General features: G+C 53.7%; 2 protein-coding genes across 7 annotated transcripts; both read right to left on the bottom strand.

The window, feature by feature from the left end:
• Positions 1-76: 76 nt before the first annotated feature.
• Positions 77-16662, bottom strand: MDFI (MyoD family inhibitor). 3 transcript variants are annotated; one of them, XM_082732961.1, is made up of 5 exons: positions 16362-16662; positions 14704-14790; positions 6727-6909; positions 3558-3782; positions 77-901 (listed from the first exon to the last, which is right to left on the bottom strand). In XM_082732961.1, exons 2-5 carry the CDS (start codon positions 14777-14779, stop codon positions 645-647), a joined length of 741 nt encoding a protein of 246 aa, XP_082589087.1. In that variant the 5' UTR covers positions 14780-14790; positions 16362-16662; the 3' UTR covers positions 77-644. The 3 variants fall into 3 exon arrangements, with proteins under 3 accessions (XP_082589087.1, XP_082589089.1, XP_082589088.1); XM_082732963.1 differs by lacking the exon at positions 16362-16662 and adding an exon at positions 15796-16273; XM_082732962.1 differs by lacking the exon at positions 16362-16662 and adding an exon at positions 14925-15121.
• A 32712-nt stretch (positions 16663-49374) lies between these two features.
• FOXP4 (forkhead box P4) lies at positions 49375-101350 on the bottom strand. Of its 4 annotated transcripts, none has more exons than XM_082731749.1 (17): positions 100808-101350; positions 81885-82128; positions 69971-70066; positions 63731-63853; positions 63056-63136; positions 61393-61540; positions 61085-61295; positions 60705-60809; positions 59843-59930; positions 58681-58764; positions 58382-58553; positions 58212-58288; positions 57030-57131; positions 53450-53571; positions 52418-52484; positions 51774-51943; positions 49375-51335 (listed from the first exon to the last, which is right to left on the bottom strand). In XM_082731749.1, the coding sequence occupies exons 2-17, from the start codon at positions 82110-82112 to the stop codon at positions 51188-51190; spliced, it is 2022 nt and encodes a 673-aa protein (XP_082587875.1). In that variant the 5' UTR covers positions 82113-82128; positions 100808-101350; the 3' UTR covers positions 49375-51187. The 4 variants fall into 4 exon arrangements, with proteins under 4 accessions (XP_082587875.1, XP_082587873.1, XP_082587874.1 ...); XM_082731747.1 differs by having other exon boundaries at positions 63056-63142; positions 100808-101348; XM_082731748.1 differs by having other exon boundaries at positions 61085-61298; positions 100808-101348.
• Positions 101351-139864: the final 38514 nt, after the last annotated feature.

Genomic DNA, 139864 nt, shown 5'->3' with positions numbered 1-139864 from the left:
TTGTGTGTGTCTGTTGGGGGAGGGGGGAGTGTTTGCTTTTGAGACTAGGGGTTCTATGGACACTTCTCATAGGTGCTGAGATGGACAAATAACTTTATTTACAGCAACAAATAGGACAGGCCCACCCTCCATTCCCTCCCTCTCCCCTTCCAGTATTTTCTATACCGTTCCTGTCCCTCCTGGCTTAGCCCTGCCCTCTGGAGGACTTCGGGGGTCACCGTACAAGTCAGGCCCCCACGAGGGTCGGGTAAAGACGCTGGGGAAGGGCGTGGCCCAGAGCGGGCTGGGATGTCTCACTTCACATTTTGCTGAGCCTGGGCGGCGGGAGGCGGGGCCGCAGGGGCCGTGAGAGGTAGAGGAGCGCACAACCCGCCGGCCCCGCCTCCCCCCGCCCCCTTTGCTGCCCCCCCACTTTCACAGTGTTCTGCGGCCCAGGCCGTGGGGCCAGGCGCGGCTCCCTCCCCGGCCCGCCCCCTAGGTTGTCGGCGCGGCTGCGAGTCCCGGCAACGCGAGGCCGGGTGGAGGCGTGGGGTGAGGGGCCCTGCGGCGGCCCCGCCCCCCTCCGCGGAGCTGGCCCCGCCCTCCTCCCCACCCCCTCCACCTCCGGGGCCACTGCGCGAGGGGCGCTGCAGGGGCGGCGGCGGTCAGGAGGAGAAGCAGAGCCCGCAGCACTCCATGCAGATCTCCAGGCAGTCGGCGGACTCGCAGCAGGCGTCCACGATACCGCAGTCCAGGTCGCAGGGCAGGTCGCAGTCGGCGCACTCGCCCGAGCCGCAGCAGCAGCAGCAGAGGCACGAGTCCTCGGAGCTGCAGGAGCCGCACGTGGCGCAGTCCAAGACGATGTTGCACAGCGTCAGGAACTCGCAGAACAGGCAGGACAGGATGCAGTGGACGCAGCAGTCTGCGGGCACAGGCGGGGGACAGGGCTGGTGAGAGAGCCCGGGGGGGCGAGGGACCCAGCCGCAGAGGGCTCCCGCCTAGTGCTAGGCTCCCCTCCCACTGCTCAGACTCATGGGGATGGTGAGGTGCCCTGCTTTCCGGCTGATAACCCCCAGGCACAGAGTTACACGCACCTGCCCAGTTAGCTGCAGAGCGAGGGTCCGAGCCCAGGTGGTCTGGATTGAGTCCCCGCGTTTCACCACCCTGAGTCATTCATTTACCAAACCCATGTCCTAGCTAGCATGTCCCATGCACTCTTCTAAGTGTTGGCATGAATGAAACTCATGTAAACTTGCAACTAACTACTATTAGCCCCACTCTACAGATGAAGAAACTGAGGCACAAAGAAGTGGCTTCAGAATACACCCAGAATCCTACCACTCTGCTCATCTCACCACCCCGCCACAGCAACAACCGTCTCTCTGGTTGCCCCAGCCCCCACCCATGACTATACCTCCCTGCACCTACTCCCCATGCACTAGCCCAGAGGTACCCTTGCAAAACTTCAGTCCAGAGAGTCTCCTGTGCTCAGAACCCTCCGGTGGCTTCCACCTCTCTAGGAGTAAGATCTGGTCTCCTTCTGCACTCTGTCCTCCTAGATCACTCTGCGGTGGCCTTCCGTGGGCACGGCAACCTACCATCCCCACCCCAGCACCCGCAGCCCCTCGCTCTGGCCCACCTCGCCTCTCTCCTGGAAGGACTTATCGCCTGTCACCACACTACACGGCTTTTTCCTCCACTAAAATGTAAGCTCCAGAGGACAGGCATCTTTGTCCCTTGTAGTCAGTGATACAAGTCCGTAGAAGGCGCCTGACACTGATGTGCTGAGTAAAGAGATGGTAAGTGAACGAATGTGTGAGCCTATCCTTTGGCAGCCACCTGGGAAGTGGTAGAGCGGGGAACTGAAACCAGGCAGGCTGGCTCTGGAGCCCATGCTCTGAACTGCTCACTGGGCGGCCCGGATGCTCAGCTGGCATCCCTTCCAGGGGCTGGGCAAGCAGAGGAGGGGCCAGTTCCCTTGACCGGGTGGGCCCCTGCCACAAGGCTGCTGGCCCTATGGGGTTCTCACATTGCCATGGAGGATCTAACTGTCCCACCCCATTTCTGTGTGGAGGGACTGGGGTCTCGTACAGCCGGGACCCCTGCCTTCTACCTGCAAATGGAACAAGGCAGTTCTCTTCAAGGACAAATCTGATGAAGTCACTCACTACCTTGTTTGAAATCCTTCCACGGCTCCCTATTGCCATCCAGATAAACTTTTTTAAGAGAGAGAGAGCGCCCAGGTGTGCACTTCAAGTGTGTGGGGGTGAGGCAGGCTCCCCACCCAGCTCGAAGCCAGAGGCAGAGCTCGATCCTCTGAGCCTGAGGTCATGACCTGAGCAAAAATTCAGAGTCAGACCCTTACCTGACTCAGGCACCTGGGCACCCCATTCCCTCCAGATGAAGTGTAAGACCAGTGTAGTTTACAAAGTGTCTCCCACTCCCACAGCCCCTGCCTGTGTGGAGTCTCACCGCCCCCCATTCCTCACATAGAATTTCATAATCTAGCCAAGCTAGCCATTTCTCATGTCTGTGCTAAGGTTCCGTGGCTAGATTCTCCTACTCACCATTTGAGACTGGCCCATACACCTCCAGAGCTTTCCCAGACTCCCTTCCCCAGCTCTCGGGCTTGTGTGCGTGTCCCCTGCTTTCTGTGCTTTCTGCTTTCTGTGGCTTTACCACTGTATGTGTCACCCCATATGGTGATTACATATGTGTCTTTCTCACATGAGCTTTGTGAGGCCAGGGACTGGGTGCCCAGCACGGAGCACAGTGTCTGGCTCCCAGCAGATGCCCAGTACATTTTTAAATGAATGAACATTCCCTTCATAATTCAGACTATTGGGCAGAATCTGTTCTGTGGGAAGGCCGATGAACACGTTACGTCCAAATGTGTACCCAGAATCCTGTTTGCAGAAGACCACGCGGAGTCCCCCAGCATGGGCAGGAGGCACTTAAACATTTTGGGGTAACGGTTAAGGTGAAGCACCACTGACCTCCAGGCAGCCGTCCCCCATGCCAAATTAATGCCTGGTGGGGCAGGGAAGCCGGCTGCCCAGGGAAGCCCCGCAGGGGACCCCCATATTGCAGGAACGACGGCTGAAGTATATGGGTTCTCTGCCTCCCCACCGCCCCACACGGCCCTCACCATGCCCCCAGTTAAGTATCCGATGCTGCACCTTTTACTCTGCCAGGTGTTCCGCTCTCATGAAACAGGCGGTCTACACCTTGAGGAAAATTGTGTTTCCAGAAACAGAGTGGCTTACGCTGGCTCAGCCCAGATGGTTTCATTCCTTGTTACAGCAACTCTGGGAGAGCATGGGCGGGAAGGGGCTGGTCTTGAGAAGGCAGGTATGCCTAGCTTTCCCCAGCAGGTGTAGCTGGCCAAGTTCCCTGGAAGCAGTGTTAAAACCGGTCTCCTGGGCCCCACCCAAAGGTTCAGATCCAGGAGGCCTGGCATGGGAATGAGCCTGTGCTTCTAACCAGCGACCCATTGAAGAGGCTGCTGCTTGTCCCGCCATCATGCTTGGAGGGGCCCAGCTAGGGAGGCCTCTCCCAGGGAGGCAGGGGGGGCTTACCTTCCTGTGCCTGGAGGGGGATCTGGGAGGCAGTAGATTTGGTGCTGCCCTTGCTCTTCCTGCTGGCCTGACTGGCGAGAGATGGGTGTGTCTGCAACTTCCGGTGGGCCTTGGGGCCACCTAGGGCACCATTCCCCGCCCGTCTGGCGCTGCCCAGCTCTGAGGGGTGGCCTGAGCCATTCGCCACTAGTGGGGTGCAGCTCAAGGGGTTCCCCTGAGGCTGGCCTAGAGAGATGATGAGAAAGGTTAATGGGGGTGGGGGGTGCATGGCCTCCCAGAGCTCTGCCCCAATCTTGCCTGCTTCATTCTTAGATATGCCACAGGTCATCTAGCTGGCCTTGTATTCTGCGGATGGGGAAACTGAGGCCCAGAGAGCAGCACTGACTTGTCAGAGGCACACAAGGAAACAGAGTTGAGCCTGGCTCATGACCCCCAGGCCAGTGCTCATTCCAGGAGAAACGGAGGTGCAAGGCAACCACAGGGGCTCAGAGTCCTGGACCCCACCTTCTTACCCCACTTGAAATCCATTCTCCTGCTTTTGGGATCCTGGGGTTTTGGCAAGAGTGGCGGTGGTGGTCAGGGTGAGGGGATAAGGACTGTTTGGCTGGGGGGGCGGAAGGACAGCAGTGAAGCAGTTAACCTTCACCTTGGCCCCTGCCAAGCCCCCAGCTGTTTTTGCCCTTGGTGTGCGGGGTGATTTATTGGAAACATCTGTTTAGAGATGAACGCCCTGGCCCTGGGCTCCACAGGCGCCTCCAGAGCAGCCCCTCTATCTCTTCTCTTCCACCCCAGCTTCCCTACCCTGTGCTGCCTCTGTGGGGTGGCTGGCAGAATAAGTCTCCTGGAGCGACCCTGGGGGTCTGAGTGAGGGGGAGAGACCCGTGGTGGGGGATCCCCGAGGACAGAACTCCCTGAGTCCCCATTCCAGGGTGAGAGTCCAAACCAGCTTCACCAGTGGATCCAGGGAAGCTGGCCCTGGGGATCCCCCGAAAGCACCCAGTCCCTCTCCTTACCTCGGGTTTGCTCATCTGGATGACATGGTTCTGTTTGCAAGAGAGGGGGCTCTGTGTGCGTGTGTGTGTGTGTGTGTGTGTGTGTGTTTGGGGGAGGGGCTGAGAAGGTGACATGGAGAGGTGGGCTGTTGGCTCCTGGGTCGGACCCTCTGTAAATGCACAGATGTTGGGCACTTCCATCTCTTGGGCACCAAGGTGTGGGTCCCCAGCTCCCTCCAGGCCAGGCCTCTGGGTTTATATTGTAGTAGGAGGAGGTATGGAGGGGAGGGGGCCCTGGAGGCTGAGGAGAGGGGAAGGCAGCATCACTGCTTCCCCTGGCTGAGAGGGCTGCGCCTTCTACAGAATGGTTGTAGTGACCTCCCATCATGGAGCACTTCCTGCTTGCCAGCGCCCCTTCTAAGAGCTCCACATGCCATTCTCTCACCAAGCCTCTCAGTTTCTCCCTGGGGTGGTATCCACCTTTCACAGATGAGGAAACTGAGTCCCAGAGAAGTACAGGACCCTGCCCAAGGTCCCACAGCTGGAAAGGGTCAGATGTGGGCCCAGCCAGGAGGCCAAAAGCTGGGACTCAGAGCGCAGAGTGGGGCAGAGACTAGGAGAGGAAGGGCTAGGGACGGAGCTGCTATCACAACCATCCCTCGTCCTAGAACTCATACCTTATACATTTGGGCTGTTGTTAGGTCCAACAGCGTGCCAAGAGCTTTCTGTGGAGTAGCTTCTTCACGCATCTCGATAGGTCTACTGTCATTGGCCCCATTTCACAGATGACAAAAAAACAGAGGCCGAGTTTGCACAGCTAGGAAGTGGAGCAGGGAGGGGATGGAGGTTGGGAGAAAGGAGCTGAGGCCCAGGTGGGGAGTCAGGAGGATGGGAGACAGGGCTCTGGAGAAGCTCCATGCCGGGAACCTTTGGCCCTGAGGTGTGGCTGGTGCCTGCATCTGGGTAAACAGGGGTAAGGCGACGGGAAGCAGCCAGGCCTGAATCATCCTGCTCCCTTCTTGGTCCCACGGTGGGAGACCAGCCTGAGTCCTTGGCCAGCTTCCGTGCCCCCTGCCCTGATGCCTAAACATGGGCACAGTGACCAGAGGGTGGGAGTGTGTGGTGAGCTGAGGGCGCTTGGAGGTTCGGATAGACACAGAGCTTGCCTGTGGCCATGGCCGTGGGGGTGGCCGTGGGGGCTGAGTCACAGAGCAAACACTCGGGCCCACAGACACAGAGGTGTCTGTCCAGCTCCCAGCCAGGCCCCCTCCTCTGCGGCAATGGCACTGACCTCTTTCTCTCAATTCGGCTGGTGGGTGTGTCTAGAAGAGGCTGAGGGCAGTGTGCTAGCAGGATTTAGTAACCTTGACTTCCAGGGAGTCCAACTTAGCCCCAGATGCCCTGGCTGAAGGCGGCTCCCCGCTGAGCCATGCCAGCTGAGGAGGCAGGCATAGGGAAGAGCCCTGTGCCAGGAGACCTGAGATCCCCAGCTGTGTCCAGGCTGAGTGGTGCTGCGTGCCTTAGTTTCCTCATCTGTAAAATGGGCTTGGCACTTGCTGTCCTGCTGCCTTACTACAGGCTGGTCTGAAGAGTCTGTGAGATCATTCAGGGAAAGAAAGTTGGAAAGTGCAAATGTGTCTCTAGATTTAGTAGATCTTACTAATTTCAGATGGCTCTGGCTGCCCCCTCCCCTGCTCCTGAGGGGGATGGAGGAGAGTTCTCTCTCTCCTAGAACCTCCTTGGACGCCTTAAGCCAAGACTGGGAATAGGCTCCTTTCTGCTCAGAGTAACCCGGGACTGCTCTCTTTCCTTTTCATCCTCGACACCCTGGAGGGTGGGGCTGTGATGGGGTCTGGCTCCTAGCCCTCAGCACCCCCAGATCTCTTCCTCCTTTCATATGGCCCCATGCCCTCTGCTCTTGAACTGTATTGCCTGGAGCCTGTCCACCCTCCTTGTGAACTAATGTTATACTGAACATTTTGTACGTGGAGGTCTCTTTCCTAGACAAAAAGGACGGTGACCATGACCTACACCTTTCTGTTGCCCACGCTTCAGGTTTCTGGCCCAGTGCTAGGCTCCCATGGGCACCCACTGCATGTCCACCAGCCCAAGGGATAGTATTCCCTGGCGCGACTCCTACATGTTGCCACTCCCATCCCCTGACCCCTAGGACTCACATGTCACAGCTTCTGTGGGGACATCGAGGTCAGTACTGTCCAGGGGCTGAGGGGCCCCAGGGCCATTGCCTTGGGGCATGGGGGGTGCCGCTTCCTCCAGGGAGCCGTCCTCTAGCACTGCCTCCACAGGGTGAGTGGATCCGGTTACTACCTCTAGCCCAGGCAGGAGGAATGGGATCTGGGCTAGAGAAAAAGCACAAGACCAAAGTATATTTTCCCAGTGCCCTCCTGTCTCCCCAGCCCTGGTCCCCTTCCCGCAGCCCAGAATGCCATGAGTCCTCATTGTACCAGCTACATTGCCTTCATTGCCTCTCTGTACCAGCTACCCAGCCCTGACCCTATCTGGCAATGGTGCCAGGCTCCAAAGTGGAAAACTCCCAAAAGGCAAGGCAGGAGTGCTCAAGGGTGTGTGTGTGTGTATGTGTGGATATGAGTGTGTGCACGCACACACTTGTGTCTGTGTGGTTGTCAAGGACAGGGGCGGGAGGTGGGCAGTAGAAAGGGACGTGGAGAGAAGCACGGTGCAGGAAAGGACAGAGAGATGGCAGTGATGGAGGGGCAGGGACAGGCATCCAGAGTGAGGGAGAGGGAAAGAATCAATGGGACCGTGAAAGGCAGAAGCAGAGAAAGCAAGCATCAGAAGGCGGGTTGGGTGCCGAAGGAGGGAGCCCCCAGGAACCCAGGGACAGACAGCCTGTCTGTCTGTGAGGGAGACTCAGCAGAAAGTCAGTGAGGGGGAGGCAGGGAAGGGTGGGGTCAGGAGCAGAGGCAGCAGAGACGAGAGTGCGGCGCAGGCAAGGGTGAGACGGACAGACAGGTCAGAGAGAGGATGACAGTGGGAGAGTCAGAGACCTGGGGTGAGGAGAATGATGGGCCTGAGGCGGACAGCCAGGCAGGAAGAGAGGCAGGGAGCCGGCCCAAGAGGCTGGGAAGAGGCGGACCGCAGCCACATGTAATTACAGTGACCAGCTCGGCCCCTCTGCGTAGGGTGGGCGGAAGGCAGAAATGGAGCCACCTTCAAAACCCCAGCCCCTGAGGCAGCAGGACTAGGGCCCCCCTGGGCCCAGGGGAAGAGGAGGGGGGATGGGAGGTGAGGGAGGGAGGCAGAAAGGGGCCTGGGCTCCCATCCCTCAGTGCCACCAGGGCTGTAGGAAGGCCTGAGGGTAAGCAGGAAGGGTGAGCTCAGGGACCGGGGGGCCTGGGGTCCGGCCGGCAATCACATGGTGTGGGGTGCAGCCCGAGCCTCTCATCAGACCCCCAGTTGTGCAGTCAGGGAGGACGAGGGCTTCGAGGGGGTGCCCCACCACATGCCATGTTGGGAGCAGGGGAGACACAGAAATGAGAGACTCAGAGAGACACGGAGACCACAAGGGCACAGGGAGAGGAAAGCCACAGGCAGACAGAGAAGGACAGAGAAAGAAAAGAAAGGGCAGGAACCCAGAGACTAAATGTTCACCACCCGCCCGTGCACACCACACAAAATGACCGAAAGAGACACACCCAGGGCGACGAGAGATAGACAAAGACTAGTCTTGGAAATAGAAACCGACTCAGTCACAGAAAACACAGGGGCCTCCACACACTGGACGTGTCTGAGCTGTCTCCAAACGAAGCCCAGCCAGGACAGGAGGCAGGAGGCCCCCATCCGGGGAGCCAGTGAGGGTGGGGCAGGCAGGTCTGGGAGCTGGGAGCAGCCTGAGGGGAGGGGACCAGCCAGGGGCTCAGCTGCCCCACCCCCAGGGGGGCCCTGATCAATCCTTGTTCCAAAGATTCCCGCCCTCCATGGCCCTCCATGGCCCTCCATGGCGAGAGGGACCAGGCCCTAGGGGACCCAGACAGGTAGAACAGAGACAGCAGGCCCGAGGGACGTGCTCACACCTGCCTGGGAAAACAATAGGCCATACCTGAAGACAGGAGTTGGGGCGGGAGAGGGACCCTGGGCTCCTGCAAGCTCTGGGGGTGTGTGGCAGAATTACAGGTGGGCACGCCTCCTGGTGACCCTAGCTGCTCCAAGGAGGGAGGCGTGGGCTCCATCCAGCCCCCATCCACTCTTGGGGTCAGTTGAGAGCCCCCTCGCTCCTGGGTTCACGAGACAGGAGTCAAATGGCTTTTGGAGGATCACAGGGCTTCGGCAAGGAGAGTAGGGGTGCTGAGATGACGCGCAGGAGAGAGGGCGGAGTGATGCCTGCTGGATGGTACCTCTCCCAGCCCGGAGCCTGGCCTACAGCTCAGCCGGGGCTCCTGGGGGCTAATGGCAAGCTGGCATGAAGATCGAGGCTCAGAGCTTGGTCCTGATTTCTAGGAAGGGAGGGGCCTGCCCAGTTCCAGCCTCTGGCCCTAGAGGCACCGGGCTGTGGCCCTGATGGGCAGTGTGGTCTCTCCCATGTGGTGCGATGAAAAAGGCCTGGCAAGGAGCTGGAAGGGCCAAGCCCTGGCGTTTACCAGTAGCCAGTGTGGGCGAGTTACCAGGACTCTGTGCGTGTAAAGGGTGGTGGTGGGGCGCCTGGGTGGCTCAGTTGTTAAACGTCTGCCTTCGGCTCAGGTTATGATCCCAGGGTCCTGGGATTAAGTTTCGCATCGGGCTCCCTGCTCAGCAGAGAGCCTGCTTCTCCCTCTTCCTCTGCCTGCTGTTCCCCCTGCTTGTGCTCGCTCTCTCTCTGTGTGAAATAAATAAAATCTTAAAAAAAAAAAAAAAAAGATTGGTGGCCTTCATGCTTATCCCTCAGGGTTTCCAAGAGTAAATGAAGCATGCAGGGGGCCGTTCATGAACCTTCCCATCCTCCAACCTTCCTTCCCTCCCTTCCTGTGCTGTTTGGTTTAACATTTATGAAGCAGCTATGATGTACGTTGCAATGTGTCAAGTGCTGGGAACACCAAAATGAGGAAGAGGAGGTCACTGTCCCAGGAGTCGTCTGTGGGGGTGGAAGGGCCGTCACATACACTGAGGGGCAAAAGGCACGCTGTGCTGTGGAGGCACAGACCCTGGGGAACTCATCCCAGGGGTGCGCGTGCATGTGCGAGTGTGTGTGTGTGTGTGTGTGTGCGAGGCTTCCTAGAGAAGGTGGTGTGCCCACATTGGGTCAGCAAAGAAGGGGGAAAGGACTTTTCCAGAAGAGCAGCAGGAGCCAACCTCTGGGTAGGTGGGTGGCTGCGCATGAGCAAGGGGAGCCGCAGCCCCGTTGTTTGGTGATGTTGAGGCTGGGGAGCCTAGAGAACTGGGGCCTCGTGGTGGCTTCTCAGGCTCCCTCCTGAGGTCCCTGGGGTGCATGGGGATGACACCATCGGTCCTGTCATAGAAGGAGCCAGGACTGCAGCTCTCCTGGCCCCCGTCCACGGTTGGAGAGGGATGAAGGTGAACGGAGGGCTTAAGGAGACCGGTCCCGATCTCTGCCCTCCTCCCCCAGTGTCGACACTCTCCGGCAGCCTCTCCTTGTAGGTCACCTACAGGGCTGGTGACCTTGAGGCCTTGGGAACAAGGAGACATCCCAGACCAAGTCCCAAGGAGGCCCTCCTGCAGGGAACCTGCCGTTCTAGGGTGAGCCTCGTACCTCAGGAGGGCATCAGGGAGGAAGGACAATCCAGTCCAGTCACCTTGACCTGGAAACACAGAGACACGGGTCTCTTGGAGCCAGGAGGTGACCCAGCAGATGCTGGACAGAAGAGGAACCCATGCTGAGTGGGCAGAGACACGGAAGCAGAATGAGAAGGCATTAAGGAGTGGTGGGAAGACCAGAGCTCTGAACGAGGGATCCTATCCGGAGGGCCCAGTGCCAAGAGACAGCTCTCCCTAGAAGCACACAGAGCAGAAAAGTTGGACAACAGGTGGAGCTCCAGGCCTCAACCATCAAGAGACCAAAGGAGCCCCACTTTCCTTCCTGGGACCATGAGCCCCCACCGTTCAGCCACAGAGGGGAGAATGTCTCGGTGGGGAAGCTCCCAGAGGAATGTTCCAGAGGATAGAGATGTGGAGAGGGCTGGAAGGAAGCGGTGGCCGGCAAAGGCCAAGGGCTCTGCTGTGCATGTGCAGTTCATGTGTGGCATAAAGGTGCCTGCCCCCACTCAGGACCCCAACCTCCCTGGGGGTGCCATCTACCTGCCCAGCCACATCCCTGCTCCGTCTGACCAGAGGGCCACATTTGTCTCATGTGCACAGGGGGTCACACATGCTGGTGGTTTCTCTGGGCCAAAGCCCCAGCCCTGTGCTTCTTTCTAGGGTCTCCATCTGCAAGAGGGCAATGTAGAAAGGCAGCAGCCACTTTGCCTCTATGCCCTTTCTTCCCTAACATGGGATAGGTTTGGAGCCAATACCCTGAGTTCTGGAAAGATCTCCCAGGAGGGACTGGAAACGTGCTGTTTAAGTCCATAAGCCAGGAGCACCTGGGTGGCTCAGGGGGTTAAGCTTCTGCCTTCAGCTCAGATCACAATCTCCCAGTCCTGGGATTGAGTCCCACCTTTCATCTCGTCATGGAATGGGTGGGGGCAAATCCTGCTCAGCAGAGAGTCTGCTTCTCCCTCTCTCTCTCCCTCTGCCTTTCCCTCTGTTTGTGCTCACTCTCTCATGCTCTCTCTAAAGCAAATAAATAAATAAAATCTTAAAAAATATAAACTCAGGGGCGCCTGGGTGGCCCAGTGGGTTAAGCCTCTGCCTTCAGCTCAGGTCATGATCCCAAGGTCCTGGGATCAAGCCCTGCATTGGGCTCTCTGCTCAGTGGGGAGCCTGCTTCCTCTTCTCTCTCTCTCTCTCTCTCTCTCTGCCTGCCTCTCTGCCTACTTGTGACATGTCTGTCAAATAAATAAATAAAATCTTAAAAAAAAAATAAAAAAATAAACTCAGAAGCCCAAGAGGGAAGGCCAAGAGACTCAACTTGGGCAGAAGCCTGGTAGGATCCTTCTGGCTGCCTGCTGTCCACCAATGTGAGAGGGGCCGAAGAATGGGGGGACCTCTTCCAGGTGGAATGGGTTCACCCCAAGCCTGGAAAGTGCCCACAGGACCTTTGTTCTGGCGTTCTAGTTTCTAGTCGCTCAAGCCCAGACCTCTCCCTTGTCTTGTGTACAGTGGATCCAAGCTTCCCCTGGGAGCTCTGAATACCTCTGGAGAGGTCCAAGATCTCTCTGCTCAGAGAGTAGTGAATAGAACCCAACACTCCAGTCTCTCCTTGGCCTGGCATTCAAGGTCTCAGTCTACATCTTCAGCCCGATGAATGGGCAGGAAACCTGTATTCTTGGCAGCCTCACCATTCCATGGCCCCAGGTCACCCCTGGGCCTTCTGACCAATCCACCCATGCTTCCGTTATTCTTCTTAACCAGAAGGTTCTAACCCTCTCCTCTCCCACTCCCCAAATCCAACCTATCCTTCAGGGTCTAGCTCCAGCTTGCCCTCTTCCTCTAGAAAGCCTTCCCTTGATACTCAAGCCAACGGTCCCTCTTCAGAGTGGTCCATCGACTGAGAACTTGGCACCCACTTAGCATACCCTTGTTACTGAGAACTTGGTAGTGAAATCCGGGCCCCCCAGCCAAACTGCAGCCCTCCCTAGCTCCATCTCTTGGGGTGGTGGCACAATTCACCCCTGCACCCACAGTGGGCACTCAGCAAGTGTCTGTTGCTAAGGACAGAATCTTGGAACTGGAAATGCCCCAGGTCAGGGGCAAAGGAGAGAATGAGGGGGTGAGGACTAGAGGTGGCTTTTGGCTCCAAACCCCAAGAAGGCGAGAATCTGGTCTCATTGGATGCATCCTTGTGATACACCAGTCACAGTCCCTGCCACTGGGCTCACGAGGGCCTTAGCTGGCCAGTTAGGCTGGGTTGGGTTGGTTTTATTTTAGGTCTGAAGGCTCCAATTCCCCAGGAAATTCAATTTAGAACCAAGAGCAGGAATGTGACGCCTCAGTGCTGGACAGAAATCTGCTGTGGGTTAGGGAGCCAGGCTCTCCGTGGGCTCGCAGGGGTGGGTGGGGAGGAGGCACTGGGGAGAGCCAAAGGTGTGGGGGCTTGGCCACCTGCCCCAATCAGAGGTGTCCTGAGTCCCCTTGCACCCTGTCTGCATCTTGGGCAGCTGAGGGCGGGGGTGACTTGCTCCCTGGCTGTCCTACCAGCCAGGCCCCCAGGGGCAGTGCTCAGCAGGGAGTGTGGGGGATTCTGGTCTCGGCTTCAGGCGTCTGTGGGGTTTTGGCTGGGTCTCCTGCGGTTTGGGCTTCCTGGGCAGCAGGGCTCATTCTCCCAAGGCGGCAGAGCCAGGCCTCCTCGAGTTATGAAAGCCACATTGTCTGGCCCAGCCCAGGCTGGGGAGGGGGCTCTCTGGGCCCCTGGAGGGTGGGAAGGGGTGCCTCAAGTTACGGCCTAGGGCTTTACCCCTCCAGGTGGCCAACCCTACCCCAACAAGTGGAGTCCCTCTTCTCCCTGCTGGGACTCAGAATGGGTCACTCCGGGCAGCAGATCTTGCAAGGAGGTAGTGGGGGAGAGAACAGAGGAAAAGGATAAGCGGAGAAAGAAGTCAGAGCAAAGGGAAAGGGTGGGAGAGGAGAGGCCCAGACAGTGAGGAGGGTGAGAGAGGCCAAAAGGGAGAGAGGTTCCCAGATACAGAGAAAGATCCTTGCCGGTCCCGCCCCAACCTCTCTTTCCAGGCTGAAGGAGTCCACTTCTTGGAGGAGCTCATCCTCCAGAAGTCTCTGCTCCAGAGGCCCCACCAAGAGGAGAGAATCTGAGGGCTAGCGGGGATACTCAGCAGACACATTAGTCTGGCCAGCCATCTCCCACTTGTCCTCGCTCTGCTGTAGGAGATGCCCCACCAGGCTGGGGCTGGGTGTGCAGCAGGTAGACCTGGGGAGCCGACAGCCTCTCCAACAGGCACACAGGCCCAATGGGCAGATGTGCAGACAGAAGCCAGAAAGGGGAAGCTACTCGTCTGAGCCCATGCAAGGAGTTAGTGTCAGAGGTCCAGGACCAAACCTTCTTATTCAGAGACACAAAGAGGGGAGAAAGGGAGAGTGGGGGTGGGTGAGAGGAAGACAGAAGACTGAGACTAACCTGCTGGGACTGAAGTCCAGAAATCTGGGCCTAGACTCCTGCTCTCCACCCCACTGCTCCTGGACAATTCCCAGCTGCTCCTGACTTCTCCCTGGCACTGCGGGCCACTGTGAGCCTCAGCCTTTATGGGCACAGTCAGGAAAATAGACCGAAAGCCACAGCCCCAGAGTGCCTATCCTATACCCCTCAGGGAGTCACAAAGCCTTCCAGGGTTGGGAGGCTCCTGCAGAAATCCCAGTGGGGTTAAAGACCCTGCGAATTGGGGGTGGGGGCATTTCACTCCGGCTGTGGGCAGTTGGTTGGAGTGAGTGTGCGTGTGTGCGTGTGTGTCTGGGCGGGAGCGCGCGCGCCTGCAGGGTGGGAGCAGCGACAGGCCAGGCCCGGGTAGGGAGGAAGAGGAGGGAGACAAGATGGCAAGGAGGGGAGGGGCCAGGTCCTGGAGCTGCTTTCAGCGGACAAAAGTTTTCGGGAAGCGCTAGGCTCTCCTTGGGTTGGGGGAAGGGAAGGAGAGAAACTCAGACACCCCAAGCCCCGTCTGAGGCCCCCATAAATATTTACACACTGGGCAGAAACGACTGGGACACAAATCCCAGACGGACAGACACCGCGGTGTTGTGTGTGTGTGTGTGTGTGTGTGTGTGTGTGTGTGTCTGGTGTTGGGAGTGGGGGTAGATGGAGCCAATTTGGCAGAGCCGCTGTCTCCATTCGGCCCTGCCCCCATCAGCCCAGCCCTCCACTCTCCTTGGACCTGGTCCCCGATACCCAGTCTCCTCATTTCCACCTCCACCCAAGCTCCCCAGAACAGTCTCCCCGCGTCTCAGGGAGGAAGAGTGAGAATTAGCAATCCCCCCACCAACTCCCACAACCCCCATTCCCTCCCCACCCCTGGCCCGGCCCAGCTGGGCCGCCTGCCCCGCTCCCTTCCAGCCTCGTTCTCCATCCGCGGTCCTACCTGGGCCCGGGGCTGCGCTGGGGGCTCCATGGGGCGCGTCGCAATGAGGGGGGCACTGGCCACTCACCTGGGACATCGGCCCGGGACCTGCCAAAAAGAGGGCTCAGCGGGCGGGGCCGACCTTCCCCTCGCGCGAGCAGGGGAGAGGGGGACGCGCAGGGGGTGATTCGGCCGCAGACCCGCGCCTCCCCACTTTCCAGCGCGGCCACCGACCAACTTACTCGAGCAAGCTGCACGCTACTCGCTCGGCCCACAGGGATCACTGCGCTGGGGCTGCCATGCGCGCCTGCTGAGGGCGCCCCAGCCGAGGGGCTGCTCGGCTCCCCGCTGCTCGCCCCGCGCCCCCTCTTCTCTCACTCGCTCCTTTCTCCCATTTCGGCGCCAGCTCGAGCCGCTCGCCCCCTTCCTTCCTTCTTCTTTCTCTCCGGCCCCCTCGCTCCTCCCCCGCTCGCCTCTCCCTTCCCTCTTCCCAGGCCCACCCTCTTCCCGCCCCCTCCTCGCCTTCCCCGTCGCCCCCTCCTCCCTTCCCTCCCCCCTCCCCCAGTCCCTTCCAGCGCCGGGATCGGCGCTGCCTGGGCCGGACACGTCTGTCCGCGGGGACGCCGCAGCCCGAGCCCCCACAGGAAGCCGACTCCGAGCGTTTCCTCCGCGACCTCGGAGCTGGGCCCCTGTCTCCCCAAATCTCCGCTCGGCCCAGGCCCAACGTCCCTAGGGGCCGCCCGAGGAGCTGCGTCTTCGCCTTCTCCTGCTCTAAACTCTGCAAAAGTTTGCGGAGAATCAGGAGAATGAGAGAGAGAGAGAAACCTCTCTGACCACAGCCACCTCGAGCCAATTGTCTGAATAATTGTGGCCCCAAATCTCGTAGTCCTAAAGACGGGAGTGATCAAGGTCTTCGGGCACCCTTCGCACATCCTGTCGGTCTCCGCCCTGGGCGGGGGTCTCACAGACCTCGTGCCCACCCCTCCAGAAGCTGTCCCTCAGGGAAATCCGGTTAGTGACCATCTAGCCTCCCGCGTCCTGCAGCAGCCCCGAGCATCCTTAATCCCCCCAGCCCTGCCAGCTGTGCGTGGGAATTCGTGTCAGAAGACCAACTTTGGAGGCAAAGAGAGGTTCTCAGAGTTCAGCCCTTCTTTTGGCTCCAGACCGGAATCCGAGGCCTTCCAAGTTGCGGGTGCTCGGGGAAGGAGGAGAGAAGGGGCCCCTCCAGGCAGGGACAGCCCGACGGCACATCTGGAATTGTGAGCTGGTTCCCTCCTCGGGGCCGTGGGGACAGGGAGGAGTCGCCTTCAGGCAGCCCAGGGGCGAGGACCCTCAATACGACCCCGGGGTCAGGTCCCCGAGAATGGGGGAGGGCTTGAAGCCTGCGCCTCAACGGCTGGTGCTGGGCGCGCCGGTGGGATGGTCCTCAGGTGGGGCCGCCGCTGGGGTGCCAGCGTCTCGGCCACACTTGACCCGGGCGGCCTCGAAGCCGAGTCTGGGCGCCCCACCACGCCGGCCAGTGAGCAATTAGGGAGGCGGCGGCGGCGCCGGCGCCGGGCCAGTTCCCCAAGTCCCGCCTTCCAGCCCGGGCCCGAAGCAGGGGGCTGGGACACGGGGGGCCAAGCGAGGGACTCGGGGCCTCTCCTTGGCCTCCTCCAGCCCCCGCGGTCGCTACTTACGCCGCTCAAAGGCCCCTGCGGCGCCGTCGTGGCCAGGACCGCCGTGGCCCCACGGCTCTCTCCGCGCTCTCGCCACCCGCGGCAGCGGACCTGCGAGGAGCCCAGGTGGCTGCGGCCGGAAGCGGGGCTCCCGGGCCAGGAGGCGGGGTCCCGCTCCCAGGGCCCGGCTGACTGCTGCGGGGCCCGGGCCTGACGCCCCGGGAGCCAACCCCGATCTGGCTGCGGTCTGAGAGCTCCGGAGAGCAGAGTGGACGCCCCCTTCCTGGCAAGGGCTGAGTCACCAGGACGCACCCGCGCCGGGGCTCCGAGACTGCTGCATTCTTACCGGCTTACCTGGGCCTGCGGCACGGGCCTCGCCCTCCTCTAAGGGGGCGGGGAACGTTGTTTCCAGGGCAGCGCCCCCTTCTCTTTCCGTTCTCTCTGGCATATACGGCCCCCTCCCCAACCACAGACCCTAGCGATGCATCCCTTCTCAATCTTTATCCCCGCCCTTAAACTCTGGATCCGCTCAGTCCCCCATCCTTACTCTAAGTTGCCTGCTTGAGCTCAAAGTCCAAGGAATCTAGTCCAGTCCTAATTAGTATGTTTGGTTTGTTGGAAATGTAAAATACGCTTTAAATTGAATACCACACACCCTTTTACAGGTGCACTCAGTTTGTGAAAAATCAGCAAGGTGAACATTTAAGGCACACGTGCTTTTTTCGTATGCCTATTCTTTTAAAAAAATCAACATTCCAGGACAGAGCCCGGTAGGATGTGATGGTCAGGTGGCCTCCACAGGGCAAGGGACACAGTTCAGGTTCCAGCCCCACCGCCCTCTTGCTTCCTGGAGAAGTCTGTTCCTCTCTCTGAGCCTCAGGAGGGATGAATATTGGGGCCCTGGGTGTGGAAATCAATCCTTTCACTGTTACCCAGGGCCAGAACTAGGATGAGTTTGGGGCACTTGCCTAGGAAGCAAAATTTAGAAGGGTGCCTGGATAAATAACGCTTTAATCCAATATTTTAGTATTAAAAAAAAAAAACAACCAACAAATCAGCAAATTACAGTCCCGCCTGCTACCTGCCTATTTTTAGAAATAAAGTTTTACTGAAACCAGGGCTGGGGTTAAAGAGTGAAGCCAGTGAAACAGGGTCATGCAAGTGCAGGGCTAGGTCCTGTGTTGATTTAAAATGTTCAAATTAGTGCAGTGTGGATTTTTTGCATTAATTTTGATTTTTAGACATATTGCAGGAAAATATTGTTTTTTAAAATAAACTTAATTTATGCTCCTTCTTTTTTTTTTTTGAAGATTTTATTTATTTATTTGACAGAGAGAGATCACAAGTAGGCAGACAAGCAGGCAGAGAGAGAGAGGAAGAGAAGCAGGCTCCCCGCTGAGCAGAGAGCCCCATGATGTGGGGCTGCATCCCAGGACCCTGGGATCATGACCCGAGCCAAAGGCAGAGGCTTAACCCACTGAGACACCCAGGTGCCCCAGGACAATATTGTTTATCTTCATTACTGTGCACCTGAGCCAAGCGTGTCGATCACTCTAGGCCTTGTACACCACTCTTCCTGAAGCATCTGGCTAGGACCCCAGGGTAAATGAGCAGAGGTTGAACTTGCCCCTTCCACTGACACACACCACCAGGGGGGCTCTGCTCCCCAGCCCAGGTCTAACTTTCCCAGGGCCCACTGATCAGTTCAGAGTATTAAATGCCAAGTCCTTACAGTGGCCTCTGGCCTCCTTTAGATGGGTTCTTCCTACCTTCACCCCCAATCTCTCTCATTCATTCCCTTCCAGGCTCCCTGCTTCCTGGGTTTGTTTTTCTACTTGCCTCATGTGGTTGCCTCAGGGCCTTTGCTCTTGCTCTTCTTTCTGCTCAGAATGTCTTCCCCTAGATCTTCCTACGGTCTCCTTTCTCATTTCCGCATTTCTTCTGCTTGCATCACCTTCTCAGAGAGGCCATCCCAGACCCCTCACTGTCCCCTCACACCACTAATCTTCTTAGACCTTTCACCCTGTTTTCTATTACATTTGCTTGTTTATTGGCAGAAGGAAACTCCAGGAGAGAGGGGACTCTGCCTTGTCTGCTGGTGTATTCCCTAGAATCCTGTTTGCTCCAGACTGTCAGTAGACAGTTCCAGCTTCACAAGAGGCCTAAGGGGACAGGGGCTAATGCAAGTCACACAGGGAGTGAGTGAGTGAGTGAATGGCAAAATTTTACTAAATCCCGTTTCCAGACTCCCAAACCAGTGCTCTTTCCAGCCTCCTGGGGCTTATCCTAATCCTCTCCCCCCGGAACCCTCCTGGGTGACCGTGACCCTGCACAGCTCTCCCTTATGGTCTTGCATACACAATGCACTCTCAAGCCTGGCCTGGTTCCAGCCCGTGGTGTCCACGCTTTCCCAGTGTCCAGCAGGCGTGCACGATTCTTCCTGGCTTCCTGTCTCTGGCACAGGGCCTGTCGGGAGCGGCTGGGCTGGGTTCTGCAGCTGGACCACAGCTGTGGTCTCTGCCATGCCCGGGAGAATGGGGGACAGGACATTATGGCGCAACCTTTCAGCAGAGGGCCCTGTGGAAGGGGATGTGTTTGTGTGTAGTGGGAGAGGCTGCTGGATGGGAGCTGAGAACCTCCAGCTCCCCTCCCTGACTCCTTCCCTGAGGGGCACTGTGTGGGGAAAGGGGCTCTACTACCCCCGCTCTTCCTGAAAGAAATGGCATGTGACGGAATAAGGGGAGTTCATCCTCCAGGGCTGGTTCTATTCCTCTCTTCTATTCTTGGTGGTGTGTCACATTCAGTAAACATGAGTTGGGCATTTTCTCTAGGCCAGCCCCCCTGCTAGACATTTCTGGCTTTGTGGCTTCCTTGAAAATCCACACGGTCTGGATAGTTATTAGACCCATTTTACAGATGAGGAAACTGAGGCCCGGGTAAAGTGACTTACTCCTGGCCACACAATTAGCAGTAGATGTGGCTGGGGCTTGTGCCACGTTTTCTGAGGCCATGTGCAGTGCTCGTTCCAATTCCTGACACAGCCTTTAGCACATGGAGGGATCTGTGACATTCTTCCTAAGGTGTCACCGCCTCCAAGCAGCTTGCTGAACATGGAGACATGGTGCTCTGCTGCCCACCTCTGTCTCATTGGTTCACTGGGGATAGCAGGTATGTGGCAGAGTAGAAATGAGTTGGTTTGGTGTCGTAGAGCCCCACCTTGTCCACATCCTTGTTCAGTCACTTCTGCCTAGCAATGTGATCTTGGGCAAATCACTTGAACTTTCTGGGTGGCCCATTCTGGAAGGAGAGTTCCTACCTCACAGCAGGGGGAGGGATTAAGTGAGGCCCTGGTACAACATGGCTGTCTCTCAGTAGATGTTCACAGTCTGGCTCATACTTCCCTCCTCCAGGCTCACCCAGCAGCAGGTGAGGGGAGCTTCCGACGGCACGGTGTCTGTGGTTCTGAGTATGACACGGTGCTTCCCGTGTGACAGGCACAACAAACAGCACTTTGCATTAATTCACCAATTCAATATTCACAGTAGGATGGGGCGCCTCCGTGGCTCAGTGGGTTAAAGCCTTTGCCTTCCGCTCAGGTCATGATCCCAAGGTCCTGGAATCAAGCCCCACCTCCAGCTCTCTGCTCTGCAGGGAGCCTGCTTCCCTTTCTCTCTCTATGCCTGCCTCTCTGCCTACTTGTGATCTCTGTCAAATAAATACATAAAATCTTTAAAAAAAAAAAACAACAACTGAGATCAATATCTACAGTAGGAAGTGTCGAGTAATACTAAATACTGATATTTCTCCCATTTCACAGATGATGAAACCAAAACACAGAGGGGTTGAGCAACTTGCTGCAGGCCCGCTGCCCTCCACGGGGTGCCATCTTTCCTGGGAGAAAGGAGGTGGCTCAGGTCATCCCTGGTCCTCCCCTCTGACACAGGACCTCTTTCCATTCATCCTGTGATAAGTGGTAAGTTAGTAAACTCTGGGCTGTTATTCACATATATATGTCCTCTTACGGTGGCCTCCAAACTCTTTTTTTAAAAAAATTTTTGGTAATTCAACTTTATAGCAATTATAAATAAACTTGTTAAAATTTTCTGGACAGTGCCAGAATTTGGATTTTTTTTTTAAATAGTTTTTAGAGGGGTGCCAGCGTGGCTCAGTTGTTAAGGATCTGCCTTTGGCTCAGGTTGTGATCCCAGGGTCCTGGGATTGAGTCCAGTGTCAGACTCCCTGCCCAGCAGGAAGCCTGCTTCTCCCTCTCCCACTCCCATGCTTGTGTTCCCTCTCTCACTGTCTCTTTCTCCTTGTCAAGTAAATATCTAAAATCTTTTTTTTTTAAAAGATTTTATTTATTTATTTGACAGAGAGATCACAAGTAGGCAGAGAGGCAGGCAGAGAGAGAGGAGAAAGCAGGCGCCCTGCTGAGCAGAGAGCCTGATGCGGGGCTTGATCCCAGGACCCTGGGATCATGACTTGAGCTGAAGGCAGTGGCTTTAACCCACTGAGCCACCCAGGTGCCCCAAATATCGAAAATCTTAAAAAAAGAAAAAAAGGAAAAAAAAGAGGACACCTGTGTGGCTCAGTGGGTAAAGCCTCTGCCTTCAGCTCAGGTCATAATCTCAGTGTCCTGGGATCAAGGCCCGCATCAGGCTCTCTGCTCAGTGGGGAGCCTGCTTCCCCTCTCTCTTCCTGCCTCTCTGCCTACCTGTGACCTTTTTCTCTCTGTCAAATAAATTAAAAAAAAAATCTTAAAAAGAAAAAAAGAATGTCATGTAGTTGGAAACATATAGTTTGTAGACTTTTCAGATTAGCTTTCTTCACGTGGTAATGTGTATGTAATATTCTTCCGTGTGTCTTCATGGTTTGCTAGCTCATTTCTCTTTAGTATTGAATAATGTTCCATTGTCTGGATGTGCCACAATTTATTTTCCTCGCTCACCTCCTGAAGGACATCTTGGTTGCTTTTGTGCTTTGGTAATTACAAATAAAGGCATTATAAACATTCATGGTCAGGTGAACATAAGTTTTCAACTCATTTGGGTAAAAATACCAAGGAACGTGATTGCTACATCATATGGTAAAGAGTATTTTAGTTCTGCAAGAAACTGCCAAACTGTCTTCTAAAGTGGCTGTACCATTTTGCGTTCCCACCAGCAATGAATGAGAGTTCCTGTTTCTCCACATCCTCACCAGCATTTGGTGTTTTCAGTGTCTTGGATTTTCGCCATTCTAATAGATATTGGACAGACTCATGGACCAGATGTATACTGGTATTTCCTCACTGCTTTCACTTACACTTCCCTACTGACATGGGATGTGGAGAATCTTTTTATATGCTTGCCATCTGTAGATCTTTCTCAGTGAGGCGTCTGTTCAGATCTTTTGCCCATATTTTGATTGGGTGTTTTATTTTCTTATTATTGAGTTTAAGGAGCTCTTTGTATTTTGGATAGCAGTCCTTTATCAAACATACCTTTTGCAAATATTTTCTTCCAGCTTATGGCTTGCCTTCTCATTCTTTTTTTTTTATATAAAGATTTTATTTATTTGGGGTGCCTGGGTGGCTCAGTGGGTTAAAACCTCTGCCTTCGGCTCAGGTCATGATCTCAGGGTCCTGGGATCGAGCCCTGCATTGGGATCTCTGCTCAGCAGGGAGCCTGCTTCCTCCTCTCTCTCTTCCTGCCTCTCTGACTACTGTGATCTCTCTCTCTCTGTCAAATAAATAAAATCTTTTAAAAAAAAGATTTAAATCTTTTAAAAAAAAGATTTTATTTATTTGACAGAGAGAGACACAGGAAGAGAAGGAACACAAACAGGGGGAGTGGGAGAGGGAGAAGAAAGCTTCCGCTGAGCAGGAGCCTGATGCGGGGCTCAGTCCTAGGACCCCAGGATCATGACCTGAGCCGAAAGCAGACACTTAATGACTGAGCCACCCAGGTGCCCCGCCTTCTCATTCTTTAAAAGTGTCTTTGGCAGAGCAGAAGTTTTTCACTATAATGAAGTCCCGCTCATCAACGATATCTTCCTGATCCTGCCTTTGGTGGTGTATCTAAAAAGTCTTCACCAAGGGTGCCTGGGTGGCTCAGTGGGTTAAGCCTCTGCCTTCAGCTCAGGTCATGATCTTAGGGTCCTGGGATCGAGCCCCACATTGGGCTCTCTGCTTGCTGCTTGGCGGGGAGCCTACTTCCTCCTCTCTCTGTCTGCCTCTCTGCCTACTTGTGATCTCTGTCAAATAAATAAATAAAATCTTTTGAAAAATTAAAAAAATAAAAAGTCTTCACCAAATCCAAAGTCTTGTAGGTGTTCTCCTATGTTACTAAGAGTTTATTGTTTTGTGTTTTCATTTAGGTTTATGGTTTTATTTTTAGCTCTTTTTTGTGAATTGTATAAAGTCTGTGTCTAGATTCTTTTTTCTTTCTCTCTCTCTCTCTTTCTTTCTTTCTTTCTTTCTTTCTTTCTTTCTTTCTTTCTTTCTTTCTGGCCTTTCCAGTCTTTCTAGCACCACTTGCTGAAAAAAGCCATCTTTGCTCCTTTGTCAAAGATCATTTGACAATATTTCCGTGGGTCTATTTCTGGCTTCTCTTTTCTGTCCCATTGTTCTATTTGTTTGTGCTTTCTCCCGTACCATACTTTCTTGATCACTCGTGTGTGTGTGTGTGTGTGTGTGTGTGTGTTAGATTTTATTTATTTATCTCAGAGAGAGAGACAAAGGAAGAACACAAGCATGAGCAGGGGGAGCGGCAGAGGGAGAAGCAGGATCCCCATTGAGCAGAGAACCCAATGCAGGGCTCCATCGATCCCAGGACCCTGGCATCATGATCCAAGCTGAATACAGATGCTTAACTGACTGAGCCACCCGGGAGCCCCTTGCTCACTGTAGTTTTATAGCAAGTCTTGATGTTGATAGCATTGGTCTTCCAACTTTACTCTTTTTCAATGTGTTGGCTATTTTAGGTCTTTCGCCTCTCCATAAACAAACTATTTTTAATAGCTTTATTGAGATGTAATTTATATACCATACAATCTACCTCTTTAAAATGTAAAGTTCAGGGGCGCCTGGGTGGCTCACTGGTTTAAGGCCTCTGCCTTCGGCTCAGATCATGATCGCAGGGTCTTGAGATCGAGCCCCAAATCGGGCTCTCTGCTCAGCGTGGAGCCTGCTTCCTCCTCTCTCTCTCTCTGCCTGCCTCTCTGCCTACTTGTGATCTCTGTCTAATAAATAAATAAATAAAATCTTTAAAAAATGTACAGTTCAAAGACTTTTGGTATCTTCCATCATTAATTGCTTTAAATTATGATAAAATATATATAACATCAAAAATTTTCCACTTTTCTTGTTAAATGTGCAATTCACTGGCATTCCTTACATGCAAACTATTGTGCAAACATTACCACTATCTATTTCCAAAGATTTTGCATGGCTCCCAGTAGAAATGCTGTCCCTCCAAGGCTGTAATTCCCTATGTTAGCTTCCCAGGGTGGCCATGACAAAGTACCAAAGACTAGGTGGCTTAAAACAACAGTGATTTATTGTCTCTGCACTTCTGGAGGTGCAGAGTCTGAAATCAAGGTGTCAGCAGAACCACACTCTCTGACAGCTCAAGGCAGGATTCCTCCCTTGCCTCTTCTAGCTTCTGGAGCTTTCTGGCAATCCTTGGAGACATATCACTCTAGTCATGTGGCTGCCTTGTCCCTGTCTTCACATCATCTGTCCTCTGTGTCTGTGTGTCTCTGTGTCCAAAAGTCCCAGAACATCAGTCATATTGGATTAGGGCCCGCTCTAATGACCTCCACCTCATTCAGTCCACTCAGACCCTATTTCTCAATAAGAGGGATAACTCACATTCTGGGGTACCCAGGGATAGGACCTCAGCACCTCATTTTGGGGTGACACAATTCAATACATAGTACTCTTCTTTCTTCGGGGGCATCTGGGTGGATCAGTTGGTTAAGTGTCTACCTTCAGCTCAGGTCATGATCCCAGAGTCCTGGGATCATCCCTGAATTGGGCTCCTGCTTGGCAGAAGGCCTGCTTCTAGTTCTCCCACTCCCCCAGCTTGTATTCTCTTTCTCTGTGTGTCTTTCTCTGAGATAAATAAAATCTTTAAAAAAAAATACTCCTGGTTTCTTCCTCCCCCCAGCCCCTGAAAGCCTCCTATATACTCTCTGCCTCTTATGAATTTGCTTGTTCCAGATATTTCATGAAAGTGGAATCCAAGATTGGTCTTTCTGTGTCTGGTTTATTTTACTTAGCATGATGTCAAGGTTCATCCATGTGATCCGTCATGTCCAACATGTGTTGGACCTTCATTCCTTTTTATGTCTAATATTCCACTGTATGGAGAGACCACATTGCTTACCCATTCCTGTTTTTTATGGATACTCCGACTGTTCCTGTCTTCTAGCTGCTATGGATAGTGCTGCAGTGAACGTGGGTATATAAACCCTTCTGCTTCCTCCAAATTGTTCACAGGGCAACTTTTTCAGTGCAAACAAATTGAACGCCAGTCCCAATGTGTCTACTGACTTACACATTACATTCCTGTGCTGTTGTGTCAATATAAAATCTCGATGCATCGGGCGTCGAGATTATTGAAAAAGAAAATCTTAAAAAATAGGTAAGTAAAAATATTAAAAAAGAAAAGTAAAAAGGTGAGACAAAGAGAAAAGAAGAATAAATGTGGTATAAATAGAAGTCAATGGAAACAGGTGTTCCTTCCTGAATCCCACTTTGGGGGCCATGAAGCACTGTTCTTCCTGAAGGAATCGATATCATAGACAGACAGACTGGTCTTAACCTACTGGTGGTAGCTTTCCTTGGAGTCCATATTTCTTTGACAATCTGATGAACACCATGGGCACTCTCCCCAGAGAACTCCCCCTCAAAGAAACATAGTTTTTCCAATACATGTTTGGGAGAGTCACAGCCTCCCAGAAAACTTCATTTAAGATGATTTGCCTTAATCTGAAGAACCACTCAAGTGGCATGTCAGGCTTCTGCAGGGAGTGGTGTTTGGAGGTAGGGAGCGAGGATTCTATCCTCCTCTGTAGCCCTGTTCTGAGTCTAGAGGTCTTTGAGGGCAGTCTGACATTATGGAAGAGAACAAACAAAGCAAAACAGATGGGAAGTACACAGAGTCAGACTGAGTCAGGTAATCAGAAAGCACTTCCAAATAGCAATAAGAATAACACAGGACGGCAGGGAGTGAAAAAGGTGTTGGAAGTGAAGGGGGTGTCCTGGTCCCTGAAGATGCCCATGGTCTCCCAGTGGGGTGGCAGGCGGTCTGGCCTGAAGCAGTCACACTGATGGGTGGGAATATATCAGGGTCCCACTAAGGGGGAAAGTCAGTGAGAGTTTAGGTTTGGTTTTGGGGTTTCCCTTCGGCTCTGAGCCTTGTAGTAATAAGAAACAGAGCCTTTTCACATTTATCATCTCACTTTCTGTCATCTGTAACAACTAGTGTCCAATCAGGAAAACAGAGACCATTCTAGGTGCTTCAGGTAGAAGGCGGTTGCATATAGGGAATGGGTCACAGATGTCTTGGGAGGGAGGAGGCGGTGCTCAGAGGCTGGGAAAGGGCTAACACCCCTGGGCTGGAGCCCCCAGGCTGCATTTGGCATTGAGCATCTGGGAGCGCTACCCTCCTGCTCTTGCTAGAGCACGGACAGCTGCCACTGAGCAGCACCTAGGGAGCCCTCATGCGTCCACCAAGGCTGCCTGCTGAAGCGACTCCCCCAGCGCCCTCCAGTTCAGGAATCACCTGCAGCAGTGGCTAAGGCTGCTTCTCTCTTCCCGTCTCTCATCCATTCTTCCCATGGGCAGATCCTAATTGGAGTCTGGGCAGTGTCCTTTTGAGGCCTCCAGCACCTGCAGCACCCAGAAAGGCAGGGCAGGGGTGGGGGCTGGGGGAATGAGACTGAGAGCCAGCCAGCCTGAAAGGCAGCAGCAGGCCCCAGGCCCCTAGGGTAGGCCACCACTAGGAATCTGCTCCCTGTCTGCCAGTGTCTTTGCCGCCTTCCTCGCCAGAGTCTGACCTCAGTGAGGACAGGGTGCTGTTTTCTCACCACACTTCCTCTAGCCCTGGAACCAGTACCTGAGTCAGGAGGGCTCCATAGAAATGTTCTCTCTGACAACTCTGTCCTCTTGCAAATAGAGAGCATGAATGTTCTCTGCTTTCAACATACAAAGAAGCCAAGGTCCATAAAGTCATGACTTGCCCAAAGGGACGCAGCTGCCCGGACATGCCCGCCTGGCACGGCTCTGGAAGTCGGGGCTGACTCGGCAGCTGAAGGTTCCCCGCTCCCTGTCACGCCTCCTGGTCTGGCTGCCCCAAGCAAGCCAGGAGCCACAGCGTGGATGCCTCCTTCTAGTTTCCATGTGCTCCCAGAGCTGAGGCCAAGACCTCCTCAGAGCTGGTTACTTTCTTCTACCCCAGGAAATGGGGTGTCGTCGTGGTTCTGCCAGAAGGACCACCAGGGAGGTCAGGTGATCTCGGCAGGGCCTGGAGGAGATGGGGTGGTGGGAGGCTCCAGGCTCTGGCCCCGTCCTGCCCTTTTCTCAGGCTCTGGCCCCGCCCCCCCCCCCCCCCCCGTTTCACCAGGCTCTGGCCCCGCCCTCCCCTTTTCCCAGGCTCTGGCCACGCCCTCCCGTTTTCCCAGGGTGGAGCTCTCCACCACTTAGGCACGGGTACACTTCTGGGGACCCGATATGCCAAATCAAACATTGTCACGAGGGTAGATACTTATGATCGGCAGAGGAAAATGGAGGCATTAGACGAGGGGTCTGTCTGAGGGCTTCTCAACCTTGGTGCTATTGACATTTGGGGACCAGAAAATTCTTCCTTTGGGGAGGGTGTCCTGGGCTTTGCAGGATGTTTGGCAGCACCCCTGGTGTCTACCCACTAGAATGGAATAGCACTTCCCTAGGGGTGACAGCCCAAAATATCTCCAGACATTGTCAAGTTTTCCCTGGGGGGAGAGAAAGCGCTGTGCTTGAAAAACTGGTTTATCCCCAAAATGCAGGACATATGTTTACACTGTGCCCAGAGGCCAGGAGTGGTTCTGTCTGGCAGAAAATATAGTCCTTGTCCCTCAAGGGAAAGAGGCACAATCCTGTTCCTGGTCTCGGGGAAAAAAGATCCTAACCTCCAGGAGCTTCTGCGCTAATGGCGGATATTGGACAGCCCCTAGAGAAGCCGGAAACATGGTGATTAAGAGCATGAATTTCCGGCACCTCGGTGGCTCAGTCCGTTAAGCGTCTGACTTTGGTTCAGGTTGTGATCTCTGGGTCCTAGAATCCAGCCCAGAGGCTGGGTTCCCTACTCGGCAGGGAGACTGCTTCTCCCTCTGTCCCTCCCCCTGCTCTCTCTTTCTCAAATAATAAATAAAAATCTTAAAAACGAAACAAAACAAAAACAACAACAACAAAAAACCACTTCAGAGGCAGAATCCTGGATTCAAATACTGGCTCCACCATTAATTTACAGAACAAGTTACTTCCTGTGCCTCGGTTTCTTATCTGTAAGATGGGGATAACAATGCCACCTATCTTGTAGGGTTTTCTTAAATTATTTATTTAGTTAGTTAGTTATTTTTTTAAAAGATTTTATTTATTTATTTGAAATAGAGAGAGAGAGATCACAAGTAGGCAGAGAGGCAGGCAGAGAGAGTGAGAAGCAGACTCCCTGCTGAGCAGAGAACCGGATGCGGGCCTCGATCCCAGGACCCTGAGATCATGACCTGAGCCGAAGGCAGAGGCTTAACCCACTGAGCCACCCAGGCGCCCTATTTATTTATTTTTAAATAATGGACTGTGTTTTAGAAAAGTTTGAGATTTTTAGAAAAGTTGAGAAGCTAGTACTGTGTTCCCATATATGTCATGGCCAGTTTTTTCCACTGTTAATGTTTGTTACAATCAATCAACAAGTAGTGATACGTTATTATTAAGTAAAGTCCAGAGTTTATTCAGATTCCTTAGCTTTTACCTAATGTGCTTTCTGCGTGCTGGGATTTCATCCAGGACACTGCATACTGTGAGTTGTCATGTCTCCTTAGGCGCCTCCAGGCTGTGACAGTTTCTTTGCCTTGTCTTGCTTTTGATGATCTTGAAAGTTCTCAGGAGTACCAGTCACACGTATTGTAGGATAGCCCTTTATGGAATTTGTCTGATTTTTTTCTTATTATCTAACTGGGATTCTGGATTGGGGGGAGGGAGGGAAATGATGGGGCGGGGGGCAGTGCCCTTTGCATCATATCATGTTCATATGGTATATGATCGATGTGATTTATGAATATGGACATGGGCCTGGATCACTGGGCTGAGGGCCTGCTTGTCAGGTTTCTGTATGGAGAAGTTACCCCCTCTTCCTGATTGTGTTTTTTGGAAGGAAGTCACTGTGCACAGCCCATGCTTAAGGAGCCGGGGGTGAGGACTGCTCATAAGGAATTGTGAAGATTGAATCTGTTAAGAAATGAATAGAGTTAGAACAATGTCTGGCATGTGCTGACCCTTACCTCATGACTTGCTTTTCTGCTGGTGATGGGGAGGTACTCTGAAGAGGACACTGGACAGTCCCCAGGTGGAAAACAACTTGTAAGACTGTGGTAGGCAGAATAATGATGTCCCCTCCCCCAAAGTTGTCCCAGAAATGTGTGAATAGATTCCCTTACATGGCAAAAGGGACTTGGCAGACGTGATAAAGGGTAATGGCCTTAGCATGGGAAGGTGACTGACTCTAGGTTATCCAGGTGGGCCAATCTAATCACATAAATCTTTCCAAGTGAAGACACTTTCCTGGCTGTGATCAGAGAGAAGGTACACAATGTGATGACAGAAGGCCAGAGAGATGGCAGCAGAGGGACTCGACCTACTGACCTACTGACATACCACACCAGCTTTGAAGATGGAGGAAGGGGCCTTGGGCCCCAGAAAGGTCCGAAGCCCTGCCACGAGTTTAACCCCATGAGACCTACAGACCTCTGACCTACAGAACAGGTATGGGGCTAGAATTGGAGAGAGAGTCATCAAGCAGTGACTACTTCCTAATTGTACATGAATCAGCTTGCTGGCCTCTTTCCCTGCAGACTCATTGTTTGCTAGCAGTAACCACAACCAAAAAAACTCTGATGGTGATTCTACCATTTCTCGAGGGCCAGCTTCACCTTAGTTTAAGACTCCCTCAAAAACAATTCTTACAGATTTATCAGAATATTGTCAGAGCATCTGAACTATCCTACAACTATGCATTCATTCATTTGTCCATTCACTCACTCATTCATTCACTAAGCATCCATTAAACACCGACCGTTGAGGCCCTGCCCTCCAGAAGCTTTCTGTAGGGAGATAGTGGGGCATAGACAGACATAACTAGAACCTGGGGCTGAGTAGGAGTGGGGCTTTTCGTCAGCCTGTCATGGCTGTTTACCTGGGGAGGAGGCACGAGGCTGTGGGCATCTGGGAAGGCTGCAAGGAGGTGGTGTGTTCAAGCTGGGTCTTGAAAAACAGGGATGATGCCAGTGGCATTCCAGGTAGGACAAACAACACAAGCATAGACATAGAAGAAGGGAAGAGGGGCTTGTGGATTGGCTCTCTTATTCCTCATGGCATTTTAAATGAGTAAGTACTATTATTATCCCCCTTTTTAGAAGAATAAACCGAAACACAGAGTAGTTGAATGACCTCTTCTGGACCACATCCAGCTTATGAGTTGTGACCTGGGGTTGGCAGCCCTGCAGCCTTACTGCAGAGATCCTGCTTAGTCTTTTCATCACATGCATTGAGGAAATAAAAGCCTAGCGAGATGAATGTAGACCGTGGGAGCCAATGAGTGAGCTGCATTCATTCATTCACTGCCATTCATCAAATATGGACAGAGTGCCCAGTGCGTGCCGGTGAGCTCTGTGTCAGGGAAACCAGGGTGACTTGGCAGCCTCCCTCAAGGACCGCCCATCTGGAGGAGGAGGCAGGTGTGAGGTGCTGAGCCACCTCACAGTGCCATGAGTGGGGAGAGATGGGCATGGAGGAGGTAGAGCATAGTGACCAAAAGCTGGCTCCTGGGAAGCCTCTTTCAGGAGGATGGAAGTGAGAGCCAAGTCAGTGAAGGAGACAGGGAAACGTGGTCAGGGAGCTTCAGGGGAGCCAGCGGGCAGAATCAAACCCACCTCTACCATTTGCAGGGCCGGAAAATCACGAGAATGGCCATCGGCTCATAACCTGCCACCTTTCTGTTCACCCTCTCATCTTGTTCTGCGGAGTGAGGGGCCTCATATTAACATACATGCCCATCCCAGCCCTATGGCCAAGCTCTGTCCACTCTCTCCATCTGCCAGCAGTGCCCCCGATCACCCTCCTCAGGCCCAGAGTACGCAAGTAGATCAGGCTCCACCTTTTAGGAGGGCACACTGAGGGAAGGGAGGAAGATCTTGCAGACACTGCAAGTGGGTCTAGGGCTGTTTGGGCAAAGAATTCCTAAATATTGAGTACCTGGGGTGTGGCCTTGAAGACAATTCCGTGCTCTAGGAAGGCATGTTTCTTTGGCCCCAAGAGCAGCTTGTTCTGTTAAGGAATCTGCTTGTCTGGGCCCAATGGCCATTTTGGATAACATCATAGAGGCCTGAAGAAGAGGATTCATCCAATGTCAAGTTCTCTGGAGAGGTTGAGTGGATTGAGGATTAAGATGTGGCCGCTGCTGCTAGAAGGTCGCTTGGGCTTTGTGAGAGGGCGGAGTGCAAGCCACGCAGGCTGTGGAGAGATGTCGGGTGAGCATGAGGTGAGAAGCAGAAGTGGAGAGTACAGAGCCCTCTTTCAGGAAAGTTGGCAGGGAAAGGAAATAAAGCCAGAGGAAGGGAGCTCAAGGGGGAGGTAGGGAAGAGGGAATGTTTTTATTTGTTTGTGTTTAGAAGGCAGTAGACAGGAATATGTTTTAGTCTGAAGGAAAACAGTCTGTGGAAAAAGAGAGGGTGAAAAATCTGGGGGAAAAAAAGTGAATGAAGGGAAAGTATAATCATAAAAGATCTTTTTACGTCATCAGCCAGGGGATACGATGGCCTTAGGAAAAATAAAGAAGAAGAAGGGCTCCTCTTTCTCTGAGCAAAGAGTAGATTGAGGGAGCCTGGGTTGGGTGGTCCTGATCATCCCTGAAAGAATCCACATTTACAGAACACCCAGTCACTGGGCGCTAGGCATTGTTTTAAGTATTAAGCTTATAAAATCTTACCCATTTCTTACAACAACCCTTAGGATTAATACCATTACTGTTCTCTCTGTTTGACAGTAATCTAAACAGAGGCACGGAGAGGATTTGTAACCAGCCTAAAGTAACACATCTAGTTAGTACTGCTTTTAGATGGAGGCAGAGGGGCCTCCGACATGGAATCTGCACCTTAGAAGGTTCTGTATGTCATTGCCCTACAAAAATAAATTTATTAACAGAACAAGACTTCAGTTTCTGACTATAATGAAGTGAAAGAGACTGGATTTACTCTCCTACCCCAAAACAATAGGACTCCAGAAAAAATATCTGAAACAATGATTTTTCAGACTTTGGACAAAGGCAGCTCGGGACTGTGATCCCCTGAAAGGGGAAACAAATGAGGTGAGCCCTATAATTACCCCAACTCACTGCCTGAGGCAGTGTGCAGGCCTCAGTGCAGGAAGGAGAGAATCCAAAGAGAGCTTGGATGTCTTGCTGATTGAGAAGACAGATTTAGAGTTCAATAGGCCAACATGCTAGAATTTATAGGGCAGAGTCCCAGGGAGGGGGAACTGAACATATATATCCAGAGATCTACAGAGGTGTCTTCTTGAATCTCTGGAAGAGTACTGATTTACACATACATGAAAGGAATGGCTAGGGAGTCACCAGAGGCAGAGCTATGCCTGTAGCTCACACAGGGTAGGGATTAGTTTATGTTCCCAAAAGGCAGAGTAGAAAGACTTTGTAATACATGGGGTATAATACTCAGAGCAGTATTGCTGTAGTAGAGGTCTAAATTAACCTTAGACTAACAGCTACTGTCCTAAAAATCTTAAAAGCAACGATCAAAAATACACATCTTATTCCACGTACGTTAACTATGTGCCGGAGCAAAGTCCAATACTACCTAAATTTGACAAATGCTGACACCAAGCAATGAAAGATCCACAGTGCTAGCATCTAATCAAATTATACACCATTCCCTCAATGTAGACACAAAAATCCTAACAAAAGTTTAGCAAGTCAAAACTAACAATGTATAAGAAATAAAATACATCATGACTAAGTGAGGCATATATCAGGATTGAATGAATTGGTTTAATGTTTGAAAACCTAGCAGCTTAGGTGGCTCAGTGGGTTAAGCCTCTGCCTTCCGCTCAGGTCATGATCCCAGGGTCCTGGTATCAAACCCCGCATCAGGCTCTATGCTCAGCAGGGAACTTGCTTCACCATTTCTCTCTGCCTGCCTCTCTGCCTACTTGTGATCTCTCTCATCAAATAAATGAATTAAATCTTAAAAGAAAAAAGAATGAAGTCCTTAAAAAGAAAAAAAGAAAACCAATCAGTTTAATTCAGTATATTAAACATACTAAAAAGAGGAAACTTCTATGATCATGTCAATAGATGTAGAAAAACATTTAATAAAATTTAATATTTATTTCTGATAAAAACGTCTAAAAAACTAGGAATAGAAAGAGATGTCTTAAAGCTGATAAGGAGCAAACAAACAAACAACAAAAGGCATGCAAGGTAGTAGAAAGTATGGGGTGTGTGCCTAGCTCAGTCAGTAGAACATGCAACTCTTGATCTTGGGGTTGTGAGTTTCGGCCCCATGTTGGGCGTAGTATCTCATATATGTATGTGGGGTGTGTGTGTGTGTGTGTAAAGTATGACCTACCATCAGGGGGAAAAAATCACTCAGCAGAAAGAGACCCAGAAATGAAGGGATGAAGGACTTAGCAGAGAAGGACATGGAAAGAAATAATATAAATATGCCTCTTATGCCTCATGTGTTCAAGAATATAGAGAAACACATGAACATTATGAAGAGAAAAATAGTGTAAAAAAAATCCCAAAGTGATTTCCATAAATGAAAAATACATATCTTAAATGTTAAAACACACTGGATGTGATCAAAAGCAGATTTAGATACAGAAGAAATGATCAGTGAATTTGAAGATACAGCAATATAAAACACCCAAAATAAAACCCAGAGAGAAAGTAATAATGGGGAAAAAGATAAATAGAACACCAATGACATTTGAGATAATATCAAGAAATCAAACATATGAGTAATTGGAGACCCAGGTCATGACAGGGAGATAACAAATATATTTGAAGAAATAATGGACAAAAATTTTCCAAATTTAAGTGAAATTAGTCAAAGAAAGACAAATACCATATGATCTCTCTCACCTGTGGAGTTTAAGAAACAAAACAAATGAGCAAAGGAAAAAAAGAGAGAGAGAAACCAAGAAACATACTCTTAACTATAGAGAACAAACTGATGGTTACCAGAGGAGAGATGGGTGGGAGGATGGGGACGTAAGTGATGGAAATTAAAGAGCACACTTATTATCATGAAAAAACTAAACTAAACAAAAATAATTCAACCACCCCCAATTTCCAAATTTGATAACAGAGAAAAACAACAGATTCCAGAGGTGCAATGAACCCAGGAGGAAGAAACATAAAGAAAACCACATGAAGACACAATATAATCAAATCACTGAAAACCAGTGACAAAGGGCAAATTGTATAAACAGCTAGAACAACAAAGGCATGTCTCATACATGAGGAACAAAGGAAAAGAATGACAGCATACTTCTCATGTTAAACTATGCAAGTCATAGGAAAATGGAGGGACATCTTTAAAGTATTTTAGTACTTTTAAGAAAAAAAGAAAAAAGAAACTGTCAACCCAGAATTCTATACATAGTGAAAATCTCTTTTAAAAGTGAAGGCAACCTACAGACATAAAAGGTGGAATCTAGAATACCCAAAGCAAGGCAGGGTTGGGGGGGGTGCTGGGTGGCTCAGTTGTTAAGTGTCTGCCTTCAGCTCAGGTCATAATCCCAGGGTCCTGGGATGGAGTCCCAAATGGAGCTCCCTGCATAGTGGGGAGCCTGCTTCTCCCTCTCCCACTCCCCTGCTTCTGTTCCCTCTTTCGCTGTGTCTTTCTCTGCCAAATAAATAAAATCTTAAAAAAATAAAAACAAATAGAGGGAGCCTGGGTGGCTCAGTGGGTTAAGCCGCTGCCTTCGGCTCAGGTCATGATCTCGGGGTCCTGGGATCGAGTCCCTGCTTACTCCTCTCTCTCTCTCTGCCTGCCTCTCTGCCTACTCGTGATCTCTCTCTGTCAAATAAATAAATAAAATCTTAAAAAAAAAAAAAATGAATAGAATACCCAAAGCAAATTTGAGAAGAAGTAAAAATTAGGAAACCTTGCACTAAGGGATTTCAAAGCATATTATAAAATTATAGTGTGGTATTCATGAAATGGTGTTCATCGATTATAATGTTGAATATTTTTAAATAAAAATAAGAAAAGTTAAAAGAATCTAAATAATTTTAAATTTGCTACATTTACTTAAAAATGCATTTGCAATAAAATATATTAAAATATTGTATACTTTGAATATGCTGACATTTTACTTTTAATCTGTCATGCCATTTCCATCAATAAAACACTTACATGGGAATCAATTATAAAAACATGACTGGTGATCTTAATGAAATTAGTGCAAGAAATATAAATGTTATAGAATCAATATATAATAATTTGTGAATTGTGAATATTTTATTGATTACTCATCTAAATATTGCCAACCCATCAAAGAACTCCCATACATTTATAATATTAATTACATTCAGTCATTTTTATATTTTATATTTCTCTGTCTCTCATAGAAAAACCATACCTCTGTGTGTGTGAACACACACACACACACACACATATCTTTTGGTTATAAAGAAAATATATTTGTCTACCTAGGAAGTTGAGAGTTATTTTATGTAATGGTTTGTTGGCTTTATTTGTAAGGTTTAACTGTCAAGATGGAGAATTTGGGGGCCTCCTTTGCTCTCTTGCCCTGGGCTGCAAACATAAAGTGTCAGGCTGTGTGTGGCAGGTAATAGACCCAGGACCTCAGGAACAAGAGCTTCCCACTGCACCAGACTGCCTGGGGAGGGTATCTGGTAAGAGTAAAGCACAGAGAAGTTTCTGGAAGAGGACTTTGGAGATGTTAAGGAACCTCTGTAGGGAGTGGAATTTACATTGAGGGGGGAAAGTTTGTTGGGTGAGGGAGGTAAAGAATACAGTTTAAGTATGGGGGCTCCCAGGCAGCTAGCAGATTCACTAAAAGGGCAGGGAATGTCAGGAGAGACTTTGCAGCTCACACTGGGAAGTCCCTGGGTTCTTACCTCTCTGGCTATCTTCATCCAACTCCCTATTAGCCTCAGGAACAGAAAGCCAACAAAGCTTAGCAATTATGCAAATAAATACAGGGGAATGGGCATTAAGAGGGCACGTGATGTGATGAGCACTTGAGTGTTATACGCATCTGATGAATTCCTGAACTTTAGATCCGAAGCTAATGACATACTACATGTTGGCTGATTGAATTTAAGTAGAAAAATAAAAATAAGTACAGGGGAAACAAAGTAACATCTTACAGTCTGGCTACATACTGCTGCCTGCCAGATACTGTGATGGCTAGTGTCAGAGAGGTGTTACAGACAAGCTAGACCTAAGCAGATTTTTCTCTTTGAGGGTATCAAAGGATTACAAAAGAATTGAAAATGCAAAGTTACTTTTCGCCATGCCCAGGTCCACCAAATCATCTCCAGGACACCAGTGACCCAGCCCCCGTTGTCTGGGAAACACTGCTCGGGGCCAGCCTCCAAGAGGGTGCTAATCCAAACAGCCACTCCAAAATCGCACCATTCCCTGTCTACCATTACTCTAATGTTATGTGCTGGGTACACGATTTCCAAGATACTCCCCAGCACTCCCCAACACTCTCTTGTTCTTGCGGCAATATTGCTCCTCCTACCAGGAAACGAGAGCTATTCCCCATCCTCCGCCCCTTGGTTCTTGGGCTGGTCTTGGGACTTGTTTTGACCAGTAAATGCACCAGAAGTGATGCTGAACAAGTTCCAGCCTAAGTGTTAACTGACCACGTCTGACTGAATTCTTGGGAGTCCTGGGCCACCTGGCAAGAAACCCATTCTGCCGGAGCAAGAGGTCCAGTGAGGGCCCACCTGTTCTGGCCACCCCAGGTGAAGTGTCAGCTGAATGCAGCCAAATGAGTGATCCCAGCCACCACAGTCCCGCAGAGCCCTGGGAATCCTGAGACATCATGAATAACTGTTGCTGTTGTTTTGTTTTGTTTTTTAAGATTTTTTTTTTTTTTATTTGCCTGAAACAGAGCACAAGCAGGGGGAGCAGCAGAGGGAGAGGGAGAAGCAACCTCCCAGCCAAGCAGGAAACCTGATGCGGGGCTCCATCCCAGGAACCTCAGACCATGACCTGAGCTGAAGACAGACTGACTGAGCCACCCAGATGCCCAACAGCTGTTGTTTAAAGTCACTAAGTTTTGGAGTGGGTTTTATGCAGCAACAGACCACTGAACCGTGGGCCAAGCCCTGCTAAATGCCTTGCTCGCATTATTTATTTAATCCTCACAACATCCTGAGCAAATATCGCCTTTAGCTGTTGAGAAAAGCCAGGCTTAGAAGGGTGGCAACCGCCTGGTGCCAGGTCTCACAGCTAAAAAGTGGCGGAGTGTGGGTTTGGCCCTAAGTCTGTCAGACTCAAAGGTGGGGATGACTAGGAGTGCCGGGGAGGGCCCGTGTTCTCTTGAGAGTGGGGAGGGAGAGAGGGTGCTGCCCGCGTCCCTCCCTCTTGCCCCTGGATGGAAGGTAATGGGGATCCTGGGCTCTGCATCGGGGGCGGGGGGGGGTCAGGGTAACTCCCAGAGCTCTTGGAGGAAGGGTCTTTGTGGCTAGGAGCTCTTTGACCCAGACAGACCTGACCCTGTAGCCTGTCTGAGACACCACCAGACTTCACACCGTCCCAAATGGATATTGTCTCTGCAGAGGTCTTCTGGCTCATCCCACTCACCAACCTGGGGATCCCCATGGCCAGGGAAGGACAAGGTGCCCATTAATGACACAGATATTTCCTCAAGCTTGGAGAGCAAGGTGGCCTTGCTAAGCCCACACTGGGATTCAGAGTCAGGCTAGGGGCAGAACTGGGTGGCTGGATGCCCCCAGGCATCTGCTTGTATGAATCTACTAATGCCCAGGTAGGCATGCCTTCAGAGGTCTGGGGAGGAAGGGGGGCATGTCAAGTGCAGTTTCCTGAGATGCAGGGAGAGAGAGAGGGGTGGCATAGCCCCGGAGGAGGCTGTGGAGCCTCGCTCTCCACTTCTGATCCAGTTTTCTTCTCTGGAGGCTGTAGAGAGTAAAGGCCACATTTTTCAAAACTCACAGGCAGTCGTGATGTGGGTGCAAATTCATTGCTGTCTAATGTCCACGCACTCAGCGCTCTTTGTGGGTGCCTTTGCCCACAGATAAGGTGGTGGGAATGTGCCGTTTTTTCTGCAACACTCTTCCAGGCACCTTTCTGTAGCATCCTGGCTGTTGAGAAGCTGGCTCCGTTCACCTCTCCTTCTCCTGGGTGGCTTGTCTTCCCCCTTCACATTCCTGCTCCTCTCCTTCTAAAGCTTCTCCCCGAGAGAGCTGTCAGCTCCGGGAGCTGTCGCTTCTGTGCCCATGAGAAGGCAGCCCCTGGAGTTGCAGGAGCGGTGGACAGAGAATTCAGAGGTTGACAACATGGTACTGGGGGGTCACATCATTTCTTCTCTGTGGGCTCCTGTTTTCCACCCTATAAAATGAGAGACTCGAAACGAAAGTTCCCTCCCAGCTTGAGCCTACCGTGATTCATTCCACAAACATGTAATTGAGGGCTTGTAGTCGGACAGGTAATGGGCCAGGTGCTGGGGCAACAGAGATGAGTGGGGCCTGGCCCTTGTCCTTGTAGAACTCACTTCCCAGAAGGCAGGCAGATGGAGAGGCATGGAATTAGAACACAGAGGGCTACGGGCTGTGGTTGAAAGCATCACCTAGTTCTAGAAGCCTTGGTAAGAAAAGCCGAGGTCTCCTGGCCTCCCGGCCTCCCCTTCCCACTCGCCGGGCACCACCACTCTCAGTTCTTTTAGATGATTCCTTTGAGTTTGGGTATCATATCTGTAGAAAAGAGACGTGCATTGCTGCTTCTGGATTTTTCAATTTTGGGTACCCATTATGGTCTCCCCCATAAGGTGTAGATGAAATTCTCTTTCAGGCTCTCTCCCCATATAACTGTGCCCCAAAACCCTGCTTGTCTCCCCATCTTCCCAGGATGAATTATGGTTATATAATCCTCTTAGTTGGATCAGGGTTCAGTGTTTTCATTATTATGGCAAAATGTTATTTCTAACTAAATCATATACATTATTTGCCTTTTTTCAACATTTTCTTCCCTCTGAAGTTAATGGTCCTTTTTTATTTGCTTAGTTTTCTTTATACACATTAGTGATTCATCCCACTCCCCCAAATCTTTCCCAGTGCTGTAGGTTTTCATCAAATTTTAGGTATCTTCTGCATTTTTAATTAATTAATTAATTTTACTTCTGCATTTTATCTTCTTGAAGAAATCCCTCCCAGAGATCTTTGACTCCCCCCAGCAGACCCAGCTGGGTCTATTCCTTGTATGGGCCCCTAAAAGCTGGCTGCTGCCTTCCTATTCCCTTTTCTTGTTTTGGGTGGACCCACTGTTTCCCCTCCCACTGTGGCAAGTGGTAAACCGGAGTTGCGGCTTTTGGGTCATTTGCATGTCTTGACGCATTTTTATCCTACGCTTAATTAGCAGTCTGGCAGGGTATGGAATTTTAGCTTGGAAATAATTTTCTCTTAGAACTTCAAAGGCAACAGATGCTCCATTATCTTCTCCAATAGCGCTGTTGAATACCCAATACCCTCTAACATGACTTGTTTTTATTCTCTAAAAGTTTGTAGGATCTTCTCTTTGTCTCTGGTGTTCTGACCTTCCATGAGGTGTGCTCTGGGGAGGGTACGTTTTTATGCACTCTTTGGCTGATTCAGTTTGAAACTCATGTCATTCCACCCTGGGAAATTCTCTCTTCACTTTCCTTTTCAAAGATTTTCTCTCCGCCGGTTTCTCTCTTTCTAGATTTCCTTTTATTTAGATGTTGGTCTCCCTGAACTGGTCCTCTAGTTTCATTTTTTTTTTTCTTGTTTCCCTGCTTTTTTTTTTTGTTTACAGTAGTTTGGTGAGGGTATCTTTAACTTTCCAGCTTTCCATTTTGTTTTCATTTCTGTTTTATTTTTAATTTTCATTTTCTTCTCCAAATGTTTAATTTTATAGCATGTTGTCTTTTTTTAACCTTTCTTTCCTCCCTCCCTTCCTTCCTTCCTTCCTTCCTTCCTTCCTTCCTTTCTTTCATGTTTTCTTATTGCATAGGTGCAATATCATATTTCTCTTCGAATAAATGACTTGAAATTTTTTTTCTTCTCTTTGCGTAGGAGAGTTCTCCAAGGAGCTTCTGTCTATTTGCTTTGATCTCTCTCTCTCTCTCTTTCTTTTTTCATATTACTTTCCTCAAATGTCTACTGATCCCTGGATTTCTATTAAAGAATGGGATTCTCAAAGTTCTGTGCAGGTGGGTAGGCCTTTCTTTGCTGCCCTGGTCTTTAGAAACTGCGATGTCAGAGTCTTACACTTAATTCCCCTGTGGTGTCCCTGCCTTAACTGTATCAGTGTCCCCCAGCCCAGAGACCTTCTGTCTTACCCTCTCCAGAATATGCATCTCTCATGGTCTCTGATGGGACTGGGCAGGGAAGGGACCTGCCTGCTCATGGTGGGGGAGGGGTTCTGGAGGACTAACTGCTCCTTAAACTGACTTTCTCCTGGTTTGCTCGGTTGTTTGCTCGCTTGTTTTATTGTTGTTGTTTGGTTTTTAATAACAGACTTTAGTTTTTAGAGTTTTATCTTCACAGAAAAACTGAGGGGAAAATACAGAGAATTCCCATATACCCCCTGCTCCCCCCAGACACACAATGACCCCACCATCAACATCTCCCAAGAGAGTGATTCATTTGTTACAACAGATGAACATATATGGTCATATCATAGTCACTCCAATCCCTAGTTTACATTAGTGCTCCCTCTATTGCTGTTGTACATTCTATGGGTTTGGACAGTTGGTGGAAACAGGTATCAACCACCATCATCTCATAAAGGTTAGTGTTACAGGGACTTTTTTCTCCGCCCGTGCCCATGGTTCTTGGTCACTCCCTTCCAAGAATGAAGAGGTAGACCAGACAGAGGTGCGGGAAGCGAAGCAAGGTGTATTGAGGGATAGCAGAGTCATTGCACAAACCTCCCGAAGAGAGGGGGACCTGAGAGGGTTGTCACAGAGTTTCTAAGTCCTGGGGATTTTATGGGCTTGTAGGCAGGCTGTTTTCATCTCATGAACTGCCCACCTGCGCCTGTCATCCAATCAGGTTTTTAATCACCTATGTATAGCATGGGGGAAGGGCAGACGGCTCCCTTCTGTGTAAAGTCCTTTTATAGGTGGTTTCCAATTAGGGCGGGGGCAGGGAGTGGAGGTAGGGGGCCCTTGTCCCTGCCTTCCTGCCTTCCAACTATCCTTCATCAGTAGTTTCACTGCCTTAAAAATCCTGTGAGCTCTGCTCGCTTATCTCATCTTCCTCCCTACCCCCGGGAGCCACTTACTTGTTTACTTTTTAAAAATCCATTCCTGCCCCTACTTCTAGAGGTAACCGTGTCAGCCATGGATCCCTGCGCCTGAATGGGGAGGCCCATAATGTGGGCTGGGTGCCTTTCAGCTGCCCTCCCCTCGTTGCTGGCTCAGGACTCGGATTCTTCTGCCATCCCCTCTCCAAACTCCAAAACTTGCTGTCCTCTTCTGCCTCGTTCTCTTTGTTTCTAAATGTCCACATCTAAAAAATAAAAAATAAAAAAAAATAGAAGTCCCTCTGCTGTTGTATAGCAGGGCTTCCAGTGGGTTTGAAGAGAAATGCATGAGCCCCATCTACCATCTTTGATTACAAATCACTTTCACTGGATTTTTGGTTGTTACCTCAAATTCAACCCAACCCCCACTGAACCCTCACATCGTACCTGGAGAAACTCCTCTTCCATCTCTCCTGACTTCCGTGCAAGCTTCTGCCACTCTCTGTTACCTTAGGGGGAGACCACAGGGCCCCCTTCTCACCTTCGTCTCCTGCTGCCTATCTGTGGAGCATCTCCCCTTCTCCCTACTTCCTCTCTGGTGGTCTTCCCCGTTCCTTCCCTCTCTCTTCCCGGCCACTACCCCAATCTGCCTTCTCACACCCAGGGAGTAAAAAGTCCAGATTTCTGAGTTGGGCAGGTAAGTGTCCACTATAGGACTCCAACCTGCCTCTCTGGGCCTCATTCTCCTGCCACTTCTGCTGGGCGCTGTCACTCTAAACATACCAGTGCCCTCCTTTAACGACCCTCACTCTGGCCTTGGCTCAAATTATGACCTCCGATGCGCAGCAACTCTTTACCCCAGGGAAGTCGTGTATACCTGCTCTGAGTCCCGAAACTCCAACAGATTGTTGTGTATGCTTACATATCTGCCTCTCTTTGGGTCCTTAGGGGGAGGGACTGTGTCTTGGCCATCTTGTACTTCCAGAGCCCAGCTTGGTGCCTTGTATGTAATAAGTTGTCAATAAACATCCTGTGTTTGAATGATTGACTGTAGCGAGGCTTTATCATCTGTCTATGCCACTGGCTTTGTTGTCACCACATTAATCACAATTTTCTAAGATCTTTTAATTTATTTATTTATTTTAAAGATTTTATTTATTTATTTGACAGAGATCACAAGTAGGCAGAGAGGCAGGCAGAGAGAGAGGAAGGGAATCAGGCTCCCTGCTGAGCGGAGAGCCCGATGTGGCGCTGGATCCCAGGACCCTGAGATCGTGACCTGAGCCAAAGGTAAACGCTTCACCCACTGAGCCATCCAGGTGCCCCAAGAAGGTCTTTTAAATAATTGAACTCCTTGAAAGTGTCTTAAGAAGGACCTTCTCTGTGTCAGTGCTCCTGAGGGCAGGGCCTGTGCCTTGCTATTGCTGTCAGCACCCAGCACTAGGCATAGGGGTGCTCAGTAAAGATTTGTTGCTGGACTGGGTAGATTCCAGTACGGGAAGATAAATGGGCCAGTTTGGGGGTACTTTCTGGTATGGAGGCAAAATCAGGAAGCCTAGCTGGGCCTGGGTCAGAGCTGAGGGGGGAGGGGCATGTGACATGGAGGACCAGAGCAGCTGCTGGGAGAGGGCCTCACCCCAGTGGCTGCCCAGCCCTCCCTCCCACTCCCCACCTCCAGTTCACTTGAGGACTTTCACCATGGAGTATGTGTGTGAGAGCCACCCTGGTCCCCAGTGTGCCCGGTCTTCCCTTCTCCCCCATAGTGTCATCGGGGCCGCGGACCGGGCCCAGGCCTGTGCTCCAAGATGGGATAGGATGGGATTCCCAACCCCCGCTTTCCCCGGACATGAGTCCCGTGACTGTTTCCAGACTCCCCTCTTCCTGAGCAGCTGGGTCTGAGTCCTGGGGGAGCTAATGTGTAATGAGGAAGAAGGAGAGAGAGAATTGCCTTGTCTGATGGAGGAGGGAGGGTGGGTTCTCACACACATACTCACTGAAGTATGCAGTTTGGTTCTCCTCTGCCCTCTCCCCAGCTTAAAAATACTCAACAGTACACAAAATTATTACAGTTGAGAACATCAATAAGAAAACCTTTCCTTGGGGCACCTGGGTGACTCAGTTGGTTAAACATCTGACTTTGGCTCAGGTCATGATCTCAGGGTCCTGGGATCAAGCTCTGCATCAGGCTCCAGGCTCAGCAGGGAACCTGCTTCTCCCTCTCCCTCTGCCTGCTGCTCTGCCTACTTTTGCTCTCTCTCTGTCAATAAATAGCTAAAATCTTAAAAGAAGAAGAAGGAGGAGGAAGAAGAGGAGGAGAAGGAGAAGGAGGAAAGAGAAAAAGAAAAAAAGAAAATCTTTGCAGCATTCCGTGCTGTGTCCCCCTCCCCACTGCCTCCAGGGGTCTGCTCTCTCCTCTCCCCTTGCTACTATACTCATTGAAAGAGAGACCCCCACCTCTGCCCCCATCTCTTTTCCACACACTGACTCCTGATCTCATCCCTATCCTTGGAGACTGCTGTCTTAGGGTGCCAGAGGCTTCCTATTGCCAAGTCCCATGGTGGTGTTGGTGGGAGGCTCTTCCGGCCCTGAAGCCCATGGACCCCACAGCCCCATCACTGCCTCAGGACTGCCCTCCTTCCTGGCTCTTCCTCCTCCTTGCCTGCTGATCACGGCCACCTTCCTTCACAGCTACGTCTTTTGCCCTAGTGCCTGATGTGAGCTCAGATGTGCCCCTCAAGGAAGTTCTCTCTCTCCTTCTCTCCAGCCCCTCTGCCCTGGGGCAACATGATGTCCTGCCCAGCCCAGCAGGCCCCGTCGAATACTTGACCTCTTCCTTGGCCTTATCTTAAGCCCAGAGGGGTTGTGAGGATGAGAGGTCTACGGTATAGGACCCAAACCTTGCAGCCATTCTTTTTTGGGTTTGTTTTTAAATGAACTCTTCCAGCCTAACAAAAGGTACAGGGAGAAAGAGGATGAACTCTTGTGCACCCACTCTGAGCTCAAGAATGAATTATCCTCAATATACTGGAAGCCCCTTGAGTGTCCCACGCCCTTCAGTCCCCTTCCCGCCCCAGAGAGGCAGTGACCTGGGTTTGTGCCCTCTCAGTACTCCAAATTGTTTAAATGTTTGCTACACGTTTGCTATACCTGAAATATGGCATTATTATGCCTGTTTGCAAGCATTATGTAAATGGCAATACTCTTTCTTCCACTTACTTTTTTTCCCCTCACAAGTACCCTCAGATACAAATCGCTCTTACGTATTCCCTTTCTGGGCAGGATAATGTTCCCATGTGAAAATGTGCCACACTTGGAACAGACCTTTACATACACCCTGGGGAGGCCATTCTGGGCCTCCCTCCTCTCACGCAGCCACCCAATCCCGTCTTCTACTCTGTGGTTATTCAATGAGCCCCCTGACATCATTCTGCAAAGCACCCATCCCATCTGGGAGTTGGTTACCTGCCATTGAACAACGCAGGCGGCCGCCCGGCCGGCGCCCACCGCCCTGGCATTTCACTCAGGCTGTTCTCCCACATCTACTTTCCCTTTAAACCTGACATTTATCGGTCATTGCCTTGCTCTCACCTCCTGGGCTCGCTGCCCCATACCCCTGGCTTGGACCCCACGTACTTGGCCTGTGGGCCCCCAAATAGCCTGGCTCCCGCCTCCCCAGCATCATCTTCCAGTATCTCGGCCCCTCAGGGTCCCCCCACCCCCGAACATCCTAGCCAGTCCCCCCCCATGCCTCCACTCCCTTACTGCCCCAATGGCGAGCTCTCCTGCTAGCTCCTCTTTTCTTCCAGGCTCCTAGTCAGCCTCATCATCTCCACGAGGCCTGCTCTGAACACCTCCAAGGGCCAAGCATGTGGTGTCGGAACCACTTGGAGGCCAAGCCCACTGTGTTTATCTGAATGCAAGTCTGTCCCCCTCTGATGGGAACTCCTCAAGGACATGGGTCGTGCCTGGAAGCCTTCCCGGCAGTCTCAGGAGCTCGGCATTTATGGGGTCCTACAGGGCATTAATCTGGGGTTCATGCTTCCTATCCTCTGTTCCTCTAAATCTCCCCTTTATCTCCTGCCTGGTCAGGGCTCCTCAATGCCCTGTTAGAGATAAGGAAACCCACTGCGGTTTCCTTCCCTGAGGCCTTGCCAGGGGATGTGAATGGGCTTGCTTGACAATAACAGTGGCAGGCACAGCTGTGGGCCCGAGAGACTCCCTGCCCCTGTGTCTCCTGCCCTGATTCAGCACTCCGTCCCCTGCCACAGGAACCTTTTCCCAGACCTGCGGAGGCTCCTCTACAGGCCTGAAATATCTCTCCCCTCCCCACAACATTTCCCTTCCCTAGCTCCAGCCTCTCCTCCGGGAAGTCCTCCAGGAGTGCTCTGGTCCCCTACACGCCCTAGGGTCACTGGTCTTGTACACCCAAGACTACATTTTATTAATAGCTATGTGTTATGACCCTAATATGGGCCAATTTTTAAATATATCATTATTCTTCTCAACAAGCCAGAGAGGATCATCTCACCCTCATCCACAGATGAGGAAACGGAAGCCCAGAGAGGTAAAGACGTTTCCCAGAGCCCCAGAGCTAGCAAGGAGCAAAAGGAGGACTTGGACCCTCGTTGGGCTAACTCCCGCAGGGCCCGAGTTTTCTTCCTCGTAGTTCTGGACACTCGGCCCATCTCCAACCATTTCTCAGCCAGAAAACCAGCTCTTTGAGAGACATGTCCTGTCATTCTCTGGTGTCCACCTGCCCCTCCCCATGCCTGCGCTCGGCCCCTTCCTAAGCCCAGGCTGTGTCTGCCTAATGTAGACAGTCTGAGCTCCAGGTTTGAGAGCAGGAGGGGCACTGACCTCTAGAGGGGGTAGAAGCCTCCTAGTCTGTGCAGGAAGCTCCAGGGTGCCCATCCCATCTCTGCACCCCCTCCCCCATTAATTTGGCCCACCCCACCACCCCCCACGCCCTGGCCCTGACCCCTCCTGGCGAGGACTGAGCGCCTTTCAGCCCCAGCCACCACCAGGAATGACCACCTTCTTGGGAGGGGCTGTTTTTCTACACTTTCGATCCTGAGGTGGAGGCCGGCTGCAGGTGTGGAGAGGTCCTGGGCCTGTGTGATGGGATGTCTCTGTGACGACAGCGTGCCCTGTGTCCCAGTCCCAGGTGTCCACAGGCTAACTGCAGGCTTCCAAGATAGAAGAGACCTCTGGGTGTAAACAGCCTGCGTAGCGGGCAGCACGTGTGCGTGCCCGTGTGCGTCTGCACACATGCTCAGGTGTGCGCGCGTGTGTGGTCGCTGTGAATTCCCCACCTCAGACAAGGGCCTCTTTGTCTTCGCTGCTCTGACGCGCTGCCCCATCAGAAGGCCCCCAGTTGCTTATTTTTATAGGGTGTTCCAACTTTCTCTCTCCAGTTCCCTCTGTCCCACAGCAACTGTTCCAAGCCCCGACTTACCTCATTCTGCCGAAAGGAGGATGGCTGCTGGGGAAGTAGCCCCTGGCTCTGAGGTGCTCTTACCTCAGTTTCCCCACTGGGAGTCTCCAGGAAGGGGTGGGGGAGGGGGAAGCCAAAGTAAATAGCATCGCTACAATGCTGAGACTGTCACCAAGCCTGTTTCCTCATTCTTAATGCTTTATCTGTTCACCTCTTCAATTCCTGGGCCTCATTTTCCTCATCTGTAAAATGGGGATAATGATGGCATCTGACTCAGAGTTGTGAGGATGACATGAAAGATAAAGTCCCTAGAACTGTGTCTGGTACACAACAAGAGGTCATTAAATGTTAGTAATTGTTACCATCAAACATCTTTATTGAGCCTGTCTTCCCGGTGTACTGGTCTTCAGAGACCACTTTCTTCCAGATCACTCTCAGCATTTCCCCTGCCTTCTCCCATTGCTGTTCAGACTTCACAGGTCAGTGAGTTGGAGAGGTCCAGGGAAGCCCACAGACAGCAGAGGGCCTTTCGTGACCTGGGCCAGAGCAGTTGAAGGGTTGTAGTTCTCCTAGGAGGTTCAGCCCCTCCTCCCTTCCTCCTCTGACCTGTAAATGTGCCCAGAGAAGCCCAAGGTCCGCTTTGTCTAAAGCTCCCTCTGCTGGCCATTGGCAAAAGACCTTGGGCAGGGGTGAACAGTTAATGGTAGAGGGAGGAAGGAGCTTTCCCAATATGAGGGGAAGGGGGTCTTCTGCCCCGTGCAGAGCCCACTGTGTTTCCTTCTAACCCCCCAAATTTTCGACCTGGAGGAGCCCTCCTTTTTTGCCAGCCTGAGAACAGGTTCAGCGGAGAGCTTCCCTCTCCCCATCAGGGAAGAATGCTAAGACCAAGATTACGGCACAGCCAGCACTAGCCACCTGCCCCCATCACCCAGAACAGCAGCAGGAAGGAGACGAGACAGTAGGCAGAACTTCCTGACAGAAGAACATGAGGGGGCTGAGGAGGGTTGGTTCTTATTTAGAAGAAATTCATGGGAGTGGGCCCCCTGGAACCTGTGAGATCAGTAAGAAAATGAGTTATGGAGTTGTAAGCCTGGCGCACTCAGAAGGTTGTGGCCCACAGCAGTCTCCTGCTGCTTATATTACAAGACCCCTCCCCTCCTCAGTCAAAGCCAGAGAGAGATAGGTCCTCACTCCATGTCCAAGTGCACTGACCAGACATTTGCTCTACCTCTGGGGAAGGAATTAAAAACAAAGACCCAAACCAAAACTCTAGTTGAAGCAGGAGAAACTGAACTTGGACTGTTGGAAGGACTGTCGTGGGAGTGAGGCTGGGTGTCATCTCTGATGCAGGAAGGACGTCTGTGGGGGTAGTCTGTAAACCAGAGACCACCTTCTCCCAAGGTAGACTAAGGGAGATGGATTTGGGGCTTTGGAGGGGGGCTGATGGGTCCCCCAAGGGGAAGTGGTGGCATGAAATCGTAGGTAATTGTTTTATTACGTTCCAGGGGAAGCTGCTGTCGACGCAGATGACAGAGCAGCTAGTTCTCCGGGAAGGGCCGGCAACCTCCACAGAGGGCAGGGAGGGCCAGCCTGTGGGTGGAGGCTTAGAGCGTACTCAGATTCCAGGCCAAGCTCCCCTGGCCTGACCTGGCCAGGCCCTCTGAGATGCCCTGAGGAGGAATGGGGAATTCACCCCAGGCCCGTGCAAGTGTCTGGAGGATTAGGGCCTGGGCGAGGAGGTGGTGTGGGCAGGGGTGAGGCAGAGAAATGGGAGAGATGCAGAAGATAACAGATCAGATGGAAAGCTGTAGGAAAGGACAAGACAGTTCTGAGACAGAAGTCAGCGAAGACTCCCATTTCCAGATCCCCCTTTCCCACCCCACCTCCCCGGGTCTCCCCATCCCCAAGTCTGGCTTTTGGAAAGTTCCAGCAGTTTGGTGGTTTGGGGGAAGGGTGACTGATTCCAAATGGGTTGCTTTCTCCATACCCGCCCTTCTACTTTCCTGCTTCCCCTCAAGGACACACATTCTTTCTTGGGGCCCCTGCCCCAGCATAGAAGTCTGGGGGCCATGCCCTCGAGGAGGAAGTGTTTGGGAGGTGCTGAAGAAGGAACTGGTAGATCCGACGGGTGGGTGATGGGCTCTGGATGCTGAGGTGGACTGGACGGGTCTCTCCTGCTGCAGGGAGCGGCAAGGCTGAGGGACCTGTCACAACACACCTTTGGTTTACAGCTTAGGCTTGCTTCCTTCCTTCCTTTCCTCCCCTAATTGTCCAGGGTACCCCTACCCGTGCATTAGAGTAAGCCCTTTTCTGACCCTGAGCCCCCCAGCAGGACACCAGCCCCACACCAGGTGGCTCGCACGCACCCCCTTACAACCGCAGCCCCACACGCATGTGCGCACACACGCCCCTAGCCAGGTAGCCCCTACGAAGACGGGGTGATGGGCCCAGAAGGGCACCTGGGCCTGCAGGGGGACAGACTTCCCGTCTTCAGAGGTGGTGGCCCTGTGGCAGGAACCCTCTCCAGCCCTGAAGGAAATCTACGCCCTGAATACACTTTTGGAGGAAGGGGCAGGTCGCACAAGAAGGAATTGTGACCTTGGGAGAAAGCAGAATGACCCAGAGACCTGCTTTGAGAGAAAACACCAGAGAACGTGGGTGACAGTGGAAGTGGGGGGCAGGAGGAGCAGAGAGGGCCAACCCCCCCACACCTGGCGCATTTATGCACTCCCAGAAAGCACCCCCCCGGGGGGCTCTCGCCGACTGCCAGGGCCTGCTGCCCTCAGACCCCAGAACAATCTTTCCACTTTCTTGTCCTTCCCCCCCCCCCCCACCTTGGTGACACACGCAGGGCCCGGTGAATAGAGGACGTTTAATATTTCTGTGCTGGTCAAACAGAACACAGGTGGGGAGTACATGGGGAGGGGGCGGAGGGCCCCCTGCCTCTCAGGAGGGGTGGCTTGTGAAGGGGTGTATGTGGGGGGGGGGGGTTCTTGGGAAATAGTCCAAGGGGTCTTCTCAGCAAAGGGGCCTGGCCTGGGGTATCATAAGCATCCAACACACCCAGTCCTTGGCCCAAGTTGGGGTCCCCCATAGGGGGTCTGTGGAGTCTCACTTTTTTTTTTTTCCCAGCTCCTCTGCTGGAATCCACACTCCCAGCGTGATGGGGGACTTGGTCCTTGTGAGGGGTCTGGAGAGCCCCCAGGAAGAAGCCCAGGGTTGGGCACTAGGGCTTGAGGTCCACTGCCTGAGGACAGGGGAACCCCTTGGGGTGCTGAGGGCAGTGCACCTCCTTCCTTCCGCCCTCTTGCCTTCCTCCGGGCTGGCCAAGGGTAGAGTGAGGGTGAGCAGGGCCCCCAGCCTCTACTGAGTCCCAGGGTCCTCGGGGTGGGGTGGAGGAAGGGTGGAGAGAGGGTCTGGGCCACCAACAGACACTGTAAACTTTGGTTTAAAACAATAACTTAAGTGGAGGGAGGGCTTCCAGCCTGGGGCCAAGGTCGAGGAGCAAGGAGGAGTAGGGGGTGCAGGAGGCGACAAAGGAAAAAGCCAACAAAAAGTTTTGGTTTTTGCTTCCGGCATAAGAAAGGTCTTTGGTCATCGGTTTAACTGGGGGGGCGTGGGGAGGGGTCTGGGAGGGATGCGGAGGGAGGGTGAGGAAGGACTACAATGGGGGACCTGTAGGCTGGGGGTGACCCATCGGGGTCACAGCAGCCACCTGCCCCTCAAGCCTAGTTTCAGCCCGGCCTCTCCTAGGACAGAGGCAGGATGCTTCTGGTGGCTCTGGCAGCCCCTCTGAGCCCAACTCCAGCCTCAAGGGCCGCGTAGCTCCTTTTGGCAGCTCCCCCTCCATTAGTATACCCAGCACAGACCCTGTCAGTAGGCCAGTGCTGGGCCTCTTCCTCTGTTGCGGGGGGATGGCGGAAGCTGAGGAGCACCCCCTGAAGGGGGCAGAGGCCCAGTTCAGCTTGGGTTCTGTCTCAGGTCGAGGGCAGGGTCCGGCCGGGCAGTCTTGCTCCCGCCGACCCCCACAGCGCACACAACTTGTCCCGCCTCAGCTGTGGCTTTGGAGTTGGCACAGCAGAGGCAGCTGGTTTCTTCTGGGGATGGTCTGAAACTTCAGCACCCTCCCCCAATGCCCTAGGCCAGGGCAGGGGCAGGAGTTGGGGGGCAGTGGGGAGACTTCACAGTACGGAAAAGAAGGTGGAAGGGAGCACAAATTGGGAAAGTGGGGGGCCTCCGGCCAGAAAACACTGCCAGAGCCAGGTGCTAGGGGCCCTGGGTTTGAGAGGGGTGGCTTAGCCCCGCCTGCGGGTCTCCACGGCGCTGAGGGGCCCTGTAGGGGAAAGCTGGTGGGGGAGGAGGGCCCTGCTGCTGCTGGTGGTTGGGGGGAGGCGGTATTCAGATGTAGGGGAGGGTGAGGAAGGGTCTGGGCCCTCCGAGTCCTCTACCGGTCCCAGACCAGGGGTTCTGTGTCCCCTCGGGGGCGGGACCGTCCCTGCCCCCGAGCGTCTGTCAGTCAGGTCACATGGGGAGTTGCTGGCCCAGCCCCCCCATCTGAGTCCTGGAAGTGCCTTGAGGTTTGGGCGGGGCTGAGGAGTGGGGAAAGGTGGGGCCTGGGTTCCGGAGGGAGGGGTCTCACCCCTGCCCAGCCAGCCCCTAGAGGCCCTTAGGACAGTTCCTCTCCTGGCAGCTCCTCCTCCAGGTCCCTGTCTTCTGGCGGCCCCGCGGTGCTGGGGTTGGGAGGACCCAGGGGAGGGCCCGGCCGCCTGTCTTCCTCTGCCTCCGCTGGCTCCTCTTTCACCTGCACCTGGTGGCTGTGAAGGGATTGTATGGGCACCTCAGGGGCCTTCCCCTGCCCCTCAAATATCCAAAATTTGGGGGTGCAGTGGGGGTATTCCCAGGTCGCCTCCCCAGGACCCGTATCATCCCTGAGCCCCTGGGGCCTGATGTCTTCAGTCTGATCTCCACAGGAGCTCTCCTCTGAGAAAGGGGGAGGTTGGAAAGGACAGAGGTGGTGTCCGTAGGCAAGAGGGGAGATGAAACAGAAGAGAGGAGGAAGGAGAAGAGGAAGAAAGTTACAGGAAGGAATGGAATAAAAAGGGGCGAGAGGGAGGAGAATAAGGAGAGAGAGCGAGGTCACTCGTCCTGGGAAGACAGGTGTGTGTACGTGGGCAGGGCGTGAAAAGATGGGGATCCCACCTGCAGGGGCATCTGGGGGGCACTGGGGTGGGGGCTCCATGCTGCATGCTCACCTGTACTGGGGTGGGGAGAGGCGAGGGGGGCTGCTGCTGCCGTTGCTGGGCAGCGGCTCCACGGGGGCGCCCACGTCTTCGTGGCTGAGGGGCAGGAGGCTGCTGGCAGAGCCCGGGTTCAGCATGCCAGGGCTATTGAGGAGGGGGAAGCTGCTCTCGGCCAGGGCAGCCTGGAGGGCACAGGGTTGGTCCAGTAAGCCAGTTCCACTTGGCCCAGTGGGTCCCTGCCCCACCCCCAGCCAGCCTCCTGGAGTCTTTGTGCCCTGACCTCTGGAGGCCAGATCATGACCCTGACCTGCTGCCTCCCAGCCTCCCTGGGAGCCTGGGCCTAATGGATCCCTTAGGGGGAGGGCAAAGAACCCCTCCCCCGCCAAGAATGGCAAACCAGGGAACAGGGCCCCACTGGTTATGCCAACCTCCCTCCTTGCTCTCTGCTGTGCCCGAACCCAGCCTTGACAGCAGAGGTGGGGGCTGAGCCCCGAGTGGGGCCGGGGCAGAGGGGTGGGATTCAGGTCACCCAGAGTGGTCTTCACCCTCCTTCCCCTCCTTGGACAGATGGGTTCTTGGCAGGGGAGAGTGGGGGGAGGGTCAGTGCGTGGGGGAGGGGCCCGACAGCCAGAGGTCAAGGCCCAGGGAGCACTCACCTGATAGCTGGCGTTAAGTGCTCCGTAACTGAGGCCTGAGATCATGTTCTTGACCAGGGTGGGGCTCCTGGAAGACAGAGAAGGCACTGTTTGGTTCCTTCACTCACTTACTCCCCCTTCCCAGTGCAGCCGTGCATGGCCCTGCTCATGCCAGGGACCATTCCATTCCTGAACCTAGGAGGCCAGAGCAGGGTCAGCACCACCTCTAAGGCCTATTCAAGCCTCAGGCTGATGGGACGCAGCGTGGAGGGACAGCTCCCTTCAGAGCTCCCAGGTCGAGGCTCTCTGGGGTTCTGGGGCAGGTACAGCGTCTTGGAGCTGGCAAGGGGGGAACACGGATCCTTCCCCATGCTGGTCTTCACATCATGCCACCCCAGCGGGGTTTCTCTGCTGTTTCCGGGGGCCAACAGGTTGAAGCTAGAGCCGGGATAGGCCCACATCTATAATACCCACGTTATTTTGCCATCCTGAATTCTGGGACATCTAATAGCCATGCGCGCTGCTGGTCCCTGTGCGCTCCACACCAAAGACTTTTCTGCCCAGGAAATGTGTCCAGGAGTTGGGTCAGGTAAAGCAGTGGCTCAAAGCTGTCCCTCTACCATAATGATGAATCCCCTTTCCCCATTTATAGAGCATCCAAGAGAGGTCAAGGAACTGGCCCAATGGCGTCCTTGTGCGTCGAGGGCGATAGCCCAAGGTCACACAGCCAGTGAGAAGCAGAGGTGCACGGGAAGCCAGAGCTTCTAGGTGGCATCTGCCCATGTCCCAACTCTGGCCACAGGTACTTTGGGTCTCTTTCTCTGGTCCCAGGCCCCCAGGCTCCTTTCCTCAGTCAGAAATAGGGACAGATCACCTGCCCCTTCATGTCACTTCTGGATTCTGGGCTCCCCTGTGCTCCTCCATCCCTCTTCTCCCCACTCCGCCTCCAAAGGAGGAAGGACTGGGTACACAGGCAAGTCCTGGAGAGAATGGGGGAGGTGCCCCGGTCCATGCTGCAGGTGGCTGCCTCTGCTCAGGGCTGGGCCTACGTACCCTGTCATCTTTGGCGGCCTCCGCTTCTGATACTCGCGCTCGTCCACAGTCCACACGGCACCCTTGACGTTCTCCACACGCACGAAGCACTTGTGCAGGCTAAGGTTGTGTCGCACAGCATTCTGGGGGTGCAATGATGACATGGGCTCAGAGGCAGCCTGCCCGGCCCCTTCCCTGCGCTGGCAAGCACATGGGGATGTCCCCGCCCCACCGCAGCCCCACCACTTCCCACCTTCCCAGGCCCCGGCCACTCAGGAGTCCCTCTGCCTCTCAACTGCCCTTGACCCAGGGACTGCCAATGTCTTCACTGCAGACAGCCCATTCTATGATTGGCTCCCCTTCTACCTGCCGTGTTTCGGAAAACTCTGTCTACCAACTGAACACTACCCGGGTAGAAATCATTTGTTTTCCCAGCAGCACTGATCAGGCACACGCAGCTGTCAATCGGGGGGCCCCAGTCGCCGTGGGCCTGCACTCGGGCCCTGGCCTGTTCATCGAGCCTGGGGCCTGTTAGCTTAGGTGCATGCAGCCTTCCCACCAGGCTTTACAAGTTTTGGAAATAAATCAGGAACCCTCGCTGCAACCTTCTTCAGCCTCTAGGAGTGTGGGAGCCATGGCTTTGAGAACAGTTTAAGAGCAGGAGGCATACTGCAGGCCTCACATACATACTTGTTGAAATAAACCGAGAGAAAGAAGAGCACGGTATTTGGTAGCTGCGAGGCAGGGAGAGGAGAGAAAAGAGGAAAAGTCACCTTGTCGCTCCCACCTCCTCCTGGCGGGGTGACTTCAGGAATTGAGGCCATCTGAATTGTAGGACACTTGGGTGAGAGGGGGTGGCTTGGCCCCAACCGCCCCCCCCGGGGGGGCCGAGATGAGGGCCCGAGCCCACTCACTCCATGTCCCTCAGTCCTGTCCCTGTCCTCTCCTCTCTCAGCTTTACCACCGCCCCCCACCCATCCCTGTCCCTCTTACCTGTCCTCCCTCAGCCTCCACCCCCGCACCCCGCCTTGTCCCCATCCTTGTCTCCTCTTTACATTTCTAAACGGGGAAGAAAGCCGGCAGGGCGGGCAGCCCGTGCCCCTGGAGATCCCCTCTCCCTCTCTCCCTTCCAACTCTTGCCACTTGCAACTGGCCCGATTTCATTACCAATTTTAATTTGCCTCTAATTAAATCCTGTGTATTTTTCCGACTCGCTTGCTAATCCACGAGGGAGGCGGGCGGCTGGAGTGGAATCTCTTGGAGCGATAATTACAAAGGGCCTAATCACGCCGGGGCTCCTGCCTCGGAATAAATTTGCCCGCATTACGGGGCTCCGATCCTCCGCTTTGCAAATGAGAATGACCCCAATTTCCGAGGATGGCCTCACCGGGGCTTTTTTCCCTCATTTCGAAGCCTGATTCGTGATGAGAGACTAATTCGTTACGCTGAAACATTAACGGCAATTTAAGGGGTCTGGCGGGGGCTGCGTAAACAAAAGGACGGGCCCACAACATGGGCCCTGGGAGGGGATGGACCCAGGGGGAGCGCTGGGGGGGGGGGGGCATCAGCTTGGCAGATGGCAGCTCTGTCCCCGGATGAACGGCAGCTGGCCTGGCCCACGCTGGCTCCCGACCCTTCTGCCCCGGTCCGAAGTGGACAGCATCTCAGGGTGGGGGCCAGAGAGAGTGCAAGAGGGAGAATGCAAGAGGAGGAGGAGTTGAGAAGAAGAGGGACTTCAAGGGCCAGATATATGGCTGGCGGGTGGAAGTCGAACAGTTAGGTGTAGACAGGGTACATTTCCCCAGGAACATGAATGAAGCTTGGCTGCAAAAGTCCTGAAGGTCAAAGTGGACCTCAAGCTAAGAGAGATTCTGCTGTGCCACAGGGAGGGGAGGACACAGGCAGTGCCCGAAGTGGCAGACACAAGCACTGCTCACTAGAAAGGTCGCCTGCTCGTTCAGCGCTGGTGTTGCGTTGGGACCTATTATGAGGCGACGGGACGAGGAGGTGAAGACCCCGGGGGTGCGAGACCACTGGGATGATCCTGGCTGGGCGACCATGGAAGGGGGCATGGAAGGCCTAAAGGAGCTTGGCTAAATGGGAGGGGTTTCAAGACGGTCCCCGAGGGGTTTAAGGAAGTCACCCAAACCAGCTTCTCCTGATCCCGGAGAAAGGAGAGAACAGGAAAGGAGAGTAGGGGGGTGAGGGACACCGTGCCCCTGAGCTGTCTAATGGAAATGAGGTTCTCTACTCTCACCCCTACAGGTAAAGGATTAACCTGCATTATGAACATAAACATTAGATAACAATCATTAACAACCCTTTATGTCTGTGCAGGACTCTTATCTTCTAAAACCTGATATCCAAACTGTCCCAGAGGCTGGAGACTGGACCTGGTGGTCCCAACAAGGCCCTGCCAGCTCAGAGAGAGGGCAGGACTGTGGTTGGCAGGAAATGACATCACTCAGAGCCAATCAGAGCCACCGTCCCAGCCTCCAAGCCTCTTTCCCCAGCTTTGAGAATTGGGCACGCAGGGATACAGAAGGTCACAGAGCAGTCTCTCCTGCTGCGGTTAGCACATTTTGGGGTTAGAGGAGACTGGGCCCTATGCAGACCCCACCCAGTTGGGCATTGGTGGGGAGGGGGCCTCCGTGACACTTGTTGAAAGGGGCCGCTGGTGGGGAGGTAGCCTCTCTGGCTGCAGATTCTGAGCTGGCCAGCAGGGGGACTCAAGAGCCAGGGATCCAATTAAGCTTGTGAGCTAAGGACTCCTTCCCCGCCTCTAACCTTCCCCGCAGGGCGCCAACACTCCCTTCTCCTTCCCTCCACCCCCTCCCAATTTAGATATCATTTTCCACTCTGCTGCACAGACACTAATATTCTCACCCAACAGACAGACAGACAGATACACACCCCTCCCATCTTGGCTATGGGAAAATGAATGGCTGAGTGCCCCAGTCCACATCTCCGTGTCCCATTTTTTAGGGTCCCTTCCTTCCCTGCCTCTAGTCCCCTGAGAAAACTCTATGGCTGAAGGTGCTGAAATGACTAATTGGATGGAGACAATTATCTTCCTGCCGCCATGGCAGAGCTGGGGAGAGTACGGGGGTGCCTGTGGTTATGTCCCAGTGCTCAGTCCACAGGTCTCGTTCGGCTGTCCCTGTGTCTGTGCCTGCACACAGCCCACCCCTCCCCTGGCTCCAGAACAGGCACCTTTAGCCAAGGTACCCAGACCCTTAGGGTCTCTGGAGAGTGTCATCCCAAGCCTCCCCAACAGGCTGGGGCACTATTAACTCCTGGAGGCCCTACTTTGTGGGGCCTATTGGGGGGCACTCCAGGGAAGAGGAGGATTTCTTGACAGAAAGCAGGCAGCACAAGGCTGGAAAGAAGGGGCTATTAAGGGGCAGTTAGAGAATATTCCACAGCCCATGCTGAGGTGGGGGTGGAGGGACCTATGGTGTGGCCCAGACCCAGCTGGGGGCATTTCTGAAGAACTGACCCTCTGAGGGGACGAAATGTGATGCGGCCTTGGTGTCAAAGGGATGAGGAGATGTTGGAGGGTGACTGGGGCCCTTGGCAAGGAGGAGGGAGCATGCCTCACCTTCCAGGTGGCAGTGTTTCTCCGGAAATAGGCGAACATTCTGGTGAACCAGTTATAGATCTCATTCAGGGTCAGCTGCCTGTCAGGGGTTTCCAGAATGGCCTGTGGGCCAGAGAGAAGCAGAGGGACCCTCAGTCTGAGCCTTCAAGGGTCACAGGCCTGTGTTCTTTCCCTCCTGCCTGGCCCGACTCCCACCCTGAGAACAGAGGACACCCGCTACAGAGGCTCGTGGACAGGACTGGTGGGTGTCGTCCATCCCCTCAGTGGGGCAGGCTGTTTCCGGGCTAGGAAACATGAGCTGTGAGGGCTATGCATTTGTGCAAGGAGCACGTGAATTCCTTCTGGAGGGCAACTGGTGTCAAGGGCCCCCACTCGGGAATGAAAATGAAGTAATATTCTTGGGAGAGAGAGAGCCACAGGCTGGGGGCTGTTTATAATTTATCCTGATTTTGGCAAAGGGCTCCCTAAGCCTGAGGTGGGGGGTGTGTGCATATATGAAGGTACCTGTGAGGATGCGTGTGCCTGCTGGGGGGGGTCACAGCAAGAGGACATCTGTGCAAATGTCTATTCATAAAAGAATATTATGTGAGCATCAAGGACGTGAGTAAACAGAGGGGTGTCTGTGTATGTGACAGAGAGAGAGAGAGAGGGTTGGTGGGGAGGGAGGGTGAGGGAGAGGCAGGCAGGCAGGTGGCAACCAACTGAGAGTGACCCTGAGTCTATCAGAAAACAGTCTCCTGGGGCTGCCTGGGTGGCTCAGTGGGTTAAGCCTCATGCCTTCAGCATGATCTCGGGGTCCTGGGATGAGTCCCGCATCGGGCTCTCTGCTGGGCAGGGAGCCTGCTTCCTCCTCTCTCTCTCTCTCTACTTGTGATCTCTGTCAAATAAATAAAATCTTTAAAGAAAGAAAGAAAGAAAAAAAACAGTCTCCTAGGAGCGTGTGTACATGGGAATGAGAGAATGAACAGCACAGTGGGTGTAAGCAGCAAAAACCCAGAGAGACGCCCACATGAGCGGCACAGACTCCGATGGAGCCTGGGTGAGAGGCCGTACAGCCAGGAAGAAGCCCGAGAGAGAGAGGTCAGGTGCAGGAGGGGCTATCTCTCTTCTGACTCTCATGGAGGCTGAGACTCCGAGATGGGGGTTCAGCCTGGGTGCCCCCCCATCTACTTCCATGCTCACCTGACGGATGAGGGAGGCATAGGTGAAGGGGGGCCTGACATCAGCGTTCTTGTAGAACTCGTGATTCTGGGCCAGCTCTGGGGAAGAGAGGCAGAGGGTGGGGTAGCCGGTTGAGGGATCCAGCTCGGGGCGGGGGGGGGGGGGGGAATGACCCTCCTGTCAGTCCTTACCTGAGGAGATGGGGGAGCAGAACTTGTCACTGCTCCTCCGGCGGGCGGGGCCCCCGCTGTGCAGGGAGGCAGAGCTGAGGCCGGGGGGCCGTAGAGGGGTGACGGGGGCAGCAGCCGAGGTTGGGGGGTGCACGAGACCATCTGGGAACGAGTCTGCTGCGGAGACGGTCACCTTGGAGAATGAGGAAGAGCTGGGGACTGGGTTCAGCTGTGAGCAATGGGGAGGGTGCTGAGCCCAGTCCCCAGGGTGGGGGTGCCAGGGGTCCTGGGAGGGTCGCAGGAAGGGGAGAGTCACTCACGGGCTGGTTGAAGGGCTTGGGCTCGGAGGGCCGCATGTGCAGGTGGGCCATCATGGCCTGCAGCCTCTCGCTCTCCTTGGCGAGCTGTGGAGAGGCGGGAGGTGAGCTGGGCCTGAGCCCCTAAGGGGTCCAGTCCTCTTCCTCCTCCACATGCCACCTCTCCCCAACCAGACACCCGAGAAAAGCCCTCTCCCACCACTCTTCTTCACATATCAGCCTCTGGCTCCCTCTGTCCCCTGCTCCTAGAAGGCCTCGGCTCTGCTCCGTTCCCTGCTACCCTCGAGGCCAGGGCCTGGGGCTGCCGGCCCGATGAAGGCCTCGTCACTTCTCCTCCAGACCGTGGGTCCCAGGCTCAAGCTACAGGTCAGGGGCCCCCTCGCTAACAACAACACATGCTTTTTCTCCTCCTCCAAGGCAGAGGCTGTGGTTGAACAACACCCAAGTTCAGTGGCACTTGTGTGTGAGAGGACCTCGCGCCATGAATGGAAACACAGGAAGGGATGAATGATTCATTCACCCCCATTCATAAATTCAATAGGTCTTTCACAACTACCCTCTCAGGGCAGAGCGCTCTGCTAGGTGCCAGAGGGAAATGGGTAAATGTCCCTCACTCTGCCTGCTGGACTGTCAGGTACTACATGCTAGACCTCGGGGTCTACATGCTAGACTCGGGGGTCAGACCGCCGTGCTTCTGACCCCAACTCGGCCACCCGCTGGGGTTAGTGACCAAAGCAACAAGTCACTTCACCTCTCTGGGCCTCGGTTTTCCATATCTATAAAGTGGGGATGAGAATAGCAGCTGCCTTATACGGCTGTTTAGAGGATTCCCGGAGTTCAACAGGTAAAGTATTTAAGTCAGCACCAAGTAAGGGATCCTTATGTTAGCTGTTGGCATTTTTATGGTTTTTATATGGACACCCCTCTTCTGGGACTCCCGGCAGACACACCGCAACTCTCACCCCCCACCTTGGCTTGCTCCTGAGTCTCTAACTACAATCACCTCATGGTCTTGGCACTTAGGAGCAAGAAAGCTTAAGATGACCCCTGTCCGCAAGGCCCTCCAAAGCCCTCTTGGGATGTCAGTGCTGAGGGTGGGGCCAGGCCTGGCATACCCTGCACCACCTCCCACCCCCCCAGTCACTGAACATCCTCAGAGCTGCACCTGGATCTCCAGCTGCTGGACCACCTGCATCTGCACCCGGCACTGGGCTGTGCTCCGGTCATCCAGGGCGTGCTCTGTGTTGAGGTGTCTTTGGGGCAGGAGAGGGCAGAGAAGACACAGTTGGCCCTGCTTTGCCTGTGGCCACCACCCTCCCATCCTGTGCTCCCAGCCCGCCCACAGCCTGGAAAGCAGACAGACCAAGAGATACAAAGGGAAAGAGGTGGGAAGAAAAAAAAAAAAAAACGGGGCAACAGGGCAACCAAGGAAGCCGCCTTCTCGTCAGCCTCCTTTGATGTCTTTGCTAAAATCCCAGCTACAGAGAGATCTAATTGCAAATGAACTAATTAAGTAAACCTCTGACGAAGCGTGAAAACAATTTGTTTGACCCTGATGCTGCAAGGGTCTGGGAGACAGCGGAGTTAATCAGTCAGTGACAGAGCCTGGCACGGCAGTGGCAGCTGGTCGCCTCTCGCCCTGCCTGTCCACCGGCCTTCCGGCCTGTCACTAGGCTGTCAGTCTCTTGGGCTGAGTCTGGGGGAAGCAGGGAAGGGCTACGGGGGGGGGGGGGTGTCCTCTCCTGCTCCTCACACCCCCATACTGAGGGGCTCTGAGAGCCTGGGTATGGGGTTTACTGAGGCTGCAGGCCCCTGCAAATATAGATGGGAGGCTGGGGATCAGGGAGCTGGTGGGGGCAGGGAAGGAGCTAGGCTAGATGTCCCAGAGGGGAGGACAGCAGGACAGCTGGTGGCTAAGGTCCAAAGAGGGGCAAGCTAGGTGGCCGGCTGGGGGGCAGGATGAATGGCCCTGTGGAAAGTCTGCTGTTGGCGGGGCGGGGCAAATGGAGGGTTGCGGTGACACCTACTTGATAAATTGGCCCAGGTCTTCACACAGGGTCTCACAGCCTGGCCACTTACACTCTCCGTGTCCGTAGAGGGGGTGGGAGCCTGGCGTCTCCTCGTGGGAGGAGCTAGGAGAGCAAGAGAGAGGCAGCAGTCAGGGACGCTGGAAACCACAAGGGCCTGGGTCCAGCTTGGCCAGGACCCCTGCTGGTGAAGTTTCTGTCCCTCATATGGGTTTCCCAGAGGCTGAGAACAATGCTGTGCCCTGCGAGAGGGGTAAACTTCCGGGTCCACGAGCTCCGCCTCCCCCCTCCCTGTCCCTCACCCAGGGGTGCCATCCCTCAGGGAGCAGGGCTGCCGCCAGGCAGGTGTGCAGCGCCCTCTCCCGGCCTGGGCCCCGCACCTGTCTCTCCGAGGTGTGAGCACAGTGGGCTGTCCGTTGGGCAGGGTGTGGTGGGAGAGGGAGGGTGAGACTTTGGGGGGGGCGGCAAACGAGGTAGCGGTGGTGGCTGAGCCGGTGAGGTCCAGCCCCTCCTGCTTGACGCTGTCCTCGGCGGGCTGCCCGGGGGCACCCTCGCCCTTCCACAGCTGGGGCAGGTCCGTAGGGCACACGGCTGCTGCGGGAGAGAGAGGTGGGAGGCTAGCAGGGCCCCAGGCGCCAATGGAATGGGGTGGGGCGGGGGGGGGAGGTCTGGGCTGGGGGACACTCACCTTGCGGGAGGGTCTGGAGGGGCCCTGAGGCTTGGCCGGGCTGCAGGCTGACCAGCCCCTGTCTCTGCAGGTTGAGCAGATGCTGCTGCTGCAACTGTTGCATTTGCAGGAGCTGCTGCTGGAAGGCCAGCTGCTTGTTCCCCAGGGCCTGGTGGGGGGCCCGAGGGGGCGGGCCCAGAGGGGTACCATCAGCCTCTGGCACGCCCTCCGGCCCCCACCCCGCGGCCACCCCCTCCCAGGGCCTCTCAGCCCCTGGAGCTGTCGTAGTGGCGTCTGCCGCTGCAGCCTCTCTGCTCCCGGCCCAGCTTCCATAGGGCTGCATGCCTCCTCGCAGTAAACACACGCACGCACGCACCACGTACGCACGCGCGCAAACACACACAGCAGACCCAGACGCTCAGCACGACGCCCTCCCTGCTCCCGCCCCCCTCCTTCCGCCTCGGCTCCCCGCACCGCAGCTGTGCTCGCCTGGAAACGGGGGCGGGGGGGGGGGGCTCTCATCACAATGATCGATGAGCTTGTCAGGCTCCGGGGGCCACTCCCGCCTGGCGGGCACCCTTCCCACATGCGCGGGTGCCCCCCTCCTGCGCCGAGGAGGGGCCTACCCCCTCCAGCTCCTCTCCTCTCCTGCTTCTTAGATACAGGGAATCAAAGAGTCTGACGGGACTTTAAAAGATCCGCATCAGCTGGTCATCCGGACCCAGGCCTGGGAAGAGTCGCATCTCTACTGCTCAGGCGCACACTTGCTCGATTGCTCACTGTAGGTCTGGAGTTCCGCTCTCTCCCTCCCTGTCTCCCGCCAGCGCTCCCCTCCCCCCAGCCTCCCAGCCCGTCAGTTCTTCACACAGGCACCAACAAGTCAGCGCATCCGCAGGTCTTTTCTGAGCCCCGGGAGCCAAGCTTGTGCTGGGTGCTCGGGAGGCAGGGACGTCTCTGCCTGGCCCCCTGCCCTGGGGGTGCAGTGGGGGGCTAGCTATTCAGTAAAGCCAGCCTAGAGAAAATGCAGGGAAGGCAACAAGGATGAGACCTTGAGGGGGAGGCTGAGGGCACTGGGAAATGACTGGGAGTCAGCAGGGCAGCCTTCTGGGAAGAAGCCACCCAGGACTTGGCTGTGGTTAGGCCAGCAGGAGGGAGGCACAGGTCTGGGACATGGAGGGGGAGCCCAGGGGCCTGGTATGGAAGCTCAGGGGGCACTGTGGCCCAGGTGAGGCCGGGGAATTCTCTGGAGGGGAAGGGCCTGATATTACAAGAAGTGGCAGAGGTTGGGGCAGGGTTGGAGGGAGCAGCGCAAGTTCTAAGGGTTCTGAGGGACCAGAACCTGGGGGTGGGGGAGGGTTTGTGGCGGGCTGAGGTGCTAAGTCATTAAGAGACAAGTGGGTAGGGAAGGACCTGACAAGGCAGCTGGTCATGAGCAAGGGACACCGGGGCCTGTCCTCACTAATCCGACAACAGGAGGCAAGGAGGAAGGATGGAGTGGGGACAAGGGCAGCTGGAGAACTGTGCACCCCCAGTTCCCATTCCCCTCTGTCCCATAATTCCCTCCCAGCGCTTCCTGATCGGTCTCCTATGCCCTCAAGGCAGTTCTCTCCTAGCCACTGTGCGGCTCCCAGTCTCCGGCCAGGAGGGGCAGCGGTCCTTTGAGGGGGCACCTCAGGCCCCTTACCTCTTTGGGTTGCTGCTTCCCAGCCTGCTGTTGGGTGAGAAGCTGTAAGTGGAGCTGTTCTTGCTGCTTCTTGTAGTACTCCTGCAGCTGGGTGGGAGGTGGAGGGGGGCAGGGGTGCGAGTGGGTTACCACGGGCCGGGGACTGCAGACCCCAGAACAGCCCTGGCCCTGTTGTGATGGGGCTCCTGGAGGCAGAAGTACGGAGTCTCACTGGGGTGGTGAAAGAGACACCCCGCAGGGAGATGCCTACTCTCCTCAGTCTGCTCTGAGGATCCTCAGCAGGGCCTGGGTGGGGAGGGAGCCGAGCAGGGATGGGGTTGGGGGGGGGGCTTCACCCCATAGCTCTGAGCCCGCCCTGCCTCTCTCCGGGTCTCCTGAATCCATCACAGCGAGGTGCCGGGATGTTCCAGTACTCTGCCCTTCCCTGGGGTTCTGGATACAGAGGCCGGCAGGTGAGACAGGGAGCATGGGGGTGCCACTGCAGGAGAGGCTTGACCCCTGACCTCTCCCCAGCTGCCCTGGAGGAATGCAGATCCATCCAGCCTGAGCAGTCTCTCTGGTTTCTTCCCCGGCTTTGGCCAGCAGTGATGTTGGCAGTAAACAGGGTGCGAGATGGGAGGCCACCGTCCCACCCTCCTCTCTCCCACCTCCCAGCTGCCCTGGGGCCAGACTCACCTGCTGCAGCATGAGCGCCTGTTGCTGCTGGAGCAAGGCCTGCAGCTGTGGGGGTGACAGGATCTGCTGCATCTGTTGGGGGGTAAGCATCTGCGGCGACATCATGGCCACTGACACAGGCACCTGTGGGATTGGGCCCCATTAGCCTGCTCCTCTCACTCCCACCCACAGTATGGCTATGAGGACTGGAGGGAGATCGCTGGGTTCAAATTCTGGCTCTGCCACCTACGTGCTGTGTGTCTTTGGACAAGTGTTTACCTCCCTGTTCTCCATACTCTTGTTTCTGAAGGGCAAGTAAAAACAGTGCCCACTTCTTAGGGCTCTCATGAAGATTAGTGAGCTGAAATTTCAAACACAGCCTGGCACGCAGGAGGCGCCCCGGAAGGGGGGGGGCTGTTATCGCAAGAGGCACTATGTCCAGTGACACCAGTCGTAGAACCCATATCCAAGCTTGGCAGGCTTTCTCCCTTAGGGATGAGGATGGGCAACACCTAGCCATTCCCGGTAAATAGCTCGGTATGTCCCGAGAGCGCGATGTCCACAGTGGGCCTGGCCGGAGAGCAGTCTGCGGCCCCCACAGCATGAGGACCTGGATTCTGGTTCCGATCGCACACATGTCACATACCCTGGCATGGCCATCGGCAGGGCACACCCATAGTAGGTGTTGTCAAGTCAAAATGGGCTGGAAAGAACACCAAGCAGGGAGCCAGGTGTGGGCTGCTACTTCTAGCTCTGGGAGGAATTTGCTGTGTGCCCTCCAGGCAAGTCCCCTGCAGCCACTTCTTGGGTGTTAGTTTCCTCAAACGCTAAACCGGGAACTGAACCAGTGGAGATGATGCCTTCCGGCAGGAACAGGCAGGATTCTCAGAGTGGAGGAGCTCTCCATGCCCTGGCCTGGCTTAGGCCTCTGGAGGAGGCTCAGAGAACCTAGCTATCAGCTAACAGGTTCCTGGAAAAGCACTAACATCATTCTTTCCTCCGCCCCACCTTCCTGAAATCCCCGGGCTTTGGGGTAGTCATCGCCAGGGAGGCCCAAGTGGCAAGGCTGTCTTAGTTGCACCGTTCTGGCAAGACGGGTGCCCTGATGGGGCTCAGAGCCCAGCTGGTCTCATCTCCCCTCCTGCTGCCAAGCTCTCAAAGCACCCCTAACCCCAACCACTTCCCACACACAGCAGGCACTCACTGAGCATTTACTCCCCTGAACTGAAAAACCTACTCCAGCAGCTCAGAGGCCCCTTTGGCAGCCCAAGGGTGGGGAGGGAGGGGTCCGGGCAGCCCAGGCAGGGAGTATCCTGCCGGACTTGTCTGGGCAGGATGTGACAGGTTATATCCTCAAGGGACTGGTGACCCCTGTCACCTCCCCCCACCCCAGCCTCATGGGTAGGGCAGGGAGGCAGAGCTGGTAGGGGGGAGGGGGAGAAGGACTCAGCCTCAAATCACCAATTAGGGAATCCCCAGGAAGAGGAGTGGCACAGGAGGTGTAGTGGATCCAGGGACATGGGGGAAGTCCCAGGGCTCCCAATTCTTCTTACACCTCACCCCAATAACTGGTGGCTGAGCCCCAGCCCTGGGCTCTTCTCCTTTATCTCAGCCATCTCTGTGCCAACAGCCCTGGGAGGGACACACCCTGGCTCTTTATTGGGGAATTCTGTGGGTAAAGGAAGGCCCCCCGGGCCTCTACAGAGGAGCCTTAAATGGCAGGGCTGGGATTCAAGCCCGGGTCTGTGAACTCCATGGCTCCTGGTGTTTCCCCGTGTCCACACTGCTTTCCCTACCTTGGAGCAGATCTTGAGGAAGGTTAGGAAGTGTGGGTGGAAACTGAATTATCCAGAGAGCGGAGGGGTCGAGGAGGCTGGAGAGCCAAAGGCCAACCTCCCTTTTTACAACTGTACCTGGAGGAGACCCTAGAAAGCCAGGCCGTGGGGGGTCTTCTGGTACTCACTCTCAGAGGGGCCTGGGTGAGGGGGCAGACAGTGGCACAGACCCACACCCTTTGCGGAGGCAGCCTGTGTCCCTTGCTGGGTGCCCTTGAGGCTGGGAGGCCGCTCAGCCGTCCTTTTCTTTCCTCCTCCTTCGGGGGTGCCCACCATGGTGGCAGGGAGCTCAGAGTCCTGGATTTCTGATTCAGGTGACCTAGGCTCTTGTTCCTGAGGCTATTCTTTGAAATCACCTCACCTCACCTTTTCCACCCAGACCGCTAATTGCTAATTAGGTGCCTTTAGGCACTCGGCTAAATCTTCACAGCAAATGGGAGCGGGGGAGGTAGGGTGTCTAATCATCACTACCACTTTACAGATGAGAAAACTGAGACCTAGAGAACTTAAAGAACCTGGCCTGTCCCCAAAGGGACAGTGGGAATAGGGGCAAGTGAAAGTTATTTGTAGCCCATTAAATTCTATGCAAATGTAGAGAAAACTACTTTGTAAAACATTTGGGTTTTCCTCTTCTCCTCCTTTCACTCTCCTTTCTCCATGACTTCTCCAACCCCAGAAGGCACTGCTTGGCCAGGGCCTGACCTCCTCATCCTGGGAGGACTGAACTGGAGATGGACATGGCCCAGCCAGGGAGACAGCCCAGACACCATAGGGCTGTGAGTCACGGTGAGTGGCATACAAGAAAGGATGTGGCATTTCCTTCCTTGGGGCTTTCCTACTTGGACGCAGGGGAATGGAAGAGATGACCTTGGAAGGCCTCCCCGGCCCCCGCCGTCCCTGCCAATTGGCCGAACAGCTGGCCGCACAGCTGGCCGGAGAGGCGGCTGCAGAGACGCCTGGATTGCCTTGTGTGTACTAGTCTGCCGGGGCCCAGGGGTCAAGAGAGGTCAGGGAGTGGGCTGCCGCCGAGTGCTTGCTGAGCTCCTGGACTGGCTGACACCACCCCCCCAATACCCCTCAGGGTTTTGAGGACAGAGCTGGAGCTCCCCTCGTGTCCCCGCTGACCCCTCACTAGGCTGGGATGGGTCAGGATAGACACTGTCAGCTTGTCAGCTCAGCAAGGCCCATGAGTCACTGTCTGGAGAGTGGCCAGGGCGGTTAAATGCTTACTAAAGGCCTGGCAGTGTGAGCCGTGGGCTAAATGCCCACAGCTGCCTCCAGTCCCTCCCGCAGGGCCCCGGCCCAGGCCCCTGGGTCCTCTCCACCCACGGTATGTATAGTGTGCTGGTCTGGCTGGTGGCTTACAGAGAGGATGCTTGTCCGTGGGGAGGTTGAGCACCCCACGGATGCAATTTGGTGTTAGAATCAAGGACCCAAACTCAACCCCTAAAGTGTGGTCTAGGGTCACTGGCTCAAGTGGAGACACCAGGCCGAAGCTTGGTTTAGGTTAAACTCCCTTGCAGATGACCAGAAGGAAGTCCTCAGACTAGTTCTGGGTTGGGGCTGCGGCAAGAAGCGGTGGGGCACCAAGATCAATTTCCAGAAATTCTGGAGGGTCAGCCTTAGGGGCAATGACAAGCTGCATGGAGGCTGGGCAGGGCTAAGGGGCCTGGCCCTAGTCGCCGTCCGCTCTGCACCTCAAAACTCCCAGCTAACTTTGCTGCCTTCTGTAACGGACTTCTCCCTGCCTGGGGCCCAGGCCTGGGCACAAACTAGGCCATCTCCAGGCTGGAGCTGGAGACTAACATGGTTCTAGAAACTTCAGAAGCTGGCTCTGGGAGAGGGGAGGTGAGGCAGCCAATCCTGCCTCGCCCTGGGGAGCAGAGCATTGTCATGTGGAGGCCACCGGAAACGGGTGGCCATCTATCTTTTTTCTTTAACCACTTCACTCACAGAGAAGTTATTTGAAGGCCCTGGGCCCCACTGAAGGACAGAAGCTCCACCTCCTTAGAAACTATGAACCTAAGGGTGGGAATGAGAGGCAAGGAAGATATCCAGGTTAGAAGAGGGTCCACAGCTGGATCTCCAGGCTCCTGGGGAAGTTCAGACATGGCCCATGAACCCCATCTTCCTGAACCCAGAGACTCATCTGGCTGGGACTCTGCACCTGGGGACTGCTGGCGTTCGCTGCTGTGCTGAGCACACATGACATCACAGCGCAGACATTAGAGTCTAAATTCTGGGGCCAGTTGTTTGGGGTCATATTCCGGCTCTGTCCCTTATTAGCTGTGTGACTCTGGACAAGTGACTCAACCTATCTGGGCTAAGGTCTCCTTATCTGCTCATAACAGCATCTCTAGACCCCACAGGATTGTGAGGATAAGGGGAGACAAATGACACATGTAAAGCACTTAGTGTCTGCCCCATGGTCAGCAGTCTGTAAATGCTGTTAGTTTCATTAGTCCTGAGCAAGTATTTGACGAATGGATGAATCAGTCAATGATCTGGAGGAGGAGGCAAGGAGAGCGGAGGCCTGAGAAAAGGATCATTTGCTCTCTCTGACCAAACCTCCGCCTCTTACTCTAAGCCATTCCAGGGCTGCTCTTGTGTTGGGGAAGGGGCTCTCCTGAGGCAGATTCCATTAGCCTCCCTTCCCCTCTCAATTATTTCAGATCTCCTATACCTCATAGCCAGCCGTAAAGTCCTTTTTTTAAAAAAATTTATTTATTTATTTGACAGAGAGACACAGCGAGAGAGGAAACACAAACAGGGGAGTAGGAGAAGGAAAAGCAGGCTCTCTGCTGAGTAGGGAGCCCGATGCGGGGCTCGATGCGGGGCTCCATCCCAGGACCCTGAGATCATGACCTGAGCCAAGGGCAGATGCTCAACAACTGAGCCACCCAGGTGCCCTTGTAATAAAGTCCTTCTTGATGCCTGACCTCAGTCCCTCCAACTACCATCAAACTCCTTCCCTCCTGCCTTGGGTCAGCAGGCCCTCTCTGGCTAGGGGAACATTCCTGTTACCCCAGCCCACCCTTCCCTGTTCTTAGAAGAGGGTGTGAGGCCCGGCCCAGGGTGAGGACAACTCAGAGCAGTAGCCATTTCAGACCCGGGAAATGTGTGTGTGTTTGGGGGGGCGGGGAGGCTTTGGGAGATCCCTAATTCAAAGGGGCCCAGTCCTGACACGATAAGGGTAAGAGAACCTTCTATATCATTCTGGTGTGAGAACTTGCTCTTCTTCCCATTATTTACCTTCCAGATCTGTTCTCACCTCCCCATCCAGACCACCACCTATCCTGGCCCCCAACTCCTCCCTCTTGAGGGCTGTCTCATTAGGTTCAAGACTTCTAAAAGAGGACCACTGCTCAGGCCCCACACCCGTCGGCCACCTTGAACTTGTTCAAACCATTTTCCAAATATAAGCTTGTATGACATAAGACTCAGATACTCCTCAGAGCCCTGCAATCCCCATCCTGGGACAAAGCCTTGTCCTGGGTCCTTCTCCTCCCTGCCATCCTCACCTCCCTCCTTCCTTCCCCACCCCACCCCACCCTCACAAACTCCATTGCTCGGAGCTCAGGGTCGTGCTTACCCTTCCTCCCCTAGATAAACTTCCTTTCAAAGCCCGGCTTAATCCTCTCCCCAATTCCGAGCCTCCCCTGCTGCTGTGGGGAAAGGGGGGGGGGTGGAGGAGCGAGGAAGGAAGGCTGCAGGGCCCAGGGGGAGGGGAACTGGCTGCCCTAATCGTGACCCACCCGACTCAGACCGCAATTCTCCCAAGTTCTTTGTGACACAAAAGGTAAACAGAAGGCCTGGCTTCCCCCCACACCCCCCCAAACCTCCAACAGAACTCCCCTCCCCCAGCCAGCCAGATGGGCCGGCAAGCTGGGGGAAGGGAAAGGGGGAAAAAAGGGCAGATTGTGCAAAGGAAAACAAAAGAGACAGAGAGACACCGAGAGACAGGAAACTGGGGGAGAGAGAGAGAGAGAGAGAGAGAGCTGGCGGGTGAGAGATGGGGAGGAGGCACGTGATGACCTCAGTAGCTAAGAGAGCCAGGGAGAGAGGGACAGGCCAAGTGACCCATGGGGATGGAGAAACAGAAACCTGAGAAGGGACGGGGACCCAGAGGGCAGAGCCAGGGAAAGGAAGCAAGCAGGAGGTACCCGGAGAAGGCAAGAGCTGACTGCAGACACAAACTCTGAGCCACACACACAAAGACACGGAGCAGAGCAAGGCCTGGGCCATGGGGGTGGAGACAAGAAAAAGTTGTTTCTTCACCCCACCCCTGCACTGACTGCATTTGCTTCTGGAAAGTTGCCTACTTTGTGGCACTGGGGACTGGCCAGAGCCATCCTCCAGCTGGTCCTGCCCGTCCCTCGAGGGCCAATTTACCCTCTCCACCCGCCTCCCCTGCCTTCCTCCTCACCTGCACGGAAGAGGCCGACTGCTTGCTGTCATTGTTGCCCGGGGAGCTCAGGCCCGAGGCCTGCTGCAGCAGGAACTGCCTGGCCACCTGGAGAGCCTGCAGGAGAGGGGACAGTTGGCTGTCAGGACAGGGCCTACCTGCTCCAACAAAGGCCTGAAGGGCCTGGAGGGGGCGGGATCGAAGGTTCACGGAGAATGGGGCAGTAAGGAGGAGGAAGCCAGGCTAAGGTAGAAGGTACTGAGGGTGGTGAGAGGGTCACAGGGGCACTTGGACTTGCCCTTAAGCCTATAGGTAGGAGTCCCTGAGAGAAGCTGCCAGGGTGTGGGGATCAGAGCTTACAGGGGCCTCACTCTGGGACCTGAGAGGTTTTGTTGGGCCTCAATGGGGGCAGCAAACAGAAGGGACAGTGGCCATAAAAGGATCCCAGCAGAAAGCACAACAGAGGGACTCCAGGTACTAATACTAGGTACTACTTGCTGAGCCTCTACTCCGTGTCAGGCCCTTTACCTGCAAGATCTCACTGAATCCTTCCTGTGAGGCTGTGAGGTAGGGATTATCAGTTCCATTCGACAGCTAAGGAAACAGTCTCCAGGAGATGAATAATCTGCCCAGGATCACAGAGTGAGGATCTGCGGTCAGGAAGCCTCAGCCAGGTGGCCAGTCTGGACTTGAAGGGAGTAGCACTCACTTGGGGTCACTGCACCCAGTTGAGGGGGATCAGGGCAGAGTCTCAGGTTCTGAGCATGGTGTGACCTTCTGAGTCCAGGGATCTGGGTGCAAGCCCTGGTGGTATGGGGGAATTTGGTCAAGTCCTCAAGGGTGTGTCTGAACTTCCAGCAAGTAGCTCTGACCTCACTGTGGTGGTCCGGGCTCAGAGGCCCTCGTGGCTTGGACTGAACTGGGAGCTGGCAGGGTCATAGCAGTGGAGATGCATGGACTTTGCAGAGGGAGCAGCTCTGGCCCATCCCTGAGTCTGGAAGGTGAGCAGTGAGAGGTTTGGTGGGAGAGTGGGGGGCTCAGAGAGGGAGGCCCAGGAAGTTCTCTGTAAGGATGGTCAAGCCCTTCATCACCCCACTCTGGATCAGTGAGGGGTTCAGAGGCAGGGGACATGGGGACCTGTCCTGAATCCACATTCCAGGAGCACAACACCTGTCTTCCCTCACGTTCCCCAGACAGTTGTGTCCAGGCCTCTGACAGGGATTCTGGCATCAGACAGGCCTGGGTTTGAATCCCAGCTGTGCCACTGACCAGCAGTATGACTGCTGTGGGCACGTTACACTGTCTTTGTGCTTCAGTCTTCTGCAAACCCGGGATACCATCCATCTCTGAAACACCAGTGGGACAAAAGGACCCAAGCTGGGCACCAAGGCGGTGTAGTGAAGGGTCTGTTCCCTTCCCTTCTAAGGAATGTGGGTTGTCCCCCCTTGGCTCAGTGAGCCAGCAGCCAGCATGGCCTCCTGCCCAGCATGCCTGCATAACGACATGTGCTCACTGCGGCCCCTCACCTCTGTCCATGCACACACACTCGTGTTTGTCCTCATGTGGACTTCTGCTCCCTGACCTCATCACGCGCACCAACAAGGCAAAACCTTATGTGACACACTCATACACACTCACCGCCCGGCAAACACTCCCAAGTGCCCACTGCATGTTCACACACGCCCTTCGAAGCCCCTTCCTTACGGCCACTGAACAGCTGAGCTGTCCCCAGCCTTGAGCCTAGCTTCTCTTAGCATGGTCTCTAAACACTCACTGGTGTGTCTGTGGGCGTGTGGCCCCCAGCATACCTGGAGCTCACATGAGTGCGCCTCTCACCAGCCCCCCAGATCCCAGGCCTTCCCCAGCCCCTCTCTTCCCCTGGACAAGTGGCCTGGGGTTTCTTCAGCATGATTCACTTCAGAAAGCAGAACTCTGACCTCTTGGAGTCAAAAGGCTCTGAGAAGCTATGGAAAGGGGGTGGGGGTGGGGGGCGGTGGTGCAGGAAGGAAGGGAGGTGGCCACGTGGTCATTGGGAAGGAGCCCCGCCTCTTGGTGCCTGAGTGATCCCCTCCAGGTCTAATGAGTCAGACACATGCTCTCTGTCAAAAAGGTGGAGGTGGGGTAGAGAGGTAGGGGGCCAGAGGTCAGGGGGCAAGCTGGGGGAAAAGAAAGCCTTGGAGAAGCTGGCTGGCCTAGGTGACCCAGAGGGGAAACAGGGGAGGGGTTTCCAGAGGAAGTTGGGCGGGGGGGTGGCCCGGGGAGCTGGGTTCACTCCCCATAGACTCTCTTACTTTGTGGTCCCCTGGAGCACGAAATTACAAGATTTGCAGGAAACAAGGACAGGCCTTACAGTCTTCATCTGCGATGGACCCTTCACTAACCCTCCTGCCCTCCTCCCACTCCAGGCCTGTCCTCCCCTGCAGGAGGAAAGAGACAAGTTGCCCAGCCAAGGCTGGACCCTCCTGGGATTGCCTCCACTCACATCCTCCTTCATGTTACTGAGCCCCTGCTGTACTCGAGGGGCTGTGCTGGGTGCCAAGACTCGGACACACAGAACCTGGCCTGCCCTAGGACTTACAGCTGCAGAGCTGCAAGGACAGTCGCCCATCAGAGCGGGGGTGGAGGTGAGCACCAGGCCCTAGAGCCCAGAGAAGGTGGCGGCACTCGTTGTCCTGACCAGACTCCTGAGGGGCGAGGTCCTCAGCTGGAACAGGAAGCTGAAGTGTGTTCCTGGCACAGTGACCCCCACTGTGCAGAGGAGTGAAATCGCCCAGCAAGTCCAGGGACCCTGAAACCATTCCTGGGCAGCGGGAGAGGCTGAGGAGTCCCAGTCCCACTTCATTCATTCATTCATTCCTTCATTCATTCACTTACTCACATGCATGACTGCCCACCATGCACAGGCCCTGCGCTTAGAGGTGACAGAGAGGTAATGATGGATAACCCAAGGTCATTTCGTGTCATTTGCTTAGTGCTCAGCCCTGACCCAATTTAGAATGGTTTGGGTACCACTGAAAAATCACGCCATGGGTGCCCAGGGCAAGGGTAATGGGCAGACCCTGGACCTGGGGTCCAAGATCCCTTCTCCAGATGGCCTGGACAGGACCCTGTCCACTCAACGTACTCCAGTGCTGCTCCATGCCCCATGCCACACACTGTCCACAGCTGGGGACAGCACTCTGGGAGTGAGGGGGTCCCTCTGGCCCAGGATGCCCTCCTCCAGGGCAGTCACCCAAGGGAGCAGGTAGGTTGGAGACTTCCTGAAGCCCCACCGAAGTCCCATCCAGCACTTCCAACACGCCAGGCCTCATCTACGCCGGCTGCTGGTCCTGGGGCCAGGGTGCCCGCTGCTGAGAGATGTGGAGGATGAGGGCCCCCACCCCAGTACAGCCAGCTCCACTTTCTCCGACCAGGTTACAGCCCCCTTGAAAACACAGATGTTGTCAAATGCACCTGTGAACCCCCTCCCGGCCAGCAGCAGACGGTGGACACATCTGTGCAATTCACTTTGGTCCAGGCTGAACAGGGGCAGCAGGCCGAGGGGACAGAGTTCAAGAGCTGGCGTTTGTAGAGGACTACATCTGATTGAAGCCTCATCACCTTGAGCAAGGCAGTACTTGTGTCACGGTCTCCATCTTCCAGACAAGGAAGGAAACTGAGACCCAAGTTTCCATGGGCAGGAAATGGAGTCCGCACACCTCTGGCTGCCCAGTGCCTCTGACCCCTGGCAAGGCCTTCAGGAGCTTGTGCATGGTCCCTTAAAGCCTATGAGTCTGCTCTCCCCTGAGCCTGGGTGCTTCCAACTGTCTAGGGTTGAAGGGGAAATAAGGCTGGTGCAGGCAGGTAGACAAGAACCAACACAGGAATCTTCAGAAGGCTGGCCCCATGTCCCTTCCCTGAGGGCCAGAGATACCCAAATACAGCCTGGGGTAGGAAAGGCGTTTAGAATCCCACACCAAGGAGAAGCCATCATGCAAACCCTGGGGGGGGGGGGTGTGTGCTCAGGGCAGAATGGAAAACTGGGAGTCATCTGGCCTCTTCAATCCCCTCTCTCCACCCCTTGGACTCAAAGCCTCATCCTCAGCTCTGTGGTTTAGGGGATAAGGTCCAGTTTTCCTTCAAAGGAAGCAGTACTAGGCCATTCAGTTTACAGACCCTGGTCAGGATCTGGATCCAAATCCTGGCTCCACCATACATTGTGTGACCTAGGTAAGTCACTTTACCTCTCTGACCTTCAGTTTCTTCCTTTGCAAAATAGGCATAACCCTGCCCTTAGTCCCCAGGGCTGCTATGAAGAGTACACGAGGCAGAGTACTTAGCATAGTGCCAGGCACCCAGTGGGTCCAGAATGGACACCAACTTTTGTCTTTACTGTTCACCTGCCACCTTCTTGTCATTTGTTAGTGCTACCTGGCAGGACCCACTCACCAAAACCTCCCTCAGCCTCTGCGCCCCACCTCTCCCCCTCCAGCTCCAGAACTGTCTTGCTAATGAAGGCAAACTCTCCCCCTCACCAACCCCCAACCTCCCCGCCACCGCCCCCCATCAGAAGTCATTAGCAGGATCTCCACAATTAGGAACAAATGGCTTATAACGGATGGCATCCAGGGAGGGCGGTCAGGATGGAGGGGAATGAAGCCAGAGCTTGGAGGGCAACAAGGGCTGCTATGAGGAGAAAAACAAGTCTTGGGGCAGGAGGGTCTCTTGTCTGCGGGGTGAGACCACACCCTCATTTCTGTCTCTGAGAATTCGGGGGTAGAGACCGGCATCCTCTCAATGGAGGCCAGGTGCAGGGCTGCTTACTGGTCCTTTCTGTGGCCTGAGGATTGGGAGGGCAGGGATGTGGTGCTCAGGGGCCAGCTTGAAAGGGCTGACCTTGGAGAGTAGAGCAGCAGAACCCCACAGAACCCAGTGAGCTCCAAGTGTTGGAGGGCATCTAGTCTCATGTTTTCTAAATTGCTGGTCATGATCTAGTGGTGGGTCATAACAGCAATTTAGTAGGTCAAAAAAATGGGAAAATACGCACACACTCATAAGGAAGCATCAGAAGTATTAGGTAAGCAGAAGCATTGTTTCAGGAAACTGTGCTAGGGCTCCAAGAAAATGTATCTTTTAGGCTGGATCTTAAGCTAAATGGTTTATGAACCACAGCTGTAGTTCACTTTGGAGATGTGGAAATGACACAGAGAGGGACAGTGACGTGCCCAAAGTCACACAGTAGCAGAGGCAGAAACGGAATCCCCTGGGCCTCACATAGGCTTTGCACAGGGAAGCAGAGCCACGAGGTGCCGGTCAAGATGGAGGACCTTCTGGCAAATTCTGGTTTAACTTGGATTGTGGGGAGGGGCAGCCAAAATAAAATCCAAACTTCTTTTGTCTGCATCTAGCTAATTCTGGCAAAACCGAGATAGAAATTGTCTTGATAATTAATTTCCACCGGGGCTGTCTAGATTTAGGGGAAGGGGCACAGGAGGGCACTTGGGGAGGTGGTGGTTAGCCTATCCCAAACCTGAAAAGAGCCCCAGGAAAGCCCATGACCTGTCCCCAGCCTCCCTTACCCTCAGCCATACTACGACTCCCTATTCATTTGTCAGTACTCTAGCGAGGATGTGTGAAGCCCCACAGGGCGCTCCCACCATCCCAGCCTCCGGGGGATCCCGTTCTCAGGTGATGAACCAGACAGTGAAAACAAAGAGAAGAGGCTAAGAAGAGATGGTGGTTAGTGTTCCAGGAGCGTTCCATGCAGGATGGCTGGCTGCCTACTTAAGCTGCATGGCCAGGGAAGGCCTCTCTGAAGAGACATTAAGTTTTAGGAGAGAACTCATTCAGGGGACAGTATTCCTGGGGGACAAAAGCACTGGTGCAAGAGCCCTGAGGCGGGACTAAGCTTGAAGCATCATGAACTACCAAGGCCTGAGTGGCCAAGCTAAGGAGTCTGCCTGGGAGGAAGACCCAGAGGTGAGCAGTAGCTAGATCATACAGGGACAAGGGTTTTTGATTGCACTCTATGCTTGAGGAAGAAATGCTAGAGGACTTTAAACAGGCAGTGATATAATCTCTGAGGGCAGATACCTAACCCACTGCTAGTAAACAGTAGGTGCCTAATAAATACTTGTTGATTGGAATTAAACAGGAAACACTTCTCTGTCCACAGCTGGAAATGCAACTCCTCTGAGGCCAGAGAGCAGAGGGAAGGGGCCCAGGGAGAAAGGTCAGAGGTCAGTGGACCCAACCAGTAAAGGTACTGACTTGGGGAGATCCAGGTTCTTGACTAGCTAGGCTTTGTCCTCTAGCAGAGGCAGGAACAACGACACGACACAGAAAAGGGGGGCTAGGAGGATTGGGGGAGAGGAGACCATAAAACCCCCGAAGTGATTCTACACCTTTTTCCCTTGGAAAAAAAAAAAAAGCTTTTTGGAAAGGCTGTAAATTTTTTTTACACCAACCTCATAAAAATGACATCGGCGCATTCTCAAATTAGAACCATTAAAATGAAAACCAGCAACGCGCTGATACAGGCAGGCCCACGTGGGTGGGAGACTCAGAGCCCGGGTACACAGCCGTGTTTCAGGCCCCCTTCCCCACCAAGGCCACCAAGGGCTTCCCTGCCCCAGGAGATGAGAATGAACAAGTGACCCAGAGGCTCCAAAGCCAGGAAAGGAACTCCTCTCTGGCTCCCTGGTTCCCTCCCTGGATCTGGAAGCAGGGAAACAGAGCAGGGTGATAGTAGCACTGCCTGTCCCCCTGCTCACCCCCTGCTTGCTCGGGTACCTCCCAGACCTGCCTCAGCTGCCCGCCAGCCAGCTCTCCAGAAGCTATGGGCTCTCCAGAAGCACGTCTCTTTCCAGGTCCAGAGCCACCGTGAGCCCAGCCACTACCCTGATGCTAGTGCTTCCACAAGAGACTCAAGTGTGGGACACAGAGTAGTGCATGTGGGGGCAGGCAAGTCCCTTCCCAAGGAATCCCCCTGGGGCTGCTCAGAATCAAGGCGTTCCACTGACCCACTGAGGGGTGGCCCTCCCCCACTTTAACCTTTCAAGCTCAGAAGAGGAAACATTCAGGCACCCCTCACCCAAATTCTGCCCTGTCCCCAAGCTCCCGGTTGATTGGTACCCACAAGAACCCTGGCATAAAATAGGGGTGGGAGAGAGACAGAGTGTCAGAATTCCATACCAGAAGGGGAGGCTGGGGGTAAGGTGGGCTGGCTCCCTCCTAGTCCCAGCAAAGCAGGACCCTGGGGGTTCCTTTTCCTGGCCTGGAGCCTCTCCTCTGCCTTTCTCACCCGCCTCTGCCCTGACGCAGACACATAAAACAAGGGTGGCCTTCGGCTTAGCAACCCAGGACTGGAACAGGATGTGGGGAGTTAAGGACCTCTCCCCTTACGACCCCTATGACCTGGGTGGCGGCCTTTCTTCCCAGCCCTCTATGTCCTGGTGGAGGCAAGTCTGCTCTACGCTGCAGCTGTTGGGAGTCAGGGGCTTCACAGACAGGTTCCTAAGTCTCCCCTCCAGGGAGTTGGGGCCCCCATTCTCCCTCCAGGTCCCCAGCACCTCCTGGGGAGGGTGTCATCCTAACTAAAAGAAAAGAGCAGAGTACACAAGGTGTGAGACTGGAGAGGAGGAGTAAGTAGGGTCTGGGGGCACGGGTCCCAAGGAGAAATAGGCCCCTGACCTGAGGACTAAGACCACTGTTGACAGTGTGTGTGATGTGGGGGTATGTGTGCTAATTCACCCCATAAGCCTCCCCTTCCCATCCCGTCCCCCTAGGTAGCTTGGGCAGAGGAGGGCCAGACGCAGGAGGGGAACAAAAATGTCTTCCATTCTTCTCTTCCTCCGTGCCCTGACATCCCCCCCATCTCTTAGGAGGGGGTGAGTTAAAAGCCCATTAATGTGCAGAGCCCCCCAACCCCTTTGAATGTCCTCACAGGATGTGAACAGGGTGGGATTTGGCCCCGGTTGTCACAGCAACTGCAGTGGGAGTTCCCAGACGCTAGGCAACCCTCCTGTGACCCTCACTGACCTGTCACCCCCGAAACCAGAGGACAATGGAAGTGCAGGCTCCAGAGGCCCAGGACGCCTTTCAGCGCGGCCGCCAGCAGCTCTGGCAGCCCCCTCCCCGCCGGCCCAGCCCTCCCAGCCCCCCCTGGGCCAGGGCGGCCAGGCCATGGCCCCAAAGCCTCTTGAGGCCCACCACCTCCCACACTTGTCCCAACCCTCATTGCTCCCCATCAGAGCCCAAAGGGTTTCTGTGCTGTCCCTGGGGAACCCCCACCCCACCCCTGTCCATTTCATCCAGGTGAAATCAGATTAGGGTAAGATGCAAGAACAATCTTCAAAGAAAAAAACCCTCAGAGGAAAAACAGGGGCAGAAGGAGCAATGAGGAAGGAGACTTTGCTGGGTGAAGCAAGGGGATGGGTGCACAGCTGGCATGTCTACTGGGTCAAGGGTATTCTTGAATAGCAGCTGGGGTCATCAGCTCCAGCTGGCCAGCAGGGAGCCTGGTGTAAATAAGGCTCCAGGCATGTTTGCAGAATGAATGCACACTCCCAAGCCTCCTGCACCGAGAGCCTTCTCACAGTCGGTTCCCCGTAAGGGGGTGAGACTGGAGAGCTGGTCCAAGCCCTAAGGACAGCGTGGAGGTGGTGGGCCTTTGCCACTGAGCAGACAGGGGCTTGAGAGGGGGAGGCGGGAGCCTTGGCTGCTGGGAGAAGGGGGCAGCCAGGTGGGGACCCTCTCTCTAGTCAGATAGGGCCTGGCAGCCCAGCCATGTGACCCCCCCACCCCCATCCCCAGCCTCTGTTTGAACAAGCTCCTGGCCTGCTGTTGCATGGAAACGGTGCCTGCTCTTGTTCCAAAGTGATGAGGCTGCCCTCTTCAGCACTGTTTGTCACAGCCTCCAGTCCTGTCACTGGCCTGACTTCTGACTCGCCCTGTTTATCTCCCTCCCCTCTGTCAACTTATTACTCCCAAAGGCCAAGCCTGCATTTCCAGGGCTTATTTATCCAGAGTGGAGGCACAGAGACCAGCAGACGGAAAGAGGGAGAGGGGCTTGGAGGCCCAAGGAGGCCTGAGGAGGAGGAATGGGAACAGTGCACAGCCTCCACACCTGCCCTCGACCTCCCTCCTCTGGAGTGGCTACTTATGGCCTGCAGGCTGTGTTGTTTTCATTTGTCTAAGAGCTTTCAGGGCTGGGGATGGAATGCTGTCAGGCACAGACGTTTATTTAGCACCTACTATGTTTCAGGCCTCCCTCCTTCCATTTCTGATAGGGGACTGTGTGATGGGGGATCAGCCAAAAGGAGGCTGTGCTGAGCTCTAGCTGCAGCTGTCCCCGTGTCACCAAGCCCAGTCAGTGTCCCCTGATCTGCAGAATGGGAATCATAACACCCACATCCCAGGGCTGGCATGGTGATTAAGTGGCCCATGTATGAGAAAGACCTAAAGCACCAAACGGAGGGAAGGTTATTGGTTTGTTTGTCCTCAAAGGACTTCCTGGTTGAGGCCCAGCAGAGGAAGGAGGAACCCACTGGGCCAGGCTTTCTTTTCTACAGTTAATCTACCCCACCAATAGTCAGGAACATTTGTTGTTGGGGGGTACCAGAAAGCATTACCCCTGAAACTTCCCCCAAAGCCTGGCTCATAGACTGGGGCTAGAAGGATGGGCCACAGACTTTCCTGTTAATTGAAAAAACTTATCATTTTAGTTTTGTGGGGTTCTTTCAGAGTTCAGAGCCAACAGAACTTTTTTAAGTCTATTTCCTTTGGCCCCGGGCCCCAGGCCCATAGTGAGCCCAAAAGGCTAAAACAGCCCTCCGCCTGCCTCCAAATCTCCACCCCAGTTTATTTGTAAACAGATATAGGATTTTCCAGGACTTTGGTATACTCCCCAAAACAAATAGGAATAACCTGAACGTGAAATATAGATGGCACAACATGGCTTGTGTGTGATGCAGAGCGAAGAAACCTGACCAGTACAGAAAGTTCTGTCTCTCCCCAGCCCACACATGATCCCAGTTTACAGATAATCTGTGTTCACCCTGCAGTTGAAAAATAATTGTTTCGGGGCGCCTGGGTGGCTCAGTGGGTTAAGCCGCTGCCTTCGGCTCAGGTCATGATCTCAGGGTCCTGGGATCGAGTCCCACATCGGGCTCTCTGCTCAGCAGGAAGCCTGCTTCCCTCTCTCTCTGCCTGCCTCTCCATCTACTTGTGATTTCTCTCTGTCAAATAAATAAATAAAATCTTAAAAAAAAAAAAAAAGAAAAAGAAAAATAATTGTTTAAAAGACACTTTCCAGTGTCCGTAGTTCCCGAATCCGTCCCATCCCCCACCACATTCAAAACCTTTCCTAGCCCTGTGTGCACAGAGGTGGGGGAAGGGAAGAGGTGGTTATAAAAAATGGGTGGCCTTAGAGATTTCTGGTGGGGTGTGTCTTGTTATTATTTTCATAAGGGTCAGATTTGGCCCTTTGACCTTCTGTCCCCAGTAGATGTCACAAACTCTGGTCTCTTCCCCAGAGATCCTGCTTGTTAGCAAGCCTGGGAGATGCCAGCAAACTCCCAAGGGCTATCTCCCCAGGGGAAGGTGACGGGTCTCCATGGTCTGTAAGAGGAAGTGATTTCTGAAGTCCTCAATTCTGTGAGCATTTACATGGGCCACTCGGTGTGTGCAGAGACTTCAAGCTCAAATCGCACCTGATCCTAAAAATCCTATGCTTTAGGCATCCAGGAGGCCAGGGCTCAGGGTGGGGTCCAGGACTTGGCCAAAGTTGCACAGCTGGTTAAGGGACTGGCTGGGACTTAACCCGGGTTGGTTCAGTTTCTGTGTTAATGGTGGCTGACCAGCTCCAGGCAGGGTGCCGGCTTCAGATGGTGCAGCTCCGTCTGACCTCCACTCCACAGAGAGTGGTGGGAAAGGGCTCCTGAGGGGCTTATGGAGTTAGGGGAGGAGCCCCACGTTGAGCCTGGGAGAGAACACCAGGGCAAGGTGGGAATATACATCTGTGTGCACTTGAGGCAGGGGTGGGGATGTGGGTGGGGACATGACTTTTCCCAGCAGAGCCCCCAAGGGGCAGTGCCAGCAGTGAGCTCGGAGGAGCAATCAAATAAGAGGAGGAGAATCCCAAGGCCAAGGCTGGCTGGGCCGGTTCTCCTGAACTTGTCAAGCATGATTCTCCCTTTTTCCAGGGGTGGGGCTGTGGGGCCAGGACCTGGGGCCCCTGCTCTGTCATCACCAACCAGGCTCCCCACCCCAGGGCCTCTCAAACTTTAGCAGCTGGTCTTGAACTCCTGAACTCTGCCGTTTAGGGTGGAATGGTGGAGGGGGGAGAAACGGAAGGGGGAGGCAGATAGGGATTCCCAGACTGACCCCTAAAAATGGAGGCCTGCCATTGCCTCCTACCTTTGGCCTTTTCCTAGCTGCTTTGGACTCTGGTGCCTGGAAGCTTAATTTCTTCACAGCCTGGATTAGGGGCCCAGGCAGAGAAGGCAGTGGGGGATATTTTACAGTACAAAGAAAGTGAAGATAGCCCTGTATACACAACCCCTTTCTCCAAGGAACATGTACCCTAGAGAGGGGTCTCCCTCCCGCAACCTTGTTCACTTAGCCAATGTGCAGGAGAGCACAAACATTCTCACGCTCTTCTCCAGGAGTCTCTCTGTCTTTGTCTCTTTCTGAAACGGGTCCAAGCTTCCTGACCTCTGGGCCTCCTGGGTCCCACTTCTCTCTCCTGGGAGCCCCGCTCTCCCCCTGCCTTTGGATGGCCATTGGTGTGGGAGGGCGCAGAGGGAGTCCCTGGAGGCTGGATCTTTTCAAGAGGGTTACAAGTGAGGCTGCTTGGCAGAAGCCTGGGACCTCTGTCGCCAGAAAGAGAGTGGGAAGTGGCCCCGCCGAGCCCCTCTGCTCCTCCCGGTTGCCAGGGAGGGGCGCCCGCTCCTACCTGTTGCTGCTGGAAGTGCAGCAGCTCTGCTGGGCTCAACTCGCCGTTGCTGTCTGGGCCCGCCGCGGAGTCCCTGCCTGGGCCGCCTCCGCCAGCGCCCGCCGCCCCGGCCCCACCGCCGCCGCCGCCACCGCCGCCGCCGCCATCGGCCTGCCCGGAGATACCGCCCACGCCGTTCTGGCCAGAGGGAGCCGACCTGATTGTCTCCGAGGCGGATTCCACCATCATGTCGCTCTAGCGGGACCTGGAGGGGGAGGAGAGACATGGGGGAGGGACTGAGGCTCAAACCAGGACGCGGGCTACGGGGGGGGGGGGGGGGGGGGGGGGCGGCAGCCAGAGAAGCCCCTCGACCCCCAAACAACACACCTCCACAGCTTAACAGCCCCCTGTCCCCCAATCCTAGGGCATCTCTTCCTCCTTAACTTCCTCGAAGCGGCTCCTACAACCCCTTTCGGGGTGCGGGCCCCCTCCCGACCATCCTCTCCCTAGGCTGGGGAAGGGGCAGCTCCACTGAGGGGCAGCTCAGTGAAGCTGAGACCGCCCCACTGCCTTCCTCCCCCACATTTTCCGGACTTCCAGGAGACTTTGGCCGGGAAGAGGAGGAGGTGATGTCTTCACCCTTGCTCCTGGGGAGGGTAAGGTAGGGAATCCCATCCACCGGCCCCCCAGCCTGGTGTTGGCCTCTCCCTCCAGGGTAGGACGTTGGGGAAGCTAGCCTGCGGCTAGGATATCATCCCGCTAGGATATCAAAGCTCGGAGGAGCTATTCACTGGGACCAACCATATTGCTGAGCCCCACCCCCACCAGTAATGACCTCTGTGTGTGTTCCCCACAGACAGAGACTTCCCCTGGGCAGGGCCTCCTTATAGGGTCTCCTCCCCTAGGACCCAGAAAGGCTCTAATCCACACTTGTACCACAAATGTGATTGTCCTTTGCCCAGCATCTACTGGGAGCCACTCAACTGGGCTGGAGCTGGGTGGTGAAGGCAGTCAGTGGTTCCACTTCTCTGACCTGCCAAAAAGCCCTGGCCAAAAACAGACACTCCATAACATTTACTATTTCTATTAGCACCATGATTCCTTCTCACAAAGATGGTGAGAGATAGTTATTATCATCCTGATTTTATAGATGGAAAAACTGAGGGTCCAGACAGTTCAGGGCAAAGGGTCAAGGACTGAATCTTGTGCCCTCCCCTCCCTCCCCAGCTGCTTCTCCAGGGGTGGAAGCATTCCCGGAAAGAGAGGGTCTGTTTGCAACGGTCAAAGGTAGCCAGGAGAAGGCCAGAGATTCCTTCTATCACTCAAGGAGGGTCCAACATCTGCTGGGGGGACAGGGGGGATGAGTGTGTATGTGCGTGTGCGCCTGCAGGCAACACACACACACACACAGTGATGCAAATAGGGGCCTTTAGTATACCCAGCTGCTCTCCAAGTCTGGAGTGTCCCCATTTCCCAGCTATCCCCGAAGCCACAGCCCCTTGAGAGGGACATGCATCGCAATCAAAAGGGACCTGGCTGAAACCCACCACTGATCTTTGACAGAGTCTTAAACTCCCTAAAGCTCAGGGCATCTGGCTGGCTCAGTCAGAAGAGCATGTGACTTTTGATCTCTGGGTCATGAGTATGAGCCCCGTGTTGGGTGCAGAGATTACTTAAATAAATTAACTTTAAAAAACAAAAACAAAAACAAAAACAAAAACCCTCCCCAAACTTCGGTTTGTCAGTAGAAGCAGTTAATCTTTGCCTCTTGGAGTCCTGTGAGGAGTAAGTAAAACAGCACGTGTAAAAACCACCTTGCAGCAGGTAAGCTCCGATCCATGCCTTCTCCAGCTGCCTTATTTGTAAGGGTGAGGACTCTAAGGCTTTGGGAGGCCCAAGACTTGGCCCAAATCACACAGAGATCAAGGGACCTATGGAAGGTAGCCAGTGTTCGTTCTTTCTTCCCTTTCTGATCCCCTTTTGGCCTAGGCAGACCCAGGATCGCAGGGTCTCCCAATAGGCAGTGGATGAGCAGACCAGAGAGGCTGGATCATTTCCCTAGTTCCTTCCCCAAGGTGGCCGCTCCCAAGAGCATCTCCCTCCTGCCAGGGAAATTCTCTCCCTTCACCCGGGAAGATCTCTTCCCCTCTCCCTCTTGGCTGGGCCACTTTCTATTGGGAGGAGTGTGAGGGTCTGGGGGTGCATGAGGGGGACAGAGAGGTGTTAAGGGTCCATGGGGAGCCCAACGGTCACATGTGCCACATTGCTGCTCCTGTGCCCCTCTCCGTCTGTGACTCTAGGTATCTTTGTCGTAATGGATTGATCTGTGTGGCCTCCTGGGTGACTGTATGCTCCTAGGGTTTCCCATGTTTGTGTGTGTCTGTGTGTTTCCAAGGGCTTGTCTCCCTACCGCCCACCCCCCAGCTGCTGCTCCCACTCCTGAGTTCCAAGAGGAGGTGGGCCAGGGCTAGGGTGAGGTTGGGGGTGATGGTTCGGAAGAGATTGAGCACTTGGGCCCAGGCCTTAATGGCCATGTCAGCCCGAGGGCCAGTGGCTGCCAAATGATGAATGGGGTGGGCGCCATCCTCCACCCGTCAGAGCACAGGGCCCCAGCCCCCTCCTCCAAGCCACCCACCCTGATCCCTGGCAGCAGCTTACAGAGCACCTTCCCCCACTCAGGCCTGGGGCTCAGCTACACATAAGGGGGATGGGGAGACAGCAGGGGCCCACTCTGCTCCCTCTCCCCCAACCCTGGCCCTGCTGGGGGTGGAGAGCAGCTGCCTGCCTTGATTCCAAGTCTAGCTTTTCTGAGATCTGAGAACTCCTGGGCCCCAGGGGACAAAGACCAGAGCCTCAGGGGTGCCTGTGTGTGCACAGGAGAAAGGAAAGAGAATCCAGCAGTTCCTTCCCTGGGGTAAGGGAGAGTGCCTCCCCTTCCAACACTCACACACACACCATAAAGTTGTAGATCAGACAGCAAGTTTGGAAAAAGGGAGAAGAAAGGAATGAGGCTGCAAACAGAGGTGTCCCTTTCTTTTCTGTCTTTTTATGGGGGGGGTACAGAGCGACACCCAGTGTACAACATAATTGCTGCAATGTGGCGTGTAATAATAGCTATTCAAGGGCCGATCATTCATATTAAACAGGGTGAAGCAAGCCTCTCATTTGCATGCTTGAGATTATATGCATTTGAAAAGTCATTTCCGCAGGGTGTATGAATGGCATTAATTCCCATGTGGCACGCTCTGCCCTCTCCTGGGGCTTTCACCTCCTTCATTGCTCCCACAGGCTCACCAACACGCACCCAAACCTGCATGTGTTCCCAGGCATCTCCACACCCTCACCTTCCCTGCCCTGGGACATCTGCCCTCTGAGGATGAGCACACCAGCAGCCTCACGCCTCCTGCCCATCTCTCCACTGGGTGTTGCAATAGCAATGGGGTGTCCTCTGCCTTGTGGGTGTGCAGACTCTGGGGGCTGGGGCAGGCAGGCCCGGGGCAGGGTGGGGGGGAGTTAGTGGTGCTGGAGGCAGGCCTTGATAGCAGTGCCCTGAGAACCTGGACCCTGGCTAGGAGAAGGCAAGGGCCTGGGCTCAGCCACAACCAGCTGTGAATCTTCTATCTTCCTCCTTTGGGCCTCAGTTTCCCCATCTCTACATGAAGGGGTGGTCCTGGAAGTCTTATCGGTCTTGGAAATTTCCAGGAGTAAAACTCCCTAGTCCAGCATGTGCACATGAAGCCACAGTGTTCTAGTGGCTGGTTGGAGCCCCTGATAGCCCATCAGAGTCACGGGCTATGGTCCCTTGCCCAAGGATCCACCTTATGTGGACCTTAGCTGCTTCCTCTGGGACCAGGATGGAGGGACACCCTCCAAGAGCTTCCTCCTCCCTTCACTCCTGCCCCTCCCCCTCTCACCACACACTCCTACCCCAGTCACCCATTTCCCCAGAAAAGAGCAGCTGACACCTGGAGAAGAAGAGAGCTCCAGGAAAGAGACTATCTGGTTTCAAGGGCCAGCTGTGTGACTTTGGGCAAGTCACTACCCCTTGCCCAAGTCACCTGGCTGGCCTTTCTTCCTTTATACAGCATGTCAGGAGGGGGGAATTAGGTCTTTCTAGGATTCGCTAAAACTGAGGCCCTCATCCTGCACCCACCCCAGCCTTTCCTGACCCCTCTTCACTTGGGGACAAGTGAAAGTGTCTGAGGCCGAATTGTTTTAGGTGGTTTAGGTGGTCAAGGATTTCTCTCGGGCTCTAGTCCCATCTTTAGGCAGGTCCCCAATCTCCCATCTCTCAGGGAACCCCTTGGGGAGTCAGGGCACCTCAGAGCCTTGCTCCAGGCCCCAAAGGTCCCACAGACGCCTTCGAAAAAAAGGAAGGAAGCTGGGTCAAAGCCGCAGCCTCCTCTTCCGCTCTGGGGGAGGCTGTGGGGCCACCGGGGGCTCCCACTTCCCCTGAGGCTCCTGGCCCTTCGAAGAACCCTGGTGGGCATGCCACAGGGGACGCCTCCTAGTAACTTTCCTGGTCAGTCTGGTCCCCTCCCAGGGCAGAAGTGACGAGTTCTACCCATCTTGAGGCTAAAAGGAGAACCCAAGGACTAGGGTGTTTTGGGTGAGAGGAAGAGGGACGGGGACCCCCACACGCAGAAGAACCTTTGTGCCTTTTCCGCGGGCACATATGGTGTAGGGAGTATTAATTACCGTAGCTTTTTAATTAACAATCGCTTAATCTGAGCCGTAACATTTGCCACGACACCCTGCGCCTCGCCGTGAACCCGTGCCGCCCGCCCTGCCAACTCATCAATTAATTTTTATTGACGTTTTCTTCCCCAAACAGGCACAATACCAGGGTTTTCCAATTAACACCTCCGCGATCTCTAATTAGCGCAATTAACAGACTGATGGATGCCCGGAGTTTACCCGCGGGGAGGGGGTGGCGGGGGCGGGGCAGCCCCTAGCACACACGTGCAGCACCGCAGCTGGACAGCTGCTGCACCCCAGCTCTAACCAGAGCAAGGCCCGTGGGGGCGTGACCACAGGTAACCCACACCCCCAGCAAGGGTGGTGGTTCAAGTTGAAACAAGTAGTCACAGTTTCCAGCCCTCCGCAAACCCACAATCTTGGTCGGGGAGAGCCGAGAAACTGAGCCTTAAAGTTGGGAAACGTGGCATCTAGGCCCCGGTCTGTCACCAACTTGCCGGGACACTTGGGCCCAAGTTCATTACCCCTTTTTCTCCTCCGCATGATGGGGGATACTAGATTATCTATTTATAATATATATGTGTATATGTACATATACACATATATACTATTTATAATATATATACACATATATATTATATAGTATAATAGTATAGCCCTGTCGACTTCCAAGAAAGCTCAGGAAGCCAACTGCAAAAAAAGACAGATGAAGCTTTTGTCAAAGGGAGAACAAAATGGGCCGAAACCTTAAGCCAGAGGATCTCAAACTTGAATGCATCAGAATGCCCTTGGAGGGCTCGTCGGAACACAGACTGCTGGGCCTGAGGCCTGGAGTTTCTGATTCAGTAGGTCTGAGAATCTTCTTTTCTAAAAAGTTCCCAAGTGATGTTAGTGCTGCTCATCCAAGACCACAGGTCTCCTCAGTGATGACCACTGACTTTAGTTTATGAGCTGCCTCGTGGCCAAAATGAGATGATCCATGTCCAAGGCCATTTATTCATTCAACATGGATTTAGTGCCTGATTAAGACAGACAACAGGGAGGTGGGGGGTGGCGCCTAGCTAGCCTGGTTGGTAAAGCATGCAACTCTTGATCTCAGGGTGGTGAATTCAAGTCTCACAGTGGGCACGGAGCTTACTTTAAAAAAAAGGGGGGGGGGAGCCCGGGTGGCTCAGTGGGTTAAGCCTCTGCCTTTGGCCTAGGCCATGATCTCGGGGTCCTGGGATTGAGCCCCTGCATCAGGCTCTCTGCTCAGCAGGGAGCCTGCTTTCCCCTCTGTCTCTCTGCCTGCCTCTCCGTCTGCTTGTGATCTCTCTGTCAAATAAATAAATAAAATCTTAAAAGAAAAAAAAAAAAAGACAAACCCTGAGGATCTATCTTGCAGGACTGCAAGACACCGGAATTTGGTCCCTACCCTCTGCTGGTATCCAAATCTTGAACAAACCAGTGCAGCAGTGCCCTAGATACTTTGAGGGTAATTTATAATAATGGGAGGGGGGGTCCTGTTCACCCCAACCCCTTTTCACTGGGTAAATCCGGCATGGTCTTTTTGAAAAATTAGCCACTAGTAGAGTTTTGGCAGTGAACAAAGTCATGCTTCTCTCTCCTCCAGTGGACAGCCAAGAGTGTATAGCACCAGCAGTGACCCTCGTCCATTCACTGGTCCCCCGGAAACTTAAGCATGTACAGTGTGCCAGGCTATGTGTGTGGGCTGACCCCAGCAGAACAGGGCCCAGGCCCTAATGTGCTGGAGCTCGTGGTTCCCGTGAGGGGAGGCAAATGATAAATAAGGACCCAAATAAGTAGATAAGTTCACATAAAGAAAATAGGTTCCATCAAATGTGAGTACAGGGAATAAGCAGGGGACTCTAGCTTAATGGGGGAAGGGGGTGGGAGTGCAGGGAAGGCCTTCTCTTCAAGGAAATGGCATTTATGTTCAGAGATGAAAGGTGATTAGATGCTGGCCAGGTAAAATGTACACTGAATTCAGGGCAAACAGCTCGGGCAAAGGCCCATATTTTATGAGAGGCTGCTGCTTTCAGACTTTTCCAGAGCTAAAAGTCTCTGAAATGGACACATTGCTAGATTCCATAAAAAGATGTGGGTACCAGAAAGAACAGAGTACGAAGATGCATTTTCTTTTTCTTTCTATTTCTTTCTATTTTCTTTCCCTATCTTTCTAGCTGTCCTGCTATCAGATCTTACCTGTGTCAGGGACATAAAGCAGAGGGCTTTCCAGAGCAATAAGCACCGACATCACAAGTAACAGAAGAATGCTTCCCAACCTGTCCTCCAAAGGTGTGGGGATCCCCCCTCCCTGGTTCACCTCAGGCCCCAAAGGAACACTGACTCAGGTTACCAGCAGAGGTGAGGGTTTGGGCAGCAGCCGTTTTGGGCCTTGGCCCTCCTTAGCCAGCCACACTCATTTGCCATCCTACCTGTGGACCAATTTCTGGTCTCTTATCTCTGTATGGAGAGCACTGAGCAGTGAGGTCACCAGGCTGAGCCTTGGTGACCTTATTTGTCTTATGGGACTAATACCAATAAACCTTCCTTTCAGGGTTGCCGTGATTGCAAACAGGGCTGCTGTGATAGCAAACAGAATACACTGCATGAAAAAGCCATTCAGAGAAGGGCGGTTACTATGATTATGGGAGCCCAGAAAGTCCTGCTATACCTCAACTCTGAGTGGGCTAGGGTTTGTGATCCTATTATCCTCTCATCACAGCCCTTGGTTCGGCATTTGCAGAAAGTGAGGCAGGACCCACAGGTTAGGATGTCTCTAGCTCCAAAGTGAGTCCCTAAACCAGAGCAGGGTGATGTGAGTCACATCGTATCTGGCTTTCTGATTACGCCTACAGTGTCTTGCCCCAGGAAGATGGGGCTCTCTTGAGTTCCAGAAAAAGCTTAATCCCTCTCTAAGCCCACGTGGTCCCTGTACTTTGGGACTCTCCTTTGTGTGGGTCAGAGGCAGGCACCTAGGCTTCCCTCTGTACTCCCAAGATTCTCCCGAAATGACACATTAGCAGCCACACACCCCGATGTTAGGGACCATTCAAGGCCTTGCCACACAAAATTTCAGGGCCTGAGGAATTTAGGACAAGTGGCAGGGTGAGGACCCGCCTCTCTAAAAGGTGGCAATAAGGATGCCTGGGTGACTCAGTCAGTTAAGTGTCTGCCTTCGGCTCAGGTCATGACCTCAGGGTCTGGGGTTGGAGCTGTGTGGGGCTCCTTGCTCAGCAGGGAGCCTGCTTCTCCCTCTGCCCCTCTGTCCCCAGGAACACATGCGTTCTCCGGTCTCTCAAATAAGTAAATAACATCAATTAAAAATAAATAAATAAACCAAAGGCGACAACAAGTCCCTGACTTGGAAGGTGAACCACCATTCTGTGCTGCTTCAAGTTCTCTCCCAAGTTTCAAGTAACTCCATTTTTTAATCTTAAAAGTAACAGACACCTTGGCAGAAAATTTTGAAGAGAAAAAAAAAAAAAGTATAAAGAAAAAAAAGTAATACCCATAATTGTGCCACCCAGAAAGCTAGCCTTTGGGATCCACCCCCTTCCAGTCAGTTCATTTTCACTCTCTTTGGCATATAAACATTTAAAAAGTGAAATTGGGATCATAATCTGTACATGGTTTGAACTTTCCTATTTTTCCACTCACCACTTACTATCATAACCATTTCCACATGACATCAAATATTTTAAGCAACAGTTTTTAGTGGTCACATAGTTGCTCAAATGGGCTGCACGTTCCAGAATTTATTTAACCAATCCCCTAGAGTTGGACATCCCGACTATACCTTTTTTTTTTTTTTAAAACTACAATGCTGCAATAAACACCCTTATAGGAAAGCAATACTCGACTTTTCTAACTATATGCTTAAGATACATGTTTAGAGGGTGCCTGGGTGGCTCAGTGGTTTAAGCCTCTGCCTTCGGCTCAGGTCATGATCCCAGGGGCTGGGATCGAGTCCCGCATCGGGCTTTCTGCTCAGCAGGGATCCTGCTTCTCCTCATCTCTCTCTGTCTCTCTGCCTACTTGTGATCTCTCTGTCAAATAAATAAATAAAATCTTAAAAAAAAAAAACATACGTGTTTAGGTAGAACTGTGTTGTTTTTTTTTTTAGAACTGTGTAATTTTAAGGCTGTTAATACATTTATTCCCTAATTGATATCCATAAAATTTGTACCAATTTTATCCTCCATTCGACAATGTACCCACATCCTCGAGGACTCATGAGCCCCTCACCTTTTTAGCATTTTCCCTCCATTCTCCTCAGGTCTGTTTCCAGAAGATTCTCAGATCCTGCATAAGGCTTTCAAAAAGCAACACTGCAGATGCTGTCAAACCTGGGTGAGTTTATACACCCACCAGAGGGTACACAGCAGGCTCGTGGGCCTCTGCCTGCAACTAATACTGAACACAGGGCTCTGGGCATAAAGAGGGAACAAAACACAGCCCCTGCTGTTGGGAGGCTTACATGTTGGTGAAAGAGAAAGACAGACACCCAAACACAGTGTTAAGAAAAATACCCAATACTTAGGCTGCACCCTGCGTCAAATAAATTGGACTCTGGGGAGTAGGACCCAGGCACGGATAATTTAAAAATCTTGTCCAAGTATTCTAAATGTCAATTGCAGCGGTGCCTGGATGCCTCAGCAGGTTAAGCGTCTGCCTTCAGCTTAGGTCATGATCTCAGGGTCCTGGGATTGAGCCCTGCATGGGAGCTCCCTGTTCAGTGGGCAGTCATCTTCTCCCTCTGCTTCTGCTCTTCTTCCTACTAGTGCTCCTTCCCTCTCTCTCTCTCAAGTAAATAAAAAAATAAAATCTTACACTTCAATTGCAGCCAGGGTTGAGAGCCTCTACTCTTTATGGTGCACAACTTTACAAATGTTATGTTACGTTGACACTGGCGGGCTGGCTGTGGGTGCCTAGAGGGAATGTGGACACTCTGGGAAGGCTCTTCTGGTGGGAGGTGACTTCTAAGCTGAGTCACAAGGAAGAGAAACCTGGGCACACAGTTTGTGACTATATTTTATTTTAATAACAACCATTCTCCTTGAAGCCCTTTCCCATACACTGTCCCCCTCCACTCTTCTGCACACAACCTGGTGTTCATTTAACAGATAAAGAGGGAAGGACACTTTGAGGATGCCTACTGACTTGACAAGGTCACCTGGCTGCTAGGAGGCTGAGCCCAACAGAAACCCTATAGCTCTCCTGACTCCCAAATCAGTGCTCTTCTCCTGAATCCCACCTCAGAGGTCATTAAGGCCCGGAGGGCAGTCATTCTGGAATCTCCCTGGAATCTGAACCTTTCCTCACCACTGCCCGCCCCCCACAGTGTCCTTTACACCCACTCAGGCCCTAAAATGCTCCCACCAGGCCCTAGCAAGGTGGCCTCCCTCAACACTCCTTCCTAGAACCACACCAAGAGGAAGAATTAACAATTAAAAAAAAAAAAAAAAAGAAAGAAAGAAAGAAAGAAAAAGGAAAGAGAACCAAAGATCCCACTCCATCTCATTAAGAAAGTAAACATAAGAGCCATCTAAGTGTCTAATTAAGCTTCTAATTAGTCCCTGCTTGTTACTAATGCAAATTAGATTACTCCGCTTAACTACAGCATGTCCACAACACCCTTGTTAATTGCGGCCTTTTGAAATTAAATTACTCCCTAATTAGCATATCAAAGCCATTGATTCGGAGCTGGGAAAGATGAGGGCAAGAGAAGCCGAATGCCAAGTTTGGTTAATCAGAGACGGCTAATTAAATAGTGACGTGTTATGTGGGGGGGGGGGGCGCTGGTTAAGGGGTGGGGGCAACTCAATCCAGGGCTTGAGTGGCCATCTGGAGCCTGGTTCTGGTAGTGCCCTTGGCACCAGGGGGCTCCCGTGTGCAAAGGAGGGGCTTCAGCCAACCTGGGACACACCATGGGGTCTGGCCCTTCCTGGGGTCCCTGACTGCCTCCCGCCCCACCTGCCTGACCAGCCCTGGGCCCTCTCTCTGTCTCCCCAATGATGTTCACATGTGGCATTTACAGGGATCTTGGGGACCAACTCAAGGGGCATCCAGAACACACCCACATCTGAATATTTAAGCATCAGCATCCTTTCCCCTCTTGCCCTGTTCCAAAATGAGTTTCAGAAAGGTGACTTCTGCCCAGTTCCTCTCTTGTTGCCAACTGAGGTTTTATTCTTGGGAGAAAGTCTCTCCCTTCCCCCACAAAAAGTAAGTAAGTTTGGGAGACAGGTAAGAGGCTGACCACTTTCACAGAGAGGCTCACCTGGGCAGGGATGGGCTGGTTTCAGCTTAGGACAGGCTCCAAGGGACACAAAACCCTATAATCCCCTCCGTGGTCAGAAACGGGACAATTATCCCCACACACACCAGTTTTGAAGAGTTGTGTGGAATTCACATGGGGTCGCAGTGTCCTTAAAGGTCTTCTCTGAGCTCTAGTAAAGGCCTTGAAGAGTCTCTCAGGCCACCCCCCCCCTTCCCCCAGTTCCTCCTTGGAGAGTACAGAGGACAGGTGAAATCTCCAAGACAGAATTACTACCCAAAATGCCCTTGGGGGCTAGGCCCGTCACCTAGAAGGCCAGGTGAGGAGCACGGGACACTCAATCCCAGTGTGTCCTTACCACATGCAGAAATGCAGGCTGAGAATGATGGGGTCTGGGTGTTTCAAAAGAAGCCAAAGTGGGGATATCTGTGTGAAACGTACCCTTGTAATAAGCTTTGTGTGCATCAACAAAACGCCTAAAGGGTGAAGTTGGTCAATTTGTGACCTCAGCCCTTATGGCCAGCATTCCAGAGAAGCATGTTTCAGTTAGCTGTGTGACCCAGGGCAAGTTACATGACCTCTCCAGGCCTGGGTCCCTCACCATTAATTGAGAGTAATAACAGATCATCACCTGGACAATCTCCCAGGCTGTCCTGAGGAGCAGGACAAGGGAAGGTGTGTGGAACAGCAAAGCACAGCTCCCAAGTCAGGGTCTGGTAACCACTTAGTTGTACCCTGTATCGGCCACATCCCCCTCCCAGATTGGGATGTCTTCTAGAACCTTCCTCCTTCATCTCTCATTTACCTTCTTGTTCCTGCAGATGCCCAACTTTGCTCTTGGGCGGCTAGAAGGTACCACACATCTGTGCCCACTGCCCCTTCACTGAGCAGATCAGCCCTGGCAGGGGCAACAGCTCCTAATCACCTCCTCTAAAAAAGATGAAACTTTCACAAGGACAAAATCCTGCTGGCGGATAGGCCCCTAGCCCGGCCCTCCAGTATCGCCTCCTCCAACTAGGGTGTGTGTGTCTAGTGGGGGAGGATCCTTGCCATCCGTCCCTAGCTCTGCCTCCCCCAGTCCTCCTCTCCAAGTTTCTCACCAGCAGCCCCTGGAGTACACAGGGTCAGGGTCAGGGCCAAATTCCCCAGCGCTGTGGTTCTGTTGATTTACAGAGGGATAGAAGAGGGCCCAGGGGAGAGGAACCCCCACATGGCCCCCTCCTCAGCTCAGGAAGGGTAAATCCCAGGCAGTGCCCCATCCATGGGGACCCATCCAAGCCAAACTGGGCAAAAGGATTCACAGCGGTGGCTATATTTTAGAAAAGAAGTGGAATTATGAGCAAGGCAGAAACAAGAGAAATGGGGAGGGGGTGAGGCTGTCCTGATGTGAGGGGGAGGGCAGACCAGCGGCACACCAGGGCCAAGCCGCCGCCCGCCTCGCTGAGCTCTCTCTCCCAACGAGATTCAATTAATTGATAACAAGAAGCATCAAATTAATTTCTGGAGGATGTGAGATTCTGATGAAGGGAAATCTCGTCGATGTAGATCGGGCAGGAGGGGGCGGGCAGCACCCCCTTTTAATCAGGCTCCGCTGCCTAATTGGGAAGGGAGGAACCTTGCCTGGGCCGCGGGCCGCCTGCCCCGCACTCCACAGCGCCCCTTTCGGGAAGGAGCGGCGGAGGCAGGAGGCTCCCGCCGCGGTGAACAAAGAGAGAGTGCGCGGAGGCCTTCCGGTTCTCTTTTCGCCTGATGCCCAACGCGGAGCTTCGGCCCGGGGAAGCCTGGGAGAAGAGACTGCCTGTGTTCCCAGTTGTGCAGTTAGGAAAACCTTGGCCCAGAAAGAAGTGGGCCATGGCTAAGGTCTTACACGGGATTAGGAAGTTGGTAGCAGCGGGCGTACGGGTGACCCTGGTCAGTGAATCCAGACCTTGTTTACCACCCAGACCTGCGAGGTCAGCCCCAAGTGAGAGGAGTGCAGCCCTCGGGGAGGAGGCGGCCCTCCCGCTGGCTAAAGGACCAGCAGCCCCCTCTTTCAACATTCCCTAGACCCCGGGGCACTGGGCGGAGTGGGTCCCCGAGTTCCAGGCTGTATCTCCGGCGCTCCGGCCGTGGTGCAGCATCCCGGAGCTCAGAGATTAAGGAGCTTCCTGTAACTTGCACGGATGTGCTCGAAGAGACTCCGGGCAATGCTGGCGAGGCAAGCAACCCTAGGCAAGTGCGCTGAGCTGGGAGGGAAGGCCAGTAGCCCTGGTTCTCCCGGGGGGTAGATTCTGGAGGCTTCCCCTAAGTCGACCAACTCTGCATCCTTAAGATCCGACCTTCGCAAGCACCTCCTGCTCTGATCCAGTGATATGGGAAGCCTTGAAAAGATAGGGAGCTTCTCCACACTGAGCGCTTTGCTCCCTAAACGCTTACAGCTGCAGCCACTCCCTGGGTCTCCCGCAAATCCCGCCGTTCAATGTCTACCCAAAATTCTCCCCAGCCGGCACATCCTTCCTCGCAGGGTGCAGATGCACATCTGGCACGGGAACCCCTGAAGGAAAGCAGGAAGTACACCACTACCCTTTTTTGGGACCAATTTCTTTCAGCCTAGGTCTCCCGGAAGTGTGGGCTCCAGAGCTGCGCAGCTCAATTCGAGGGAGCTCATGGGGTTGAGCCCAGAACGGGAGCCCACTTGCCCACCGCCCCTCAGTTTCCCTTCACACAGCACAGACCTCCTGAGGGCCCTCCCAGGCCAGCAGAGGCATCCGGTTAACACGGCCCCCCAGCGTCACACCAGAGCCCTGCTTCCAGGGCTATCTGAAAGATCAGCCTAGGGTGTTTGCTCCATTTCTGATTGTCCAAGTTGCAATCCAGTCACCTCTTATTAAAGCTCTTCCCCCAACCCTCATGTTTGCCACAGCACACACTAAGCGCTCCACAATGTTTTTGGCTTGGACAGCAGTCCTCCTGGTCTCCATTCCTAGTCACCCTGCCCTTAAGTTGCTGTCCTTTGTCCCTCCTCTGCTGCTGGTGAGAATTCTAGGTAACTTCCACCTGCTGACCCTGACTACCTTGAACAAATGCCAAAGGGTCGCTACTCCACACATTCCACTCTTATGTGTGAGGAAAACCCACCATCTCGTCCCTATCCACCCTGCCCCCATTCTGCAAGGTAGCCCAGGTCAGGTTTCATTGGAATCAGCTGGGAGTGGGAGAAAAGCCCAGCTACCTCTATCCAGCACTACCAATGAGCCCAGTGCGCCTCAGGCCCCAGCTCTGGAGGCTCCAAGTAGGTAGAGGACTGGGACCTATGAGGTCAGCAGAGCTACCAGGATTCTGGACACAGGTTGCATGGCTCTGGCCAGGGTGGGGAGAGGGTGCGGGGCTGCACTGGAGTGAGGGACAGCCTGGCAAAGACCCGAAAGGAGGAGGCCTGGGATGGGGATCAAGGAAAGGAAGAACATTCGCCATGCCCAGACCTGGATGGCCCCCTTGAGGCACAGGACATTTTGATGCCATGCTCAGGCCTGGATGGCCCCCTTGGGGCACAGGACATTTTGATGCATGCACTTTCCCTGCTGGGAGCTCTCCATTTCTAGCTCAGGCAGGTGTGCCCTGAGTCCAGGCTCCATGAGGGGCCCACTGGGTGCCATCTCACCAGACCACTGTATGGGCAGCCATAGGGCTTGGAAGCAAATGGTTCCTGCTATCATTCCACGATCACTCATGGCGGGACTGGGTGAAGGGATCCATTCCTGTAGAATCCAGGAAGGCAATGCTGAAAAAGCCAGGAACTTATAGGCTGAAGTCGAGTATTTTTTTGCTTCTTTGAGATGATCCATCCACAGGTAGGTCCCGAATTGCTCTAAGACTGTGTAGCCTGGGGTTCCAAACCCCAGAAGTCTCCCTTTCTGGAGGTGGTGCCAGCCATTTTCCTTCTCTACACTCTGGGGAATTATCCCTTGCATTTTCTTTTGTCTCCATGAGCATCTTAAAAGGGTGGTGTGTGTGTGTGTGTTTGGGGGGGTAACATATGACTGCATCGTTCCAAGGTCACGTGGAGGTGGGAAATGCCAGGTTCTGAACCTAGACCCCCCCCTTAAAGGGAAGGCAGGAGGAGAAAACACAGCCTTCTCACCGGGAGTGCAGAGGGGGCAGCCCAGGCCTGAGTCTATAAAGGAGCGAGGGCAGGAGCTGAGAAGCCCTTCTGTCCCCTCCTTTCTCCCTGCCCCACAGCAGAGGCTCAAGCCCAGTTCGAGTTAGGAGCCCCACATTTTAGCCCCAGCTCTCCCACTGACTGGCTGTGTAACCTCAGACAAGTTGCTTCTTCTCTCTGGGCTTCATTTCCCCCAGCTTGTGAAATGGAAGTTCAAACGCAAGCATTTCCAACATTCAGTCCAGCGTGCGTCCTGGCAATGCTCAGAGTCTCATAATAAAAACCACTCCTCGGTCAGCGCTAGGTACCTTACATTCAAATCCCAAATGGACCCTCTAAGGTGGTTATTATTGACCCATTTTACACAGAGGAAAATTGAGGTTCCAAGAGCTTAATTAAGTTCACCCAGAGTCCCATCATTGCTGGTGGGGTCCAAAGCCTTTTCCACCCTAACCCATGTTCTGCCTTGGGCTGGCTCGAGTTCCTTGCCCCGGGCTCCAGAGTTCTGGAACCAAGTCCAAGGAAACCACTTTGGCCAGTGAAATCCTGTCAAAAGTAGCACCTGCCGGGTCTGGGTTCTGGGGAAGCTGGGAGAGTAGAAAGATCATGAAGAGACGCTTTGTGGAACTCCGTGGGTAGAAGAAATTATTTTGCGCGCTTTGTGCTATCAGGAAAGTAAAGTCATTGCGCTGGGGATAGACGTGGGGGGTTTGCATTTCAGCTGGAAAGACAGGCAAACTACCGAGGCAGGGGCACAGAGAACGGTTAGGATGTCGGGAGAGAGGGTACGGCTAGGCCAGGTGTGGCAGAGCACCAGGGCCTTCTAGAGATGACCTGTCCTTTCCACCACAGCTCACACTTCTCCCTCTGAAACAGACACCCTGCTCCCACTCTCTTCTCCCTGTGACATCTTGTCTGTCTCTCCTACCGGGGCAACAGAGGATCAGAGCCTCTTGCTAGGGCTCTCTAGTGCCCAGCAGGGGACCTGCCCACACAGACAAGCGGGGGTGGGGGGGCTCGGCAAACACTTGGGGGAATTATTGATCAAAGGAAGCCCCCCACCACCACCACCACCAAGTCCCGCTGCCTTCTCTCCCACCCCGGCCAAGGAAGAAGTGTGTTTGGAGTAGGGGCCCAGCAGGATATGCACATTCCTGGCAAGAAGGGACCTACCTGCTGGCAGCCAGAAAGGAAGTTTCTGGCCAAAGGCAGGGGAAAGGGGGTGGGGGTATCAGTGTCTAGGTTGGAGAAGGGCCCAACCTGCCCTACCCCTGGCATTCCCCAGCGTTGGTGTCAGGCCTTTCTCTCCCCAGGGCTCAGGGGTTCCCCAACTCCATAACTCCTGGGAAACCTGCCCAGGACTGGGAGAAGGATAGAAAACCCCACCCAGACACCCAATGGCTTAGTGCCAAGAGGGACGGTTCCCATAGTCTCCCCTAACTCAGGGCTAAGGTTAGGATCAGGGTAAGGTAGTAGGCTGAGGGTCTGGGAGCAGAGTCCCATCCTACTGGGGTCCTGGGTATGTTTGGGGGACTGCGCCCCCACAGCACCCTCTCCTCCCCATGCTACCTTGCCTGGCTGACAAAAGTGGGAGCAACACCAGACAGGGAGTGCTCCCCGCCCCCCCTTCCCGAGGCACATCCCCGCTTTTGAGAGGCTCAGATCTAAAACAGCCAGAGCAAGCCAGCCATCCAGGTGCCTAAAGCAGTCCTGGGCCCTTCCTCCAGCCTGCCAGGTGACAAAGAACCCCAGAACCCAGGCAAGACAAAGTTTCTCAAGTTTAAAACAAAACAAAACAAGCCTGCAGACCTCCCATTCCCCGAAGCAATTTTCTGCCTATTTGCGTGGGGACTGTCTGAGGCAAGGGCTGTCTGAAGCAAGTGTGTCTCTCATTTGGGCAGCTGAGATGCGGCCATCCCTGCCTTTCCGGCCCCTGTGACCACCCGCTGGCTCACCAGAAGTCAGGGGCTTAAAATGCCTGGCGCTAGAATCGTTTAGTCCTGGTTCTCTGCTGAAAGTGAGTTTCTGGGTTCACATTCTCAGTGTGGAGTCTGGGTTACCCACTGCCCTCTCAGGTGGGACTGGTCAGACCCTCCCACTTCTACAGGCCTTTTAGCGGTCCTGTTGCACCTTCTTTCTGCGTGGGAGATGGGGGCACACCCTGGCCAGTCTCTGACACAACCCCTGCTATCCTTCAAGCTTTACTCCCGGGGCCCTCAATCCCAGACCCAACACAGTTCGCCCTGGGACAATCCAGGCGGTGCTTGAAAAGGGGGATGAAGATGCTGTAAAAACCCGCATTGGCCAAAATGCTCCTGGGCTTTCTCAGGAACTGCAGGGATGACAGCTTCAGACTCGGGTTTGCTCTTTCATCCCCCCATCTGAACCCCTGCTCCAGACTCCGAGGCCAGTCTGCAGGGAGATCCGGTGTTGGGGTGCGAGAAACAAGGTGATCTCCAGACGCCTTAAACCCCAGGCGCGGAGGGACCGAGGAAATCAGCCAGGCGGGGGTTGACAAGAGAAGCTGGACTGCCAAGGTTTGAGCCGGGCGCTCTATAGGCTCAGGGTCTCCTTGTTCCCGTATCATCTTCCCTGCAACCTAGAGGGTCCGGGAGGGACGCGGCCGTGTTCACGAGGTCGCCCCAGTTGTAGGAAGGCATCCGCAGCCGTTGGGGCCTCTGTCTCAGAATCCGCGTCCCGCGAAATCACACGGTCCTTTGCCGGGGAGGCCGGGACTCCGGGTCGCTCAGGACGCCCCACATTCTAGCGCCACAGGCTTTGCCCGGGCTCAGCCCCAAGTTAGTCTGGAGTTGACGCGGAGCGCGGGGTCGGAGCGCCGCCGGGGTGACTGCCGGTCAGAGAGGTGTCCGTGGGGGGCCGTCGGGAGGAGACACTGGGGTCGGCAGTCTGAGGGGAGTCCTGCTTGGTTACTCGGGAACCCTCTTCCCTGGGGGCCTCGGAACCCTGCTGCTGCCCACCCTTTCCCCCCCAAAAATGGTGAGGCGGTTGGGGGTGGGGGTGGCTCTCCCCAAATGCAGTGAATAAAGGTATCCGCCGGGTCCGTCCCCCGCCCGCCAGCACAGGCGCCGTTTCCAGACGCTCTTAAGTCCCCAAGAAGTTTTCCGCTCTATCTGCGAGCTGGCCGAGCCATGGGGGGACCGGGTTGACTGGCCCCGGAACCTCCAAGGCGCGAGCCCAGCAAAACAAGTCCCCCTCTCACCAGAGGCGACGCGGCGGGTGCGACCGCTGCCCCCCCCATCTGCCTCCGGCGCGTCTCGGGGAATCCTGGACAGACTGGGGTTGGGTTGGGGGAGCGCGAGTCACCACTTCCCTCCCCAGCTCAGGAAAGTCCGGGCGGAGAAGTACTCTTTGTTTGACTCGGGCGGGGGCCGGGTGGGGGGGTCGCGCCCCCTTACACCCCACTCCCTGCCGCCAGGCCGGGAGGGGGCGGGGCCCAGATTCTGGGGGAAGGGCGGGCCTTAGTAGCCTTTCCAACCCCCCCTCCCCGCCGACCTCCGGCTGCCCCCACCTCCCGCCGCCCCGCCGTAGCCCCCACCTGTTCCCAAGGCGGCTGTGGGCCACGGGGGCCCAGGCCGGGGGCGGGGTGTGGTGGCGGCGCGGGGTCAGGGCGCCGCAGCCGGCCCCGGCTGGAACAAAGTGCGCCGGCCTGGGCCCGGCTCCTCCCGGCGCCCGGCGCGGCTCCGGCGGGCAGTTTGCAAACACAAAGTGAGCCAGCGAGCGGCCGAGAGAGTGCGCGAGCTTGGGAGTTGGTCTGGTCGCCGGCCCAGCCCCCACTCGCGTCCCCGGGCTCGGCCCGCCACCTACCTGTCCGGCCCGGCCGCTCCGTGCGGGCTCCGGCCCGTCAGCCCGCGCGGGGCATGGGGCTCGCTCGGGTCGCAGCCCGGGCCCGCCGCCGCCCGCTGGGGCTGCCCCTCCGCGCCTCCCGGCGCCGCGCAGCTCCCGGGCGTCTTCTCTCCGCGCCGCGCCGCGCCGGCCGCCGCGCGCCCTAGCCCCGCCGGGGCATTGCACTTTGTGGGCAGCTCGGCTCGCTCCGGCGGCGGTGCTCCTTCTTCCCGGTGCTCCCGCGACGCTTGTTCGCTCGCTCCGGCTCCGGGGCTCCGGGACCCCGGCGTCCCCGCCCCCGGCCCAGCCCTGGTTCCGGCCCGGGCTCCTCCCCGCCGCGCCGCCGCCGCCTGCGCCGCGCCCTCCTCGCGGGCTGGGGGCTCCGTCCCGGCAGCAGGTCGCGCTGTCCGGTCCGCAGGGGCGGCCGGCTCCGGACTCCGAGGGGCTGCGACTGAGCCCGGAATGCGAGTGGCTGCGAGCGGGCGGCGCGCGGGCGGGGCGGGAGGGGGCGGGGGACGCGGGCTGGAAGGGGAAGGAGGGAGCGCGCGGAGAGAGCCGGGGAGGAGGGAGCGAGCGAGCGAGCGAGCGAGCGGTGGAGGGAGGGGAGACCAACTTCTAGCGCTACCATAATTCGCCTAAAGCAGGTGCAGCCGCTTTCACGGGGCCAGGCCGCCGCGGCGAGCGAGAGAAGACCACGTGGACCGAACTTTAGGGGAAGAAAAGTGGGGGCTTGGGAAGAAGACACGGGGCTGCGGACCTGAGAAAGGGGAGGTGGAAAGACCCCAGGGATTCTCCCTGCCCTCGCGAATCCTGTGGCGCGCTCTGCAAACCCCAGCTTTTCCCCGGAGTCTGGAGGTACGGCCGAGCCCTGCTCCCACACGGTTCATTGGTTCCCGGCGGGCTGCGCTCGGCGCGGGGAGTGGCCGGGGGCCCTGATCCCGGAGCCGGTGTCGGGCCCGAGTACTTCCTTGCTTCCCTCTGATCCCCACTGCGTGGGGGCTGGGGGTCAGCTTTCTGAATCGGGGGTGGGGGAGGTGGGGAGGCTTCTTCTGGGCATTGTGAACCCTCACCCCGGGCGCGCGCTGACTCCCTTACCGGAAGGGGAATTTCCCAGAAAGTGCTCTGCGAACCGGTGAAGAAGGGGCCCAAAGCCGGATACACGCGGGCAAAGCGAAGTGCAAAGTCGAGGCAATTATCCGGACAAATCGGATAGCAAACAAAACTCAATGTCTTTGCCTGGGGGCTGGGAGGGATAGTGGCAGTGGCTTGGGTTGGGTTGGGGCGGAGGCGGGGGTGGGGGAGTCCGGATGGGGGAGTCCGGATGGGGAAAGGCCCGAGTTCCAAGGCGGAGGGGTATGTTGGTAGCAGACGCCCCTACTCAGATACCCCTGGAAACCTGAATAAAACCTCCACTTCCCAAAACATCTGTCTGTCTCCGTGTGTTACAGGTGGGGAGAAGTGAAAGACACCCCCCCCCCGCCCCATATCTTAAAGGAATACCCTGAGGGCCCTGCTGTGGGAGGAGGGCAGGAAGGCAGTGGATCCTGAAAGCTTTTCTGGCCAGAGCACCTGAGGCAGGAGAAGGTGGGGCAGACGCGTTGGTGCCCCCGTGGAGTGTGAGCTGGGGGTGCTTAGCTTGAGTCAGGCATGTTGCTTGGAGAGAGAAGGATCTTTTGGAAGAGGTCTTTCCAATAGGGCTTGGAAGGACAGGAACCTAAGAGAGGAGGCTCCCTTTTGGGTCAGTTTTCATCAATTATTCCATCCCTTTTCTGCAGGCACAAATAGTCAAAAGTAGTTGTACAGTTAGTGATACCCCATCCCGGTCTGGATCTTCTGTTTTTGCCCTACTAGGTGGGTATGACAAGCAGAATTAGATCCTTCTGGAACCCTTCAGGTATCTAGGTGGGAAATTGTAGGGCGGATTCTAAGTGGCATTTATGCGACTCTCCACAGTGTCCCTCCCAGGGTAGTAATAGGAGTAGCAGTAAGGAATAACAAAGCTAAGGTTCAGGCCAGGCAGACGCCGTACTTCATCTTCACAAGAACCTGATGAGGTGGAGAATACCATTATGTCCATTTCACAGAAAAGAAAGCTGAGGCACAGGAAGATTGAGTCACTTGCCCAGGCTTACAGAGCTAGTAAGTGGTGAAGCAGGATTCTGATCAGAGCCACTTCAGTGAGGAGGTGGAAGAACATCACGGAAGTTTCTAAAGCAGCTCTGCTAGTAGCTTACCTGAAGAGGAGTGCGGTCTGGGAGAAAGGAGGCCCTTGGCCACGTGATCCAGTTTAGCTTCCATGGAGAGTCAGCTCTGATGGGAGTCGGGCGGGGTGGACAGGTCTGGGCCTGGCCTGGAGCTGGCCGGTCCTTGTGTCAGTCCAACTGAGCCGTGGCCATGCCCCTCAGGCCTCCTTCCCATCCTTCCTGCAGAGGCTCAGGGTGGACTTTCAGTACAAAAGAAGGAATTTTTGCAGAGGGGAGGTGGAACAGGCTCCTCCATCTCTTTTCTGGCTGACTCTCAGCACCCCCCCCCCCCAGTCCTTTCCCTGTCACGTTCCTGCAGCAGCCCTCTGTACCTCCCACAGGGGCTCTCTTGCCCAAAGGGGGCTCCCTGGGAAATGCTTTGGCTTTCATTTCAGGTTACAGGTCATCTTCAAGCCAGCTCAGTTTCCAGCACCCTGTGAGTCACAGAGGAGGAGTATAAGAGAGGCAAAAGACCCTGATCCTCACCTAAAAATAGCATTTTGGTGAGGAAAACAAGGCCGAACAAACACCCCAAAATCAACTCAGCCCCTCCGAAGCTCTTCCTTCTGGTACAAGGGCTTTGTGAGAAGGTTTAAGAGTGGCCCTTGGCTCCCGAGGTAGAGGTGATCCGGAATTGGCAGGAGGGTCCCCTTCAAAGGGGCTGGGGCATTAACTATGGTGAGAATGAGAGCCCACGGCCTAGCCCTGCTGGGAAGGCCATTGTCAACTGCACAGGGGCTGGCATGAGGCAGCCCTGGGTTGAGCTTTAGCCTCTGACCTTTACCAGCAGTGTGACCTGGGCAAGTTACATGCTGTCTGACCCTGACTTTCCTCCTCCACAACACTGGGAGAATGGTTCCTTAGGTGGCTGGGAGGAAAAAGCACTGACAAATCATCTAGATTTCCAGACATGCTCCTATTCCCTTTTGTAAACCCTGGTTTCCTCACCTAAAAATGAGGAAAACTGACCTCACAGAAATGCAGACCCTAAACACAAATGCAGCTGATACTTATTCAGCTTGCTCTGCTCCAGGCACTTGACTCTCATGGGTCTTTGAGCTTTATCGCCCTAGACATGGTCACTCTTCTCATTTTGTAATGGGGAACCTGATGCTCAGAGAGGTCAGGCAACCCGCTTCAGGTCACACAGCTTGGAGGTGGTGTATCAAGGAAGTGCTCCCAGGTCTTCCTGCTCCATAGGCTCCTCGCTAGGGTCAGCTGCTGCCCTGTGGTGGGGTGAAGTGAACTACTGGGTGAGCTTATTCCTCCTTCCAGGCCTGGGAGGTATGGGGGCATGTCCAAAAACATTAATCTCCTCAATCCCATACATCTAGGTTCAGATGGTTTATATTTCCATTCATCTGATTGTTTGACTCTTACTTTTTTGTTTTCAGAACTTTGTTTTGGCCTTATTAAGGAATAGAACTTTCCAGTATAACACAGCAGCTCCAGTCCTAAAACTCAGACATATGTGTGTTCACCAGAAGACATACATTGGAATGTTCTCCACAGTACCATGCAGAATAGCCATGAGCAGTGCAATAAGGGAACAAATCATGGTCTTCGTGTACAAGAGCTAGTACTTGTCAGTGAGAATGGACCAACTGTTGCCATGCACAGCAACATGGAGAAATTTCACACACGCAATGTTGAGCATAAACTCATGACATGAGAAAGCACCCAGAAAGATTCCATTTCTCTGAAATTCAAAAACTGGTTCCAGGGGTACCTGGAACCTGGGTGGCTCAGTGAGTTAAGCCTCTGCTCGGCTCAGGTCATGATCTCAGGTTCCTGGGATAGAACCCTGCATGGGGCTCTCTCTTCAGCGGGGACCCCGCACCCCCCCAACCCCCTCCCACCCCACCCCACCCCACCCCACCCCCGCCTACTTTTGATCTCTCTCTCTCTGTCAAATAAAAAATTAAATATTAAAAAAACAAAAATAACAAAACAAAACAAAACAAAACAAAAAACTGGTTCTAGCATTGGACCTTAGGGGCCATGACTGAGAGAGAGTAAGTGGAGGCTCCTGGGGGTGTCTGGGAATGTTCTGAGTTTTGAATTTGGGAGTTGGTTGCAAGAGTGTGTTCCCTTTGTGAAATGAATTGAGTTGCTGTATAAACATCAACATTGTTGCTGATATGGTTGAGGACCTCTCCCTATTCCTTCCACTTTCTCCAACATCCCCATGCCAGAGGCAGCCAGTGTCTTGCAGCTGTTAGGTAGCCCTCCAAGTAAGTTGTCACTTGGGTGTCTTGAAATTTTAAATAGAAGGGATCTTTCTGCTCCGTGCTTTTACTTTTTGTTCTTGGTGTTTATTTCATGCTGGGGAGATTATCTTAGGCTTGCTACATGTATCTCTAGGTCAATCATTGAAAAGGCTGGTGGAGGGCATTGTACTATATCAGAGTGCCCTGGTTTCTTTGCCCAGCCTCCCTGTGATGGACAGTTGGGTTGTTTCTGAACTTTGGCTATTGTGGTCACCCTGTAGTGGGCTTCCTTCTGTGTGTACCTTCCCACCCCTCCCACCCCAGGTCTCTGTTTCTCTCTCCTCCTTTGCCTCCTGCTCAATCAAGTTGTCCCCCTTTCCCCCTGTGATTCTTCCACTCTGGAATCTTCTCCCCTCCCCTTTTCCCAAATGCTCGTCCCCACCCTACTTCCCAGTCTTTCAGACTCTGACAGACCCCTGGTTGGGCTGTGGGGGCGCTGTGTTGGGTGGAGGTGGTGGAGGGATTGTAAAGGGGCAGCCTTTTCCTTGTTCCCCAAGATAAATGATGATCTAAACAAAGAAATATTTCATTAAGGGTTGATATCTTAATGAACTGTGCCAGGAACCCTCAAGATGCTCTCTAGATGCCCCCCTTTTAAGGGAGGCTCTTAGCACTGGGGGAAGCTTATCAGGTTACCATATTGCCCCAAGTAGAGGACCATGCACTGTGGGGAGCTGTCCCAGGGGGCTATGGGGCAGAAGGCACTCAGGACTGGGGGTGGGGCTCATTTGCCCTGTTTGGTGCCAAGTTGGCTGAGTGCCTGGGTCCTGGGAGATATTTGCAGGGTCCCCTGCAGTCATTTCTAGGGACTCAGAGACTCTGGTTTGGTCCATGGGGTGGTGGACATGGGACTCTAGGCTGGTTGGTGGAAAATCAGTCATTAAGGATCAGGAAATGAACAATAACTTGAGAAGCAATGAACAATTTCCCATCAATTAGAATACAGCGTCTTTGGGTCTAGTGAGAGTTCTCTGTGGAGGGATTTCCATGAAGGGAGATAGCAGGACACACCTAAAGATGGAGGGAAGGGTAGAGCACACCCACCCAGTGCCCTTCTGCCTCCCTTAGGCAGGCACCCAGCCTTCCATGGAAGAGGAGGTATGCCTGGGGATAAGGAAAAGCCAAGGAGCAGGCACACAGGAAAGAACCCCTCTCCCTTCATCCTTCCGGATCTACCCCATGATTTCCCTCCTTGTGAAGACCCTAATTTTAATCCTAATTCTGGTACTTTCTGGTCTGAACTCCTGAAGCAAGGTGCTTAGTATGTTTCTTCTGAGAGAAAGGAGGGTCTGGCAGAGAGGTGGGAAGGAAGAGAAGTCACCCAGGCTTCTCCTTAGTGTCCACACAGGGTAGATTGAAGCTGGGTGGATTGTTGTTCCTTGATTACCCATGGGCCTGCTGACAACTCCTTCTCTCTCCTCTTTGGCACTCCTGTGGATGTTACAATGTGTTGTTGGCTAACTTTTATTTAATAAGCACCTAGAAACTTCGAACACATTCTATTGTGTTGTTAACTGTTTAATCATTTATGCCTCATCTTTCCAACTATATAACACACTGAGGTCAGTGGCTGACAATTGTAGTCATTTTGGAATTTCCTGTTGCACCCAGCACGGTGTTTTTTGCATAGTAACTGCACAGTAAATGCTTGTTGATTTGATTTTTATTATGATCTGACACTTTAGAGCAGAGTTAAAAAAAACAAAAAAATGAAAGCCTCGCACGCCTCAGAGCAAGTTGGTGCCCTGAAGTTATCAGCCGGAGGGGGACGTGGGGGGGGGGGTTCTAGAACCTGGGCAGGAAACGTGTCTTCCTTGACTGGAGGGGCAGTGGAGGTGGAGGCAAGGGAGGTGGGGTGGGACTTGGATAGGAAATGGAACTAGGTGGCACTCTCACCCCCCAGGGTCCATCTTCTCCTCCCAGAGGGCTGTGTTCCCAGCTTTCCTCACTCCTCCCAACTCCCTTCTTCTTGGTCCCTGAGGATGCCTCCTGAACGCTTTCCCTTGCTGAGCAAGGGAAACATTCCTTCCCTGGGGAAATTTGAAGGCAAAGGGCTTGGGGTCTCAGCTGCTGGCACAGGAGGGTGAGATGGAATGTGGAGGAAGAAAATCAAAGGCAAAGTCGCCTCAACACTGGAAATAGCTACCACGTAGGAAGCATCTTTAACTGGGAATTTCTGACATGTATCTCGGATCCCCCCAGTGTTCTAATGTGTCCTAATTTCCTTCCTTCCTTCCTTCCTTCCTTCCTTCCTTCCTTCCTTCCTTCCTTCCTTCCTTCCTTCTTTCCTTCCTTCCTTCCTTCTTTCCTTCCTTCCCTTCCTTCCTTCTTCCCTCTTTTTCTCTTCTTTCTTTCTTTTTCTCTCTCTCTCTCCCTCCCTCCCTCCCTCCCTCCCTCCCTCCCTCCCTCCCTCCCTCTCTTTTCTTTCTTGGCACCATCCCAAATGGCAGAGGTGATGGATGTAAATGTGGACATAAGGGGAGATGATAAGAGAGAGTTGTTCTATGTTCATTATTGTATGTGATGTCTGGCTGGGCCCATGGAGTAGGTGTCCCGTATTTTCCTGTGGCTTTCACACTCTGTTCCAAATCACATTTCATGTCAGGCCTGGGCTCCAGGGCCCACTTCCTTCCTGGTTCTTTTGCACCCCCTCTGCTTTCTGGTCTTCTCTTCTCCAGTCCCTTCTTTTCCTGATCCCTGGCCCTCCCATCCCTAAGACCTCCCTCATGGTTGTTAGGCAGCAGGAAGTTGCTGGAACCAGACATGGGAAGGCTGGAGTGAGGCTGGATCTCAGTTAGTGATGAATCACCTGAACATCAAGCACCGTGTTAAGCATTCTTCATCTGTGACCTCATTGTGCCTCCTAACAGCTCTCTGAGATGATGCAACAGAGGCGGTTGGTGCCCTGCTCTTATGCCCTCCCCCTGACCACTTTCACTCCCAAGGCTTCTAATCGCCAGCACCTATCTGTCCTTACCTGAGAGGGCTCCCTCTGGGCATTGAAACCCATGTTCCTACTGTGTGGGAGGCCAGAAGTGGGCCAGGAACTCCCCCCAAGACAGCTTCTGGGAGAGCCCTCTGCCCATGGCGTGTGAGAATTCGTGTATAAATACCCCCACTCCCTCATCCCTCTGGTGGTGTGTGTTATGTGCGCAAGCCCAGGGAGAGCCCATCCTAGGAGCCAGTGAGATGGCGCACACTTGGTTGCCTTCCTTCCCTTCCTTGACTTCTTCACTTCCCCACTGTTGTTTCCTTTACCTCCTAAATTAACCATGTGTACCGGAATAGTCATCTTCAGGGCCTGCTTCTGGGGGAACCCAGCCTGAGTCTGGTGGGTACTGTAATTTTATTTTATTTTTTTTGGAATTTGCATTTCCTTCACTGGGAGTAGTAGTATACAGCTCTCATAGGGATAAAGGCCAATCCCCTCCCCTTAAAAAAAAAAACAAAAACAAAAAAACGAGTCTAGTGGACACACAACATGACATTAGTTTCAGATGTGCAATGCAGAGATCCCACAAGTCTGTGTGTTATCCTCTGCTCACAAGGGTAGTGACCAACTATTACAACACTCTTTTTTTTTTAAGATTTTATTTATTTATTTGACAGAGAGAGATCACAGTACACAGAGAGGCAGGCAGAGAGAGAGAGGGAAGCAGGCTCCCTGCTGAGCAGAGAGCCCGATGCGGGACTCGATCCCAGGACCCTGAGATCATGACCTGAGCCAAAGGCAGTGGCTTAACCCACTGAGCCACCCAGGCGCCCCCTATTACAACACTCTTGACTCTATTCCCTATGCTGTGCTTTTCATCCCGTGGCTTACTCATTCCATAACTGGAAGCCTGTGTTCCCTTCACCCCATTTGTTTTATGCTCCTACTCCCGTCCTCAGCTATCAGTTTGTCCTCTGTATATACGGGTCTATTTCTGCTTTCTTTGTTTACTCTTTTGGTTTTTTTTTTTTTTTAATTCCACATGTAAGTGAAATCATAAGGGATTTGTCTTTCTCTGTCTGACTTATTTCACTTAGCATGATACCCTCCAAGTCCATTCGTGTTGTCACAAATAGCAAACTCTCATCCTTTTTTATGGCTGAGTACCATTCCATTGTGTGATAGTCCCTCTTCCTTATCCCTTCATCTACTGTCTTGGCTACTGTAAATAAGGCTGCAGTAAACAAAGGAATGCATATAGCTTTTCAAAGTGTTTTTGTTTTCTTTGGGTAAATATCTAGTAGTGGGAGTACTACATCATACGGTATTTCTATTTTTAATTTCTTGAGGAACCTCCATGCTGTTTTCCATAGTGGCGGCACCAGTTTACATTGAAGCAGGTACTGTTAATTGTCCTCACTTGGCAAGTGACAAGCCCACAGCTCAATGAAACACATACACGGTTCCACAGTCACAAAAGCAAAGTACCTGTGTCCACATCCTGGCTTGGTAACCACCCAGTGTCCACTTCATTGCTCTACCGTATGGCTTCTTGAGGGCCCTGGCTCTCTGCCCCCAGAAATCTGGTTTATTCTTTTTGGTTTTTTGCCTTGAGAGATAAGAGGTGAAGAGCAGGTTGGAAGTGAGGAGTGTTTCCAGGCCACCCAGGCCTCCCTACCTCCCTGGGGATCACCGCTGGCCATCAGAGCCAGTCCCTGGGTCACAGACAGAAAAAGCAGTGGTGAGCACCAGCAGGGCTGGACGACTGGAAAGAAGTGAGGGTCACCTGGAGGGCTGGAAAAGGAGAAGTCTGAGCCAGTGGTCCCAGGAGAGGCGGGATCAGGCTGAGGGAGTCTTTCTAAGCCTCTGCAATATTCAGAGGGCTGTGAGCACACATCCCTGACCACAGGAGCCCCTGTAAACACGGGAGAAGCTGAGTTGAGGAGATAGAAAATGATCTCCCCCAACCCACACCCCTGGAAAGGATATTTTGATAGTGAAGTTTGTTCAGCCTCAGAATGGGAAGACCCCTGTTGAGGACCTCTGGATCAGGGCACAAATTAGCCTGCTTCTTTAGGAGTGTGGGATAGGCAACGTGCCTGGGGCAGGGATGACCTGAGTCCCTCTCCCCCCAAGGCAGAAGTTACCGGGAGGAAGTATCTCGAAATGTTCTACTTGTTGGGATTTTGTGACAAGTGTAGATTCTCTGCAGACTCTGAGACAAAGATCCAAGCACAAGGGGTCTGTTTGGGAAATGGTCCCAGGAAACACCAGTTGAGGAATGGGAAAATGAGAAGGAAGGCTGGGAGCACACAGGAATGCTCCCTCCATTGGCTGGGACCTCGGGAAGGTATATGAGATAGGCCTCAGCTCATCCATACCACGGGATGGTATTTACCCCTCCTTTGCCATCAGTTCAGGGCTGTTTCCCGGCAATTGACCCTCCAGCACTTCCAGCATGCCCTGAGCTGGAGCCAGGGTGTTTCCATGGCCAGAAAAACTCTCTGGCAAAGAGCAGTTGTTGTCCATCTAGAGGTATGTGCCCGGAGATAATGGGCAGGGTACCCGCACCTGGCACACTCTGCCCTCTGTTCTACTTGACTTTTCCTTTCCATGTGCCTTTGTGAGCTTGTGTCGTTTCCCACTGCCCCCTCCTCTTCAATGCTTGGTGTGGTTCTCAAGGTTCCAGACTTGACCCACGGCTCTCCTCAATCTACATGTCCCCTTGGACGATCTCACCCACTCTTGTGGTTTTAACCACAGCTGTGGGTTGGTGGCTCTGAGGACAATCACTATCTTGGACCTCATTCCCACCCCTGTGTCGGTGAGCCAGTGATGGCATATTCAACGCGTCCCAGATTCTAATCATCATCTGTATCTAAAAACATGCCCCACCTTTGCATTTTCTCTTCAGTGATAGCATCATGATCCACCACTTCCAGGATATTCTCAGAGTCATTCCTTCCTCTCCATTCCCCGCTCCTGGTGGTCTGGACCCTCATCATCTTCTCCCTGGTGTATCCCAGTGGCCTCCTTATTGACTCCCCACTCCCAACCCGATCCCTTTCCCGCACCTCCCTCCAAGCAGTGGTCGAAAGTTCTATTTTAAGGGCCAACCTGAACTTGTCATGCCTTGTTTAAGATGCATCTCCAAAGGGCTAAAATCAAGCACGTTGGCCTGGTACATGAGCTTTCCTTTCCTGAACCTCAAATTCTATCCCTGGCCACTCCCAGCTCTGCCACTTGGGACTTGGGGCATGTGCCTACTCTCATGTCCTACTCTCTGCTTGGAATACTGTTTCTTCTTTCTGTTTTCATGGCTGACTCTAAGATCCAGTAAAGATGACACCTCCTCTTGGAAGTTTTCCTTGAATGCCCAGAGCTAGGTTAAACATTCTTCTTCTGTGCTTTTGTCTCCATGCAAGCATCAGAAAATTCACTTCAAATAAGCTTATGTAACAATGGGAATTGATTGGCTACTGTAACCAAAAAATCAAAGGGTAGGTCTTACTGCAGGTGATGTGTGATCCAGGGGCTTGAAGCAATGCTGTTGGGTCCTCTACATTGCTTAACTCTGCCTTTCGCTGGGTGGGCTTTGTTCTCAGAGTCCTTGGAGGGAGTCCCATCAGCTTTAGACTCACATCCTGCCCAGTCCAGGCCAGTGAACTGTTCAAGCAAACACTGGCTTGTTGGGACCTGTCTAGGAATTTACTTGCCTCTCTCCAAACCAATCAAAATGGCCAAGGGTTTAGTGTATTCTATTTTGGGGACTGGCAAACTATGGCCAACTTGTTTCTGGAATGGCAGAGTTCAGTAGTGGAGGCAGAGACGAGCAAATGATTTCTGTAACAGGACAGTTAGTAAATATTTTAGGCTTAGTGGGTCAAGAGGCTGCCTCAAGGGTATTATGTAGGGACTTATATAACAAGAAAGAAAACAGACTTCCACAAAGTTTTTATTGATGGTATTATAATTATAGTAACAACCTAATATAATTTTTTGAAGTACACGTCTGCTAATGAAAAGAATGGGATTTGGGGGGAGGAGAGGGCTAACATTTTGTTTGATTGGAATTCAAAGTTAATGCTCCCTATCATAAACCTGGTGGCAAATGTTCATTTATAAAAATCACTCCTGGGGCACTTGGGTGGCACTGTCATTTGGGCATCCCACCCTTGGTTTTTTGGCTCAGGTTGTGATCTCAGGGTCATGGGATTGAGCCCTGCGTCAGGCTTTATGCTCAGCTCAGAGTCTGCTTAAATGTTCTCTCTCCCTCTGTGCCTCCCTATCTCCATGCTTTCTCTCTCAAATCTATCAAGCAGTCAATCAATCAATAAATCTTTTTTAAATGATTTTATTTATTTATTTGACAGAGAGATATATAGTGAGAGAGGGAACACAAGCAGGGGGAGTGGGAGAAGGAGAAGCAGGCTTCCTGCTGAGCAGGGAGCCTGATGCGAGGCTCAATCCCAGGACCCCGGGACCATAACCTGGAGCCAAAGGCAGACACTAAACCGACTGAACCTCCCAGGTGCTCCCGTGGGAGCATTTTATAAAGCGTTTCTTTATAAGAAAAGTTCATGTCCATTAAGCCCCCCTAAATTTGACACCATTCCCATAAAATAGGCAAGGCATGGGTGGTTGTGCCCTTTTCACAGAGGGGAAACTGAAGCTCAGAGATAAGTGGCTTGTCTGAGGTTTGCAGAAAGGTGTCTCTGGGACACCTTAGAGGATTCTAAGATAGAGTCGAGTGGTGTGTGCTATGTTGAGTAATTGAACAACTGTGGTATCCCCTGGTTGGGGGCCAGAAGCTGGCCAGCAGGACAGATGGGTCTGGACATAACCCAGGAAGCTAGGTGTCCAGGTGGCTCTGTGACATTCAGTGGTCACCTGAGATGGGCCTGTGAACACAGGTGCTCAGGAAGCCAGTTCTGTCCAAGAATTCAGGGTTTAGACCTGTCTCCCTTATAATTCCCCATGCGAGACAGCGGATACCGGCTCGGTAGACCTGAGCTAGAGAGAAATCAGGCTTTGGTCGAGAATTCCCCAGGGCCACAAACAAGGAGTTTGAGGAGCCGTACTCTGGGCTCTGCATGCATGGGTGGGGTTTAAATCTTGATGTCGGGCTGACCCCGAGGTGAGGGCAGGCTGTGGGCAGCTGGCAGCGGGACCAGCTCAGCCCTCCTTCAGGACTGACCTGACCTCAGTCAGGCAGGACTGCCCGAGGTCAGGGAAGGGTTCTGAAGATGTGCAGAGGCAGCCAGGAGTGAAGGATGGATGCTGGATCCCTTTCCAGGATGATGGTGGGTGGATACCGAGTGTGTGTGTATACACACTAGCATGCCCATTCGCACAATCCCTGGTCTTACACACATATTTACATGCTCCCATAGTCAGAGTCACACCCACACCCATCTTCACTACTGGGATCTCACGTATACATTCCCATAGTTTTCACGCTTATTTACCCTCTCCCAAGTGTACACACACACGTTCATACACTCCGGTGTTTGTCTCCTCGAGTCTCCGTAACAAAGTACCACCGCCTGGGGGGCTGAAACAACAGAACCTTATTATTGATTATTACCCAATTTCTGCCTCCATCTTCACAGGGACATCTCTTTCCTAAGACCTTGGTCACATCGCGTTGGGTGCCACAGGGACATCCCAGCACGACCTTGTCTTGAATGCGTTGACAACGGCCCTGTTTCCAAAGATCATAGGCTGAGGTGCTGGGGGTTAGGACTTCACCATATTAAAGCCATAACCACGCTGACGGCCGTAAATTCCCACATGGACATATCATGCTCCCACAGCGACACACAGATGTACATGCCGTCAGGGCTCACACACATTCACACTTTCCCATTGTCAGAAAGTTCCACAGAGCCATACACACCCCCAGGATGGTACATGCATGTTCCGCACTCCCAGGGTCCCCTCTCCCTCAGTCCCTGTCTCATGGACGGCCCCCCACACCCTCCAGCTCCTGCCCTGCTCCCACGCAGCCCCTGGCCCCACTCAGAGGCCACCCCGCCAGGGTCAGACTCTGAGACCTGGCACTTTCTCAGCCTCCCAGCCTCCCCCACCCACACAGTCTCTCCCTTTTTTACGCCTCCTTCATCCAACATGCTCGCCCAGGTCCCCAAACAACCCTCAGGGTGGGGAGGCATGGAACCCCACCAGGGGGACTGTCCCTTGCTGTCTGGAATCAGATGTCTCCCACAAGCCTGCTCCTTGCAGACTCCCACTTTCCCCTCTCAGTGGGGGGAGACACACAGACAGACAGACAGACAGACCCAGGGTACACACACTGTCACACTCGCACCCACGCCCCCACGGCAGCCCCACAGCGCGGTCTGTTCCTCATTATGGGCCAATGCGCCTGTTTACTCACCCAGCTGGAGATGGTTAGAGAGTGATAAATAATGAAAGAGAAAACAGGCTTTTCCCCTCTGCGGCTTCTATTTATGTAACATGTGTCACAGCTCACTCATAGACTTTGTTTCGGAGCTGGTTGCAGGAAATAGTTTATTTTTTCCGGACGGTGGCTTAGGGGGGGTAGGGTGGGGGGCCAGGGTTTGGGTTTCTGGTCTCACGCCCATGGGAGTTTCAGGATCTGGCTCCCAGAGTCATCTTCCCCTGGTACCTCCACTCCCCGCCTCCCCCAATAACTTCAGGGACAGATATCATGGCTCAAGCTACCTTAGAACAGGATTCTCCTATTCTTGGAAGGAGTGGCGGTGACTGGGGACTCTCCCAGCTGCCTCTGAAGCGCCCTCAAACAGATGGGCTTGTTTTAAGAGCCAGACAGCTTGAGGCTGGGACTCCCTGAGAGGTGGCACTGGGACAGGGCACTTCCTAGGTAGCCTGCACCTGTTGGGGGACAGTACAAAAGGATTCATCCTATAAAATACAAATAAAAAGATCCATACCTTGTGCTCACTTAGCACCGATAGAAGTAACTCTCTGGTGTCCCAGCTTTCAGGTGCTGCTCCCTGAAGGGAAAGGAGGGGAGGGCAGGGACAGGGAGGGACTTGCCATGGTCTGCTCAATGGGTTGGGGAAAGCCAGGACTTCCAACTCACACATCCCACTGCCCCCCTTCTCCCACGGGCACCTCCCTTGGTAGAGTTCTGGTCAACTTAACCCATGTGAAGGCAGGTGGGAATAGTTAGAAGGGTGTGGGGTTTGGAATGTAGGGGGGATGTGAGGCCTCAGAGACCCGAAGTGGGCCCCCTTCCAGTCCTTCCCCCAAACACTAAGGCAGCCATCCTTTGGGGGATGGTCCAGGGAGGGAAGAAGCCAAGCAAATTTGCCCTGCTCTCCAAGCCCCAGTGCAGGGAGATTCCTGGGAAGTTTGAAGGCAACCTGCTCCTCCTGAGCCTGTCTCCTTGAATGCCAGGGCCGGGAGCTTCTGTCTGACTTGACATGGAGCCCCAGTGGTATTTCAGACCACTGGCTGGGGAAACCAAGAAGTAGTGACCTAAGGAAGGCTGGGGCCACTGTGGAAGACGGGCCAGGAAGCCCCCAGCTCCTGCAGACTGTGTGGGAGGTGTGTGTATAGGTGGCCTGTGATTGGTCCTATCCAGTGGCTTTGGGTTCTCCCAGGACTGTCCCATGGGTGTCTCCTGGCTTGTAGAAGAAGTAGCCACATTCCCAAGACAAGGACTTTCAACACTGCCTGACAAACTTGAGACCACACAGCATGGACCTAGTATAAAAGAGAGAACCAAGGAGGTGGCCTTCAAATCTAGTGGCTGTCAGAATCACGAGGGGGCCTATGAAACACTGATGCCCAGGATCACCCCTGGGTGCTAATTCAGCAGGTGGAGCATGTCCAGGAATTGGCATCTGTGGCAAGTTCCTGAGAATTCTGAGTCTGCTGGTTTCCCAAAGACTGGGAGGTGATAGTGCCTTAAGTGGACCCTGAAGGCAGCCCCTCCCTCACAGGTGAGCTGGAAGCCTTCTGGTTGGGTCAGGAGGGAATTTGACTTGCCCTGCAGGGCAGGAATGAATTGATCAGCAGAGTGGTAAAATCAGTTTGGTTGGAAGGAAGGGAGGAAGAGAGGCAGGAGGAAGGAAGGAGAGAGAGGAGAAAGGAGAGTTTACTCACTGTCTCTTAGGTGCCAGGCATATGGATATGACATTTTGATCTGTTTTGACTTCCTGACATTTTTTCCCATTTGTGAAACCTAAGACGTTGTCAACATTCTATTTCTTATTACTGCACTACAGTGCTACAAACAGTAATGTTACTGAGGAGGACACCGAGGCTCAGAGAGGTTTAGTAACTTGTCTAAGGCCACCCAGCTAAGTAAATCCTGGCAACAGGAAGAGCCAGTGCTCTCTCTCAAAGCCCACCCAGGCTGCATCCCCATCTCAGAGCTTTCTGCCTGAAGGCAAATGCGCAGGACAGGACACTGAGTGCCTGGGGTCTCAGGTACTACCTTCCAATGTAGTCCGGGGAGTAGCTATAGGCCCGAGGAGGCTCCAGGAAAGAGGAGCCAGGTGAGGGGGGTACTCAAGGAGCACCCCTTTCTGGGTTTCCAGGAGCCTCCCATATCCTTGTCCCCTTGGCAGGATAGGTACGTCACGGGCTTGCAGAAGGGAGTGTCAAGGGGCAGGGCCGGCCAGCGCCCACTATCCTGGATGTTTGTTCATGTTGAGGACTGAGCTTGATTTCAAATGCAGGGACTTAACAATTTCACCGAGGCCCTACTCAGACCCCCCACAGATGCTCACCTGAAGACGTGTGCTCTCAGCTCACTCCCCTGCATACAGAGACCCCTTCATGAAGACCCAGAAAATATCTGGACTCTAATGTCCCCAGTGGTTGGTGACAAGAGTCGTAACAATCATCCTTAAAGCCCAGGTGCTCAGACTATGTCTTGAAACTTCACCTTGATCCTGCAAGGTAGCTTTGGGTATAACCTCCCCCATGTCCCACCTCCCACTGCCTTGGAGAAGACAAAGATGGGGCTCAGAAAAGCCAAGTGACTGGCCCAAGGCCACACAGCACTTGCCCGGTGGAGCTGGGTTGGGACCCGGCCCATATGCCCAGCTCACACTTCATTCCTTTCACCAGGCTGCCTTTCCCATTTCTCTCCCAGCACCCAGCACTTAGGAATGTTCCTCAGGTCAACTGATGAGCGCATATATACGGTTTTCTCATGTACATGAGCAGGGCAGACCCTAGCTATCCTTTCTGTAAATCCACCCTGAGCTGTGATCTCCAGGCAGACTCAGAAAATCACAGATCCCTCTGCCTCCTCCCTAACCAGAACCAGTGCCAGCTTGAATTCCCTGGGCTCTGGCCTCAGTTTCCCCTCTCGGGCCAACGCATCTGAGCAAGACTCCGTCACCACTGGAGGTGACCAGCAGCTCTGGTGGGGCTCCTGCCCGAGGTCTGACCCTCGATCTGGAAGCCTCTGGGGTACAGCCGCCTCCATCCTCCCCTCTTCCTGCGAAAACGTCAGGCCTGGCACTGCCCCCCTGCCGCCCCCTCTCCCTGCGGCCCCCTGGGAGCCCAGGCTTTGCTTGAGGGCAGCGAGTGAAGCCGGCTGTAACAGAGAAACCTCAGGCTCCTCTTTAGAAGTCCCCCGAGGAGGCAGATCTGAGGAAAGGCTGCCGAGAAGGCGCCTGCAGCAATGTCAGCTTGAGAACAACCCGGCTGACAGGATGCTGAGCGGGGGATTAAGGTCGGGATCAGGGAAACCAGGGAAATGAAGGCAAGTTCCCTGCTCCCCTTGCCGCCACCACGATGATGCTGGGTTTGTCTTCTTGTTTATTCTCACTCTGGGAAGGTGGGCAGGGAGGGAAGTGGGCTGGGGCCCTGTGGGGAGGTGGGGGAAGGACAGAGGAGAGAGGAGAAGGGCAGGTAGCCAGCCAGGTGGAGGATGGCGAAGAGCAGAGGATGCCGGGGCCTCCTTCGGATATCAAGGGCTCAGGGGGTCTGCCACATGCATGGGGCAGGGCGGGGTGGGGGGGCGCTTGCCTGGGACGCTTCCCTAGAGACTGTCTCCAGCGGGCCAGTCACCCCACCCCTCCGGGAACTGTCCCCCCAATGCAGAGCCTGTCCTGAATGTTGGTGGCAGGACCGAGGAGAGCAGAATCAACCAGGACATTGTGGCAGATGCCAGACACCCTCTGGATAAGGGGTGAACCTGTCTCCACCCACTGACAAATGGAAGATCCCCTCTTTTGGGGGAAAGGCCATCACCCTGACCTGCCTGGTCATCCAAATGTCATCATAGCCCAGTGAAGTGGGCTTCTGAATTACAGGTCAGCCAGTGTGATGGAATACCAGTGAAAACTCACTGCCACAGGGGAGCTGTGAGTGTGGCTTCTGTTTTCAGGTTGCCTGCGTTCTAATTCTGGCCCCCATTTGCTGTGTGACCTTGGTCAGTTCAGCTTACCTCTCTGTGACCGAGTGGAAAAAGATAGTAGAGCCCTCTCCTAAGGTTGTTAGGAGAAGGGAGGGAACACATGAAAAGTAGTTGGGTAGGGCCTGCCACAGAGGATGTGTGCCAAGAGGGTAGTTTGGTTAATAAGGGGTAGGAGGGAATGAGAGTGGCGGCAGGAAGTTAACCCCTGGAAAGTGTCCCAGAGGAAGGGGGCATGGAATCTGATTTTGGAGACTGAGACTTGGCAGCGGGGAAGGCAGGAGTTAGGGATGAGGGACAGAGATCCCAGAGATCCCGTTTGCCAGGGGAGTGTGGAGTTTCAGGGATTTACGGATGTGTCTGGGAAGGGGAAAGGATGCATTTCTCAGGAGTCCCACTCCCAGCCAGTTTTTTTCTGCAGTTCCTTGCTCTAATTAGGGGGGACATGATTACCCCCACCCAGTCCAGCCAAGGGCAAGCCAAGAGTACAAAGACCATGAAAAGATGCATTTTATCAGGGTGAACTTCCCAGAATGGAGCTTATTCCAGAAATTCAAGCAATTCAAACTTGGCACCCTAGTTCTCTGGACCCAGTGGAGGATGAGCCAGGAGAGAAAGGTATAGAGACTATAAATCCGGAGGTAGATGGCTCTGCCACCTACCAGCTGTGTGATTTGGCACTAGTTGATTAGCCTCTCTGGGCCTCAGTTGCCTGGTCTGCAGAATGGGATTGAGAATCACACAGGAACCAAGGAAGGGCCATTCCTGGTCTCCAGGGTTGGTTATGTGCTTTAGGACCTGCTTAGCCTGGCCCACCATACAGTCCCTCCTGGGGGGCCTCAGTCCCTCACCCCATCTGAGGACACCTTAGGGTGGACAGGTTAGGAGTGGGAAAGGGTCTGGGTGAGAGTGAGAGCCTGAGTGGGGTACTGGTAATTGAGGAAAGGGTCTGCCGAGTCGGATTTCTTGGGAAAAGCACCTGGGCCTAGGGGGCTAGTCTCAGTGTGTGGGTAGCTCCTGCCTGGGAATTTCTACCTCCCTGGGACAGGTGTCTGGAAAAGCTAATTTCTTTTTATTTTATTTTATTTTATTTATTCATTTGACAGGGATCACAAGTAGGCGGGGGTGGGGGGGGGTGGGGAGGCAGGCTCCTGGCTGAGCAGAGAGCAGGGTTCGGGGCTTAATCCCAGGACCCTGAGATCATGACCTGAACCAAAGGCAGAGGTTCAACCCACTGAGCCACCCAGGTGTCCCTGGAAAAACTAATTTCAAAAATACATCTTTTTTTTTTTTTTAAACTTGTCCATAAAAGTTATATCTATTTATTGCAGAAAATTTAGAAAATACAGAAATATACCAAAAAGGAGATAGAGTTCAGCCATAATTCCACCACTCAGAGACAACCAGAGGAGGACTTTACTGCATTTTCTAGTTTTTTTAAGTACACAGTTACACACAGTTACACACTCACATTTACATACACATGTGTAACTTTATTATAGCATAACATGTTTAATGAATATATATCTCAAAAATTTAGAAATAGGATCATGGAATTGTGACATTACTGTTTCATAAGCTGGCTTTTTGGTTAAACAAACTATGGAGAACCTTGTCCCCAGGTCATTAAATATTCTTCTCCAACATAATTTGAAATGACTGTAGAGAGCTCCATCCTTTGGGTCAGTCATAAAGTGTATACAGTTGTCCTCAGTAGATATGCTCTGAGACCACCCCTGTGGGTGCCCAGTGGAAATCATGAATTGTACCACATCGTCTATATATGTTGTGTTTTTTTCCTATACATATACACCTATGATAAGGTTTAATTTATAAATTGGGCACAGTAAGAGATTAGCAGCATTAACTAATAGTAATAACATAACAATTGTAATAAAAGGTATATGAATATGGCCTCTCGCTCTCAGAATATCTTACTGTTCTGTACCCACCCCTCTTCTTTTATTTTTTTTATAAAATAAGATTTGGTTTATTCATTTGTCAGAATGAGAGAGGGAACACAAGCAGGCAGAGGGAGAAGCAGGCTCCTCGCTGAGCCAGGACCCCAGTATCATGATCTGAGCTAAAGGCAGATGCTTACCTGACTGAGCCACCCAGGTGCCCCATGTACTTACCTCTCTTCTTGTGATGACGTGCGATGGTAACATGCCCACGGGACGAGATGAAGTGAAGGGAATGACCAGGCATCAGTACGTAGCATTAGGCTACTGTTGACCTTCGATGATATGTCAGAAGGAGGATCATCTAGTTCCCCACGGAGGTTGACCACAGGTAACTGAAACCAGGGGAAGTGAAACCACAGATAAAGAGGAGTTCCTGTGCTTTTACGAGTGCTCAATTCTTGGTCATCTGGAGTGTTTCTAGATTTTTTTCTATTATAAACTACACTGTGATGAACATTCCTATAGAGATCTGTGTGGCACATGCGTGTGCTTGTGTGTATGTGTGTGTGTGGTTGACTTTGCAATGTTCGTTTGTGTCCGTCTTCCTACTGCCCCCAATCCGCCCCCCACCTTCACTTGGAGTGTCAGACTCTGCACCCAATTCCCTGGCTTGGCTCCTGGTTCACTGTAGACATCCAGTAAACATTGACTTGCATTGCGTTTCTGAAGCCCGTGTTCTGGAGTGTGGGACTGGAAGGTGGGCGGATGAGGCAAGAGCCCACCTTCCCTGCTAGAACCCTCAGGAGTCCCAGCGCCCCTGTCTTGGGCCTGCCAAGTTCTCCTAGGAAAAAGACACTCCTGAACCCAGAGCCACTAGCTGTCCTGGAGGCCCATGGAAATGCCTCCCTTTATCTCCTATCTTCCTGGTAGCAAACCAACGGTCCTCACCTCCCCCTGCGGGGGCCCTCCCCCTACCTACCCCCCATCTCTGACTCATTTGAGCTCTTTTGTTGTGTCTTCAAGCTGAAGGCCCAGCCGACAGAGCCCTTTCACCTGCTCATTACCGCTGGAGCAATGTTGTGGCAGCTCCCCGGGATCCCCATGAAGCAGCCTCCTCTCTGGCCGCCCCTTCTGACAGCACCGCCCACCAGGCCCCTGGCAAGTGCCCACTCTGGCACACCTCGGCCTGGCCCCAGGCTCTGCTTGCCACCTCCCCGGGCACCAAGGAGCCTTTGTCTCTTCCTCCCAGGGCTCTGGGCGCAGGCCGACCTTCCTCCTAACACAGATTTGTAGTATCATGGATTTTGGAGCTGGGATCCAGCTTTTAGTCTTTTAATGGGTCTTACCAAAGAGAGAGAGAGAGAGAGAGAGGTAAGAGACCAAAATCGAGAGGTAAACTTCCTAATTGAATGTCCCCCTCTCAAACAACCCTGCTCCCAACCTCCTGCAGCTTTCTTTCTTCTTTTTATCTTCTCCTTCCCTCTGCTTCCTCTCCTTCTTTTCCGTTTCTCTCCTTCGGTCCCTTTCTCTCTCTCCCTCTCTCCTCTCTTTCAGCCCTGACACACTCTCCCACCCTCCTGTCCTCATTTCCCCTCCTCTCCCCTTCTTTTTTAAGTTTTTTTTTTCTTTTAACTTTCAAGGTCATTCCGGACTCCTGCCGCCGCCAGTCCCTCGGTGAGACGTGAGCGCCATTGGCGTCCGTGGCCTCTGTTTCCGTGGCAACCCAGTAACCATTAATTTTCAATTAAAGGAGACAAAAAGCTCCATGACAGCTCCAGGTCTGCTGAAGATGTCAAGAATCTGTATTAATATACAGCAAGAGAGCATAATTGTGTGTCCATCTTCCAGAGCAGGGAAAAATGGAGGGATAATTACCAGCTCGAAAGCCACTCTGTAATTTACTTCTTACTGTCACCACAGCCCTACACATTAGCATAAATTAAAAGCAGAGTTTATTGTTATCAAAGTGCATTGATATCGCCAGACCCGCTTTCTTCCCTTTAACTGTTTGTCGTGGGTGAGTGACTCCCCAGCTCCCCCCCGGGGGTCTCCCTGGGAGGGTGGGGAGAAGCACCAGGGCAGGTCTCTGCCTCCCAGCTCTGGGCCAGGGGAGCAGCCAGGGTCTAGGGTCAGGCCGTCCCCCCTCCGCCCCTCCAAAGTGGTCTGGGGATGGTGGGCAGAGGCTGGGATATTCACTCACCTTCCACCTGTGAGGGCCTTGTTTTGCCCGAGAGCTCTCCAGCTCCTTCCAGAGGGAGTTGCCGCCCATCTTGGAGTCAGCCTTCAGCGCCCAGTCTAGTGTGGGGCCAATGGGTGCTCAAAGCCAACCTGTTAAACAAAGGAATGAGTGAATGTAGGGGGGTAGTCTCCTCTCCTGGCTGGATGTCAGCAGGGGGCTGTCCCGATTTCCTAGTTGAGGGTGGTGATATTCCTGGCCACCAACTGGTCCTGTTCCTGCTGGCCACCCAAGCCCCCGGATTACCAGGGTGGTCCCTCTGTGTCCCCCTTCCCCTTGCTACTTGACCAGCCCTGCCACCCCTTCTCCCTGCCTGGGTCCTGCCACCCTGCAGACTCACCTCCAAGTGGTTCGAGCACCTAGAAGTGTCTCGCTGTCAGGGTGCCAGTGACAACCACAGACAGAAATCATGAATTTCCGTGAATGGGGGCTGCGGGGATTCTTGTATTCTATCCAGAGAGAGCTGTCCTTCAGAGGGGAATTTAGTGTAATTACCCTTAAGGGAGCGATCCTTACACAGTCAGTCACAACACTGACCTCCTGGCTGAGATCTGACAGCAAAATTACAGGCTGTGTACTCAACAGAAGGGGCATCCTCCTTTTGGGGTGGGGGGAGGCGGGAAGGAAAGAGGAGGGGAAGGAGATGCAGAGGCTTTGAAAAGAAAAGTGCTGGCTTCCAGCTGCCAGGCGAGCGGGTTCTCCTTGGCAAGGCGTCCACGGGGCAGGGAGAGGAGCACAGAGATCCCCCTGCTACTTTAGCTACTTTTTGGTTGGTGAGGATGGGCTGAGGACTGGCCAAGGCTCCAGCCCATTAAATCTTTGAGCCATGGCCTTGATTTTAGCTGAAGCTGATGTTACCTTAGGTAGGATTCGGAGGGCACTAGGAACTATTTGATTAACTACCCAGGCATGTTTTCCCAAACATATCTGTCCCTTGGTCTCTCCCTCAGTGCCTGAAATTACACTGTCCCACATACCTTTGAGTTAACACGTCCTAGACTCCATTAAACTGCACCTGGCTTACCTTGTGGGACTGACATGTTAATCTGGGACCTTTCCAAATTCAGCATGGACTTGGCTATCAGACATACTGGCCTGTACCCTGGCAGAACCCTGAAGACATGGGTCAGGCAAGTTTTCACAAGCTGATAGAGAAGGTCTGACCTGTGGGCAGACACAGATGGACCCAGGAGCCCGGGGAAGGTTTGGAAGTAAATCCCCCAATCTCACAGCTGGAAGGGACTCTAAAACCAGCAGGTCCCAAATCCTCCCAGACCAGGTGTCTCCTCTGCTCAAACTCCACCCAAAACCCAGCACCTTGGGCTCACATTGACAATTGCTACCAGCAGGAGCTTACTCATTCCAAGGAAGCCAGTTGTGCCAGTAGACAGCACTGGACACTGGAAGACCCCCTCCTGAGCGTAAGCATCCCCCAAACTCCTTCCTTCCCCTTTGGGGCCCAGGAACAAATCTGAACTTCCTCCAGTGGGACAGCCTTTCAGCTACATGAAGACGGTGCTCAGCTGTCCAATAACTTCTCCTCCAATTCTGGGACCCAGTGGGCCCGTCAACTAACCAGCTTCACCTTCCCATGGAAGAGCCAAAAAGGATTCTAAAAGGACGAGAGAGGTCCCAAGCACTAATCCAACATTTACTGAGCATCTACTATGTTCTAGGTGCAAACACCCATCATACTTCCTTTCACCCCCCCCCCCCAACCACCGAGGGAGAGGGGATATATTCTTTGCATCTTACTAAGAGGAAAGATATACCCAGGAAACTTCAAGCCACTTGCCCCAGATGACCCGGTAGATAAGAAACAGCGTCAGAATCGAAGTTTGGACCCCCTAGCCAGGCTGAGGGCTTTCCTTGAGAATCCACTGAGTTTTGGGGAATCAGCTCTGTCTTTGGTCTGCCTGTCTCTGCATCTTCACGATGCTTTGCTCCACAGATGTTTTCTCTCTTCTCTACGTGGCAGAGAAAAGGAATTCCAGGGGAAACCCAGCTCAAGTCCTGCTTCCTCCTTGAAAGCGCCCCTCCTCTCAGTAATTGCTTCGGTGACAGTGGCCACATCAGCTGTTCCTTATTGACCGCAGAGCCCCGGGTCTGGGCTTGTAGACGGGCCTAACAGATAGCATTTCATTCTGTTCCCTGGCATTTGCCCCAGCTGCGGGTTCCACTTGGCCCCTCACCCCTCTGAGATCTGCACGTCCTTCAAGGCCACCTTCTCAGCCAGGCCAAACCGGACCAACCTTTCCCAGTCCCTTGTGCTCTGTTCCATTTCTTTCCAGAGCTCTGTTCCCCTACCGTAGTCATAATTCGGTCATCCTGCTCCCTGACGATTTCCCTCTGCTTTAGGCTCCCGAAGGACAGAGCCTTGTTTGTTTTGGGATGGTTGGATCCCAGGCCCTTAGAACAGTGTCTGGTATGGAGCAGGGGCTCTAAATATACGTTCGTTAATCCCTTTGAGGCCAGCAACCAGGGCTGGAGGCAGGCAGGCGTTAGGGGGCTTGTCCAAGGTCACGGAGCTGGTAGTCCCAGACTGGTCTGCTGACTAGGGAGCCATGAGGAGTTGGGCCCCGAGCGAGCGGGTGGTCTGAACTTTGAGTTGGGGGTGGGGGGGTGGGGGTTGCTCCCTGGAAGCTTCCTGGAAGAATTCTACCTGGTCTCCAACCAGCAGATCCTTCTGGGTTCCCCTCCCCCTGCTCTTTCCCTCCCTGCAGTTCATTTCATTCCCCCTTCTCTTCCCACAGGTGCCGCCCAGCTCAGCTCCCTCCTCTGAGGCTCAGTCTGGGCCTGGGCTGGAGTCCACACTCAGGGCCCTGGGTGCCCCTGGGAGGCCCCCACACTGGTCTCTGAGTGGCTCTTCTCCCTCAGATGTGAACCCGGGCCCCAGAGTGGCCACACAGAACATACATCTTAAACAAACACTTCTTCTTGCTGTTTATCTCCCTGGCCTTTAAACAAACTCTTTCAAAGGTTTCTGCTGATAGGAGAGATTTACTGAAAACCATTCCTTACTTAAAAGCCCTGGGTTTATGCTGCCTGGGGTGGGGGCAGCGGGGCTTTCAAGCCTGGGGTCTCTCTGCCCCTGGACTGCATGTTTATCCTCCAGGCCCTGATAGAGGAGCAACGCAGGCAGATCTTTATGGAAAAGAAAATAAAAAAAGCAGGAAAGGGGAGGGGTGGAGGCTGGGGGAGAAGTTTGGTTCTTGTCATTGACTCCACATGGCAGTGGCAGGTCCAGGGGCAGCAGCGCCCATCACATTGCGGCTGTAGGGAACGGGCGCTGAGCCTGGGAAGGGCGCGGCTCCCTTGAACTTCAGAAGGAAGGCCTTTTCAGAAGGTGAGCCTCTTCTTGGGCCCCCACCCCGGATGCAAGCCAGAGTGGGGCTCTCCCAGCCAGGGGGTGGGGGTGGGGAGCAGAGCAGCTGTTACATGGCAACATCTACTGCATTCAACTAACACTTAGGACATACCTGATTGCGGCCTGGACCTGGGGTACCGAGCTGAGTAATTGTTAACATTGACTGACATCACTTACGTTAGTATTTCTGTGGGCACAGCACGGGTCTAAATCACTGGCATGAATTAACTCATTTAATACAACCCCAGAAGTAGCTTCTATAATTATCCCAGTTTTGCAGCTGGGGAAACCAAGGCACAGAACGATGACTGGGTGACACCTTGGAGGTTTGGTTAAATGAAGATACACTTGGGGCGCCTGGGTGGCTCCGTTGGTTAAGCGTCTGACTCTTGATTTCAGCTCAGGTCGTGATCTCAGGGCTGTGAGATAGAGCCCCGCATTGGGCTCCAGGCTCAGTGGGGAGTCAGCTTGGGATTCTCTCTCTCCCTCTGCCCTTCCCCCCACTTAAAATTTTTTTAAAAGTTCAGATACATCCTGGGTGTATCAACCTGTTCCAAGTGCATCCCAAGTGGAAAGCTACTGTAACAGAGACCGATGTTCTTGGGAGCCTGGGTGGCTCAGACGGTTAAGCGTCTGCCTTTGGCTCAAGTCCTGAGATCAAATCCTGTGTCACTGGTCTCCCTGCTCAGCAGGAAGTCTGCTTCTTCTTCTTCCTGTGCTCCTCACTCTGCTCATATTCACAGTCTCTGTCTCTCTTTCTCTCAAATAAATAAGTAAAGCCTTTAAAAAGAGAGAGAGAGATTGACATTCTTGTTGTCCCTGTCTTGTCCTCCTGATAATACAGTATTTCATCAATTCTAATATACATCCATCCATCTCTGAAATCTGAGGCATGTCTCACAATCCACTGATGGCACTATTTCTTTATTAGTGCAACAGAAATGATGGTGCACCTTGCCATCTTAAGTTCAAGGAAATATAACAATACTGAACTACCTCCCCACTGTGTAGCCCTGGCTGGGTGGCTTTGCACACACTGCCTCACTGAATCCCTCTCCTGGGGCTTTGAGCGAAGTCACATGAGCATCTCTGATGAGAAAACAGAGGCACTAAGAACTTAGTAACTTGCTCAAGACCACCCACCTTTAGGGTAGAAGGTAGAGGCAGGATTGGAACCTGTAACTGAAAGGCCTCATATATTTTCCTAGCCCTTGAAGGATGCTTTACACTTTTCAAGCTGTCCTCACACTTTCTTTGTCCGTTTGGGAAGATGCTGAAGTCCAGAAACGTTAAGGCTCCTGTTCTAAGTTACACACATCTGACTTCTCAATCTAGGAACATGGGAGACCCATAGGAGGTTTTATTGTTTTTGATTTTTTTTTAAACCTACAGGGACTGGGGACTTCGTGTATGGAAGCTGCTCCAAAGAGGAGGATGCGGCCGGAGAAGGGGACCGTGCCAGAGGCCTTTGAGAGCAGGGCCCCGAGGCTGGATCCAAGGCAGGCCTGTCCTGGACTTCCATAAGGGCCGAAGCCCTGGACGAGGAAGGGTGTCTGTGCAGAGACTCTGCGAACTTCCAGTCTGTGCTTTGTGAAGCGATGGGGCTGTGAAAGCAGGTGGGGAAGGGAGAGAAAGGCAGGTAGGAATTTCCACCCCTTCCTGCCTGGAGCTCAGGCGCAGCTCAGGCCGGAAGCCATCTCCATGTTTACACTCCACCGGACACACCCCTCAGCAGGGCCCAGACTGACACTTTGTCCCCCTCACCTGCCTGCTCCAGGCCAGATACTTTCCCCTCACCCTGAAGGCACCTTTCAGCACCTGGGCTTTGAGCTGAGCCAGGCTTCCTGGGAAAAAAAGGGGTGGGGGAGTGTGATGGGTGAGGTGAGGTAAGGCGGGGAGGTGGGGGTAGCAGGCGGGGACAAAATTATGTGACTCCCTGCTTTGTGCTTGGTCACCCCCCCCCCCTTTTAAAGATTTTATTTATTCATTTGAGAGAGAGAGACAGAGACAGAGAGAGCACAAGCTGGGGGAGAGGCAGAGGAAGAAAGAGAAGCAGACACCCCATTGAGCAAGGACCCTGGGATCGTGACCTGAGCTGAAGGCAGCCACTTAACCATCAGCGCCACCCAGGTGCCCCCGTCACCTTCCTTTTTTGTATTATTCTTTTATATAGTGACAACCAGTTTCCAAAACCTTTCCTATCCCCATCAACTCTTGCTCTAAGATCCTTCATTCACACCAAAGTCAATATGACTGATAACACTTTCTAAAATGATCCTTCCGTGGGGCGTCTGGGTGACTCAGTCGTTCAGTGTCTGCCTTCGGCTTTGGTCATGATCCCAGGGTCCTGGGTTTGAGCTCTGCATCAGGCTCCCTTCCCTGCTCAGCCGGGAGCCTGCTTCTCCCTCTCCCACTCTTCCTACTTGTGTTCTCTCTCTCTCTCTGTGTGTCTCTGTCCAATAAATTAAAAAATCTTTAAAAATAAAATAAAATAAAATAACCCTTCCGTGAGAGCAGAGCATCTTGGCAATGGCCTCTTTGTTGGTCCATTCATTCTCTGATTTACTCAGTCATTTCCTCTGGTGTTCCTGGAGGGCCTCCCTCCCATCGGAGAGCCCTAGCTGCAACACGAAGCGGCTTGGCAGGCAGCTGTCCAAGCTCCGACAAGCCTACCTTCTGACACACCATGTGGGTATACTGGCGCTTGCTTTGTCACAATTCAATGAAAGGAAAGGTAACATCCTCAGGAATAAAGTTCAGGGGGCTTTGCCTTCAGTGAACAAGGAGACGCTCTGATGGTGGATTTTCAGGCATCAACGATCAGTTTCTCCTAGTCTGGTCCTGGGGCTGAGCTTCTCAGGGTGGTTGGGAAGGGGTCCAACCAGGACATCAGGGCTCAGGTGAAATTTCCAAGCAGGGACACTGGTAATGAAGGCTCTGGGCTTGTTTGTCTCTCTGTCCTTTTCAGTAGACAAAGAGCTGGCGGGGAGCTATGAGAACACTCTGAGCTCCGAGCTTGAAGGGACCCAAGGAACCATCTAGACCAGCAGTTTACAGAGGGTGGAGTGGCTTAAAACTAGTACAGCCCTTTAGTAAACTTAATTTATAATGAAACCCAAAATGTAAAAATACAAGGGCTATAGCCCTAGCTGAAGTGGGGCAGGGGTGGGGGGTGGACCCCGCCCACTCTACTCTCCCACTTACCCGCAGAAGTGGTCCAAAGCCCTGTGGATCTCCAAAGCTTAGAGAAGGCAAACAGAATCCTCTGAGCTGCTTGGAAACTGAGTCAGAACATGATGTGGGGGGGAGGCGGTCCTTAGGGTTCTCTGCCTGCCCACGGTCAGCTTCTGGTCCATGTTCATTCTGTGGACCCATGATGGGTCCTCCTTTCCAGCTGGACCTGCAAAATCCTCCCCTGCAAAACCCTGAGGCTCGGTGAAATGCCACCTCCTTGTGGAGTGTCATCACGCACCCCCCACCCCCTGCCACCCCGTCCGCTTCTACATCTCTCCTAGGATCCACTTTCCTGGCATTTCTGCTCTTCCAGGGCAGGTCTTTTCTCCTTCCCTTGACTGTTGGGCTCTCTGAGGTCAGGGGTGTCTTTTTAATCTCAAGCATCCAGCCTGTGAATAGGTGTGTGGTCCCAGGGAAGCTGTTGACGTGTTTTCTGGGTTGAAGGTGAGGTGTTTTGCCTGTGGGGAGAGGGGTCTGCCTCCCCGGGCGGCGGCACTAGTCTTCCTCAGCTCGGCTGGTGGGGGCATGAGTTTGATCAGACAGTTGCTTGGAGACCTGAAGTAGGGTGAGGGGGGCCTTTAGAGACTGAAGGGTGGGGAAAGGGCCCTTCAACCCTGAACTGACCCCTCCCCAACCTCCCAAGAAGATGGAGAGCTGAAAGGGGGGTAGGGGAAGAGAAGGCAGGGCCTCCACGCCTCCCACCCTCACTGATTTCCCTCTTCTCTGGCATTTTAAGAGCTCAGACTCAAACCCTTCAAGGGCTTTTGAAACAATTAGATTTGCAAGTGCCCAGCGCTCGGTCTAATTGCTTAAAAGCCACTTCAGGCTCCAACTGACCCAGAGTAAAGCTTTGGGGGTGGGCAAGGGAGAGGGGAGACCCAAGATACTCTGTCACCCTGTTTCCCCAGGTCTTTCTTGGTGACTGAGCCCTGGGACTCCTTCTTTATACAGCTTCTCCTGCAAATCCAGGCAGCCTCAGGGGTGGGCAGATAGCTGTGTTCACTAGCAATGAGAAGAGGTAGAAAGTACAAAGCCCAAGGTAGGCAGGCCCAGAGGCCTCAGAAGGCAGGAACAGCATATGATGTCTGACTCCAAAATGAGCCTCTTCCTCTGGGATCTGTGATTGGGACATGAGGGGCGTTTGCAATCTCTCAGTCAATTCCATGTCTTCCTGATTACTCTTCCCCCTTTTCTAGTTTCTGTAGAAAATTCTTGTCTCTGGCCCAAGACCTTGCAATGCTCCGTATCTAGGGGCAAGTCTTCCCAGCAGCCTTCGCGCCCCTCCCTACTCCCACCTCAGCTAAAGTCACCTCTGTGCCTTTGCACATGGGACGCTCCTACCCTTCTCTCCTTGACCTAAACAAAGGCCTCATTTATGTGCCCAGCACCAGGCGAAGCGGTGAGGACCCTGGAATGAATAAGCCATGCGTTCTGCTCTCAGAGCGACACAGCCTAGTTAAAACAGAGAAGCAGAAACAGATTAATTAATTTCTTTGCCAAATATTTATTGAATACCTACTATGTGCCAGATGCTGGTCTAGATCCCAGGGACACGGAGGTGGAAAACGCCCAAGTTCCTGCTCTCAATTTATATAGTTGGGGCGGCCACATATAAACCGAGAGATATATAACCTGCAAGGTGGAGATGAGAGTGTGAAGGGAAATGAAACAGTGGGCAGGAAAAGGGTCTGGGAGGTGGAGACACTTTAGCAGAGACCTGAGTGAAGGGTTACAATAGCCTGTGCAAAGGTCCTGAGGCAGAGATGCGTGGGTGTGCGAGGAGAAAAAGGAGGCCAGTGCGACTGAAGAAGAATGAGCAGGAAGAGATGAGTCAGAGGGAAGGGAGGCCAGATCCCAGCAAGGGCTGCGGATTCTACAGTAACACGGGAGCCCTTGGAGATATTAAAGAGGGAGTGACATGAGCAAACACGCATTTCAGAAGGCTCCTGGGAGAGGACTGCCTGGAGCGGGGCAGGAGTAGAAGCAAGGAGGCTAGTTAGGAAGCTACTGCAACCGGCCAGGCGTGGGTGAGGAGGTTGGGGTATGGAGAAGTGGTCAGATTAGAGATAATTACAGTACAGTGGAGACACTCTATCATGAGAGCACAAGTCCAGGACCTCTGACGGACCTGGAGGCAGGATGGGGCTTCTGACAAGAAAGGATTGCTGGAAGTTTGATCAGAGCTGGGACTTCAAGAGGAGGAACTGGTCCAGAAGGGAGATGGGCCACAGGCCACGGACCAGGGGGCCAGCAAGCACTGAGGAGCATGCTTCCTGTTTCGCAGGGAGTTGGGATGGGCATAGAGGAGTCAGAGCAGAATTCAGAGGCGGGAGTGGTGTGGGCTGGGGCTGCTAGGGGGTTGCAGGGAGAAGCCAAGGGGGCTTGAAGAGTTTGGGCTTTGTCTAGTGGGCAGCTGGGAGCCAAGAGCATGCCAAGCCTGACCTCATCACGATCCAGGTTGTGCTGGAGAAAGATCCCACTGGTTGTGGAGAGGGGGAAGGACAGGACTGGGGGCTGGGAGGTCAGTTGGGAGGCTGGTGGGACCCACTTACAGATGAGAGGGGCCTGGACTACACGAGCCCTGAGGGGGCTCAGAGGACCATTTAGAAAGGAGAGTCCTCAGGATGTTCAGACATTGCCTGACTGGATAAAAGGGAGCTAGGTGCAGGGGAATGAGGGGAGGTCCACGCTCAGCTCCAGGTCCTCAGGACTGGGTATGAGGGTCTCTCAGTTAGGGCCTCCTCTGCCCCTTCTCACAAGACAAGGAGTTTGCTCTGGGAGACACCCTTCTTCCAGATCGCTCTCCAGATACCCAGAGCTCCTGAATTCCATGGAGAGGACTAAGAGTCTGTGTGCAGGGCCTGTGCGGGCACCTCCCCAGGACCACTGCCCTGGGTCCTCCACACATCCTCCCCGCCCCACCCCGGGAAACCTGCCCTTGCTTTGGGCTGAGCACAGGGGTTGTGCACAGAGCTGGGGTGTGCACACACTGAAGCCCTTCAAAGTTTAAGGTGAAGTTGGGGAGGGAAGGGATGGGGGTAGGCGGCGGGGGCAGAGGCTGGGGGAGCACAGAGGAAGTTTGTCCCGCACTGCCCTGTGCAGAGCTCCAAGGAGCCTGAGAACTCTAAACTTGAACCTGGCCTTTCTGATTTTTAGAAGGTATATGTGTCAGCCTAGGAGAATAGAACATATTTTATTTAACAGTTTGTTAACTTGATTTATAACTTTTAAATATTTAGACATATGGAATATGGGCCTGCATTTGTACTTTTGCCGGGTCCAGAAGGGGTGAGTGGAAAACTTCCCAGGGCCAGGATTAGGTCTTATTTGCCTTGTTCACTCTCCCTCCCTCCGCACCCCCTGCACCACACCCGGGGCCCCTATGCTTGGTAATTTCCACTGAACTGGAAAGAAAATCAGATCCCAGCCTGATAGTGAGAAATGTGGACTTGATGTGGCCCCAGGGGGAAAGGTCATTCTCGAGACTCCAGAGGCCTGTGGATGGCGTGGCCTGCACAGGGGCTGGGGAGATAGCAGACTGTGGGGGTCTGGGGGTTAAAAGCAGAGTCTCCATTCACAGACTGTCTGCTGCCAAGGCCAGCCCTGCTCTTTAGGACTGAGTGGCCCGGAGCAGGTTGTTTCAGCTCTGAGTGCTTAGAGAACTGCCTGGTGATAATAATCCCCAATTACCCACCTTGGAGGGCGTGGGGGGTGGGGGGGGGGAGATGCACCGAGCTGGCAGGCAGTAAGTGCTATAAAACATTTGTTATTACTATCACATACAATGGCCTCTTCGAGGGAACGTGAAGCCAAGCTAAGGGTTCCTGCCAAACCAAGGAAGGAATCAGCATTGGTTTGGGTTTCAGGTCGTTCTCTTCCCCCTTTCAGGATTCCCACGGAGGCCACTCAGTGATCAGGCTGCCCCTCCCCCATGCCCCCTCTGGGGTCCCCCTCGCTCCCAGGGCTGTCTGATATTTTGGGTGACTCCCCCTGCTCTATTATCTATAGACTCTCATTCCCTGGAAGCTTTGCCAAGCAACTCACTTGCCAGTTCTTGAGGCTCCCGTTCACAGGAAGCTATCATGGGGTGAGAGTGGGCCCAGCATTGTGCTGAGTGCCCTCCACTCAGGATTTCGTCCAATCCTTGTAATGATCCTATGAGTGCTATTCCAGATGCTACTATCCCGCACGTTGGAGAGACCGGAGCGGAGAGGCTAAGTGAATGGCCCATGATTTCCCAGCTGACAAATTGCAGATCTGGGACTGGAATCCAGGACAGTGGGGTGGACTGCACTCTTTTGCCCATGAGGAAGCCAGCCTCATTCAGAGCTCCTGTGACATTCCTGCTCCATCGGGCTTAGATTTGCTGGAACGAGTTCCCATCCCAATGGAGGCATTTTGATGGGGGGAGTTGCCGGCACTGAGCAGGAGGATGGGGGTTAATGATCTGGTTTGTTGGGGAAAAGGAAGTTCCTTTGGTTTCCTTCAGATGATAGCTGAGGACTTGCCAGGCAAAAACAAACAAAAACAGCGCTCTCTTTCCTAGAGACATGAGTGGCATGGGTCTGCAAAGGAAGGTACTTGTGTGTTGGAAATCCTGGGGCAGACCCGCTTCTGGCCATGTGGGTTCCAGCCAGAGAGGATTCTCTAGCGGCAAGATGCTGTTCCTTCCCCACCTTGTCACAGCCCCATAAGCCCGTCTTGACCGGGCACCATGGAGGCAAATTGGTGACAAGGTTCACAACGGTTCCTTGGAAGGCTGCCTGATTTGAGGAGCAAAAGCCCATGAAATGACACTCAACTGTGACTGGAGACAGAGACATTTGATTCTGGCTCCTGCCCTCCAGAGTCTAGTTTCACAGGGAGATGGACACTCATACTGGGGGAACATCACATTAAAAAAGCCCCAGCCTTGGGGCGCTCAAGTGGCCCAGTCTGTGTAGTGGTTAACTGACCCACTCTTGATTTCAGTTCAGGTCACGATCTCAGGGTTGAGCCCTGTATCAGGCTCTGCACGTGGCACAAAGTCTACTTGAGGTTCTCTCCCTCTGCCCCCCCCCCCCCGCTGTTAACTCGTCTCTCAAATAAATAAATTAATTAATTAAATCTTTTTTAAAAAAGCCTCATCCTTCTGGCCCTGATGTGAACTCACTCTGTGGCCTTGGACAAGTCACTTACTTTCTCTGATCTTGGTTTGTCAACCATAAGATGAGAATGGCTGACCTCTTACCCCTCCTTGATATGGCACCTGTATTCTAACGAAATCCAACACAGGACTCCGCCGCAAAATGTAGAGCTGCTCTGCTTCTGAGGGTGGGGAGCCCATGTTCTCTGGCTTCTTCCTATTCTCAGGAAATTTTGGAGGGCAGCTCTAAGTGTCTCTGATTGGAAGGCCAGAAGCACTTTGAGAAAGCTTGGGAATGGCCTCATTGGGGAAGTCAAGATGAACTTGAAGGCTGGAAGAACTCTGTGCCTTGTGGAGATGCGGGGAGGGCATGGCAGGGAGGAGGCGGGATGTGAGGAAAGGAGCTCTGACAGGGATGGGCAAGGTGCCCGGGGACAGAGAGCCAGCCCGGCTGCCCTGGAGCAGTCCTGTAGCTGGAACCTGTAGCTGGGAACCTAAGAAACGGATTCCTAGTTGGGGTTCATGGAAGCACATGGCACATCAGGGGGTAAAGATGACTTTCACAGCCTCTGGGAACACACATGTCCAGACTTCTTCCCCTAGAAGAGTGGGCACCGCCTGAAGCGGGAGAGGACAGGAACCAGCATGAAGGGAGTAGTACTAACCAGAGTATCTGCTCTGGAACGTTGGTTTGGGGGTGAAAGGAGTGAATGTAGCTAAAGTCACAGAACAGGGGCATAGGAGGAAGGCTGGATAAGCCCCTGTTCTATCCGTTCAGCGTGGAGTGGACGCAGGCTGGGTATCCTCCTGGGCCTCTGGCCTGGCATGGCTAGCCAGGGCTTAGACTATCAGTAGCCTCTCTGTTCAACAATTAGGGTGATTATGAGATGGGGGGGTTTGCTGCAGATATCTTTCCTCACTCCTTCATACACACACACAGACACACAGACACACACATGCACTTACACATATTAGAGGCCCCAATTCCCTCCCTGCTCCAAGCCCACACCTTGCTCTCAGCCTCCTTCCTCCCCTCTCCCCCAGGCCCCTGGCCCTCCCACTCTGGAGTGAGTGTGTGTATGTGTTGGGGGGTGCGGCGGGGAGGAGGGGGTACTATGGTGGAAAAGCAGCAAACCAAACCAACCCCAGCTAATGAAAACGGTGATAAATCTCTGTCTATCAGGTTTGTTGTGAGCACAAACATTGCCAAACAAGGGCCCAGATGGCCTGCAGGCCCTCCTCCCTACGGTCTGCAGCACTTTAAATGGAGATGGTTGCTTTGTACATCTATTTACTACTTGGAAACAGGGGATGAGGGAGACCAGGAACATGTTTGGCCGGGAAACAGGACAGGCCAGGTGGATGGCAGGACTCCCCGGGGCCAGTCCCCACCCTCTTCCTTCATCCCTGCTCCTGGAGACAGCTCGGACTGAGCCCTCTCTGACACAGGCCAGTCAGGGGAAGGGGAAAAAAGAGGCCATTCCAGGGGCACCCTGGGTGGCTCAGTGGGTTAAGCCTCTGCCTTTGGCTCGGGTCATGATCTCAGAGTCCGGGGATCGAGCCCTACATCAGGCTCTCTGCTCAGTGGTGAGCCTGCTTCCCCCACGCTCCTCTGCCTGCCTCTCTGTCTGTCAAGTAAATAAATAAAATCTTAAAAAAAAAAAAAAAGAAGAAGAAGAAGAAGAAGCCATTCCTTCAGGCTGATAGGCCTCCACAGGCCGGCTTTAACCAGCTCCAATTCCTAGACACAGGTCTCTGAGCAGCCAGACCCAGCTCCTCATCTTCTCGTCCAAGTTCTTCATACTCTCGCATCCTGTTTAGAACTTTCCCTCCACCTTTCCACCCCACCGGTGAAAGCCTACTCTGTCCTTCAAACCCAAGCCGAACCCCATCTCCTCCAGGAAGTCCCCCACCAGCTAGTCCTTCTGGATCTCTCTGGGCTCCTACAGCACTGGCCTGGGAACCCAGCGTGGTCATTACTGGACTGCTTTGGAGGTGGGAAAGTCTGGGCCTACAGCCAGGCTTTACCAGTAAGCAAAGGGACCTGGAGTAAGTTCATCTGTGAGCCTCAATTTCTTACTCTGTAAAACAGGTATATTTTGGGGTGGTGGTGTGGGTTAAAGGCAGCAAGTATAGAATGAATGTGATTAGCTAAGGGAGGGGCTTAGTCTAAGAGCTCCGTGCATGTTGGTATTTACTACTGGTGCTATCCCATCATGACTGAGTAGCAAGCCTTTTCTGTGCCGTGTGTGCGTGTGTGCATGTGTGTGTATCCTAGTTTGGGTCCCCTGAAAACAGACTCTGAGACAAGAACTTGAGTGCAGGTGGTTTATTTGGAAGGTGGTCCTTGGAAACTGGAGGGAGGGGATGGGAAGTGAGACAGGAAGGGAAGGGAAGGGGGAAAAACCAATGAAAGTAGGTGAATGAGCCACTTAAGGGGGGTGGGGAGCCTGGGAGTTCGCTGAAGGACTGGGAGAGCACATTGTCGAATTGTCCCACAGCGGGCTATTTATCCATTCACTCTGGCCCTCCTTAGTTAGGCTGTCCCCGGGGCCATAAATCCTGGGCAAGTCCCAGCTGCCCTCTGGGGCCCAGCCCTGGAAAAACTGTATAGGTGGGAAGCAGAAAGACTAGTCCTTCGTGCCCACTGTCCCCTGGCCGTGACAGCTGCACAGGACCTAAGAGGCGGACCTGGGGACATGAGAGGGGCCTCAGTAGTGCCCTTTGCTGAATTCTTGACTTTTCCAGGCAGCACAAGATTTTGTACCCAGTAGGCTCACCATCATTACTGGCGACCACAAGAAGCCTGGGCTGGGAGCTGGGTAAACCTAGATTTTCCCCGCTGCTCAGATATGAACTCGTGTGACGCGGAGGCAGATGTACAAGCATTCTGGGCCTCATCAGCTTCTTATGTAAAATCAGGGCATTGTGACCTTCCCTGCTCAACTCGCCCTTTTGGGATCCATTGGATGGACGGTCTTTGTGGGGGGGTGGTACAGAGAACAGGTAAGGTGTGGCTTGTGATGATGCTGGGCAGGAGGGCGATTTCTCTATCCAGGCTTTATCTAAAGCAGGAGTTGCCCAGGGACACACTGTTCACACAGGCTCAGGGGTCAAAACACACAGGTGAGTTCCCTGGCCCCTTGGGGATGTCCCTTGCCTCTTCTTGTCACGTGGTAACTTCTAAGGTAAAGGCTCAAGAAAGAAGATGCCAAAGGGACTCGAACTGCTGACTTCTCAGTGGCAAGAATCCCAAAAGGATCTGAGGGAATTCACAGGGGTGTTGTGTGGTTTATTTCTAGCTCCAGGAGTTGCCAATGGCTGCCAAATAGAGAAATCATTAGTACAGAGATTTGGAATGTGGGGCTCTTGGAATTCCTAGGAATCCATGGACACATTTTAGGAGCCTCTAACTCTCCTGAGAGTGCATGAAAATTGAGTGTGTGAATATATGCATGCGCGGGAACCACTCAATGTTGGGGATCTGAAGCTTCCAGCCAATTGTCAAATGAGTCTGTGGTGCAGGAAAAGGAGATGTGGTCTGCCCCAAGTGTCCCATCTCAAGAGAGGGGATGTGACTGCTGGGTGACGCATCAAGAGCTGGCCGAACCCCAAAGTCCCTAGCCCTGTGTGGCCCTGTGGCCCCGAAAAGCAGGCCCGGCTTCCCAGGAGGCTGAGTGAGAACCCACAGCCATGCACACCCCTCTCCCCTGCAGGGAGACATCTCAGAGGCATGATGTCCTTGCTCTTCCCTTGGGGACGAGGGTGGGTGTGGAGGTCTGTTTCCATGGAAAACAGAACGTGAGAAAAACAGACCAAAATTGGAAAGGAAAAGAAGGGGCCTGTTACCAAGAAGCTTGGGCCCACTGGCGGTCTTTGGTTTCCAGACAGGGAAATGATAATAATGCTTTACATCTCTAAGTTGTGGTGAAGATGAAAAGTGACTAAGTGAGTGGAAAGTGGCTTAGGAAAATGAAAGGTGTGCACAAATGCTAGTGACGATCATTATAGCTGAGGCCTGGTGAATACTTGTTTGGCTGTTGGGAGGAAATGGTACAGCACCCGGATGCCAGTTACCCAGGTCTGGACAACTCCGAAATTCACCTCTGAAATTCTCTTGACTGCAAAGAGTCCTGGCTTTGGAGTCAGGTCTAAACTTGCCCCTCAGTTGCATCACGTGTGAATGTGACCTGGGACAAATCAGGTAACATTTCTGGGCCTCAGAGTGTCCATCTGCAAAGTGGGGACACACGTGGACTTGCTTGTTCACTGCGAAGTCTCTGGCTTCTGCTCTCAAATGGTTGTCCCCTACCACGAGAACGTGCCTGTCTTGTTTACAGGGGTATTCCCCAAGCCTCACCAGCGGTGAGCAACAGATATTTGTTAAATGAATGAGTGGAAGTGCAGAAGCATGCTTCTAAAGATGGGAAGGAGCTCAGACGACGTGAGAATACTCATCAGTCTGGACCAGCCCCAAGGGAGCCCGGAACTGTGCCAAGAACCATATTAGGGGTCAAGAGAGTTGGCCTCTGGCCCTGGCTCTGCCATTTAACTGCTGTGCCACCCCGTCCAAGTCGCTGGCCCTCTCTGGGTCTCTTTGCCCTTCCTCCAAAGTGTGGTGGGGAGGGGGGAGGCGCTGTAATTCCCAGGCTTCCCCTTCAGAGGCTGGCCTCCAAGGAGCTCCGACCAGCTGGGGAGTGTGGGATTTCGGAATAATTCAGCCACTTAATTAATGAAGAGGAAGGAGAAGTGGGAGAGGATAGAGGCGGGGGAGGGAAGCAATCCTGAAGAAAAGTCAACACGCGGCTGTGGCGCTCAGCCCCTGTGGGTGGGGGCAGGTTTGGGGAAAGGCACGCTGCGCCAAAGCGCCAAGCGGCTGTGCGCGCCCCGGGAGCGTGTCTCCTTGGCGGCGTGTGCGCCCGGGCCTCTGGCCTGCCCCTCCCTTCCTTGCGCGCCTCGCCAGTTCCCGCCGCCACTGACTTTCTGACTTCTTAACTTGTCAGCAAATCCCAGAGTTAAAAATGCACACGCACCCCGGCCAGCCGCCAGCAGGGCCGTCTGGCCACGGCTCCAGATGTGGGGCCACCGCGCGGGCCGCCCGCCCCGCCGCGCAGACTAAACAATCGGCCTTGGCCGTGAGCGCAGCGCAATTCCAGATGCCGCGTCCCTCGCGCCGCGCGCTAATTGGGCCGCGGGCGCGAGACTCTGTCAGCGCAGGCAAGGCCCAGCCGGGGGCGGCCTTGGCCCGGGGCCCGTCCGCTGAACTACCTAGGGCGGGGGCGGGGTGAGGAGACGGAGGAGAATGGGGAGGAGGAAAGAAGGCCAGAGAGAGCAAGAGCGATCG

The sequence above is a fragment of the Mustela nivalis genome (assembly GCF_964662115.1).
Source record: "Mustela nivalis genome assembly, chromosome: 5".
NCBI classification, from domain to species: Eukaryota; Metazoa; Chordata; class Mammalia; order Carnivora; family Mustelidae; genus Mustela; species Mustela nivalis.
The sequence above is the reverse complement of the archived record's forward strand: the minus strand, read 5'-3'. Positions and strand labels throughout refer to the sequence as shown.

What these genes read in the sequence shown, in the direction of transcription:
- MDFI (XM_082732961.1), bottom strand. Translation starts at nt 14,779, where the DNA reads ATGTCCCAGGTGAGTGGCCAGTGCCCCCCTCATTGCGACGCGCCCCAT. An exon ending in CAGCGCAGCCCCGGGCCCAG is followed by an intron (nt 6,910 to 14,703) that starts GTAGGACCGCGG and finishes CTTTTTCTCTAG; the next exon opens with CCCAGATCCCATTCCTCCTG. An exon ending in CCCCCTCCAGGCACAGGAAG is followed by an intron (nt 902 to 3,557) that starts GTAAGCCCCCCC and finishes CTGTGCCCGCAG; the next exon opens with ACTGCTGCGTCCACTGCATC.
- FOXP4 (XM_082731746.1), bottom strand. Translation starts at nt 82,112, where the DNA reads ATGATGGTGGAATCCGCCTCGGAGACAATCAGGTCGGCTCCCTCTGGC. An exon ending in AGGCGCTCATGCTGCAGCAG is followed by an intron (nt 63,143 to 63,730) that starts GTGAGTCTGGCC and finishes CCTCCCACCCAG; the next exon opens with CTGCAGGAGTACTACAAGAA. An exon ending in CCAAGCCCTTCAACCAGCCC is followed by an intron (nt 58,554 to 58,680) that starts GTGAGTGACTCT and finishes TCATTCTCCAAG; the next exon opens with GTGACCGTCTCCGCAGCAGA.